At 44.8% G+C, this 113,836-nt stretch overlaps 1 protein-coding gene and 1 long non-coding RNA gene across 2 annotated transcripts; one reads left to right on the top strand and one right to left on the bottom strand.

The window, feature by feature from the left end:
• Window positions 1-28,873: 28,873 nt before the first annotated feature.
• On the bottom strand, window positions 28,874-30,045 carry LOC142827816 (uncharacterized). The gene is made up of 2 exons (XR_012902571.1): window positions 29,499-30,045; window positions 28,874-29,197 (listed from the first exon to the last, which is right to left on the bottom strand). It is a non-coding gene; the product is annotated as an uncharacterized LOC142827816 (long non-coding RNA).
• A 132-nt stretch (window positions 30,046-30,177) lies between these two features.
• Window positions 30,178-105,409, top strand: TTK (TTK protein kinase). Its single transcript, XM_075923778.1, has 22 exons — window positions 30,178-30,307; window positions 43,595-43,738; window positions 44,104-44,329; window positions 54,833-54,939; window positions 55,756-55,899; window positions 57,184-57,292; window positions 57,382-57,466; window positions 57,568-57,665; window positions 59,387-59,486; window positions 72,241-72,367; window positions 75,361-75,539; window positions 75,753-75,892; window positions 80,065-80,191; window positions 83,699-83,791; window positions 90,558-90,715; window positions 90,816-90,967; window positions 92,917-93,041; window positions 94,182-94,262; window positions 100,380-100,556; window positions 102,464-102,554; window positions 102,821-102,918; window positions 104,238-105,409. Exons 2-22 carry the CDS (start codon window positions 43,597-43,599, stop codon window positions 104,322-104,324), a joined length of 2,646 nt encoding a protein of 881 aa, XP_075779893.1. The 5' UTR covers window positions 30,178-30,307; window positions 43,595-43,596; the 3' UTR covers window positions 104,325-105,409.
• The last annotated feature ends 8,427 nt before the right edge of the window (window positions 105,410-113,836 follow it).

The raw sequence follows: 113,836 nt of genomic DNA, 5'->3' as shown, positions 1-113,836 counted from the left end.
TACGGGTTTGGAACAGGTGCCATGTGAAGAGAGATTAAAAAGACTGGGACTTTTCATCTTAGAAAAGAAGAGACTAAAGAGGGATATGATGGAGTCTATAAAATCATGACTAGTGTGGAGAAAAGAACAAGGAAAAGTTATTTACTTATTCCCATAACTAGGGCTCGCCACAGGTGAGTAGATTACACCCCAGAAGAGCTGGCGCAGAGCGATCTGCTCATGCGTAGAGCGCAGAACCGTGCGGCTGGCAAGCGGGACTCGCTGCCACTCAGCGAGCCCTGCCCATAAGAAAAACTAGGGTCTCCAAATGAAATTAATAGGTAGCAAGTTTTAAACAAGCAAAGCAAGTATTTCTTCACACAACACACAGTCAACTTGTGAAACTCCTTGCCAGAGGATGTTGTGAAGAGCAGGACTTTAACAGGGTTCAAAAAAGAACTAGATAAATTCATGAAGAATAGGTTCGTTAATGCTTATTAGCCAGAACCAGTAGGAATCGTGTCCCTAGCTCTGTTTTCCAAAGGCTGTGAATGTGTGATGGGAGGGATCACTTGATGATTTCCTGATCTGTTCATTTCCTCTTGGGACACCTGACAGTGGCCACTATTGGAAGATAGAATACTAAACTAGATGGACCTTTCGGCTGACCCAGTATGACCCTTCTTGTGTTCCTATACACTTCAGAGGAAGACACAGAAACCTTTCTAGCAACAGAAACTTATGGGATAATCTCCTCAAAGAAAGATTCCTTCCCACACGTCTCAGACATTTGCATATTTCCTAAGCACATGTATTTATCTCTGCGAAAGAGTATACTATCTCTTTAAAGGACCTCTTGGAGTGTAATCAAGGAGGTCCTGCCCTGACATATAAAAAAAGGAAGAGGCAACAAGCTGGAAAATAAAAGTTATGCAAATTGTAATGCAATGTTATTTATGCATTTCCTCAGCTTCTAGGCTTACTTGGAGCTTTGTTTTGGACTTTAAATTTGGGAGCTCTGGACCAGAATCATGAGATAAGGTCCTTTGAATTATTATTCCAAGTGCTCCTCCCCAGGGCTATGTTAAAGGAAATACACTTATTCTTATTAGTTTGTTTTCATAGAATCATAGAATACCAGAACTGGAAGGGACCTTGATATGTCATCAATTTCAGTCCCCTCCTGATATCATCTAGATAATCCGTGACAAAGGTCTGTCACCTCCTAATGATCCATCTAGTTCAGTATCTTCCACTAAATATTTCTTTTTGACCAAAAGTTTGATCATAACTTATCTTTGAGAAATTGTGGAGAAAGGGTGAGATACTAAATCAGGGGACGGCCAACTCATTACAGATGAAGAGCCAAAATAGTTGTAGATACAGTGCAAAGGAAGTCGCTAAGCAAAAAAAACCCACCCCATGCTGCCCCTTTAAGAGCCGCGAGCCGCGGGTGCAGGTGTGGGAGCTGCAATTTTTTTGCAGGGCAGGGGCAGAGAGTGAGAGACTTCCCGTGCTTTCCCACCCCAAGCCCTGATTCACCTGGGGGCGGGGAGGCACGGTAGTATCCTGGCCCCATTCCTTCCACCAGAGGCCCTGCCCCTTCCGGGGTGGCCCGAGACTACTTAAAACATTTCTGAAGTGGCCCCTCCATCTAAAATTATTGTCCACCTCTGACACAGAAGAACATAATATGATAAGTTTTGGTTTCTCATGGACTCGATCTATGCAAGATGATTTATAAATGCTGCACTGGGAGGGGAAATTAAAACGAGGTGTACCAACAATGCCACTGCTGGTCATAAGAGGCCCACTTCTTTACAATATCCCTTCCTCTCCTTCCCTTTTAATAATACTGGGTTACTGAGTTCTAAGATGTCTCATTCCAAAAATTCTTCATCTTGCTTTTGGTTTGATATAACTCTCTTCTATAGCATAAAAATCTTATAATTTGAAGATCACAAGCAGTATGTCATTAGAAAAAAAAAATTAATAGAGCATAGATTTCTGCAGAATTTGACATTTGGTTTGTACAGTAAGAGGACAACTTTTCATTGACTTTCTATTGGTAGTAGGGGTGAATGGTTGTTTGGATGAAATTACAAGTAATTTGTTATAAAATGTATAGAAAATGCTGTAAGGAAGCATCCTGAACTGAGCTTAGAGGTTTTTTTCTCTATTGACTACTCAAAGGCTGATAGACAGTAGGCATGGAGCCTTTCTCAGCTACAGAAGAACTCTACAATTCATGAGCTTTGAAAGTAAGGAAAGGGGGAAAATATATAAATTAATGGGTCTGAGAGGGGTCTTATAAATTTAGGCCGTGTCCACACTCAGGGGTTCTTTCGAAAAAAGTACCCTTTTTTCGAAAGAACTTCCCCTGCGTCCAGACTCAAGCCGCGTTCTTTCGAAATTAAATCGAAAGAACGCGGCTTTTCTTTCGACGGCGGTAAACCTCGTTTCACGAGGAAGAACGCCTTTTTCGAGGGAGATCCGTCGAAAGAACGTGAGTCTGGACGGGGGGAGCCCTTTCTTTCGAAATTATTGGCCTCCAGGAACAAGCCCTGGTGGACAATCTGGGCCATGGGTTGCACGTCTGTGGTTCCTGGCTGCAGCCATTCCTTAAAGGGACAGGCACCCTCACAGCCACTTGTTGCAGACAAGGAGCCAGAGCACACGGCGACCTTGCTGCAGCATGTCACAGCCCCAAGAGCGTCCTGGCCCTTCCACAGAGCCTTCTGGGGACCCAGCCAAGGGCTCCAAGCGCCGGGCACCATCCTGGTCCGGCACTGAGATCAAGAGCCTGTTGGAGCTGTGGGGAGAGGAGGAGGCCTTACAGGCCCTCAAAAGCCGGCGGCGAAATGCCGAAATTTATGGCCGCATGGCTGAAGCCCTGGCCCAGAAGGGCCACTACCCCCGCACACAGGACCAGGTGCGCTCCAAGGTAAAGGAGCTGCAGCAGGGCTACGCCAAAGCCAGGGAGGAGAGCTCCCGTTCTGGGGCAGCCCCCCACTACTGCCCCTACTACCCAGAGCTGGACCAGATCCTGGGTGGCAGTGCAGAAGCACGCACACCACGGCGGTTCGTGCAGTCCGGACTGGCAGACCCGGTGGTGGACGCTCCAGAGCGGGAGCTACAGCAGTCTGGAGACGGGGACATGGGCCCAGAGGAGGAGGACACCAAGGAGACGGCGACCCTCACCCTGGAGCCAGTCACCCAGACCTCTGAGGCCTCCCAGGCGTCATCTGGCGTGGGAGAGGAAGCAGCAGGTGAGTACAGTGAGTTTGTGTCACACCCGGGGGGGGGGGAGGTAGGTGGGTGGGTGCACAGTGGGTGATGCACAAGGGAAACCTGTCATGCTCAGGCTGATGCCCAGGTCACACACACACACACACACACACACACACACACACACACACACACAGTGTGACCTTCAGAATGTCTGCTTCCCCTGTCTCAAGGGAGAGGGCATGCCCTTTTGGACAGCTGTTGCACACATGACTGATTGTGATAGAAATGTAGCCGTGTTACTCTGATCTGAGGAAGTGGGTCTGGCCCTGGAAAGCTCATCCCCTAATAAACCATCCTGTTAGTATTGTAAGTGCTACAGAGTCCAGTTTATAGGACTGATTGTGTCTTCTTCTTTTCCTCCACAGCCGGACCAGCCGTGGAAGAGGGCCGCAGCACCCCAGCCCCACCTCCATCTCCATCTCCACCTCGGAGACATGGGAGCCGCAGACACAGGCGTGTCTACGCTGACATCCTCCGGCAGCACGTCGAGGCTGTGCAGGAGCAGAACGCCATCCTGCTACAGAGGGCGGAGGCAGAGGAGCGATGGCGTGATCGGCTCATGAATGAGCTGGTCCTGCAGCGCACGGTGCTGTACGCCACCCTGAGGGAGGTCAGCGGCTTGCCTGCTGCTGTGCCTGGTCCTGCTCCTCCAGCACCCCATGACCCCACCCCACCAAACCCCCCTTCCACAACAGCAGCCCTTTCCCCCCTTGGACCTCCCTCTCCCCCAGCCCCCCCAGCTCCCCAGCCCCTCTCTCCCCCTGGCCCTCCTCTCCCCCAGGCTTCCACGTCCCAAGAGCCCCCCAGCAACCAGCCAACCGACAGGTGCATCACCCGATCCCGTAGCCGGGGAGCACCCCAAACACGAGGCCCAGGCAGGAAAGGGAAATCTGCCAAGCCCCGTTCAACCTGATCCCCTTCCCCCCTCCAGGTTTCCAGTCCCCTTCCCCCCTCCAGGTTTCAATCACCCCCATCACCCCACTTATTAAGCACAAACAAAGGGTTAAAGGAACTGTTTGTTTATTGTATATAGTTTGGCAACAACAAAAATGAAATTTTTTTTTGTTATTTTGCCACATTGTTTGATAATATGTACAAAATTATAAATAAGTAAAGAGAACATTTTATTTTGAAACACACCCTGGTGTAAGTGATGTGTCCAAACTGGGTCAGGAGATGGGTTGTGGAGGGAAGCTTCTATTGGGGGCCAGGGCCCAGTCCCCAGGCAGAAGCCCCTCAGTGCACTCAGTGGCCTCCACTGGAGAATTGCTCCCGGAGGGCCTCCCGGATGCCAACTGCAGACCGGTGAGCCTGGTGGATGGCAGCTGTCCGGGGCTGGGCAAAGAGCCTCTCCTGGCCATCAGCAGCTCTACCCCACCCTGGTAGGAAGGCCTCCCCTTTCCTCTCCACGAGGTTATGGAGGACGCAACACGCGGCCACCACCTCGGGGATGTTGGTCTCCCCCATGTCGAGGCGTGTGAGCAAGCACCGGAATCTGCCCTTTAAACGGCCAAACGCACATTCGACCTGGTTGCGAGCCCGGTTAAGGCGAGCATTAAACTGCTCCTTGCTCGCATCCAGCTGGCCGGTGTAGGGCTTCATCAGCCACGGCATCAGGGGATAGGCGGCATCAGCCACTATGCACACCGGCATGTGCACATCCCCAACCGCAAACTGACGATGGGGGAAAAATGTTCCTGCCTGAAGCCTCCGGTACAGGTACAAGTTTCTGAAGATGCGGGCATCGTGTGCCCGCCCTGACCACCCAACACAAATGTCTGAAAACTGTCCACGATGGTCGACCAGGGCCTGGAGGACCATAGAAAAGTAGCCCTTTCGATTGATGAATTGGGCTGCTCGATGGGGCGGTGCACGGATGGCAATGTGTGTCCCATCGAGCGCTCCTCCGCAATTGGGGAAGCCGAGGGCAGCAAAGCCGGCCATGACGCTGTCCAGATCCGGTAGACAGATGAGCCTGTTGAGCAGCTCCGAATTGATGGCCCTCACCACCTGCAGAACGAGACAGACAACAAAGTGTTAGAAGGGGTGCCTTATGTCTTAGGAGGAGAACCCACCGCCCACCTTCCCTCTCAAACAGCCCGGGAATCCCCTCCTCAGAACCCCCCCCCCAATTCAGGGTGAGTGGAGGAGCTCCCTCCCACTCCCACTCCACTTGGCCCTTCCTGACAGTCTCCCTTCCCCCCACCCCAAACTGTGACTGTCCCCAGACAATGACTTACCTCCATCAAGACGGCCCCGACCGTAGATCTCCCCACTCCAAATTGGTGTCCCACGGAGCGGTAGCTGTCGGGGGTTGCCAGCTTCCAGAGGGCAATGGCGACCCTCTTTTCCAGGGGGATGGCGGGCCGCAGGTGGGTGTCTTGCTGTTGCAGAGCAGGGGCGAGCCAGGTACACAGCTCCTGGAAAGTGGTCTTTCTCATGCGGAAGTTCCGTAGCCAGTCTTGGTCATCCCAGATCTCCATCACGAGCCGGTCCCACCAGTCAGAGCTGGTGTCAAACCTCCAAACACGCCTGTCCACGAAAAAGTTCGGAGGCAAGGGCAGTGTGGCTGCCGGACGGGGGAACCCCTCGTCCCTCTGGTCTGGGTCCAGCTCGGGAAGGAGCCTCATGATTGTCTCACGAAGATGCAGCAACAGCTGCAGTATAGTGGTGTGGGGCCATCGCCTGCCCAGGGGCAGCTCTGGCTCCATGCCACAAATAAGGGTCTGCAAGCAGAAAAACCTCCAAAGAAAAAAGCTGCTGGGGTGTCCCAGGAAGCTGAGCACTCCAAAGCAGCACTGCAATGCCTTGCAAAATTCCTCAAGGGACAGCAAAGGCAGCTGCAGGAGCAGAGCAACGGGTGTTCAGGAGTGTCCCTCTCACCACGCGTCTCTGCAAAGGGCAGGCAGGCAGCACCCGGAAGGAAATGCTGCCCCCATGCCCTGGCAGAAGCAGTTCCGGGTGGCTTTCAATTTCGAAAGAGCGTCCAGCAGTCTGGACGCTCTTTTTCGAAATAGCGGATCGATCTTTCGATCCGCGCATTGTAGTCTAGACGCGCTCTTTCGAAAGAGCCTCTTTCGAAAGATGCTTTCGAAAGAGGCTCTTTCGAAAGAAGCCTGCAGTCTAGACACAGCCTAAGTGTATAATAAGCTTGTCTTTCAGAGGGAAACCAAAGAAATAGAAAATTCTACCTATGTATGCAGCATTAAGCCAAATTAATGTTGCCTTTAGAATTTATTGACTTTTCATTGTTTTTAATGTTGTATTGCCATTAATTTTTTTCACTTTTTTTTAAACATTACTTCCACATTTTCTTTTTTATCTTTTAAGGAATCAATTTGTACAGTTTGAACACTTCTGATTTAATCAATGTCATTTGTAAGCTACTTGTATTGCTTCTATTAGTTTGAATATCTAACTACAGCTTTCAACAACAGTTTTACATAGATTGTAAATTCTAATGGCTAAAACTTTTTCTTTTCTATTTATGTATTACTTTGCTCAATGGGGCCACAAGTGCTTAATTTGTAATTAAAGAGATCCCAGGATGCAAGCAATTCTCTTAGGGTATGTCTACACTACCCCGCTAGTTCGAACTAGCGGGGTAATGTATGCATACCGAACATGCAAATGAAGCCCGGGATTTGAATTTCCCGGGCTTTATTTGCATAAGCCGGCCGGCGCCATTTTTAAATGCCGGCTTGTTCGAACCCCGTGCCGCGCGGCTACACGCGGCACGGGCTAGATAGTTCGAACTAGCTAGCCATTCTGAACGAGGAACGTTTCCAAACGTGGAACGAGGCGTACAGATAGTTCAGAATGGCTAGCTAGTTCGAACTATCTAGCCCGTGCCGCGTGTAGCCGCGCGGCACGGGGTTCGAACAAGCCGGCATTTAAAAATGGCGCCGGCCGGCTTATGCAAATAAAGCCCGGGAAATTCAAATCTCGGGCTTCATTTGCACGTTCGGTATGCATACATTATCCCGCTAGTTCGAACTAGCGGGGTAGTGTAGACATACCTTTACTTTCATATCTAATATGGTAAACCCAGAGATGTCAGGGCTATAAACTGCCAAGCCTAGAGGTGCCCTGACAAAAATTAAGCAGTAGGAGCACTATCACAGATTGGGTCCAACTGAAACTGCTGAGGCAATAGAAAGTAGGAAAAACTTAATTATCCATGTTGGAATGTGTCCAGGACATGAAGGCAGATTTCTCAAATTTTAAGGAAAAAGCTATGAGGTCTTTAAAAGAGTGCTATCTGATTTAAGAACATATTGTTTTAGAATAGGCTTAAAAAAACTGCACATAAATAAAAGCTCATATTATTTATAGAAACTATAAACTTTTGTTTCTAGTTAGTTACTTATATTCTAAGAATAGTGCTGAAATCTTTGGGTGCAAACACTACAATTGAGTTTATAAATGTTCATTTTTAATAGTTTCTATTGTAATTTAAATATCATATAAACATTGCTATGGAATTCAGATTTTTGTAGTGACCTTTTTTAAAAAAACAAACTGGAATTCTTGTGAAAATTTGAAATGATACTATCCTTCAACAATCACAAGTGGTAGAATCTTTGTTCTGGGTTCATCAAAAGATGAACTCTCCATTTCAGCATACTTCCTTGCCTCATCATGACATTGATTCATAAGTAATAACTGAGGTTTTATTATAGGATGGAGCAATTTAGTTAATGTGTTATCCACAGTGAATTTGTGTGTATTCATATGTGCGAATGCACGTTCATAGCTTTGTGTTTCAGAACAGCTTCTTTTTTATAATCTCAGCAAAGAGAAGATAGTAGTAACTTCAGGAAAGTGTGCATGCCTTTACTGTCTGGCATTGTGACTCCTCCAAACATGCTGTAAATTTATCTTATAGAGCCAAGTGCTTTCTATAATATCTGCCACAGCGTCTACCTTTTTCCCCCCAGGTGTGGCAAACACACTGTTGCAATGAAAGATGTATATGCATGAATGTATAGTAAATTACCTTGTGTATTGAGGGCATTATGTTGAAACTACAGAAACCTGTATGGTCACATCTACAGCATTAAGCTAACTAATAAACACAATATTTTTCCTGGCTTCTACACCATGGGTGTACTACACCCTCTTTGGTAGCTGTGTCAGAAACCTAAGACTGTGTCTAGACTGGCCAGTTTTTCCGGAAAATCAGTCGCTTTTCCGGAAAAACTTGCCAGCTGTCTACACTGGCCGCTTGAATTTCCGCAAAAGCATTGACTTCCTACTGTAAGAAATCAGTGCTTTTTGAGGAAATACTATGCTGCTCCCGTTCAAGCAAAAGTCTTTTTCCGAAAGACTTTTGTGCAAAAGGGCTAGTGTAGACAGCAGAGATTTCTTTTCCACAAAAAAGCCCCGATCGCGAAAATGGCGATCGGGGCTTTTTTGCGGAAAAGCGCGTCTAGATTGGCCACTGATGCTTTTCCGCAAAAAGTGCTTTTGCGGAAAAGCATCCTGCCAATCTAGACGCGCTTTCTGAAAATGCTTTTAACGGAAAACTTTTCCGTTAAAAGCATTTCTGGAAAATCATGCCAGTCTAGACGTAGCCTAAAGGTGTGTACCTGCTTAAGCATGATTTGTATCCTGGCTTCTCTACTAGAATTGGGCTGAAATGTAGGCAACATATTTAGGTGGAAACATACTGATTGTGCAAAGCGTACACTATCTCTGGCTGCTTCTGTAGCTACCTGGGTATGGGGTACATTTAGTTGCTAGGAATACCCTTATTTATGTGATGTATCGGGGAAAGAGTTGTAGCAGAAGAGTTACACCCTTTATTTATCAGCCATGAATTAGGGTTCTGAATCTGAATGACCCTGCATATGTTCAACACATAATTCTATCTACTTGCTGTTCTGGAGATCTAAGTTCTTCTGAGGGAGGACCCAGTTGTTACAAGCAGGTCTATGATGAGAAATGTTATACATATTAATTTTCCCATACATGTCCCTAACAAGATAGGTTAGTATTATTATCTTTATTTTTAAAAGGAGAAAGTTGTCTCAGAAAACACATGATTTGCTAGTGAACTGTAGTTCTCTGGAATCCATTTATGAAAGATTGTGTGACTCCCAACAAATGTTATCAATTCTTCTGTTATCATCAAACCATTGTGCACTGGACTTGCCTCAGGATTATAGAACATGTTCCTGTGATGTTTGACTGAAGCATATCTTACAGAAAGGCATCTAGTTTTGATTCAAAGACTCCAGGAGAAGGAGAATAAACCACTTCCCTTAATAGTCTGTGTCAATGGTTAAACATACTCATTCATGGGTGTGGCTGTAATTTGAATTTATCTGGCTTCAGCTTCCAGCTATTGGTTCTTGTTATGTCTTCTCGGGTACATACAGAGTCCTTTACTACCCATTATTCTATCCTTCTGATGGTATTTAAACACTTATCAAGCCATCTTTCAGTCTTCTTATTTAAATGGAAATATTTGGAACATGGGTAAATCCATATTGCATTTCATAACAAGACAAATTATGCCAGACTAACTTGATATATTGTAGAAAGAAAGAAAGAAATGCAGTAGATCTATCTGGACTGCAGTAAGGTATTTGATACATTACTACATGTTGGACCTCCGTGGTCTGGCACCCTTGGGACCTGACCAGTAATGAACAAGGGAATTTGCTGCACCAGGGGAGGTCTCCTGTCATCAGCCTCCCAGGCACCATCAGCTCTGCTTCTGGCCCCAGCCGCTCCCTCCCCGCCCGACCCGATTGCCTTCAATCTTGGCTGGACCCCTCAGCTCCAGGAGTCCCAGCTGCGCTGCGGGATCCCCTTGCCGTGATGCTCCCTGCGCTGCCCAAGCCCCCTGCTGCAGGGCTTATAGCCATATTGTGGGACTCCCTATACTTCCTGCGCCCCTGCTGTGCTCCTGGCTGCATCACCAGAGCTCTTTATACCACTTGAGCCTCCTGCTGTAGGGCTCCTAACTGTGCTGTGGGACTCCCTGCACCACCTGAGCCCCTGCTGTATGACTCCTAGCTGCGCCTCTGGAGCTCGCTGTGCTGGCAGAGCACCCTGTCGCAGGGCTCCTTATGTCACCAGAGTCCCATGCCACAGGGCTCCCTACCACACCGTGGGATCCCTACATTGCCTGAGATCCCCTGCCCCAAGGCTCCCTGGCTGCCACTGGCCTTGCTGCCCTGGGCTCTCTGGCTCCTGCTAGACCAGAGAGTCCCAGTTTAGGGAGGTACAACCTGTATATGAGAAATTAGTTAAATTGGAGATTATGGGGATTAGTAACAAGACTTGTAAGTAAGAACAATACATGAGTATGAACCTGCTAAAAGAAAGAAGACAATGAGTTGTACTTAAAGGACTCTCAAGGTGGAAAGAGATTACTAGTGAATTTTAAGGATTGATCTTCATTAGTATTTTTATTAGGGTTACTTCCACCTCATGAACTAAAAGCCAACTGGCTCTCAGCTACAGCTGTAGATCAGACTTCACTCTCCTTTATCGGTGGTCTCAGTGTCTCTGGATTTCAGTATTAGTATTTTTATTAGAGCTGTCAATTGCAGACTAATCACAGTTTTAATTGCACTGTTAAACAATAATAGAATACCAATTTAAATTTATTATAAATATTTTGGATATTTTCCTACATTTTCAAGTATATTGATTTCAATTACACAGAGAATACAAACTGTGCAATGTTCACTTTGTATTTTATTACAAATATTTGCACTGTAAAAATATTTAAGTAAATGACATTTTATTATTGTTGGTCAGTGCAATTATAACTCAATTAGTCACGACTTCTTTAAATCTCCTGATTATTTTTTAATCATCTGACAGTCCTAACTTTTATTAATTATTAACACAAAGTAGAAGTTTGCTAATGAAATGTACCGGTGACACAAAGGTGGGAGGCATTGTCAAGCCAGAGGAGGATCGGAATGTTATAAAGGAAGAATTGGATGACCTAAAGGACTGAAATGATAGAAATGGGATGAAATTCTATGGTACAAAGTGCAAATTTAAGTGCTTAGGTACAGGCAATAGTTTCTGCTATAAGCTGTGGGCTAATCACTTGAAAAGGACAAAAGAACAGAGTATATTTGTTGCTCACAGAATGAATAAGCCAACAATGTAATGGGGCTAGAAGGCAAATGCAATTTTAGGATTGCAACCGGAGAGGTATTTCCAATAGACATAGAGAAGTACCAATGACATTGTACAAAGCATGGGTGAGACCTCAGTTGGAATACTATGTTCAATTCTGGTCACCCGTATTCAAATAAGATGAATTTCATTGGTACAGATGAGGACAAGAGCTATAAGATGATCAGAGCAATGGAGGACCTATCGTGAAAGGACACTAAGGCTACATCTAGACTACATGGCTCCATTGATGGAGCCATGTAAAATAGTTTATTCGGCATAGTCAAAGAAGCGGGGATTTAAATAATCCCCGCTTCATTAAAATAAAAATGGCCACTGCGCTGTGCCGACGATCAGCTGATCCAGCACAGCGCGGCAGTCTAGACATGGCACGGTCAACAAAGAAAGCCTTTGTTGACCGCTCCAGTATGCTATTTAGGCTAAAGGACAATAATGGCACAAGAACAAATGAATATACACTGGCCATGAATAAATTTAGGCTGAAAATTACATTTCTAACCATCAGAGGGATGAACTTCTAGAATGGCCTTGCACTAATGGTGCAGCAAAAAACTTAGTTTTAAGAGAGATCTTGCAGTGGGATTGCATGACAATGTTACCTGTGATGGCAGGGAGCTGGGCTCAGTAACTCAGGAGTGTTCTTTCCCAGGTCTGTGCCTTATGTTCCTAAATCTTGGACACCAGCCTGTTTCCTGCAGAGTGAAGGAAGAGGGTGGGGGCATCCCCATTGTAATCTGGGGTTTTGTTGTAGTGAATCGGGATGGGGAGCCTTTTTTGGGTTGGGAGCTGCTAACCCACAGAAAAATCAGTTGGGGGCCACACACAGTGAGAAACAAAACAAAAAACCCTCTCTGATACGGCCCCTTGACTAAAGAGAAAGACACTCCCCACATTCCTCTCACACACCGGAGCCTAGGAGGGCCCAGGTTAGTAGATTTTGTGTGCTCCAGCACACAATTACACTCCATTATACTGTACCAGTGCTATGGCCAGCTACTTTTGTATTACACTGCAGAGTAACACCACCAAATTCACAGTCCCAGACTTTCACCCAGAAATGTAGATCTTGTACTACCCAGTCTCCTTCTAGATAACACAAACTCCTAAAGTATGTCATTTTATTAACAGAAAATGATATGCTCAAATCCTGATATCCCAAATGAAATTTCTCAAACATTTAAATCCAAACACACTGGTCTAAATAAAATTGGTTTATTAATATATAGAAAGATAGATTTTAAGAGATTACCGGTAATGTGGCATAAATGTCAGAAACAGTTGCAATAAAATAAATGTAAAATGAAATAAATAGTTAACTTCATAAGCTAAAGTGAATTAAAAGCAAAGGATCCGTTTCACCCCATGTTTCAGCAGTCTTACTGACTGACTTCTTTTCAGACAAGTTCCTGCCTTTAGTCCAATGCTGTTTCTTTGTTCCTCAAGCATTGTGGCTGCTCTGGGTAGAAATGGAGAAAATCTTGGGGCAACTGCTCCTTATTCAAATACCTTTTTTCCTTCTTTGAGAATAATCTCCAGCCCAGGTTCAGGAGACAAGAAGTCTGTGGAGATGGGAACCTCTAGCTCAGAGGTGGCCAACCTATGGCTCCAGAGCCACATGCGGCTCTTCAGAAGTTAATATGCGGCTCCTTACATAGGTACCAAATCCAGGGCTGGAGCTGCAGGTGCCAACTTTCCATTGGGCCCGAGGGTGCTCACTGTTTAACCTCCAGCTCTGCCCTAGGCGCTGTCCCCCTCCACCCTTTCCCCCTAGGATCCTGCCACTTCCTACCCTCTCCACTGAGCCTGTCACACCCCTTCTTTCCCCTCTAGAGTCTCTCATTCTTAAAGAACTGATCACAGTGGGCAGGAGGAAAAGGAGTAGGAGTGCCCAGATTTATTTCTTAACACACTGATTTCATATGCATCACTCCTCATCCTAAGCATGGTATTTGGCATCAGAAAATCAGTATATGAGCTAGATTTCCTAGTAGCCCTTTAGAAAAGCAGTAATCTAATAGGAAAAAAACATTATGACAGGTTTGTGTGAATATCTATGAGGATAAAGATATAACAGTCACAAAAAAGTATTGCTAGTCAGTCAGAGACCCTGAGTTTTCTTCATGATTCCACAACAAAGCTACTTATTTCTATCAGAAATATCAGTCACACTTTGGAAATACTCCAAAATAGCTTATCTCAAAATAGAACATCTACACTATAGGGAAGCTACAAAATTAGTCCAAGGCAGGCTTCCCTAATGTGGACATGCTACCTCAATTTAGAGCCCCAAGAGTCGCTGGGGAGTAATTAATTTGAATGGCCCTGAGGAGGAGCTATTTCGAAATAGCAGCAGTGGAGTGTCCACACTACAGCTCTTTCAAAATAGTTATTTTGGAATAGACATTATTCCTCGTGGAATGAGGTTTACAGAAGTCAGAATAAACCATCTGTTATTTCGAATTTATTTTGAAATAATGGAATTGCTGTGTAGACGCTCGCATTGTTATTTTGAAATAAGATCAGTTACTTCGAAATAACTGTGCTGTATAGACACACCCTATAGTATCATGAGCTTTCAAGGGCAAAACCATGTATTTACAAAATTGAGAGAATTCAGAGAAACATTAAGAAAAATCAGGTAGCTGGAAAGACTGGCTCAGAAAAAAAATTAAACCAGTTAAATATTTGTAAGTTGCCTGAGAGATGACAGTGTAGCCCATTTTTACATATTTACAAGCTTGGAGGTGTACTATAATCAAGCAGGGAGAGGAATTATTAAGATTGTGTAACAGAAGCTGCAGGTTCTAGGATGTAGCATGTGAATCCAGGGCTCTTCTGTTGAGTCATGCTGATTTTACATGCTTGAACTCTTGTGATGATAGAGTGGAGGGTATGTGTTGTTACCCTGGGACGCAGTAACGATTAATTTTGAAACCTAATTTGGACGTGCTCTAACTTGAGATTGATGTTAAATGTCTCAAGTCCCAGAAGAGAGCTCACCTGAGGCCGATTACTCGAGGCCGTATCTATCACCGGCATGGATTTTCCTGGAAATAAGACACAAGAGACTTAATTTGGGGCCCAACCATATATTGTAAAATTTGAATTACAGAACAGCAGGTAATAACTTCCTAAACAGTTCCCTCCCTATCCCTGAAAATTAAGAAGATAGAAAAGATCCCTAGATACACAAGGTGTATATTTTACAATCACGTGGTGTAGACAGATGAGGAGCTCACAACCTCAATGCCGCAGCTAATTGCAAGCCTTGGCAGAGGAACTGTGAGGAGTCCCACGATGACACTGGACTAAGCCCTCTGGGTTAGGGTAGGCAGGCTGTAGATCATCCGTCGAGGGCCTTGCGCTCTCCGAATGTAATCCGTGGGGAACCAATTGGTCTTCAGACCCAGGAATACTCCACAGGTTACCAAAACCCCCAAAATACCCACCACTCTCACACTAACACATGACTGTCTGCACTCACACTCTTTCACTCTCTCATACACACTGACAAGGAAAACTTCTAGGGAACCAAAAGAAAAATGGAACTGGATCAAAAATCAAGGTAGTCGCTCTCAGGTGGAGTGAAGAATCCAGAACCAGAACTCCTGTTTAGCCAAGGTATATAAACTCTCTGAGGCGGGAAAACCTCAAGGGTGCCGGGGGCACAATCTTGCAGGTGGTGTGCATAGATTTTGAGCTGTGTGCAAAGCCATTTGGTGCTGAGTGCAAAGCTGTTTGGGGCTGAGTGCAAAGCATTAGTGCCGTGTGCAGTGGGCAAAAAGGTGGGAAGCCTCTATCTAGTCCCTTTCCTTAGTCTGGACTAATGTAGATAGTCCGAATTAACTACTAGTTCGAATACCCTTAGTTCGAACCAATATCTTAGTTCAATATAGTCAGCACTCATAACATCTCACAAGTTTCTTTCACACAACCTTATAACTCTTAACTGCAAACTGAGGTAACAGTGTGTATGTCGCTTACAACTCCTTCCTGGTTGTTTCCTAGATCTCACACTCTGCACTCAGTGCTCCAGTTCCTGGTTGTATGTGTGCATAGAGTTGGGGGTGTGGAATTACTTAGGGCCTGTTCCTACATACCTGCCTGGACTGTTAAAATATTTTGTTCAGACTATTGCTGACTCAACTGGTTCATAGAATTATCAAAGTGCAGGACTAGAAGGCTACGTCTACATTGCAGTGCTATTTTGGGATACCAGAAGTATCCCAAAATAGCTATTCTGCATCTTTTGAGCACACCAGTTATTTCAAAATATAACAGGCTTGCTATTCCAATGTCCCTGTAACCCTCATGGAACAAAGTTTAAGGGACATTTCGGAATAGTGCTTTATTTTGAAATTACCTTGAAATAAGCTACACAATCTGTATAGCACAAATTGCATAGCTTATTTTGAGGTAAGGGTGCAGTGAAGGTGCACCCAAAGGCACCTCAATAGATCATCTCGTCCAGTCTCTTGTACTCAAAGTTAAGTGAATGCCTATTACGCCCGCTGGTGTGTAGGGTAGCAGCGAAGGTTCTCCATTTTTGTTTGTCTTTTGCCATTTTCTCCAGTGTGTCCCAGTTGTAGTTCATTCTCTTCATATCTGCCTCAACAGTATGCTGCCATGTTGTATTTGGCCTCCCATGTTTCCATCATCCTTCAGGCAGGACTACATAATAACAGGATCATTCTTGACAGGTGTTTCTCTAACCTGTTCTTAAAACCTCCAATGATGGAGATTCCACAACCTCCCCAGGCAGTTTCTTCCAGAGTTAACTACCCTGACAGGAAGTTTTCCTAATGTCCTACCTAAACCTCCCTTGTTGCAGTGGAAGCCCATGATTTTTGTCCTAACCTCAGCATTTGAGAACAATTTTCACCCACTTCTCTGTAACAACTTTTTATGTGCTTGAAAACCATTATCAGATCCCGTCTTAGCCTTCTCTTCTTCAGACTAAATAAGCCCATTTTTTCAATCTTTCCTATAGGTCATGTTTTCTAGAACTTTAATAATTTCTGTTGCTCTCCTGTGGATTTTCTCCAGTTTGTTCATTTCATTCCTGAAATGTGGCACCTGAATATGAGGCTTTATCTGTGTGGGGAAGAGTGAAAGAATTACTTCTCACGTCTTGCTTACAACATTCCTTCTAATACATCCCAGAATGTTCACTTTTTTTGCACCAGTGTTACACTGCTAACTTTACATATAGCGATTGACAGGGCTTGCTGAACCGCGGCGAGCCCTGCTCGCCAGCCACGCTGTCTGGCGATCTGCGTATGTGCAGATCGTTCTGCGCATGCACAGATCGCCCGAATCTGGCTCTTCTGGGTTACAATCTACTCGCCACAGGCGAGTAGATTGTGTTATTTGTCAAGCCCTGGTGATTGAATTTAGTGGTAGAGCCCACCACTCTGTTCTGCCCTGTTCCGAGAGTATCAGCAGTCCTCAGTCCTTACACCTACCACCCTGTCCAACTACAGCCCCAACATCTAGTCATTCACCTCGAGGGGAAGCCACAGTCCTGAATAGAAATTTGTCAAATGCAACCAAAAATCCCGTGCAGACTCCACGCAGTCCCTTAAACGTTCGGATAAAAGTCAACGTACATATACCATCTCTGACACAATGATGTATGGCCACACTTTAGTGTGGCGAGGTACAGTGCATGGGGGGAGCCAGGCCAGCACCCTACACTGGGTCTTGGCCCACAGTTCCTCTGGTGGCAGCCTTGTCCTGGCCTTCTTCCCTTCTACTGCCTCTTGCTCCCTGAGCCACTTCCCTGTGGCCCTTGCACCTTCTTATCTCATGTATAAAGGCCTACAGCCTGGGAGGTGTGAAACTGAAGCTTTTTTCTCTCTCTCTACCCACTACCCTGCTGAGCATCACCTTATAAAAGGGCAGCTCCAGCAAGCCACCCTTTAATTGGTCCCTATAAACTCCTTTCCCTGATTGGCTGGGCTTGTACAGGCTCCCTCCAGCTTACTTTTTAACTCCTCTCTAGGCACGAGTGGGATAGCTGCCCCACTATAGGTAGGTTTTCAAAATTTCTGTTTGTAGTCATCCTGGCTTTTAAAACTATTGGAATATGTACAGTTCCCAAAAGAAAACTCTCTTATTATAAGGTATATCTATATTTAAACCCTACAGCAGCTGTTGTGCCATGATAGTGTTTTAATGTAGACATTACCTATAATCAGAGTGCTTTTAGATGTGTCAGTCCTATGTGTGGTACATTAGCCGCCCTCCTTCCCTGCTGCCTGATTCTTCCGAACTGGGAACTACTAGTAGAGAAGGAAATACAATGACAATAGTCCCTTTTATTCCTTCCTAGTGGATCATGAGGGCAGTGAAGTGCATTGTGGACCACCCAGATGCTACTGGGGAACAATCTCCAGTCCTAGACACATGCTGAATCTGAAGGCTACTACACATTATTAAAGCCCTGTACAGATGCAAACTTTGTATCCCCATCCAAAATATGAGTCATGGATATCTGTATCCACATACATAGCTGCAGATATCCATGGATATAAAGTGGGTATCTGCAAATCTATAGGTTCTAAATAATGGTCAGGGCCAGACCAGAACAATCCACAATGGGATATCTGAGGCTTCTACAGGTTGAATCTCTCTAGCTTGGAATCCTCAGGACATGATCAGTGCCGAACCAGAGAATTTGCCAAACCACAGGAGGTCAATATTGTCCAACAACATTACCAACACTTCCACTGCTTAGAAGACTTTAGGAGTAAATTAGAGCTAAATAATAGCACAGAACACTGAGAACCAAAGACTAGTAGCTGTAAACAAACTTTATGGGATTGTGTGAAACTTGGTCACACCCACAATAAGTGGACATCCAGCTAACTAAAATGATGCTGGATCACAGATGTTACCAGACCAAAGTGCCAGACAAGAGAGAGTCAACCTATATTAACATTTGGCAGAAAGGGTACAATTACAATGTGATCAGTATTTCTAATGGTTTAATTTTAGTTATTTTTTACCCAACGTATGTGTGTTAGTGAGGACTATGCTGAGAATAGCCTCTTCCGTGTGATCTAGGACTACTTATTTTAAGAAGTAATGATTTAATCATTTAACATGTTGAGAAGCTTTTCGGAAAACCTTCTCTGATTGTAACATTTTACCAGTTTATATGCAGGAGCTAAGTCATTACCACCATTTTACTAGACTATCTCCCTCACAACTGCGTAATCAATAATTTCTTCCTGACAAGATGACCAGTATTATCTGTGCTAGTGTACTTGTATTCTTATGACAGGATCTATAAAAGATTCTGCTGAAGTCAATGAAGTTATGCTGACAAAGCAGCTGAGAATCTAGCCTGGAATTTTATCTCATTAGATTCTACAAACTACTTTAGGAATAGAAAAGCAGCACTATCTCCACAAGATAATCTGTCTGTTTGTATGGCTTTTAGCCAAGTATTACAGTAATTACTCTATTTTTGTCATTTGGCTTAATTTCAATAATGTCTATTACTATAGCAAGGTCTTCTTCCATTGCCATACATTCTAGTTCACTTATTTTTTGCTTTTAAGCTTGCATTAATATACAAATATTTATCATGTTAAGTTTTGGTTAGGTACCTAGAGAGCAAACTCTCTAGTGCAACATCCAGTTCCTTTCCCAGAATCTAAGTTGATACAGAGATACGCTTGTATGTCCAACCCTAATGCTCCTTGGCACCTGCTGGCTTTTTCTCAGCTCTCACTTTAAATGATCTCCACACATTTTTGTTTACTAGCAGACTGGTTCTCCTTTAGCTAAGGTAGAGCTCATCCATTCAGTAGAACTTTCGGAAAAGTTCTACAGTACTTCCTGCACTTCAGTTTTTCTTTTTTACACTCTTTAATATGCTTATTAATACTCTAAAGTTCCACACACAGGGTCAGTTAAATACAGTAGAGGGAACTTTACAAACTTCTAAAAGAGCCCTGCTCCTACATCTTCTCCTAGGAACCTCAGGTTTGCCTACACAAAAAGTTACTGCAGTCCAAGCTAGAGTGAGAATCTATAGCACGCAATCTTGCTGCACAGTAACATCCAAAGTGGACACTGCTACAGCGTAGTCCAGACTCAGTGGCAAAATGAAGGCAGCAATTAGAAATAACAAAGCAATACATAATAAATGGAAACAAATGGAAAATAAATAGCAATCACTATGAATTACAAGTTATAAGGTACAGAAAATTTATATGGAAAAAGAAAAAAATGTCTGGCCCATAGCACAAAGGCCAATGAGTATGTTTTATTTTGCTTTTAAAGCATATAACACCCAAGAAATCCTAACAATAAGTCTATTACTAGATGGAGATGGTAAAAATTGTCAATAGATGCAAAAAAGGCAAACATGTTCAATAAAGAATTTCTCTTCAGTATTTGGTTAATATGTATCCCAGGAGGATGAAGTATTTTCTAGCCCATTCATAAATAAGATGTTGTACCAGTATAGATATATCTAAATCAACAAGCCCAGACAACTTGCACCCAAGAGTTCTAAGAACTGGATGAGGAGAAAACTGTCCTGCTAATGTTGATTTTTAATAAATTGTGGAATATTTGGGAAATTTCAATGGACTGGAAGAGTATTAAAAAGGGCACGTGAGATGATAATTATAAGCTAGTGACCCTTACAATAATGCCAGGCACAATAACAGAAGGACTAATACCAGTCAATAATAATCAACATGGTTCTATGGAAAATAGATCTAGTTGCAGAAGCCTGATTCATTCTTTGAAGAGGAAGCAAGTTTGCTTGACAAAGGTAATTGCATAGATGTAATATACAAAGACTGGTGTAAGGCATTTGACTTAGTACAGCATGACATTGTGATTAAAAAGTTAGCACTGGTGCTTTATTAATATTGCAGTCACATAGAGTAAGAACAGGGATAGTGACAGATCTCAAAGTAAGTTTCAATGGGGAATCATCACCATATGAGAATATTTCTAGTGGGGTGTTCCTGATTGGTAGTAGGAATGATGCTATCCAACATTTTTATCAATGACCTGAAAAGTAAATACAAAATACTGCTGATCAAATTTGCAGATGACACAAAAATTGGTGGTAAATGGTGTAGCAGAGTAGTTTCTGTCTTCCTATGCACACCTGGTATGCCTGTCTCAGTTTCCCCTTCATTTGCTCACAAAGAAGGAATATAACCTCTGTCAGCATTCAGTTCAGAGACCCTAGGCATAATTTATCCACATGTATATGAAACAATACACAGAACCTTTGTGAGAAAACTATTTTTCCTAGAGCACAGAATCACAGCAGTTTTCCATATTCCTTTTAGGGACATCATTTGTAGCTCACCTTCCCAACAGTCCATTTCCAATCTTGTTCCAGTTGCTTTCTGCCCTTGTTTCAGGGCTCTACTCTCCAGCGTACCCCTATTTGCTTCTTATTAATGACTCTAGTAGCCCCAGACAGGGGTGCCAATAGAATTGCCAGATCCCTGGCAAGGTGTGTGTGGGAGGCCAGCTCTGCATTCCTAGAAGGGTGGGGCCTCAGGCAGAAGGCACAGATCTTGGAGCAGCCAGCCCTCACCTCAGTGTCACCTGGAGTGCACTGTACCACGTCCCGCAACCTCCCACCAGTCCTCAGAGCTGCCCAGAGCATGTTGCATGGCACTCCAGTGGTGATTTAAAGGGCCTGGAGCTCCATCCGCCAGTGGCAATGGGCTCTTTTGAATTGCTGGGCCCCATGGCAACTGCCCCCTTTGATCTCCCCCGTCAGTGGGCTGGCCCTGGTCCTGTTTTTCACATGACAGCATCATTTAGTGTTCCACTACACAGGCCTCCTCAACTGAGAGTCCCACCCCTGGTTAGCCAACCTCCCTCCAAGACTAACCCCAAGTCCCTGGGCTCAGCTTCCTGCAGTCCTCTGCATTTCCCATCATATTCCACTCACCCAGGCCTCTGCCTGCAAGTCCTACTTTGCCCTCAGATTCATCTTCCATCATCAATCTTGTTTTGAGTTCAGCTTCCCTTAACCAACTTCCCCTTCTTCCTGTCAGCCTTTGCACGAGCATCTCTACTTCAACACGGGTTCCCTGCTCTGGGCAGTCCTCACCAAGAATATATTTCTTTTGCTCTTCTCAGCAACTCAGTAGTGCAACGGTTCTCTGGTGTTATTGTTTCCTTTTGGGTCTCTCTTTTTCTCCTCAGGCTGCTCACCTCTGCCTCCTGTCTTATATGTTTTTACACGCTGGTGGCTCTTTGTGGGCAGACCAAGAATAGTTGTTTTTACAGAAAAGCTGTGTTATGTCATTGTCATAGTCTCTTCTTCTGACATTTTTCATCATTTATATTATCCAAATCTAAATTTCTCAGATGCTTTCACAGGACATAATTCTGAGAAACCACAATCTTTGTTTTTGAAGCACAGGAGGAGGGGCCATAGTTCAGGCATCAATACCAGCCCTTCAAACTTTGGGCAGGAGTATCAGTAGCCTGACCTCGCTTTCTCTCCTTTTGTACTGCTGCAGCAGCCAGTAGATATTGAAGGAGGACAGAACTCTGCAGTATGTCCTGCATACCAAGAGTGGTGAAGAAAACAGCAAGAGAGCTCCTTTTGCAGCTGCTGACAGGATCTAAAACAATAGTGGGTGCAATGTATGGGAGCAGCAGCTAGCTAGCCTCAGAAAGGGTCAAAAATCTAAGCATAGGTTGAATCAATATTTTTAGATAGGCTTGTGAAATGTTTTACTGCTATATTTAACTCCCCCGCCACAATCAATATTGTTCAGTATTAGCCCATTACTATATAGAGATCTAGTTGATAGATTGAGGAGACAGTTAGCAAGTCTGCTCGTGGCTCTGGTTCAGTGGGGGGCAGAAGTGATGGAACTGAGGCTAACTTTGGGGAACTCCACCTGCCACTCACGAATTATAGTGTGACTGGAAGAGGACCAAGTTGAAATCTCAGAGGTGCTTTCCAGAAAAGAAACGTGATAACATGCACAACTAACCCGTGGAATTAATTACCTGAGGGCAATATCAAAGTCAAGAGTCTACAATGATTTTTAAAGATTATGTATTCATATGAATTAGAACACAGGTTAGCAAAATTATTTCAGGCAATGAAGCTGTAACACAGGAGAGCTGGCCAGTTGGTGAAGCAAGGCTAAGGCAGGCTTCCTGCCTACCGCAGGTCTACTCCACTCCAGCATGTCCCTGTCGCTCCTGGAGTAGAGGGTGCATGGCTTTGCACACTCCTCCTGTCTACTGGCACCACTACCTCAGCTCCCATGGGCCACATTCCTGGCCAATTCCCCATTCCTGGGCAATGGGCACCACCAATAGAAACAAAATATTATTTGTAAAAAGATAGTAAGTGGATAATTACTTCAGCCAAAACAGGTTAGGCATTTTAGAACTCACTACTCAAATAATTAAGTTTAGGTGTAAGAGAAATAAAAATTATGAAATGCACAGACCAGTCAAAACACTACAATAACACACTGTGAAAGAATAAAATTACAGAGAATGTGTGCGCAAGACAGGAAGTTCCAAGTAGTAACAACAATACAAGTATGTACTGGGAGGGGAATATGTGTAACCCAGAGAGAGAGATGACTGCTGATTCTGGCTAATGGGAGCAGTAAGGAAAGCCTCCAGGTGAGCAGTTTTCTGTGCTGCTGTTCCCCCAGCTGGGGGAGAAGGAGTGGAAGTGCACAGAGCTGCTTCCTTCTCCCACAAGCCAGATCCGACCTGTAAGGCTTGGGGCTAGCGTGCCAGTGTAGACTCTCCCCTGCAACGGATGGGGTCATCCCCAAGCCCATGACTCACCTGCAAGATGGTCCCAAACCACTAGTGGTCCATGGACCACACTTTGAGAATCAGTGCTTTAAGTTATAAGAGGAAGCTTCATACCAAATTTTATGGTTCTAGCTCTTACTGTTTTAGGAGGAATTCTTGAACAAAGAGATGAACGGACAGACAGACTCCCTTGCTCACAAACTTTCTCAAATATGTAGTAGATAGTGAATAATCATATCCCCTCTCAGCCTTCTTTTTGCTAGGCTAAATGGTCCAAGCTCTTCTAGTTTTCTCATAATACAGGACCTCCACTGCCCTCATATTAGATTCTCTTTTTCTGACCTTGTTCCCATTTGAATTAGTCTTTCTAGAACAGGGATGAGCAAAAGAGCCTCCGTGGGCCAGATCTGGCCTGCCAAGTGGGTGGATCTGGTCCATGGAAGCCCTGCTGCTCCCCTGCCGGGGGGTGGGGGAACATGCAAAGCCTCCTCCCGTCCTGCCAGGAGCACGTGGCGCTTTCAAGCGCCGTGCACTGCAGGGGAAAAGTGGAAAAGGCTTTGCGTGCTGCCGCACCCCCTATTCGGCCTAGGAGCAGGGGAGTGTGAGAAGTCTCCTCCCACACCGGGGCATGGGTACCTGGGAGGAATGTGAGGGTGAGGGGGGGCAAAGGCATTCCCTCACCCCTAGATCAATCATTGTCTGGGGATGGGGAACCTGGAAGTATCTTGGTCCTGCCCCTTCTATTTGATGCCCTGCCCCTTCCACCTGATGTCCCACTCCTTCCTGTGTGGCCCGGGGTCACTTCAAAAATTTCCAAAGTGGCCCCTGGCAAAACATTATTGCCCACCCCTGTTCTAGAACATGGATGACCAGGAATTGTACACATTTTTCCAAATAATGTCTTACCAATACCTTGTTCAATTAATACTTCTCTATTTTGGAAATGCCACACCTCACATCACACTGGTGGCTCATGGTCCTCTTGTGATCAACCCACACAACCAGATCTCTCCTCTGCTGCTTTCAAAGCGCAGACAAATCCCCATCTTACAGCAGAAATTCTTTATTATTAGCCCCTACATATGTGACTTTGCACTTTATGAAGCTGAATTTCATCACTTCTTACAAGGTCATCCAGATCTTCCTGTGTAATAATCCAGTCCTCCTCTGTACTGATAACTCTCAACTTTATAATCAGCAAATTTCATTAGCACATGCCTTATTCTTGGACCAAGGTCATTAGATAAGCATTGATTAAGATGGGTCCTAAAATCAATCCTTGAGAAACTCCTTTCGTAACCATCCTCCAGTTCAACAGTTCACTATCACCAGTTTGCTTTCTCTTCAAACTAGTGACCATCGACATTATTATGGTTTGTACTGATGCCCATCTTCTCTAATTCAAGTACTGTAATGCCTTCAAATGAGAAGGCATTACAGTATTTATTAAATCTTTATCAAATGTTTTAGCAAAGCCTGTTTACTTCCCTCAGCTAAAAACCACCCAGTTCTTACCTCAAAGAAAGAAATCAGGTTACTGTGGCATGAGTTACCTCCAATGAGCAACCCAGCTTGCATAAAATATAGGGTTGCCAGTTTTCTTGTCTTACCCAACTCCTTCTTCTAGGTTCTGTCCCCTGCTTGCTCCATCCCCCAGTCTACCTTATTTGCTCTCCTCCACTGTCTCTTCCACCAGCCTGGGGCATGGGAAGGAATTGAGGGCATCACCTGAGGCGCAGGCTCTGGGGTAGGGAGGTTAGGAATTCATGGTGCAGGAAGGGGCTCAGGATTATGGTAGGGAATTGGGCTGCAGTAGGGCTTAGGAGTAGGTGCTTATCCTGATTCCCAGGAAGCAGCTATCAGGTCCCTGAAGCCTCTAGGCACAGAGAAGCTTCAGTTGCATACCTTGAGGCCTCGCATTTGCAGGCACATCCACAGCTCCCATTGGTTGTAGTTCCTGGCTAATGAGAGCTGTAAAGCCAGCACTCTGGGCACTGCTCTAGGGTTGCCAGGTGTCCAGTATTCACCCGGACAGTCTGGTATTTTCGCTTCCTGTCCAGTAAAACAATTCAGAAAATACCTGGCAACCCTACAAACACTCAGCAACAGGCCTTCCCCCCCCCCCAACATCCCCAGCCCCCCGACCCCCAACCACATGCTTACCAGGTTCCACAAGGCTACCAGCACAAAATGGCTGCCAGCAAAAAGACCAAGGGGAAGCAATGACTCCCCTGTTCCTATCCCTGCACTCACTCTTAAAGGGGACATGATGTCTTAATAGTGTTTCATTTTAATTTTGTTTTGTTTTGCTTAGTAAGTTTTTGAGTCCTTTTCTTTTTCTTTTGCTCAACAACTTTGGTCCCCTCCCCCCTTTTTTCTTCAAGAGATTTTTTTCCCAGTGTGTTTTTTTGGGGGGAGGGCAGCGTTTGGTATTTTTGTTTCTACCATCTGGCAACCCTACACTGCTCCCACCCCTTAGAGACAGCACCACTGCCCATTGGCTAGGGAGCATGACCACTGGGCACTGCAAAAGTGGCATCTATAGGCCAGAGTGCAGCATGTGCACAAAGCCACCCTGTGCCAAGGGGTCACAAGGACCTGGCGTCCCCTTCCGAGAGCTGCCTGGTGCCAAGGCATGTTGGGAGCCCGTCCCAGGCCGTGCTGCCAATCAGACTTTCAATGCATGGTCAGTCAGTCGGATGCTGGGGGCCCTTGGAGTTCTAGCGTGTAGCCCAATACCTCGCAACCCCATTACTCTGTGAATTTAATTAGCGGGGGGAGGGGGAGGGAGTCACGTGGCTGTCTCTGCAGTGGGCCAATAGGGCTGTACACCCAGGCTGTGTCTAGACTGGCCACTTTTTCCGGAAAATCAGCTGCTTTTCCAGAAAAACTTGCCAGCTGTCTACACTGGCCGCTTGATTTTCCGCAAAAGCACTGATGAGCTACTGTCCGAAATCAGTGCTTCTTCCAGAAAAGCTTTGACGCTCCCCGTTCGGGCAAAAGTCCTTTTTGCAAAAAACAGTTGCGCAAAAGGGCCAGTGTAGACAGCTAGCTAAGACTTTTGCACAAAAGCAGGCTAAACGGAAAAAAGCTGTTTGGACGCTGGGAGACCCCGTAGCTGCCCCGGACTTCCTGGTAACCAGAGCTCTTAAAGTAGCCGCAGGCTGCTGAGCACATGTGACAGAAGCGTGCCTCAGACCTCTGGCCTGAGGCCTGCCAACATTGCCCCCGCCATGCCCAGCAGCCACCTCGCAGCCCAGCATGGCAGCTCCGGGTGCTCAGCCACCCGCACCCCCAGTGCAGGACGCCCCCAGGGGCCGCAAAAGAAGAGCCCCATCGTGGTCCTCGGGGGAGCTGGAGACCCTCCTGGACCTGTGGGAGGAGGAGGAGGGCCTCCACGACACCCGGTCCCGCAATGCCGACATCTTTGGCCGCATGGCCTGGGTGCTAGCCCAGCAGGGCTATCCAGCCTGGAACCTGGAACAGGTCCAGGCTAAAGTCAAAGAACTTCGCCTGGGCTGTGTGCGAGCCAGCGAGGGCCGGGGGGCAGGACCAGACACCTGCCCCCACTGTGACCGTCTGCATACCATCCTGGGACAGCCAGCTCCACAAGCCCCGGATGTCACAGCCGACACCTGCGTGCGCCCCCCAATCACCAGGACCACCACGACGAGGGAAGGGAAACAGCAGCAGCAGTGTGCCGGAGGACGAGGCCAGCAGTGCCATCCAGCAGGCCCCCTCCGGCAGCCCCGACGTCTCCCGCACGTCCTCAGAGGCCGGGGAAGGATACACCAGTAGGTGTTGCACTTTGCACTCACGAGGGTGGGCGGGAGGGGAGCCAGGCACCCAGAGGGGGGAGAGGAGAGCATGTCACTCGGGCCATGTGAGCTGCACGCTGTGTAGCATTAGGCAGCAAGCAGCACGTGCAGCCTGGTGACCGAGTGGCACGTGGCCAGCAGGCAGCTCCAGGGCACGCCTGGGACCGTGCTGCTCACACGCGTCCGGCAGGACCGGGGAGGGGGTGGGGGTGAGAGGGTGGATTCCGGCTGCCAGGGCCAAGGGGACTCAGGCCAGAGCCCGCACCTCCGCAAGGGTATAGCAGGCAAAATGGCACATTGTCCCCATGCCTGGCTGTGAGGTTTTCCTGGGAAAACCGCAGCATCACAGCCCTGTGAGCGTGGCCCCCCCAAACTCCTTGCCTGCTCCCAGTGCCTTGGCTGGCTGCCCGAGGGAAGTCTCCACTGCGGCCACACATGTCCCTGAGCTACCGTGTGTGAGGGATAGTGGGAGGAAGAAGGGGGGGGGGGGAAGTACTTGGGCCTCCCCTAGGGCCTCCTGAGTTTTGCTGCAAGGATGGGACACTCCCTTGTCACTCTCTTGGTTCCATCCAGGAGATATCCCACACGATGGGGATCTGATAGCCCAGACCACATCTGGGGATTTATCTCGCTCCCTGTCAAACACCAGTGATTAGCCCAAAGCCTCACAGCCTCCACCGGCAGGGAGTTCCACAGGTTAATGCAACACGAGCACCCTCCCACCCTCCATGGGGCCAGGACAGAGACCGGAGGTTCCAATACATGGAGGAGAACCCTACTCCAGAGGTGGTCCTCTATGCAAATATACAACATGTGTGGGGCAGGGGGGAAACCGAGGGGGCCCAAGCCACACTACCCCTGTGGTGTCACCTGGGCTCAGGGGTGGGGTGGAAGGCATGAGGTGTGGGGACAGTGGCCGGGCTGCCTGACTGACCCATCCTTTCTTCTCTTCCCTGCAGCGGGACCAACCTGGAGCAGGGGACCCTCCAGTCCGGCAGCAGCAGCAGCACCCCCAGCCGCCCAACCACGGAGGTGGCGTGTCCGACACCGGGACCAGCTCCTGCGGCGCCATGTGCAGGCCGTCGAGCGCATAGAGACTGCCATCCACAGGCGCACAGAGGCGGACCTGCAGTGGCGCCAGGAGGCCTGGGCCACCTTCCAGGAACACTGTGCGCTGATGGCGAACTCCGTTACCAGCCTCTCCGCACACATAGTGCATGCCATCCATTATGGCATGGCCTTGCCCTATGCCCCTGCCATCCCTCCTCTAGCACTGCCCCCGCTCCCTCCTGCCCCTCCTGCAATGGCTCCTTCTCCTCCAGTCCCTGCTCCTCCTGCAATGGACCCTCCTCCTCCTAACCCTACCCCTCCTGCTGCCCACCTCCCCATTCAGCCTGCGCCCCCATGTCCAGGTCCTTCCCCGCAGGAGCAGTCGCAGGGGCCACCCCTCCCAGGAGTAGCTCCTCTCCCTCTCCCAGTTCAAGGTCCCCTCCCCCTCTTCCCCCTTTGTAATTAAAAACCTACAAGTTTTTTGGGTGAAACCCAACTGTGTTGTTGTGTATTGGGAGATAAGGGGAGGGGAGGGAGTTGTCCAGGGAAACCGAGGCGACCCTACTCCGCGGCCTGTGAGAACATGTCCATGAGGCCCTCCTGGATGCGCACCCCATCATGGTGCACCTGCCCCGGCCCCCTCCTGCAATGGCCCTTCCTGCTCCTGCTGCCCACCTCCCTGTTCAGCCTGCCCCCCCATGTCCGGGGCCACCTCTCCCAGGAGTAGCTCCCCTCCCCCTCCCAGTTTAAGGTCTTCTCCCTGTTACGCAAGGTTACGTGAATAATTAATTTAGAATGCTGATCAACCTCATAAAATCATGAAGATGACAAATGCGGACTCCAAATTCCATATCTATCCATATGTCCAGAAAGCTGCCCCGGTGGTCCACGAGGGCCTGCAGAACAATGGAGCAGTACCCCTTTCTGTTCATGAAATGGGCCGCTCGATGCTCCGGGGCCCAGACGGGGATGTGGGTTGCATCCAGGGCTCCCCCGCAGCTGGGGAACCCGAGGGCAGCAAAGCCGACAACGGTAGCGTTCACGTCCCGCAGGCGGATCACTCTGGGGAGCAGGACATCGTTGATGGCATGGACGACCTGCAGAAGGGTGCAGAGAAACACAGGGGAACACATCACATAAGGCAGGGGTGGGTGTGTACTCCCTTGGCCCCCTCCCCGTGATTCTCTCTGTCCTCATGCACGCGCGCACACACACACACACACACACACACACACACACACACACACACACCACAGCCCCCTCGCCCTACACCCTGCTCCCCCCCCCAGCAGTCCTGTGCAAGGGAGGAATGGCCCAAACCCCTGGGTGACCCAGTGTGGAGTCTTGGCTGCCCCAGGCATGGAGTGCAGCACCCTCCCCCCACCCCACGGGACTTACTTCCATCACGACAGCGCTGATGGTGGATCTGCCCACCCTGAACTGGTATGCCACTGATCGGTAGCAGCCGTGTCCAAAAGTCAGAGGGCAACCCCCAAACCTGCTATGGCTGTCAGTCCCTGCAAGAGGGCCTAAACCATGGAGCAGGAGACAAACGGCTGTCCGGGGAGACCCCTTTAAGCATGTGTCTGAACAGAGCTCAAACCCCCGCCCCCTGAAAGGGCCGGTGCCCTTGTGCCCTCTGCAAAATGGTTCTGGGCTTTTGCGGAAAAGCGCACCACCAATCTGGCCGCGCTATTCCACAAGAGCGCATTGTTATAACACGAACACCGCACCCATCCGGCCGCGCTTTTCCAAAAATGCTTTTAACAGAAAACTTTTCCATTAAAAGCATTTCCAGAAACTCAGGCCAGTCTAGACCCAGCCCCAGAGAGCTCCCCTGGAAAGAGGTGGCCCTGAAGCCTGCCGGTGCCAGGGCTCTGGCTGAGGCAGCAGGACATGGGGAGGGGCTCGGGCCCTGGAGCCGCGGAAGCAGACCAGCCTCCCCAGCGCTCGCCACTGGAAAGCGACCGTTCCCACTTTCCGCAGGGCCTTTTCTAGCCGCTCTCGCAGGGCGGGACAGAGGGCGGGCCTCAAAGCGTCTCTTGTCCAATGGGAACGAAGCTCTGGAGCCGAGCCCGCCAATCAGAGCCCGGCTTGTTGGGCGGTGACGATATTCAAACAAAAAGCGCGGCGCGACGCGTTCTCTGGAGCCCGGTCTGAATCTCTTGCCTCGGTGCAGCGGCCTCGCGGCATCCCGGCTGCCGGCGGTGAGTGCGGCTCCCCAGGGGTCCTGCTGCCCGCCGGGACAGCGCGGGGCGGGGGCAGTGACTGTCGGGGCGAGTGTTTCTGAGGCAGAGGGGCCGGAGCGAGGCCTGTCCCCGCGGCCTGGCTGGCCCCGTCTTCGTTCCCGTCGCCAGCCGCTCGGAGGGGCTGCGAGTCTCCCGAGCTCCCCTCGCGGGTCAAAGCCCCCGCCCCGCTCCCCGCAGGAGCCTGGCGCCGCGCTTCGGCTCGCCCGTTGTCGCAAGACCCAGGCGTGGCAGCCTCCTTGTGTTCTGCATAAGCACCCCCGGGGCCCGGACCTCGCCTTGCCACTGGGTGACTTGTAACGTACGCCCGTGATATCAGCCCTGCATCGGGCTTCCCAGGAAGCCTGTGATGTAAGCCAGGCCTTGGGCCTCCCCGGCCTGGATCTGTGCCGCCCATCCCACTGTACAGATCGCAGGCCTGCTCTGTTACTTGCCTTGTGTAGCTAGTGCGTGGGAACCCTAACCACGGTGCGTCATCTGTACCGAAACAGAACAAAAGCAGAAGGCTCTTAACTGTAGTATGTGCTCTCTTGGCTACTCTGAGCCTAGACAGTTAAAGGCTGTATCTGTACTGGGTAATCCTTTTATGTTGTGCCCAGAAACACAGTTTTTTGATAGAAAAAGAATATAATAGGGTAGTTTTTGATGTGTATGTAGTGCCTGTAACTCTTAGTGGGAGCTCATCATCAGAGACACAGACATCTGCATATGTGGCATACATTGGTAAATAGGTTGAGAACTTTAGAAAATAGTTGATGACAGCAACCAGAAATCCTATTGGCTTGGGACTGTCAAGCTCAAGGCAGGTGATTTACTATAATAAGGGCTGAAATATACTCCCACTATTAACAGTAGTTTCTGAAGGAAAGTGTATACAGGACAGTGTTATCCTTTCTTATAACTGGTATCTGCTACTACCCGTTGTTAATTCATCACCAAAACAATAACATCTGCTTGCACTATTGTAGTTTTTACTAATATCAGTTGATATCCCTGATCTACACCACAATGAGAGGGCTTTTCCCAATAAGACTAAGTATATGCCCATGTTCTTTCCTCCTTCAAGGCAGTATGCCTTCCTGGGTTTAACGAACTGCACCTGCCTAAAGTGATATGGTTTTAAAGATACCACATATCCACTCTTCACCCTCTCACCTTTCTCACTGTTAGGCTATGTCTACATTGCGCTTTCTTGAGCAAGAAGATATACAAATGAGGTGTGGCAAATATTTCCACTCATTTGCATACCTAATGAGCCACCTTTGCGTACCTAATGAGCTACTATTTTTGTGCCAGGGGCTTTTGTGCCAGCCCTTTCCTTCAGACCATGTCTAACTTTCCTAATGTCACAGTTGCAGTTAGGAAGGGCAGTTGAGTGAAGGTTTAAGTGGGTGGAGGCACATGGTAAGGTATTCTTTATGAAGGAACATCAATTCTGAAACTTGCTTTCCACCCTCGCCATCTGATTAATGCTAGGTTTTAGCCTTTAAGATTCTGAAAGGTCCATTTATTTTCCCATACTTTTAGGACAAGCGTGAGTTGCAAGCTATTAAGTAGCCAGATGGAGGAAGTTTTCCTTGTGTTCTGTTTTTTGGTAGTTGGGCTGATTTGATTTGACAAATTACTATATGGAAGTTTTATTTTTTAATTTTAATTAGCAATTAACTGTACTTAGAACTTGGAATAGGCGCATATTAAAACAAATCTTGAGCAGGCAAGGGTGCTTGCAGTTCTTATTGCTTGTTATTCATTAGTTAACAGTGTGCATGTTGTTCATTACTTCTAGAGCAGAGGTGGGTAATAAGCAGCCTGCAGGCTGAATGTGGTTCCCCAGATGCTTTATTGACTGGAGTGTCTGCAGGTATGGCCACTCACAACTCCCATTGCTGTGGTTCCCGGCCAATGGGAGCTGCCGGAGTGGTGGCCCAGGGGCTAACCTGTGAGAACTGCATTTGGCCTGCAGGCTGCTTAATGCTTACTCCTTCTTGAAAATTTCTCCTTTCTTCTTGCCTTATTTTCTATGTTGTATGAGGTTGTTGATGTTCTATTAGTACTATATTTTTGTATTACTTGTAATAGTCAGAATCAAGGTGCCATTATGCTAATTGCTGTACAAGAGCACAGTAGAATGGCCCTTCTGAAATACTCAAAATATAATTTGACACAGCATGTAACGGTGGCCGTAGAAAGGAGAGGAGAAATGAATGAACGTGTGTACCGCATCATGCAGACTGAATTGCAGTTCTAAAAAATTTTGGTTTTTAAAAGAGGTTATTAAAACCACTTTGTGTGTGTGTGTGTGTGTGTGTGTGTATTTACTTGAATTAGGCATGTAAACATTGGTTAAACCATTCACTGCTTTTTAAATGTAGTAAGAGCCCGGCACTGGGAGCTAACTCCACAGCAGCTCTGCCTTTTAAATGTATTAAGAGCTGCCTGGCTCTTACTACATTTAAAAAGCAGAGAGGCAGTAGGGGACTGGGCGTGAGCCAGGACTCAGCTGTCCTGGCTTGCACTCAGTGCCCTGCTGAGCCTCTGCTTCCTTTGTTCCCCCCACTCGGGCAGAGACAGTGCTGGGGGAAACCTTTTTTTAAGCCTGCTCCCCACCCTTGCTGCCTCTGATAGAGGTAGCAAGGGCAGGGGAGAAGTGACTAGTTGAGTAGTGACTTGACTACCTGATAAGTCTAGGCTTATTGGGTAGTCGACTACTCAACTAGTCGTTTAAATCCCTTCTCCCGACAAGAGCCTGCCTCTGGCACCCCAGCCCTCTGTGGATCCCAACTCCCTGCTCTCCTTTTGAACCCCTACTAGGGATGTAAAATCCCAGTGTAATAGACAGGGGTGCTAACCAGCACCCAGTGACTAAGTGGTTAAACTCAGGTCGCTAGCAAAGGTGTTGGCCAGGAGGCTGGGAGAACCAGTCAAGAGAATGTGTTGAGATTTGAACTGGATATAGATGTCTTGCTTGCTTTCTTTGTGGGGGAGAGAGAAATCAGGAGTTGAGGCACATAATTATTTAAACCCAGGCAGGACTACTCGGTCTCCGAAGAATTTGGGGCATGGGAGTGGATTGAAGAAAGAGAAAATTGTAAGTAAAAAGAAAAGTGAATCTAGTCATGTTCAGGGATTTTTTTTTTTAAATTTTGTGGATTGGTTTGAACTGCTCTGTGAATCTGTGCCTCTCCTTCCCATTTACTACCTTGCATTGTGCCCAAAGACTTTTCTCTGTTTTAATTTGTTTTCCTTAGTTGCTCTGTAACATCTAGCAACCAAGTATGCTTTATCAAGTTATCTTTTATTTTGTAATAAAAATCATTTTTTTAGGTGATGATTTGATTCTTGTGTCCTGGAAGGTTTGTCTGTCTTTGTGTATCTGCATGCCTCAGACTGAGGAGTCAGTTACCAGACACTGCAGCTTGTTTTCCTCTTCTTTTTTTCAAGCTCTTTTAGGGCAAAAGAACTTGGAGTATCCTAGGGGGTGGGTTCAAGTGTTCACCCCTGGTTTTAGGGATAAAAATCACTTGATGGCAGTAATGCCCAAAAATCTGCGTGTTGTGATTTTGGGTGGGAGTTTTTTTGGCAACCAGTGTCTGCAGAGGCAAGGTTTTTAAGCTCTCATGGGTCCTCATCTTCTGCACTCAGAGGGCCAGTGTGGGGCACAGCCCTGACACCCAGTTAATCAGTTAACCAGTTAAATGTTAGGTTAGGTTACCCTGGCTGGAATAGCCCATAGTCTTGCCAAAGCTCCACACTGGGGCTGGCTGCTGGCTCCCAGCTTTGGTGCTGGGGCTTCTGCCGGCTCCCAACTCTTGTGCTAGGCCCAGGCTCCCTGAAGACAGAGGCTTCTCTGGACACTGAAGCAGTGCAGAGTCCCTGCGGACAGAGGCTGCTCCAGGGCTCATAGGCCTGCCACAGACAAGGGCTGCACCTCTACCTGCATTTGGTGCCATCTTTCTATGGCTTCTGTGCTTTGTGCTCTGCCTCCTCCTTGTGCGGGAATGGATCTGTAGGTGTTGACAAAAATGTTGATAGGTCTCACTAGCACAGAACATCACGCATGGCATTCATATGACATGAGATTTCATGTGGCTTTTGTGGAGGTGATGACCACAGTGGAACTCCGTTTTTAGACTCTGGGAAAAAGTAGTGAGTGGTGATATCACATCATCATGCATGTCTGGGATGACAGGCATCTGCATCCACTTATGCAGAACTTTTGTATGAGGAAAGCTACTTTCATGGGATTATGTGCTGAGCTCACACCCATCCTGCAATGCAAGCACATGCAAATGAAAGCTGCTCTGCCTGTGGAAAAGCATATGGCTGATGAGCCAGAGGTTCGAAAGATTGTCTAGGGGTGGCTTTTTGTGGCAAGGGACTGGGCCGCGAAGGAGGAAAGCCCGAGACTTAAATGTACTTAACCAATTACAAACTTTATTGACTACAATCTGATTATATTAAATTACTATCTCTGATTTGTTTAAGACAACGTAGCATGCAAATAAAACATACATTAGAGAAAGTTAATACAACAATAATAAAAACTCCTCCTATAGCCAGTCCCTCTATGGTTATCTTGGAACAGCCGGTAGAGTTAGTTATTAGTTTGCCTAGTCACTTAACAACCCCTCAATTCTACTCCTAGTTCTTATTAGACGTAGGTGTGGTACCATTATACAGTATGGTTAATGCAATACAACTAACTATTGCTAAGCTGACAAATAATGTATTAAGCAATACTTACAAGCCCAGTAACAATTATGATGCACAGACACAAAACAACACGAAGCATGCCCCTGATTCGTACACCCTTTCGTGATTCGGTGGGTGGGAGGCGGCCTTGGGTGATCAACCCCTCAGCCAGGCTGGACAATACGTGCCTTCTATTTTTTGATACAGAATCTCCCCGCGCTTAGGGCTCAGGGTGCTTTATACTATAATTTTGACATCCAGTACCATTTTAGGGTTCCTTCTTTGTGACATGACATCTATCTCAAGGCATTGTGGTCAGTGCCTGATGCAGACATGACTGGCACACGTGAAAGCTAGCTATGTTTTTGCTTCCCTGCTCCAGGTTCTTGTTAACAAATGTATATGACAGCTCATTTCTTTTATTTCTATCTTGTCCTTTTTTTTTCTTTTCTTTTTTTGTGCTCGTTAACTTAGTGTATGGGACAGCTTGTGTCCCTGCTCTTATCTTTTTGGCCCAGGTGCTTGCCAAGTTAAGTTCTGTTTACTGAGAACAGTGCTGAGCACCCAAGGGACTTCAAGATCTGTCTCTGGATCGGCCTCAGCGGCCTGTGTTTTTCTTGTGAGGGGCTTTTGTGTGGCAGTATGGGCAATATTGAACATAAGAACATAAGAACGGCTGTACTGGGTCAGACCAAAGGTCCATCTAGCCCAGTATCCTGTCTACCGACAGTGGCCAGCACCAGGTGCCCCAGAGAGGGTGGACCGAAGACAACGATCAAGCGATTTGTCTCCTGCCATCCCTCTCCAGCCTCTGACAGACAGAGGCCAAGGACACCATTTTATCCCCTGGCTAATAGCCTTTTATGGACCTAACCTCCATGAAATTATCTAGCTTCTTTTTAAACTATTATAGTCCTAGCCTTCACAGCCTCCTCTGGCAAGGAGTTCCACAGGTTGACTACACGCGGTGTGAAGAAGAACTTTCTTTTATTAGTTTTAAACCTGCTCCCCATTAATTTCATTTGGTGTCCTCTAGTTCTTCTATTTAGGGAACTAATAAATAACTTTTCTTTATCGGCCCTCTCCACACCACTCATGATTTTATAGACCTCTATCATATCCCCCCTCAGTCTCCTCTTTTCTAAACTGAAAAGTCCCAGTCGCTTTAACCTCTCCTCATAGGGGACCCGTTCCAAACCCCTAATCATTTTAGTTGCCCTTTTCTGAACCCTTTCCAAGGCCAAAATATCTTTTTTGAGGTGAGGAGACCACATCTGTACACGATATTCAAGATGTGGGCGTACCATAGTTTTATACAGGGGCAGTAAGATATTCTGGGTCTTATTTTCTATCCCTTTCCTAATAATTCCTAGCATCCTATTTGCCTTTTTGACCGCCGCTGCACACTGTGTGGAAGTTTTCAGAGAACTGTCCATGATAACTCCAAGATCTCTTTCCTGATTTGTCGTAGCCAAATTAGCCCCCATCATACCGTACGTATAGTTGGGGTTATTTTCCCGATGTGCATTATTTTACACTTATCCACATTAAATTTAATTTGCCATTTTGTTGCCCAATCACTCAGTTTGGTGAAATCTTTTTGGAGTCCCTCACAGTCTGCTTCTGTCTTGACTATCCTAAACAGTTTGGTATCATCCGCAAACTTTACTACATCACTGCTTACCCCTTTCTCCAGATCATTTATGAATAAGTTGAAAAGGATCGGTCCCAGGACTGACCCTTGGGGTACACCACTAGTTACCCCTCTCCAATCTGAAAATTTACCATTTATTCCTACCCTTTGTTTCCTGTCTTTTAACCAGTTCTCAATCCAAGAAAGGACCTTCCCTCTTATCCCATGGCCATGTAATTTACACAAGAGCCTTTGGTGAGGGACCTTGTCAAAGGCTTTCTGAAAATCTAAGTATACTATATCTACTGGATCCCCCTTGTCTGCATGTTTGTTAACCCCTTCAAAGAACTCTAACAGATTAGTAAGACAGGATTTCCCTTTACAGAAACCATGTTGACTTTTGTCCAACAAATTATGTTCTTCTACATGCTTCAAAATTTTATTCTTTACTGTTGTTTCGACTAATTTGCCCGGTACTGAAGTTAGACTTACCGGTCTGTAATTGCCAGGATCGCCGCTACAGCCCTTTTTAAATATTGGTGTCACGTTGGCTAACTTCTAGTCATTAGGTACGGAAGCCGATTTAAAGGATAGGTTACAAACCACAGATAATAGCTCAGCAATTTCCCATTTGAGTTCTTTTAGAACCCTTGGATGAATGCCATCCGGTCCCGGAGATTTGTTAACATTAAGTTTTTCTATTTGTTCCAAAACCTCCTCTAATGACACTTCAATCCGGGACAGTTCCTCAGATTCATCACCCACAAAGGACGGTGCAGATTCAGGAATCTCCCCAACGTCCTCAGCCATGAAGACAAGCAAAGAAATCATTTAGTTTCTCTGCAATGGCTTTATCGTCCTTGATTGCTCCTTTTATAGCTCGATCATCTAGGGGATCCACAGGTTTTTTAGCAGGCTTCCTGTTTCTAATGTACTTAAAAAATATTGTTATTTCTTTTTGAGTTTTTGGCTAGCTGTTCCTCAAAATCTTTTTTTGCTTTTCTTATTACATTTTTACACTTCATTTGACAGTGTTTATGTTCTTTTCTATTTATCTCACTAGGATTGGACTTCCACTTCTTAAAAGTTACCTTTTTGTCTCTCACTGCTTTTTTTACATGGTGGTTAAGCCACGGTGACTCTTTTTTAGGTCTCTTGCTATGTTTTTTAATTTGGGGTATACATTTAAGTTGGGTCTCTATTATGGTGTCTTTAAAAAGTTTCCGTACAGCTTTCAGGGATTTGGCTCTAGTCACTGTGCCTTTTAATGTCTGTTTAACTAACCTCCTCATTTTTGTGTAATTCCCCTTTTTGAAATTAATGCCAGGGTGCTGGACTGCTTAGGTGTTCTTCCCACCACAGGAATATGCGCAAGGCCGTGGTCAAAAGGACCCGCTACATGACAATGGCAATCACACTCTGGAAGCTGGTTACTCCAGACAGCTTTTGCTTGGACACCAGTAATTTCAGAATGTGAAAGTCAACCATTGGACTCATGGTGATGGAAGTGTGCAGTAAGGGTGTAAGAGTTTAAGTTTATCAGTTAAACTCTGGATCACTCCTAGGAGCCTGCAGGGCTTGCAGTACTGGGGGCTTGTGGACCTGGAGCTTGTGGATCCAGCAGTCTCTCAGGAGCCTGCAGGCATGGTGGGGCCAGCATCTCATGGGACTAGCCTTGTAACTGAATGAATTTCAATTAGTTACATTGTTAGTGTTTTTTAAAAATGTTACAGCCTTAGTGTGCAGTTCTGTGACTCTGGGAAACATGCATGAAATTGTAGATGACTTTGTATGGACGAGCGTCCAAACTGTGGTGGCGTGATAAGTGGCATAGACATTCCATTTCTGGCACTAGACCACCTTGCCCCTAACTACAAAGGGTATTTCTCCATGGTTCTGCATGTGCTTATGGATTACTGTGAGCATTTCACAGACATCTGGCCTGGAAAGATGCATGACACCAGAACTTTGGCCTGTTCAGGAAGCTGTAAATGGGAACTTTCTTTCTAGACCCGAAAATCACAGTGGGGGAATTGGAAATGTGATCGTTGGAGATCTTTCCTACCTCTTAATGCCTTTGCTCATGAAATTATATGCAGGGAACTTTGACAGCAGCAATAACAGTCTGAGCAGGTGCATAATGACTGTGCTTTTGGCCATTTGAAGGCCTTCTGGCAATATGTGTACAGGAAGCTGGACTTGGCTGATGAGAATATCCCTATGATCATTGTTGTGCTGTACCCTCCATAATATTTGTGAAAGGAAGAGTGAAAGCTTTACTCGGGACTGGTCTGCTGAGGCTCAGTGCCTGGAAGTTAAGTTTGAATAGCCTGAGACCACAGTTATAAAAGGAGCCTGGTGCAGGGCTGTAAGGGTCACGTATGTCTTGAAGCAGCAATCTGATGCTGAAAGTCAGTAAAACTGGTTGCGGTGTTTGGGAGTGCAGTGGCTGCATTGCTCGGGAGTTGCTCTCACATGTGTTGGACTTAGTGCTAAACTGACCGTAGCTTTTCTGGGGTATGCTTTCTTGTTTACTTTCGTCTCTCTATTAAAAAAAAAAAAATTTCCTGAGGGATAACAGTGTTGTCATCCCTGAAGTAACCTCCACCTACCTCTGGGCCTTGCCCCCAGCCTGCCTTGCTCTGTGCAGCCTGACCACAGTGCTTGGGGGCCACACTGCACATCTCTCTGAGTGAGCAACTCCGGTGTGTGCCGGTGACCTGGGCCAGCGCACAGTCCCAGGAGTTCCGTCTCTGCACGCCCCCTGGAGCAGCGTCCCTCTGCCTGTGGGGCCTGTCCCAAGCCTGCCGAGCCCACATGCTTGCCGTGCAGCTTGATTCTGTGCGACCTAGGCTCAGGCATGCTTTCCTGGGCCTGCTGTGAGTGGGGTAGGTCTTGCAAGGCTGCCTCAATCCCGTGCAGAAAGGCTGGGCTGGGGGCAGGCTGTGGCTGCTGCTGCGGTGGCCAGACTGTTGCCCAGCCTGGTGGTGCTCCTGGGAGGACGAGTACACAGCTCAACAAATTCATGGAAGGAACCAGGGGGTGTGTAGAGAGAGAGGAAGGGAGATGTATGTGTATGTGGGGATGGGTGGTGCAGTTAAGGGGGAATGGTAGGGATATAGGAATGGAGGCAGGGGGAATGGGGAATGTGGTGGTGAGGAGTGGGTAGGGAAGGATGAGGGTGTAGTAATGGAAGAAGGTGGTTGGGGGTATGGGTAGGCAGTATGGGGTGGGGCTGGGGAAGGGTTAGGGAGGAATGGAGTTAGTTGTAGGAATGGGTAGAGATGGAAGGAGAGGGATAGGCAATGTGGGGTGGGGAAGGATTAGGGAGGATGGTGAGTGCAGGAATGGAGACAGGAGGGGTCAGATTGAAGTATGGGAATAGGAGGGAGAGCTGGGTTGCCCTGGCTGATGGCCGGGGCGAGGGACTGCCATGCCTCGGCCCAGCCCTCCCTGGTGGCTGGGAGGAGATCTCGGGCTACCTATCCTTAGAAACTGGGAGATTGGCAAGTGTAGCCAGCAGGAAACACATGAATTTCATTTATCAAACACAAACAAATAAATGTAGGACACCTGTGAAGAATGATACTAAAACATTTGCACTGTGAGAGACAGGGAGGGGAAGCATGGCTGGAGAATGTCACAGGTGTGTGTATATATGTCAAAGATTTGTATGGAACCTTGCCATCTGATGAGCTGCAGAAGGGGGTCTGTAGTACATCAGGGCTAAGCTGCGTGCAGATTGGCATTGAGTGTATCAGCAACCTATGGGAGTCTGCAAGGGTGGAGGTTGGGCAGGCAGGCATGGAGTGTGGTGTGTGGTTCCCAGGTTCAGAGAGATACCCAAATTGAGTTAGCAGAGACAGAGGGGTGTATTGGAGAAAGTTTAGGAACACCAGCTGAAGAAGGGGCTGGTTGCACAGCTGCTCTGTTTGCAGGGCCTAGCAGGCTTCCAACATGTTTGCTTGCTGCTCTGTAATGCTTAGGAGTCACTGCATGCTCTCTTTTCACTCCCTCCTGTCACTGTCTTTCCACGCCTTCAATTCCTCGTGTTTGGCATCAGTACGACTCAGAATGTCTTGCAAAAACTCCTCTCTAGTCTTTCTTGGGTGCTGTGCTGGAGTTAAAGCTTCCTGAGACTGGCATTCCAAGGCCAGCTCTATCAAGGATAAAATTGCAAGATGTTGTGTTGCGGAAGGCCCATTGTTAAGATTAAAAAACAGCATTGCCCCAACCCCTTCGAAAGACTTGCACTCTCCACGTTAGCGATGTAAGTGACTAGTTGACTATCTGATAAGAAAAAGCTTATTGGATAGTCAACTAGTCCCTTGATTAGTTGCTTCCCCCCGCTTGCTGCCTAGTAAGGGCAGGGAGCAGGAGCTGGAGCTAGGGGGAGCTGGCTTAAAGGGCGGTAATGGAATCAGCTGACTCCTGCTCATGCACAGTCCCAGACGCTTCGCCTCTGCTTTTTAAATTTATTAAGAGTCTGCTCCTAGACTTTACCTAGAGGCCTGTCTGACCTTGAGGACTCCTCTTCCTCCCATGTATCAAGAGCTTGATGAGGCTGGGCTCCAGATTTCTAGGGGGCTTGATCCAGTGTTGTGGTCAATTAATACAGAGGGTAGGTGTCCCCCCGGATGCTTCCTTGAACATTTTATTTATATATATATATATATATATATATATATATATATATATATATATATATATATATATATATATATATATATATATATATATATATATATATATATATAATGTGATCATTACGTACAATTCAAATCAAATGCAAATTATTAAACCACTACTAATGTAATGAAGGATGCTTCTCCCCAGCATTGTCCCTCATGTCAGGGACCTCCAAGTTCCCCCTGCAAGGCCTCTTGGCAGGTGGCATCTCCCTGCCCAGGATCCCCCTCGTTTTTCTCAGCTGCTTTCCACACTTGGCACTGGACTCCAGCTCCAGCTCCACTCTAAGCCCTGCTACTGTTCTGCCTCTGCTTAACTTTGCTCTCTGGGCTGCTTCTCTCTGGTCTTGGCTGCAGTGTTTCTGGTTCCAGCTTACCTTGAGCTCCTGTTTTCCCCTTAGCTCATCCCTGCTCTGGGTCAGGCAGCTCCAGTTCATGTGGATGACGGAACCCTGGTACAGGTTAGATATCCTTGGTCCGGCAGCTTTCGGACCTGACCGGTTCCAAATGAGGGAGTTTGCCAGATTAGGGAAGGTCAATTCTGTCGTTCAGCTGATGGATTCTGGGTCTCCCAGGATCCACCAGCAGACTTGGCAGAGTTCCCCTCCTGGCTGCAGAGCTCCTCTGCCCTCTGCTGCTAAGCTCTTGGCTCTGGTCCAGCACCGGGGCTGCTGGAGCTTCTACTGCCTCAGAGCTGCCATCGCCCCAGGACCACTGTGTTCTTGCTGGACCAGCGAGGTTTAACCTGTACTGAGAAATGGCCAGCCAATACCTCCACTAAGTTCCAGTCAGGGGCCAACAGTCTCCTTACATTTGCAACATATCAAAAATGACTGTTTTAAACTTATTTGGCAGGGCGCATGCTTTTTTTACATTTATCTTAAGCCATAGTTAAAACTCTGTACATTTTCTAAATTTAGAAGAAGTCACAAGACTATTTTCCAAGAGACCAGGAAGAAAATTAACAATCCGAATGTAATTTTGGAAGCTCTGCCAGGAATATTCTAAAGTTAGAAAAACTATTGTCTACCTGCAGAACATTTTTGTACTGCTAGTCAAATGAGTACATGTGAGGATGGATTGCCTCTTTCCTGCACCTTGTAGTAGTCTTGTAAAACATCGTAAAAGCATGGTAAAGCCAGGACTCATCAGAACCTTTGCAGTCAAATACTTTGAACTGTGTGTGTATGTGTGTGTGGCTTTTAAAAAAAATTTGTATATGTGTTTATTTCACCTAAGCTCCTTATCTCTTTTTTTATTAGCATTTTCAGGTAGCATTCAAAGGAAATATACTATTGAGTCAAATCCACCAAAGAATAAATTGTCCTGGAAATGTCAAACTGCTGTTATTGAGCAGCGTTGCCCACCCTGCATTGAAAATATGTTCTTAAGTACTTGTTAGGGGGCAAAGCCCCCTGCTCACTGAACTTGCCAACCTTCCTGTTGCGGGGGCGTAGGAACCCCGGTTCTCCCCCTCCCCAGCCACCGGGGAGGGATGGGCTGTGGCCACGCCAGCCCAGCGCCCCTTCTTCCTCTTCCTGCCACAACAGCCTGGTTCCCCTCCTCATCCCCTCTGCCAGCCAGGGCCCTCCAATCCGCAGTCTAACTGTAACTCCAGCAGCCAGGCAGCAGCGCGCAGCAGGCCCAGCTCCCGGGATTCTCCCCTCCTCCACGCCGCGAAGAGCTGGGCTTTCCTGCTGGGAGAGTCCCGCTGGGAGGGACCGGGCCTGAGCCACACTGAGCCCTAGGCCTGGCTTTCCCTCTGGCTGCTGGGAAGGGGAAGGCAGGGCTGGGGGTGTAAACAGCCCCAGCCCTCCATATGGGCTCTGGGAAGGACTAGGCTGGGGGTGGGCGGGGCATGTTCCTGTAGGGTACAGAATGTCATGATGACATCACTCTGTCGTCCCACAGAAAAAACTTTTTATAGGTATAGTAAGATTTGTGTATATGTAGAGGAAAAAGTAATGCTGAATTACTAGGTTATAGATATTATTAACAAACAAGTAAAAATAATTAGGTTCAAGGGTATAATTAAAATTGCATTCATTACAGAAGTTCTTAAATTTTGCTCAAATAGGTATCTCAAACAGATATGGAATGGTCTTAATCTTCAAAACATACAAAAGGAAACTTCTCAAGCTTTTCTAATGGCTATCTGCTACATAAGCTTACACTTGAACCTGGACTGCAACAGAACTGTGCAATAGTTATCCTGTCTTTTATCTCTGTATCTAGAAATGGAGGAGGAGGATTTAAGTGAAAGAGGACTGACAATTGCTTCAATCATGAATCGAGTCAGAGACCTGAAAAATAAATATAAAAATGAAGACAATGTTACTGATGAGCTTAATTCTACTAAAATCTCAGCTGATACAACAGGTATGTTTTTATGTTAATCTGTATTTCCCCGCTTTCTTCAATAGATGCAAAAGCCAGTTAGCCTGAGAAATATTAAACAAAGTTATTCATTTCAGTATTTTATTTTTGCAATCTTTTTAAAACTCACGAGATGTCCAAAACAAGTAAAAAAATTTCAGCTCCTTTTGATAATGCTGATTGAGAGCCTTTCCTTCAGTATCTGCATTTGTTTGTAGACTTCTCATATTTAGAAATTTCTTTGACTTTTGGGTGTGTGTGTGTGGGGGGTGTGTGTGTGTGTGTGTGTGTGTGTGTGTGTGTGTGTGTGTACGAACTTTATAACCATAAATCTAAGAAGGTATTTAGTTGTTGTTGCTCTTTTTTAGATAACTCTGGCACTGTTAATCAAATTATGATGACTGCAAATAATCCAGAAGACTGGCTGAGTTTCTTGCTTAAATTGGAAAAAAAGGGTACATCTCCAACCGATATTAGTCTGTTGAATAGATTGATTGGCCGTTACAGTCAAGCAGTTGCTGCACTACCTGCAGAAAAACACAGCCAAAATGAGAATTATGCCCGGATCCTAGTGAGATTCGCTGAGTTGAAAGCGTAAGTATTATCTACTGTATATTTTAGAGAATTTGTCTATTTGATCAAGAACTCTTCCTAAATGGTAAGAGCGAGGACCACCAAATTTGGTATACAGCTTCCTCTTAACGTAACTTAAAGCGACATAAGGGCTTGGTTGTGCCTAGAATGAGATTGCTTCTTATAAAATCAAACCCAGAAGATGGAATCACCAAATCAAGTTCAGATCTCAAAATTGGCATAAATAAGTGAATGCTGAAAGAGAGTAAACCAAGATGAGCTAGAAAAATAGGATTAACCTGGAATAGGATTTATTCTCAATAAAACTTACAGAAAAGAGAAAACAGAGAAATTTGCAATGGGGATTTGTTTTGGCACAGCTAAATAGATATAAATAAGATTTTATAGGACTAAAGAAAAATAAACTTGTTTCCATTTTAAACAAATTACTAACATTAACTTAATTAAAATAAACTTTTTTCCCCCAAAATATAATCATTTCAATAAAGCATGTACATTTTTCCTTTTATTTCCTTCCCCAAAATTAGTTAAGGACTCTTGCAATTTCAGATAAATCTGCTAGTTTCCTATTTAAAAACTCCAAAACAGGATTTATGAATTTTTTAATAGCAACATAGACATAGAGCAAAAGTCTGTCTTGCTTTTAGGGCAGTGAAATCCTCACATTACCTTCTACATACAAGTTAAGTAGCATGAATGTTATCTAGGACCATTAGTCACTTGTCTTGCACAAGCAGTAAACTATCTCATGTAAGCCCATTTACAGTGAAGTGGGATGGATTGATTTTTAAATCAAAGCAATTGATCTAAATCACTTTTAAATCTCCAAGAAAAAAATGTTGATTTTATATCAAGTTTCCAACTGGCACTTCACTTATTTCTTAAATAATGGTGGAAATCGGATCACTAAAACATTAACTTACAATTTAGTACATCATTTTTTAATATCTGAAGGGTATTCTTTGTGTAATTTTTGTAGATAACTTGATTTTCATTAATTCAGGAAATATTACATAATGCTCGTTACCTTTGTCAGGTTGCAGATGCAGCAGTAGTACATTAGGAATGGTAAGAACTAAATCACACGCACGAATACAATAGCACACATTTTATTGAACTAAATCTTAAATGTTATATAAATTTTTGCTGCAGTTGCAAACGTAAGTCTCCTGAGTTGCTTGTTGAAGGCCTTAAACACTTTTAAAAACATTTTCAAGCTTTATTAACTCTGAGAGACCCTCAGAATATTAAATATACGGTGCCCTTAAAACGTCTACAACTAGCTCTCATTTTCTCCACTCCCACTGTCATTTTGATTCATAGACTGAAATAGAAATACAAGTTTTCAACTCCCAATTATTTCTTAAATTTGTGTGAATAATACGAAATGATGAAACTGTTCTCTCTGTGCCTGCAGAGGAAGCTTCTGTTGTGAAAAGTTGGCTTAGCAACTGAAAGAATTCTGTTTCAAGGTGCCTGGCTAATGATTCCCAGCAATTCATGGGAGTGTCTTTATTCAAAACATCATCAGTAAACATGTACTCATTATATGGTTTCACTCCAGCCCTGAAATTTATTATGCCTACTATAACTAAGGAGTGATTTTTGAGATGACCATACCATGCCATGGCAGCAGCAGCATCTTCAGAAGTTAGGCATCTACCTTTATATCTGGGGCTAAAGATGTTCATAAGACAATGAATTGTAGATAATGATTGATCTATTCACTTCTTTATTGCCTGTAATTTAACTTTCTGATGAGGTATTTCTTTTGCCAATGTCTTGAAGTGCCTTCCATATTTTGACAGCATCAACAATGCTGCAGTAATTTCTCTGAAGTTTAAGGCTGCGGCTAATAGGTTTTAGTATACTGAGCATTCCTCTGCATTCCTCTTTAGTCCAGTGTTGGATACTTTAGATGAGATACTTGAATCTATTTAATCATGGTTTTCTTAATAAAGTTTGAGGATAGGCTAATTCTTAATAAATAGAAGACAGTCAACCACAGAATTCCATTAAATATTTTGAGGGGGAATTGGTTTGGATCCTCCTCCTCTCCTCAGTGACTCTGAAGCAAAACTGGTGTTTCGGAAGTATTTTGTGACTTCAAGAAAAAACATACATACATCTTTGGTTAGAACCGTGGTCACCAACTGGTCGATTGCGAGGGCTTGACCAGTCGATTGTGAGATGTTCGGGGGGGGCCCCCCCTCCGATTCCCCCCACCCCCAAGAAGCCCCACTACCCACCTCCAGCGATAATGGAGGGTGCCAGTTTCCTGCGGAGTGGACGGAAGTCCGGAAGCTGCGTGCCACTTCTGGGGGTTCCGGAAGTGCCCTGGCTGCTCCCCTCCCCCAGGCCTGTGGTGTGGTGTGCTGGGAACTTGCAGGGAGTCCCCAGAGGAAGCGCGTGCTGGGGCTTTAACCCCCTCTGTGGGAGGCGGGGTGAGTCGTCCCGGGAGGAGGCACGCGCCGGGGCTTTCCCTCCTCTGCAGGGAGCGGGGAGGCGTTCCTGGAGGAGGCTCACGCCAGGGCTTTAACCTCCTCTGTGGGGGAGGGGGAGAGGAGCAGTGAGTCGTTCCCGGAGGAGTCCTGGCAGGAGGCGGGGGTGGGGGGGGACTCCCAGCAACATCCTGTACCCTGATGCAGAACCTTGTCTCCCCCTCCCCCCCCCCACCCGCCTCCCGGCACCCTATCTCCTCTCCACTGCTCCCTGGCACCCTCTCCCTTCTCTCCCACTGGCAACCTGTCCCCTGTCCCAGCACCCACTAGCACCCTTCCCAATACCATGTCCCCTGCTCCCGCCAGCACAGTTGGGACTGGAATAGCCAGCATGGGTTTGTGAAGAACAAGTCATGCCAAACTAATCTGATAGCTTTCTTTGATAGGATAACGAGCCTTGTGGATAAGGGAGAAGCGGTGGATGTCATATACCTAGACTTTAGTAAGGCATTTGATACGGTCTCGCATGATATTCTTATTGATAAACTAGGCAAATATAACTTAGATAGGGCCACGATAAGGTGGGTGCATAATTGGCTGGATAACCGTAGTCAGAGAGTTGTTGTTAATGGTTCTAAATCCTGCTGGAAAGGGATAACAAGTGGAGTTCCTCAAGGGTCTGTTTTGGGACCCGTACTGTTCAATATCTTCATCAATGATGTAGATATTGGGATAGAGAGTACGCTTATTAAGTTTGCAGATGATACCAAACTGGGTGGGGTTGCAACTTCTTTGGAGGATAGGGACATAATTCAAAATGACCTTAGCAAGTTAGAGAAATGGTCAGAGGTAAACAGGATGAGGTTTAATAAAGAGAAATGCAAAGTGCTCCACTTAGGAAGGAACAATCAGTTCCATACATACAAGATGGGAAGCGACTGTCTAGGAAGGAGCATGGCGGAAAGGGATCTAGGGGTCATAGTGGACCACAAGTTGAATATGAGCCAACAGTGTGATGCTGTTGCAAAAAAAGCAAATATGATTCTAGGTTGTATCAACAGGTGTGTTGTAAGCAAAACTCGTGAAGTCATTCTGCCGCTCTACTCTGCACTAGTTAGGCCTCAGCTGGAGTACTGTGTCCAGTTCTGGGCGCCACATTTCAAGAAAGATGTGGAGAAATTGGAAAGGGTACAGAGAAGAGCGACAAGAATGATTAAAGGTTTAGAGAACATGACCTATGAAGCCAGGCTTCATGAACTGGGCTTGTTTAGTTTGGAAAAAAGACGATTAAGGGGGGACATGATAGCGGTTTTCAAATATCTAAAAGGGTGTCACAAGGAGGAAGGAGAAAATTTGTTCCTCTTGGTTTCTGAGGACAGGACAAGGAGTAATGGGCTTAAAGTGCAGCAGGGGAGGTTTAGATTGGACATTAGGAAAAAATTCCTAACTGTCAGGGTGGTCAAATATTGGAATAAATTGCCAAGGGAGGTGGTGGAATCTCCCTCTCTGGAGATATTTAAGAACAGGTTAGATAGACATCTGTCAGGGATGGTGTAGACGGAGCTTGATCCTGCCTTGAGGGCGGGGGGCTGGACTCGATGACCTCTCGAGGTCCCTTCCAGTCCTATGATTCTATGATTCTATGATTAGTGAGGCTTGGGGTATTTTTGGAGGAGTTATTGCATCTCACTTGTGTGGCCTCAGCTGACTTTTTTGAGTGAGGGGGCACTGACTCACAGAACAGGTTCCCTGCCCTTCTCATAAATAAAGACAATGCAGAAACTTTTTGTGTTTGACATAGTATTTTATTTAAAAATGAAGCATGGCCAACAAGCCCCCAGTTGGGGCCAAGCCCCCATCTGGCTGCAGCATCATAACACTCCTGCACCGCCCCCCCAGACCCTAGATCTGAGCCTATCTTACACTAGAACCCCCTGCCCTGAACCCCTGACATACCCCAACCCAAATTCCTGCACCCTCATATTCACAAACCTGTGGCTTGCTTAGTACCCCAAGCCTAAATCTGACCCCAAGATTGCCCGGCCTGGAGCCTCCTCCCCAAGCCTGCGTCCCCTTCTTCACCTCCTCCTGCATCCAGATTTCCTCCCAGAGCTTGCACCTCTCACCCCTTCCCACACCCAAATCCCTCATTCCCACCCCAGAGCCTACACATCCTGTCTCAACCCAGCGAGGGTACGGCTAGACTGCAGGAGTTTTTCAGGATTCCGGAGATATCCCAGAAAAACTCTTCTGCATCCAAGGATGTGTTTGTTCTTCTGCTTTTTTTAGTGGAAGAGCAAACATTCTCTTTTGGTCATCCCTTTATTCCTCTTTCCATGAGGAATAAAAAGGCTTCCAAAAGAAGGTTTTTTTCTGTCCATTTAGACAGGCCAAATGTTGGAAAAATCTCTTCTTACAGAAGAATGGGGAGTGGGGGGAAAGCAGCAGTATAAGGGTTGCGGATAGCAAGTGATGGAGAGGAAGAGAATAGAGAGGGCGGGGCTTGGAGGAAGGGGCGGGGCAGCAGATCTTGGCTTGTTCTATCATTTAAAAAGTGATCTTGGGTATAAAAAGATTGGAGACCACTGGGCTAGAAGATGTATTAAATGGGCACTACAGGCATACGTTAAGGAGCATACTTGCATTTCTTTTTCTGAATATCTTCTCTTTGCCATGATTGCAGCATTGTCTGTGACAAAATTGCACGTGACAGGTGAATTTTTGTTCAATTTATTACGGTTTTCAATACCATTCCTTTTAAATATGCTGTTTTGTGGGCATTTCCTAGTGTATCTGTTGTTTCTGAAAGAGATGCAACCCTATCTTTCTTTATTACACAGGCATATATTCTTTGATCATTGTGTACGTTATTCAGGGGCGGCCCGTGGGCCTAGGCGAGCTAGGCAGCTGCCTAGGGCGCCGCTGGCCCGAGTGCCCGATGATGACATCACGGGGCGCCCCATGATGACGTTACGGCCATTGACGGCCGTACAGTCAGGGGCACCGATTGTGCCGCCCTGCCTAGGGAGCCAGCTGCTGCAGCCGGCCTTGGGTCGCTCCTGACCTTATTCCACCCATCAAGTATTAAAATGGCAGATTTTCCCTTCGTATTTCTTACACCCTGGTCAAGTTTATTCTCCTACGCTATTTCTAACAGGGCCATGAAGGTTTAAACGTGTACATGGTTAAATGATGAGCCCAAGCTTGTCGTTTAACCTTCACAGTTACAAGCAGCCATAGTTCTTGCAGTTCATGCCTGCCCAGCCACGCACAAAAATTCTTCATCTGCCCACTTACTTTGCAGAGCTGTGCAGCAGCATTCACCTTCCTGCTGGAAGGTGAGTGGCACAGCAGGCGTATGCTCGCGGCCAGGGCCAGCTGAGGTGGCATGGTGGTGTGGCCGCGGGGGGGCTCTGCTCCGGCGACTGGGGCTGGGACCTGTCGCATGGCAGGGGGCAAATGCTTATCGGATAGTCCACTAGTCCTTAACATCCTTAGTTCGGTGACCTGTTTGGAGGACCTGGGGACCTGCTTGAGTGGCTGGGGCTTTCTGGGGGGCCTGCTTGGAGGGCTGGTGGCCTGCTGAGGGGGGAGGGGGGAGGGCCATGCGGTGGGGGACTTGGGCTGCTCTGGCAGCTGGGGTTGCATGTTTCCCTTGGTTGAAGCTGTGTTCAGGGCCTCAAAGTGCCTTTCCATCTGCTTCCTGGGCTGTATGTGTGGCGGTTTCCCAAAGCTGGAGCTGGGTTGTGGGGCAGCTGTTCCTGGGGCTGGAGCCCCCTTCATCGCTCCTCCGCCCTCTCCCCCCCGCATTTTTTTTTGTCCCTCAGAGCCCCTTGCCCCCGATCCTCTGTCCTCCCATGTGCTCCCCACATATCACTGTTCCAACTCCACTCAGCAACTCCCTGCAAACCCTGGGGAACAGTGCCACTGGTGGGTGCCACAGTGGCAGATGTCCAAACAAGCACGCGTGACTTCATTGTTGGTGCACAAGACAAAACTCACTCCGCTGATGGATGGATGGAAAGTCTTAGAGGGAACATTGCAAACAGCCCCTTATCTCCTGCTCTGTCAGAAGTAGCAGCGCTGGGGTGGGCGGGCAGGCAACTTCCCCTCCCCCCCATCCTGTGTGTAAATGTGTAACTGCTGAAATTTTCATCAGTTACATGTTTACCGAAATAAACGTATTTTAACATCTCTAATATCTAGTGACTTTCCATCAATGTCTGCTTTACCGGATGAAGTATAGTCTGGTTGTAAGGACTCAACCATGTCAATGAAGGTTTTAATTGTTAACAATGTGAAAAGGAGAATTTGTGGCAAAATGAACCAAGCAATTTTTCAATCTATGGTATCTTCTTGCTGTTTGCTTTTCCTTACTACAAACTCATCCATGTTGTGCATTCTGACGATTAAGAAGTGTTGTTTCAGGCTTCCTGTGTGTCCTGATTCCTGGCTGCCCCCCTCACCCTCTCTGCTGCTGTCTGTCAGAAGAGGTGAGGGGGCAGTTGGCGCTGCGGTGCTTAAAAACTGGCTTCTCCCTAGCACTGTCTCCTGTCTGGCCCTCCCCCCAACCCCCGCACTGCTGCCTCTGTGGGAAGCAGCTGGGGAGTAGGTGGTTGCACGGGAGCCAGCTTGCACTGGGATAGAGAGGCAGAAAGGGATGTGTGTTCATGTAGTCGTTTGAATTAATCCCTGATTTATCAGTTAATCATTGAAACAGTTAGTTTATAACATCCACACTTCACATATATTAATGGCTGTTGATAGAGAGAGCTGTGATCAATTGTCTGCCATATTCACTGAAGTTAAGCCAGAAAGTAATGAGCTGAATTTGTAGCAATGGAATCTAAGTTTTTTGGCTTCTGCCTCAACAGAGGGCATTGATGTCCAGCTAACTAGTTTATAGTTATTTAAGTAACTTGTCTATTTTGAATACTGGCACATTAGCACTTTTCCAGTGTTCTGGAGTTTCTTTTGTGTTAATTCAAGATTAAAAATCCAATATACTTGGTCACAAGTCATGCAAGATTGCCAATTTAAAAGTATTTACCGCTAGTATATGTTGTCTAACATTCTTCTAGGTTACCAGTGTACTGGAAAGTACTTCATTTTCCTCATGTGATATAAGTACTGCTCTTTCAGAATATAACACAGAAATATTTACTGAATAGTTCTGCATTTTCTGCATCATTGTTAATAAATAATTTTATGATCCCCATCTAGTAATGGGTCTGTACCATTGCAGGGCTATTTTAATCCTAGTATACATAAAACCAAACAAAACTGATTCTTCTTATTGTCCTTAGCCTTAGAGGCAGCAACAGGAGAGGAGGGGTACTTCAAAGCAGCAGCGGTATTTGAAGCTTGAGGCCAGACACCAGGCACCACATGGAGCTGCTGCTTTGAAATTCTGGGTGAATCCTTGGGCCAGCTGGGGTGTCCCAAGTCTGTACATGGCATTTCAAAGCAGTAGTACTGTATGTAGCCTGGAATGAGCTGGGAACTCACTCGCTGGCTCCGTGCGGCGCTGCTGCTCTGAAACGCCAGGGGAAGCCTGGTTTCAGGCCGCATGCAGTGTTTCAAAACTGCAGCATTAGGTGGAGCCCCAGATCAGCTGGAGACTCTGCCGCTGATCTTGGGCTCCGTGCTTTGCTGCTGCTTTGAAATGCCACGGGGAGCCCAGCGGCAGGCTCTTCACGGCGTTTCAAAGCAGCAGTGCCTAGTGGAGCCCGCGATCAGCGCAGGAGTGCCCAACTGACCCAGGGCTCCCCACACCCTTTCGCCTTTGGGCTCATCTAGGCCAGTGTTTCTCAACTTTTTTTGCTCATGGCCCTCTTCTGAGCCTTGTTTACCTCTGTGGCCCCCCTCCTAGCTGCTGTTAGTTGGAAAAAAAGGTACTATGCAGAACAGTCGAAAGAGGATATGCAAATTCCATGTGAATTTGCATATCATCTTCTGTGCGCAGTTTCGAAAGCGGAGCTTGTGAAAGTAGTTTAGATGTGGCTTTCTCTAAACCAGCATGATCACTTAGTTGTATTTCATTCAAATAATATTAACCTTGTGCTGTATTAACTTTCATGGATATTTAAAAAGATGTTGCATTGGATGTATGCATGCTACTATCTCTTACTTGTAATTTTGGTTGCCTGCTAAATGTCTGAGAGTCAACAATAGCAAATGCAGGGTCAATAGCAAATGCAGGGTCATTGATCGTAGGGGACTAAAGAGACAAGGTGGGAGAGGAAATATTTATCTCTTAGTGGACCAGCTTCTGTTGGAGAGAGAGACAAGCTCTCAGGTTTATACAGAGCTTTTCTTTGGGTCTTATAGAAGAAGTTTGTCCAATAAAAGATAGTATCTCAGCAACATTAGCAAAGCTTTTAAAGCTAAATATGAAGTATTATATCTGGGGCAAAGCAGAGCCAAGCCGCGGAGCGCGCGATCAGCTGACAGCCCAGACGCGTCTGGGCTGTCAGCTGGCCGGGTGCTCCGGGGCTTGGGTCTGCTTTGCCCCCCCCATCCCCCTGGTCTGCAGACCAGGGGGACGGGGGGGGGGGGGCAAAGCAGAGCCAAGCAGAGCCAAGCCGGGGAGCGCGCGGTCAGCTGACAGCCCAGACGCGTCTGGGCTGGCAGCTGGCAGCGCGCTCCGTGGCTTGGCTCTGCTTTGCCCCCGTCCCCCGTCCCCCGTCCCCCTGGTCTGCAGACCAGGAGGACGGGGGGGGGGGGGGGCAAAGCAGAGCAAAGCCGCGGAGCATGCGGGCAGCGGACAGCCACGGCGCGTCTGGGCTGTCCCGCTGCCCCGTGCTCCGTGGCTTTGCTCCAGACACCTGTGGTACAGCAGCTGGGGCGCTGCCAGTTGGTCCCGTAGCGCCGCTCTAGGCGCTACTGGACCAACCGGGCAGCACCCCAGCTGTTCTGCCCCAGGCGTCCTGATTCAGCCACTGCTGGTCAGATTCAGCAGCGGCTGAATCAGGACGCCTGGGGCAGAGCAGCTTGGGTGCTGCTGGGTTGGTCCAGTAGTGCCGAGGAGCGGCGGCGCTACTGGACCAACCCAGCAGCACCCCAGCTGCTCTGCCCCAGGCGTCCCCAAGTCAGCCGCTGCTGAAACTGACCAGTGGCTGACTACAGGAAGCCCCTGCCCCGGGCTTCCTGGAATCAGCCGCTGATCAGTTTCAGCAGCAGCTGACTTGGGGATGCCTGGGGTTCTTAAGTTGAATCTGTATGTAAGTCAGAACTGGCGTCCAGATTCAGCCGCTGTTGAAACTGATCAGTTTCAGCAGCGGCTGAATCTGGACGCCAGTTCCGACTTACATACAGATTCAACTTAAGAACAAACCTACAGTCCCTATCTTGTACGTAACCCGGGGACTGCCTGTACATATGAAACCATACTTTTCAAGGAGTGCCTCTTAACCTTAAAACAGAATCCTCTATATACCTTGGGAAGCTGAATCTTGATTCTGTACCAAAATCTGCATTCTGCAACATTTTGGTGTGGCAGAGAAATTCTGTGACAGATTCATTTTAGAATTCAGTTTAATATAGTTCCTCCTGTGTCTTTATTGTTTTTATCTTTTCACCTCATCCGAATATTTTTGGTACACTGCACACTTTTATCATGGCAAAAAATAAGTTAGGGGAAAGCTGGAAGCTTTGACACTTGGGTTTTTAGCATATTACATAGATGTTGGATGTTCATGGTTTAAATATATTAGTTAAATTTTTCAGCTAAAATTATCTGTAAGGAAAAAAAGTATTGACAGTTAAAATTATTCTCCTTCAGGCTTGAGAATACGCTTATTGATATTAACTAACTTCGTCAATATCAACACCTCTAGTCAGCCTTTCTGTAGACACAAGGAAACAATATACATGGTTTGTTTAATGTATTAATTATTTTGTAATAGTTGTGAGAGGAAGGATTTTTGTTTAACTGTGGCAAAGGTGAATTTTGCAGCAGATTCCTTGTCCATCAAATATATAGAACTCTGCCTTAAATTTCCTTTAGTCCTTCAGTTCCAGCTTTTGCTCTCTACATAAGTAACAGTGTACTATTTTACAGTTTTCAAGACCCAGAGGAGGCACGTGACCAGTTTCATCTTGCCAGACTGAACTGCAAGAAATTTGCTTTCGTGCATGTAGCTTTGGCACAATTTGAACTGTCACAAGGTATGTAGGAACTTTGTCTAATGCTGGAAGCTTTTGTCTCACTATTTTATATTTCTTTCAAAATTATTATAATGGTTAATATTTTAAGAAAAGAGAATATTGTGTAGTGGGTACAGAATTAGGAAAATTAGGAATTTAGAAAGTACTTTTTCCTTACTTAGCTGATCTAAAATTCCCTTGAGGAAAAAGTGTGGGGGTTTTCTTTTAGTGGAACATGGGTCTTGGATTTGCATTTTTGTGGTGTTATAACTTCCTCACTTCACTTTTTTTGTTTAAAAGTACTGTATTGGACTGTAAAATCTTCAAGGCCTGGGAATTTGCCAAAGTACCATACATACTAAAAGTGCTATATAATAATCCAAAGTGCAGATCCTTATGTGGCAAAATCTGTGGAAATATTGCTTACGTTAATGTGTACAAAAGGCTCTGCAATAGGTAAGATGATATTGTCAAAGCTACTGTTACTTATATTTTACCCATCATAGAATCTGAATGAATTACAGAAATGAAAAATGGTGCCAGGAATTATTTGCGATTAAATTGGTCTTTTATATTTACCACCTCCACCTGTTGTCTACTTGAAGTGCTGTCTAGTCTGAAAAGTAACTTTCTTTAAAGATAAAAACATTACTCAACTTCTTTGGCTTGCCAGGAGTACGCTGAATCATTATCTGGGCTAAACTAGGCTTTTATGGCATTCAGCCAAAGGCCTGATTGCGAATTGGTGCAATACCAAGGTGCCACAGGGGTTACATATTGGTACCTTTTGTATGAATTAAACTTTTAATGCATTTTCTCTCTCTTGCCACTTACCAGGAAATATAAAGAAGTGTAAACAGATTCTTCAAAAAGCTGTGGAGTGCTATGCAGTTCCACCTGATATGTTGGAAATCGCTCTACAGAATTTACACTTGCAGAAAAGACAGTTGCTTTCAGATGAAGAGAAAGAGAACTTCTCGGGTTAGTGCACTTCAGTATTCTAAAGTAACAGTGGAGCTTAAATATGTTTTTTGAATGATGAAATAACAGTACTAATACTGTTGGAAGGATCTTCTGGAGGATGGTGTTGGACTCAGATTTGTGACCTGTGTTCAGTTCTTCATTGGTTTACAGACTTAGGGCAATTGACTTAAATTACCCAGTGCCATGCCTCATCTGCAAAATGGGAATAAGAATTCCATTTTTCATGGGTGTGTTGAGGATAAAATCCATAAATGTGTTTCATAAATCCTGTTTGTTGGTGAGGGCCATGTAATATCTATATATTTCTTTTATTAGCATTTTTAAAAAGTGTAGTGTTGTGTATTGCCTCTGTTTTGTGAATTCCATGTTTCATGAGTACTATTGTAATAGGATGGCGGAAACGATTCTGCTTAAGAATTCATTAAGATTAAATTATCATGATGTTAGATGTTTGGAGCCTGCATAGAGATATCGTGTCTTTACTACTGGGAATCTAGCAGGTGCATTTTGTTAACTGAAAGCAGGATATAAGAAGGATGATTGGTAAAGTATTAGTGGTGAAAGTACTACGGTTTGGGACAGCTTGGGGGAAACACTTAGGGTGAAAAGGTTCCCTTTGGATCATCAGTGCAGTTAAACTCTAGAAAAGGGATCAGTTTGGATAACATAATGTATTAATTCAGTCAGAGTAGGCTAGGAACTATGTATATTTATAAATACAAATTTGAACCAATTTAACACCAACCTGGGTTGTCTGCTCCCTGAGCTAAGGTAACTTTGGCAATGCTGAGCTATGCAAGTGGAATTTTTCATATTGTCATATAGTAGTACTTTCTGCTCCCTTATTCCCAGAACCTTTTATCCAGGAACTGGGTGCTCATTCATAAATATGGGTAGGTACTCTGTAAAGGCCATTGTGAGAAAACTCAGTCAGTATAGTTTCTACTCCAGACTTGGTTAATGAACTTTTATTTTATTACTTACATATAAATCCTTGAGCTCATTTATTGTTCAAATAACTGCCCTCTTTACCCACTCAAGCATGGGAAAGCTTTAGTATAAATCCCAGTTCAGATTTCCTTCTCAGTAGCTGCTGGGTGTAGCCTATATCGTGTAAACTTGGTCTCAATGTTGCCTTATATATAGTCCAGATTCCCATGGCAGCATTATATACATTAGAATCCTATAGTTAATGATACTTTAAGGCAGTTTCATCTATTGAAATGGCAATACATTTCACTGGCAGCCACTGAATAATTCAAACTAATTGTTAATTTATAGTACCAAGTACACAGGGATCTGGACCACAAAACATGGCTGGACATCTCCGGAGTAGGAAAAAAAGTGATTCTGGTGACATTTCTTCTTATGCCCACAGATCTCCTTTTTGGTAACAATTTAAATACTTATATTTTTATTCAAGGTTGGTTTGTTGTTTTTATTGCTGAGATAACTGCAGTATATTTTCTTATTTTTCAGGGAGAACAGCAACTCTCCACCAGACTTCGATGCAGTCCCCCTCGCTGGCCAAAATCCCTTAAAGCAATCAAACAAATCTACCCAGGTGGAAGCTCTTTGAATGCTCACTTTTGTTCTTTCCTGCTGTTTTGTTTTGTTTGTTTGTTTTTTAAGATCTGATAACTTTCAAAATTTTAAAATGTTTAGGTCTGTCCATTTGGGAGAGTTCCTGTTAAATTAGTAACTGATAGTGGGGAGACTGTGAAGAAGATGGATGTTCCACTTACAACTAGTATTACAAAGAGGTACTGTTAATTACATTAATCTTGTTGCAGAACAATATACTTTAATTCTTCTGTTCTTCTTTAAAGATATTATGGGACATAGAACTGACTACTGTTTTGAGTACTGCCAATGGTGATCATAGGCCAACTCTTTCCTCCCCCCTTCCCTCCTCACCATTGCAGTGGTCACCAACCCATCCATTTCATTTTCAGGCAGGAAGGCAGGGTTGTTGATAAGCAGAGCTCCACACCCAGCAATGTGTGTTTAGGTACCCTTCATCCCATGTGGTTCCGTCCTGCAACTGGTCCTGGGCAGCTGGCTGTGCAGATTAGGACCGGGGAGAGGGCACTGATATCAGGGTATCCCACTGTAAACCATATCCATAGAACAGGGAAGAGGGAGGCCTGAGTGAGTGAGATTGTCTGTCTGCATTTCTTAGAGACAGTGCCCTCTTTCTGAGACTTCCTTAGCAGCCAGCTTTCACAGTCTCTCAGGTATGCACACACTAGGGATATAAAATTCCATTTAATTAGTTAATTGTTTAAATATTAAGTGTCTTGTTTGTTCTATGCATTTCATTTTAATTTTTATTTCTCTTACACTTATATTTAATTCTTTGAGTTCTAAAATGCCTAACCTGTCCTGATTGGAGTAATTATTCATATGGTTCTATTGTCTGGGAATGGGGAACTGCTCCCTCGCAGAGACTGCCACCTCCTGCTCCAGATCAGACCCTCTTTTCAGAGCAAGTACTCCCTATTCCCTCCCACACCTCTGCCCCCCTTTGAGCCATCACTCTGTACCCCTTCCTGCACACAACACTCTCCTTCATCCAGAGCCCCTCTTACACCCAAGCTGCCTCCCAGAGCTTCTGCCCCTCACCTTCTCTGGAACCCTTCAGCCCCAGCCCAGAGCCTGCATACCTTCCTGAACCCCAACCACTTGCCCCTGCCTGGTGAAAATGAGCAAGGGTGGGGGAGAGCATGTGACCGCGGGTGGGGGATGGATTGAGTGGGATGGTGCTTTGAGGATGGGGGTGGAGCCTTGGAGAAAGAAGGGGGTAGATCCTGGGCACAAAAAGGTTGGGGAACACTGCTCTGTTGTATTACTATGGGTATGAATACATGATACAAAGTAACTTTTTCAGATGATGATACAAGTCGCATCTTTGTACAAAGGCTTGGAAGGGTAGGCTTGGAAGGGTTTGATTTTTATTGGCAAATGATAGTAAACATTGATTTCACCATGTACAGGCAAATTAAGGAAAAGGTATTTCCATAGATAAAGTAAGAAAATTACTGCTTGAAAACATCGTTTCTATTTTAATGGTTAAAGCTTTAGCATTTTGAATTAAGACCTGTCATTAAATAAATGTTTGATTCCCCTCCCATAATTTCTTGCAACTGTAAACATTAAGTTGATATGTTTCTTAAGCATTTTTAGAATTTTATCTATTATTCAAAAACTGTTTTTTAAAAGTTCTTTGTTATTCCAAGCTTGCATATGTACATTTTCTAAGGAAGCAAACCACATAGAACTCCTCATATGAAGATAATGTGTCAGCTGTTTAGATTTGTCTATTGTACTCATCACTGTGCTGTCAAAGCATCGTCACTGCTCCTTTTATGTTGTGACTTCTGTCCAGGATTTGCACAACTGGCTCAAAATAGATGGACGTTTATCCCTGAATTTTGAAGTTTCAGGTTTCTTTTACCTCTAATGTTGTCTTTTATATAAACAGGCAGCTATCTGGCTCTAAACGCACAGAGTTGATTATGCCTTTTTTACTGCGTGAACCAAAACATAATGAAGATGATTCATATGACCCGGGTTACTTAAAGGTAACTTTATTTTTCTGTTTTGAGTTAGTAGTTGTGAAAACTACATAGATAAAATATTTCAGGGAGGGAATAAAAACAGTGACTTAAACAAAAAATGGTTCTAGTAATATGAATTCAGAAGCAAAATTAAATTCATATTTAGTGAAAAGAGTATTAAGGGCTTGTACAGGCAAGCTAACTGATCTGTTTGTTTTATATCTCCAAAAGTTAGTTTATTTTTGGCTATATCGTTAGAGAATGATACATTGAAAAAGGGTGGTTTCTTGAAGTGATTGTCCACATATTCCACTCTATGTGCATGGGTACATCTAGATTACATGTCTCTGCCGACAGAGGCACATAAAATAGGTTACCTGACATAGTCAATGAAGCGGGGATTTAAATATCTCCGGCTTCATTAAAATAAAAATGGCCGCCACACTGTGCCGGCTCAGTTGATCGTCGGTACAGCGCACAAGTCAAGACGCGGATCAGTCGACAGGGAACACCTTTGTCGACCGCTCCCTTATGCCTCGTGAAATGAGGTTTATAGGAGCGGTCGACAAAGGCGTTCCCTGTCAACCGATCTGCGTCTTGACTCGCGCACTTTGCTGATGATCAGCTGAGCCAGCACAGCATGGCAGCCATTTTTATTTTAATGAAGCCAGGGATATTTAAATACCCGCTTCATTGACTATGTCGGATTGCTTATTTTACATGCCTTTGTCGGCAGAGGCATATAATCTAGATGTACCCAAGGTGCCTCATGCATGCAAGATTTGGTCTTTTTAAACAGTGGTGTCTATTGGAGCTGCATCTTTGGCATATGTGCCCCTTTGTTTCCTATCATAGTTGGTATAAAGGGCACAGGATGGAACCCACAGTGGTTGTATTACTTTAAGAGTGGTGTACTGGCTGCACATCAATTTTTTTAAAAAATTGTTCTCGTTTTCTGTATTGTATTATACTATTTTTAGCTTATGAAAGAGTAGGAGTAGGTTTTCTACCCTCCTTGGGGGTCTTTATCTCATCCGAAATTTTCTTGTAGATGGGTAAACCCCTATACACTCCCATAAGATAGCTGCACCTAAGATTTTGGGCTTCAAAATTTGCCCGTGCTATGATGCCTGTTATTGACAGCTGTCCCCAGTGCTGTGGTCAGGAACATGTCCCATGCAGGCCCTTTTCAAAGAATACTACAAAGACCAAGGAAGCAAAGCTGAAGTTCTTCCTTGCATCATTCTATGGCATCCGATGTGGGAAGACCATTGGAGACAACCCTGATGCCAGGCCATCTGGAAATGTCCAACACTTTGACTAACTGCGCTGCTATGCGGAGCTCCCGTGCTCCCTCTAATCTGCCTCTGCATCAGCTGGACTGGGGTGGCCTCAGAGAGAGAATGTATGGAGTACTACTCCAAGGAATGAAGTGGGGATGGAAGGCTTTCCGTAAGACACTAGCACTGAGAGATCTTAAGATCAAGTCTCATACTGAACTCTCTGTGCTAGCAACAGTAATTGTTAAGTTTAAGGCACTTGCTTTGATCAGCACAAACAAGGAAACAATATCCTTTGCACTGATTGTCCCCGTACTGGGCACCTCAGCTCCACGTAAGCTTTCTCTCTGAACCATGCCTGCATCAAAACTGTTCATCTCTATCGTGGCAATAGAAATTAATTAAGGAGGTTCATTCTGCTTCTTCACTCATGGCGTCACAGTACACTGCACTTTGAAATCAGCCCACACCAGCTTCATCCCCTTGACAGTTTAGTGGCCACCTCTCAAAATTTATTTCCAGTATATGTGCAGAGATGAAGCATACAGGAAAGATCATTTCCACTTACGGAAGAGAACTATGCCTTTTACTTTCTGTCAGAAGCTCATAGTGAGGCATCATCCCCAGAATAACCTGTTGCTTCTCCTTGGATGGTGCAAAGGTTGCAGGCATTTGACATCCTTCATGAGATCCAAACTTCAATAGATGTCCCTTTCAAGGATAATTATCTTTTTTAACAGTACTACTGATAATATCTTGCATACGCCAAAGGACTCTAAAGCCACATCCTAGCCTATGTGCTGTTACTTCATTGTATCACAACTCCCATCTGACAACAAAAATTCTTCTTTGAGTGATGTCTCCATGCGTGCTCCACAGTTCTTTCCGTTGGTGTCAGGCTCATCCTGGCACCACAGATTGGGGACTTTGAGAGCAGTGATTGGGTGAGCTGCACATGCGCGAGCGGAGAGCTGCGCTCCCGCTTCTCTTCAGTTCCTTCTTCACTGCCCTCGGCCACAGATGAAGCTCAGTTCTCCTCCTCAGCGCGCTCTGCAGGACAAAGCAGAACTATCGTATCGGCTTTGATAGACCTGAAGCACTCAGGACTACCTTTCTTTTATACATTTAAAAAAAAAATCCTGCCGCCACTAGCTCTTACTGCCCTTCAGTGGCAAAAGCCAAAAAAAAGGAAACAGAAATCAGCAACCAACAAGGAGTCTCAGCTGCTTGTACAGTTACAGATAGTCTGGCATGTCTCCCAGAAACTCTCCTAAGGAGAAAAGGTGCGGCAAATACCGACAATTTATGCCAGTCTGTGATGCCCACAGCGAATGTATATGCTGTTTGGGGGACACACATGTATGTACCTCAGAAATGTGTCCATTGCCGTAGCCTCACAACCAGAGCTTACAAAGAGAGAGAGCTCACAGTGTGCACGCAGTCTATGGATAGAGCCCTGAAATCCTCCTCCCCGCCTAATTCTGAAGGGGGTAATAAGGGCTCAAGCGCAACTTCTCCTCAAGGCAAACATCCAAGCCTTCTCAGAGAACATGCTCAGAAACTAGACCCTCTCCAGCCCGCTCTCTCCCCTCAATAAATTAGCAATGGAGATGAGCCAGGAACTTCAGGCACGGCAAAGTCTCAAGCCTCATCAATAACAGGCTCAAAGACATGCTCAAAACAGTCCTCAAAATCAGCTACCACAAAAAGGCCACCTAGCAAGGGCCCTGTGGTGACAGAGGCGCCACTGACATTAAGGGCACCTGGCTAAATGCGGGCGCACTCGATCCCCAGCATGTTGCCAACCTACGGTACAACATTCACCTGTGGCACAGAAAACCTACAGGGCTAGCTCCAGCCACCCCCTAGTAGCCCACAGTAACTCTAGATCCCCTGGGTCAGCTACATCCATGCCACCGCCACCACAAGTGCCAACTAGCCTGCACCCAAGTCACAAGCCTGCATCCCATCGCCGTTCCTCAGGTCGCAAAACACAAGTGCCATCAGGATATGACTGGGGGGGGTCTAGGATCCTATCCCCTCTTGAGCCTTCACCATGACATCATTCACGCTTCCCACTATGAACAAAGGGCTCACTACGGTCACTGTCCTTATCACAATTCAGTTCCTACCATGGGGATACAGGGAACATGTTCTTCTTGCAATACTCCTCCCCAGATAGGGCACACACATGTTATGGGGTATACAGACCACCACATTACCAACATCCTCCGTGGCACACTGATTGGCATTACTATGACACTCATCGCAGCCGATGGTCCCCCTGTCGTTAGTGGGCACCATGACACACTTCCACTGCACTGCCTACACCTGCACAAAGGTCACTGCTCTCCATGCTCTCAGATGCATCACATTCCCCATCTGAGGGCTAAAATCTAGAGGAAGGACAGATTGAGGATGACCCAACCATCCACTGATCTGATATAGCACCGAACGATAATTCATCCTCCACTTCTGATGAAGCGGTTATTCCAAATGACCCAACACCTGCTGATGATATCAAGCAATTCCAGGACCTATTTAAAAAGGTGGCTGCCAGTCAGGAGATGGTTTTATCAGAGGTCCAGGAGAAATAACGCAAACTCCTAAAGAATCTACAGCCATCTGTGAAGTCCAAAATCGCACTGCCTCAAAATCCTTGAGGCAGCCAATGAAGTCTGGCAAACACCTGCCATGGTCCCTCCAACCATTAAAAGGGCCAATAGGAAATATTTTGTGCCATTTAAAGGCATGGACTTTCTCTACCTGCACCCTCAATCAAACTCCTTACTGGTTGACGCTGCCAATCAAAGGTCCAAGAACCTACAACACAAAACACATACACAGGACAAGGATCACAAATGTTTTTGGGAGAAAAGTGTACTCCTTGTTCAACCCTCCAGCTATGCATATCTAACTATACAGCACCGCTTGCAAATCCTGATTTTGACAATTATTCAAAATTAATAGAACTCATGCACAATCTTGCAGAGAATAAAAGACCTATCCTCAAGGCAATCATTGAGGATCACGCTATATTCTGTATGGCACTGCAAATGGCCCTGGATGCCACAGACACTGCGGCTAGGTCCACCGCGACATCTGTGGTGATGAAACGTTCATCTTGTCTGCAAGCAGTGGGAGTCCCTAAGAACCTCCAGGCCAAAGTAGAGGACCTGCCATTTGACAAAAACAAAATTGTTTGCTGCAGGTACCGATGAAGCACTACATTCCAGCAAAGATTCGCACACTATCTTTCGCACATTAGGGATGTATACTCTCCTTTACCGAAGAAAGCGTTACCCACTCTGTCAAAGGCACAGGGACACAACCTTCAGTAGACAACACCAATACTGACCCTTTGAGCAAAACCACTTCAGACCTTGAAACCAACAAAAGAGAGCCCCAAACAACTGCTCTTCTGTGACCCAGGCCTCGAGGCACAAAGTTTGAAAATTTGATTGAGGGTCTGCCTCCCCCCAATTACAGAACCAGGTGAGCACAATATATTTCACCACTGCTTTGCGCCCCTTCTACGATCAGTGGGCAGCAATCACTACAGACCGGTGAGTTCTAGAAATTGTCAGCCATGGTTATTCTATCTCCTTCATGGCAATTCCTCCAACCTCCCTCTTCAGGGACCCCTCTCATGAGACTCTGCTCCGCCAGGAGATTTTACATCTCAAAATAGGAGCCATAGAGCGGATCCCTGAAAAATACAAAGGGAGAGGTTTTTATTCAAACTACTTTCTCACTGAAAAGAGAACAGGAGGTTGGAGACCTGTCTTGGACCTGCACCAATTAAACAAATATTTTCGCAGGCAACACTTCAAAATGGTCTCACACGCAACAATAATTCCATCACTGGCCGGGGGGGACTGGTTCATAGCCCTCAGCCTTCAAGATGTGTATTTTTACATCACAATACGCCCCGCACACAGGCGCTTCTATGACTCACGATAGCCTCAGACCACTTCAATGCAGAGTCCTCCCATTTGGACTCTCTTCTGCCCCCAGAGTTTTTTCCAGGACCTTTGTGGTGGCCGCAGCATATCTAAGACGCAATGGGATCACAATATTCCTTTGTCTAGACGATTGTCTTATTCAATGTCCCTCACAATGGACCATTAAAGACATGATCACATTCATGAAGACCACGCTTCAGTTGCTGGGCTTCATTATCGACGAGCAGAAAACCATATTACACCCCACACAATCTTTGGAGTTTGTATAGACTCCACAACAGCATGAGCCTATCTCCCCAATCACTGGTTCGACAATATAAGAAATCTTGTTATGACCATTACCACAAGACCAATAGTACCCATCATAGCATGCTTCAAACTTATGGGGCACATGTGTGTCCCTCATAACACGCTGCATTTCCATTGTTTCCAACACTGGATCTCTTCCGTGTACAGACCAGCCAGCCATCAGATCCACAGGCACATTTCTCCTCCCCCAAAAGTCCTCACCTTCCTACAGTGGTGAACACAGACACATAACCTCTGCAACTTAACCTGGTGCAGCCTTTCCACCAGGATCAGCCATCCAAACAAATTACGACGGACGCCTCACTGATGGGATAGAGGACACACTTCCGACAACAATTTGCACAAGGGAAATGGTCCAAAGATTAGTCAAGACTGCGCATAAACCTGCTCGAGTTCGAGCAGTCCACAACGCATGCAAGTACTTCCTCCTTTATATCCAAGGCTCTTCTGTGTGAATTGTCACTGACAATATGACAACTACGTCATCAACCGCCATGGGGGTGCGAGATCCCAGTTGCTATGCACAAAGGTGATCAGGCTTTGGAATTGGTGCATCTCCCACCATATTACCATTTTGGCAAAATACCTGCCTAGAGATAAGACCATTATGGCAGATCCCTCAGCTGCAACTTCCTCACAAAACACAAGTGGGAACTACACGATTAGATGACTCACAAGCTGTTCCACCAATGGGGATGACCACAGATAGATCACTTTGCCACCAGGCAGAACTCCAAATGCCCCCAGTACTGCTCCCGAGCGGGCATAGGGCGCAGCTCCTTGGGCGATGCCATGCTTCTCACTTGAGGGGAGGGGCAACCTATTATATGCTTCCCCACCCATTCCTCTCATTCCCAGAGTCCTTTGAAAGATACAGATGGATGGGGCCAGAATGATCTTGATAGCCCCAGCTTGGTCCCGACAGACGTGGTTCACATGTCTTTCACCTGTCTCTACAATCTCCCTACCTGTTCCGAACTACCCAGATCTACTCTCCCAGAACCAGGGGTCAATACTTCACCCCCAATCACAAACACCTGCCCCTGAAGGTACTTACCTGGTTCTCGGAAGTGGAGCAACAGTGCTCTCAACAAGTGAAAAATGTTCGGCTACATAACAGGAGACAAACGACGTGCAAGACTTATCTATACAAGTGGCACTGGTTTACACAGTAGTGCACACACAGGCCACTTGAACCATCCAGGGTGCTGCTCTACCAAGTACAGGAGTACCTCATACACTTGAAACAACAAAATTTGTCACTTCCATCGCTTTGGGTGCACATGGCCTCCATTACGGCCTTCTACCCTCCCATTGATGGATTCTTCATATTCGCACACTCCAAGATTTGCACACTCCTCAAGAAGATTCTGGAAGAGCCTGCAGAGCCTACACCCACCTCGAAAACCCATTCCCCCCAGGGAGTCTTAGAATTAGTCCAACACTCACTCACAAGGCCACCCTTCGAACGAATGGCAACCTCACCACTTACTTTTCTTACCATGAAAACATTGTTCATTCTGGCGATCACTTCTGCAAGGCGGGTCAGCAGACTCCTAGCTCTCATGGCCTCGCCTCCATACACGACCTTTCACAAGCACAAGGTCCTCCTGCGGCCACACCCATCCTCCTTACCCAAAGTGAACTCAGAAATCCATATCAACGAACCGATAATCCTTCCCACTTTCTACCCAAAACCACATCATTCCAGGGAAGAAGATATATTCCACACCCTGGACGTCGGAAGGGCAATTGCCTTCTACCTCGATAGGACTCAATCCTTCCTTTCAATCATCCAAGAGATTGATGTTTTCCCTGGCTGAAAGGTCCCAGGGAAAACTACTGTCTTCCCAGCACATATCAAAACGCATAACAGCATACATTACTACATGCTACTTGCTCCAGAATAGGGCATTACCAACGAATACAAAGGCCCACTCTGCCAGAGCTATGGTGACATCACCTGCTTTCCTAAAGGGAGTCTCACTCCAGGAAATACGCAGAGCAGCAACATGGTCATCTAATCATACCTTCATAAAGCATTCCACTATTCCACCATGCTCCACAACAGATACCGCAGTAGCCAATGTGGTTCTCTCCACAATCTGTAGCAGTTGATCGAAGCCCACCGTACGTCTCAGTGAGCACTGCTACACAGTCACCAAGTGTGGAGCACCCACGGGGACATCACTCGAAGAAGAAAGAGAAGTTACTTTGTGCAATAGTGATTGTTCTTCAAAATGTGTCCCCCGGTGTGTGTTCCACTACCCACCTCCTCCCTGCTTCTTTGGGCAATAATAGCAGCCACCAGGGCGTCAGAGAAGAAACAGAGAAGCGGGCTGTGCAGGCTACTTCAAAGGCGGGAGCACCGTGCTCTGCTCGCTCCTGCGCAGCCCACTTGATCACTGCTCTCAAAGTCTCCGATCTATGGTGTCAGGACAAGCCTGACACCAACTGAAGGAACTGTGGAGCACCCACACATCTCGAAGAACAACGGTTACTGCAGAAGAACAACGGTTACTGCATGAAGTGAGTAACTTCTCTTTACTACATGATCCCAGGAGTGGGGACTGAGGCCAGAACCCACTGAATCCAGAGCCCATTCAAGCCCCAGGTAGAGGGTCAAAACCTGAATCCTGCCACCGAGGACTGAAGGTCTCAGGCTTTGAACCAGTCTAGGCAACCCCATTAAAATGGGGACTTGACCCACTTTGGGGTCCCAACCCACAGTTTGAAAACTGCTGTCTTAGCTGCTAAAATGAAGATTTTGAATTAATTGCAGCAGTACTACAGACCCAGATAGTAGCAGTACTTCTTTCTGGAAACATTTCCATCTCTGACAACTCCAGTTCCTCTTTGACTGGATGTTCCCTCATCTGGAGCCCTACAGGAACATAAATTATGACATGCATGTCAGAAGTTGCATATTTAGAATCACTGATTGGCCATGCTTCAATTAGCTATCTGTTTGGCAACTGCTTCTCCCATTTCTGGGTAACTTTTGGTTTAGTGTGTCTTTGAGATGGTAAAGAATCCTTATCTTGTTAGCTACTCCCACTCCATCCTCTGTCCCTTTTCCCTCTTCAGAGACCCTTCTCATGAGATTCTACTGAAACAAGCAACAGATTCGCAGTTACAACTGGAGGTAGTGGAAGAGGTGCCTCCGGAGTTCAAAGGCAAGAGATTTTAATTTTGTTCTTTCTTGTCCCAAAGAGGAAGGGGATATGGTGACCACTCTTTCCCTTTGCTGCCTCCACTCCTTTACCCGGCATCACTGATCTGCATGGTCATCCTTGCTTCCATAGTCTCTGTTGATCCTATTGAGTGGGTTATGGCTCTCAACCACCCAAGATGCTTACTTCCATATCTCTAACTCTGATGCTTAAAAAGAATGAGGGGTCCTATGACACCTGAGATTAACTGATTTATTATGGCATAAATCAATTAGTTTCTAAGGTGCCCCTGAACTCCTTGTTGTTTTTGCAGATACCGACTAACACAGCTACTTCTCTGAGACTCTGACATATAAGATAAGTAGTAGATGTTAACAATGAAGGTTCTTGTGCTTGAGCTTTCATATAGCCTCCTGCATGTTCACCCTGTTCATAGCTGGAATCCAGTTGTACCTCTCTTTGACTGCCTCTTGCAAGGGAAGTCTCCAGCATGTCAGACTCACTGTAGAAGATACTGAGTATTTTCAGTAACTTGGGACTTGGAATCAATAAAGAGAAACTGACCATGACCTAGAGCATAGCAGTTATTGGGGCTTGTTTGGACATGATGTTGGTGTGGGGATATCTGCATGACCAAAGGTTTCGGATTGACAGATCTCATTGGCCAAATTTGATTTCACCCCCTTTTATTTCTCTTCTCCCCGCTCCCTCCCCCCAAAAACAAACAAAAACCAAAAAAAAAAGTCTCAAATTCCTGGACCACATGTTGGCATGCACATACATCACATACCTTGCCAGACTTCACTTGCAGCCTCTGCATGCATGGTTACGATTTGTATGTCCAACAATCAGATGCAGCAGAGAGAGGATCACTGTCCCTCCCAAAGTTCTCGTATCAAATTGATGGACAAATCTGACGAGGAATCCAGCAGGGATCTCCTCTCTGCCAGCATTATGGCTCAAGGATACCTTCCACATATATGTTCTGGAACTCAGGTCTATAAGGTATGTACACAAGGCCTTCCTGCATACCTTCTGGAGGAAAGGATGGGATTTATGGTCCATGTCTATAACTGTGGTATTGTCTGTGAGTACTGCATCAGTTGCCATGGGAGGTCAGATCTTTTCTTTCTACCGTCTCTTGCCCATCCTTTGTTAGGAAGCCAAGTGGCTCTGGAATTGCTGCATTGACCACCTGCTCACCCTGGTGGTTCTGCATATATTTGGGCTGCAAAATACTCTGGCAGACTGCTTCAAAGGATTTGTGAGAACTACAAATAGTCCCTCAAGTCCAAAGTCCTCATATAAGGCCTTCTGAAATGAAGATTTCCCTGGATAGTCCTTTTCACCAGGAGTTGCAAGTACCCAGAATTTTGTTGTAGAGGGGAAATTAGCTTAGGCTTTATTTTAGATGCTTTCCAGTTAAGTTGGGTTCTGGACCTAATGTATACCTTTCCCCATCTTTTGAATACTAGGGATCCTGCGTAAGCTGAAACTGGATGTGAGCTTAGTCATCATGATGGCACTGGCTTGGGCAAGGCAGAATTGGTATTCCTATCTAGTGAATGCATTCATTTGATGGCCCATCCCCCTACCAGCTCAAATAGAGCTGGTGTCTCAGTTCAGCAGCAAGTTCCACACCTGAACTTCTTCTGGCTGCTTGGATGGTGGCTTGCTGAGGTTAGGACCTCTTACTTCACAGCAGAAGTAAGATATTGGATTGTCTGCTTTCTAGTCTCTCAGCTCAATATGGGTGTTTCAGGCATTGACATCTGCTAATCATCCTCTAATCCAGTGGTACCCAGTCATCTTGCACCCTCTGCTATCAAAATTACTTACAGGGCTTATTGATATCTTCCCCCTGTTCAAGAACCACCCTCGTCACGAGACCTAGTGAGGTCAATCCTGTGGGAGTACCCCCATCAGTGTTTCAAAGCAGCAGACCCTAGGCTCCCAGCTGGCCCCGAGCTGCATGTGGCATTTCAAAGCGGCAGTGCTGCATGGAGCCCTAGGTCTGGCCCCATGCTCCACATGGTTCTGCCGCTTTGAAGCACCCTTTCCTCTTTCCCCTCTCCTCCTTGCTACTTCTTTCTGATAGAGGCAGCAAGGAGAGGGAAGTGACTGGTTGACTAGCCTGAAGAATATCCAATAAGCATTTGCTTATCGAATAGTCGACTAGTTGTTCACATCTCTATTGGGGTCATGTCTGTGCTCTGTGTGCACTCCTGATACATGTTGTCTGTTTAGCTTTCACTTTTGGGCTTCCGTCAATGCTGATTGGAATCTTTTTGAGGATTTTTATTGTCAAAGGAACTGAGCATGGGCTGTGGCCACACGACCCTTTATACCTTGCTATGGGAAGTGAGGGAGAATATAGGGCAGATACAGTCTCAAATATAGGGCATGGATGCAACCCCAGTGGACACTGCTATTCAAAAGAGAGCAATTATATGCATAGTGCACATGCATACTAAGAGAGGTCCTGTACATCTGAATTACAGTTACTATGGCATAGTAATGGTACTTTTTGGTCACTTGTCTGAGTCAGGAGTTCGTTACAAACCACAGAAGCTGTTTATTTTAGCAGTCACCATGAAGATAAAAACTGTATCTTTGCAGAGATTTTTTTAAATTTTGAACTGAAATGTTTTCTGAGCCACACCTGGCATTTGCAAACCTAATTGTTTTGATCAAGCCTGTTGCTATGGAGAAGTGGTGTAGCACCTCACCAACTGCAGCCCCAGGTGCAGCACTTAGGTGTGAGCCAGGAGTACTTTGAGCAGCTGCTGAGTAGTATCTTGCTAATGGTCTGCTCTGAGGGGGCAAGAAGAAGTTCTGACTTGTCCATCATCTGCTTCCCTGCCAGGATTCTAAGAGTGAGAGCTGAATTAAAACTCATCTGATTTACTTGAGCGAGGTGAATAGTTGGAGTTGATAGAAGCTCAACCTTCCTCAAACATGTTCAGCCATCATGTTGAACACCACTTATTATTTTAATAGTTAGGTATTTTGCAAACAGACGATAGCTTGAGATGTGCAGAAGCTATGGGTCTGTATTAAATTAATGAACATTGGAAGTGCTCTGAAAATCACGTCAATAGTTCTCCATTTGTCTTTTTATTCCCCCTCCCCCCCATGTGAAGCTTGAAGGAAGGTAACAAAATGATTAGCATGATTAGGCACGTTTTTACAAGTTGCATATGTTGGATTTTAAAAAAATCACTTAGATTCATTCCTCTGTCTCTTATGTCAGTTCTCAGCTTCAATTCTGCTGCCTTTTATGGCCTGTACAGAGGAGCAGCTTATTCATAAGATACACAAATGAGGAAAAGTCTCTTTATCTCTGCACCACTGCATTATTTATACGGACAGTCACATTATCTTCTTGACTATCACAATTTATTAACAGAGGAATGTTCAAGGTTTTCAGACTTGTTGTTGGCATAAAACAACTCTTAGTTGCATTAAGAATGCTAACATTATTTTGTCGGTTGCATCATTTTATTTAAAGAAAAAGTATTCCAGAAATAGGATACACTGACGATGCATCTACACATCACCCTTAGCACAGAATAAGCTATGTAATTTGCACTATGCAAATTGTGTAATTTATTTCAAGTGTATTTGGAAATAGCTTATTTTGTAATTTGGCACTGTCTATGCAGTGCCAAATTTTGAAATAATTCGCTATTACAAAATACCTCATAACCCTCATGGAACGAAGGTTACCAGGATGTCAGAATAAGCTGCCCGTTATTTCGAAGTAATGGGCTGCTTCAACAGACGCGGAATAGCTATTTTGGGATACTTCCGGTATCCTGAAATAGCTCCATAGTGTATGCTATCCTTAGAGAAGGGTAATAATTGGAATGATTGGAATAACTGGAATGATTAGGTATAAAGTTGTCTGTGGTCATATGGTTAAAGTTTAGAACTAATAATGCATTTATTTGGCATGGGGTATTTCAGTGGTAAATTATTATAGGAAATGACTTTCAGATAATGTGCTTGAGTTCTCGATGCTTTTAAAAATATATATTGTTTTCTTTAGTCCTTACAAGATGAAAGCTGTGTACAGTCACACACATCAGCTGAAGAGAGTTTAGAAACTGCAACCGAATCAACCGTAACCCTAAAAAATAAAACAGATTCAAGTCTTGCAACGAAAAGAAAAGAAGGTAATTGTGAATAAGAGTAAATTTTTACCAATCTGAAGTGGAACACTATTTTTTGGGATGTTCTATTTAGAATGCCTGCTAAAGGAAACCTTCAGCCTATATTTACTACTTTTGTGATTAGGGAAGAATTTAAAAATACAACTTCTTCTTTATTTTTTTTTTGGTGAAGTTGAACAAAGACTTCCAAGAAACAGCTGTATATACATTTAAAATGGAAGCTCGATAGCTTTATCACCATCAAAGTGCTAGAATTGTAACAGATGTGCCTGTATTTAATGTTTATCTACTCTGTCCTTGCTAACTCCGTTGAAAGTAGGCAGGGTGTTGAAAATGACAAGAATCCTGACTTTTGAAGAGCAAGTCTTTTTTTGCCATTTGGATATCATGCTTATTCAAAAAAGGAAAAAAAGAGAGAAAGTCTTGCTACTCTGCTTAGTACTACAACAAATTTGGATACTATTTCCTATAATCAGACTAGATCAAGGTGGGCAAAAATGTTTAATGAGGGGCCACTCCAAGATTTTGGTAATTGGTTCAGGGCTGCACTTCTGTGAAGTGGGTGCAGGGTCTGGCACAGCGGGTGGGATTTAGAAGGGAGTTTGGTTGAAGGAGGGGGTTGTGATCTGGGTCAGGGGCTTGGGATGCTTGGTCCAGGAGGTGTTATGGGTACAAGGATGCTGGTGAGGTGGCTGTGGGCCGGATCTTGTGGCTTGGTGGGCTGGATCCAGCCATAAGATGCCTTTTGTGCACCCCTGGACTAGATGGATTACTGATCTAGAAATTGATGCATAACTCTTAATCTCTATGTTACCCAACATGAATTTAGCCTTCTTCAGTAGTAACTAGAAATAGCTCTGTCTAAAAATACTGCTGACCAAGAATAACACTTTAAAAAGTGCCCAAGTATCCTTTTCAAGAATGACTGAGGTGTTTGAAAACCAAAGCCCCATCCTGCTATTGATTTGTTTGAGCCAGAAAAGGCTCTCCTTGCTTAAATAAAGAGCCTGTAAAATATGTTTTAATATTTTTAAAAACATTGATAGTAATCTAGTCAGGTGAGGTAGCATGTAGTGGATTTAGTGGGTTTTAATAAATGCGTCAAGGTCTTGTACTCCATTTTATGTTCCCTGCCTTGTGATATTTGCTATTCTACATAATAAGGAATGTGAAAATACTTGTCTGTATATTTTCTTTCCCCTGAAGAAATCTCATCTCATCACGATTTTTTTTTTCTTTATGGATTTTTTTTCTTTATGGATTTATAAATGGATCAGAAGAATTCTTTTGTTACATCAGCTAATGTACATAGATTAAAGACTCTTTTCCCTTTTGCCCTTAGATATCTGAAAACCCCTAAGAGAACTTGAGACAACTCCAACTAACCTTCCCTTGATAAAATGTCACTGGGTTAATTCACGTTTTCAGTTCTTGTGTTCATCTGTTTTTGTTTTCATCAGGCATTTTTGGATCTATTCAATTGTCACTTTATGTAATTGTGTATAGGAGCAGGGAAGGCAAGATACTAATCAGTCTAGATATGGCAGTGGAATTTTGAGTTAAGTCCAAAATGTTTTAAAACTTCAACTCCTCACTCTGACTTTGCATTATAATAGCTAATAGTCAAGCAGAGTAGAACGAGTCTTTTTTTTTGCAGTCAACAATGCCCTCTAATTAGCCAGATTGCTCTTTTGCCACTCCGTTTTTTCTACTCATTGGTTCAGTTGAAAAATAGTTCTTCTGTAGAGTCTGGGGCAGATGAGATTTGACCCCTTGTTTGCTGCAAGATTATGCAGATTAGCATTGTTGTCATACCAGCATAGTCAAGATAGACCACTAAGATAAAATGCTGCCTATAAAAATCTAAGGTATTTAACACATGTCTAACATTAAGTGCATGAGCACAGAGGTGGTAGAACTTTTCAAAGAAAAGTTCACTAGAATTAAAATGGGCAGAACAATGTGGTTTTTTTTTTCCTAGCCTCTTTCTTAGAAGCAGCTAAACTCTTTTGGCTGATTTTTTTTTTTTAAATCACGAAGCAGACACTGTGTGAAAAATATCAGCCCAAATGTTTAATCCAGGGGTGGGGGACCTAAGGTCTGGGATCCACATGCGTCCCTGGCTTGCCTGGATCCAGCCCCCAAGGTTCAGGGCTCTTCCCCTGTATTGGAAGGACTGTGCTGGTGTTATAGCCTACCCTCCCCCATCTCTCCACTGGGCTGGAGCACACAAAATAGCCTGGGCTCCTCTAGGTTCTGATGTGAGAGGGGAATATGGAGAATGTCTTTCTCCTTCTCAGTGGCGAGTTGCCTTAGTGAGGTGCGTTGGGGTTTTTTTTGGGGGGGAGGGGTGATTCTCATTTGTGTATGGTCCCCCACTATTTGTTCTGTGTGTCAGCGTCCCTCAACCCAAAAAGGGTCCCACTGTTTTAATCTGACAAAGTTGCTATGAGTTACAGAATACAAGGTCTTATAATGGGGAGAGTTTGGGTAACTTTTGTAAGTTGTGTTTCCAGTCCCACCTGGAATAATCTTAGCCACTCTTACAAGTGGCTTATTCCAGAATGAAACTGAATTGAGAGTGTATTTGTTTTTTTGAATAAACAATTTGTTCTGTAATTCACTTCAGAGTAGTTGTTTCCAAATAGTATTCCACACATCTTTTTCTGGTGGTCTCATGATACAATAGTGAAGATGGTTGTCAAAGCCATCTAGAAAAGGATCTTACTGAGGTTTCTAATAAATAAAAATGCTTTTGTGTTCTTGGTCAGATAAACGTATTATAGATATGTTTAAATATTTCTAAGTAACAATAGCTATGAAAGAGATGTTTAAGAGGTTCCATTTTAAATAATCTGTATTAATGTGTGTGTGTGGGGGGGGTGAAAGGATGGATGAAACAAATTTAGTTTAAGTGCAGAAAAAATGGTTTGAGATCTCAAAATAAAGTTCTAGCATGCCTCCTTTAATAACAGAAGAAAAATGACTTATTTCAGAAATAAATATGCAGCATCAGGAGCCAAAGATGTCAGAGTTGAGGTGTCCAGAAAGTCATGAGCAACAGTCCTGTTATCCTGGGAGTAACAGAAAACAGGTGGATCAGTTAAAACTAAATTGTGCTCAATCTGCAAGGAAATGGGAGATTCCAGAAGTGATACACAAGAGCTACACAGAGGTGACCTCATTCTTTTCTATAGGAAATATAAAATGTGGTGGTTTTGTTTAGTCAGGTTTTCTTGGTGGTTTTTTTTTTTATTGATACGGCTGTAGATGCTTATAGTGCTACATAAAAGCTCATGCTCACAAAGTAATACCAAAAATTTGAGGTTAATGTGCTCTGACTATACCTGAAATTTTCTGAACTAACCGTCTACTTTACTGTTGTTAGGGAAAGCGATCAAGTTTTGAACAGCCTATCCTTCCCATTTCTAAAAGATCATCACCAGTAGAAGCTGTTCCTAAAGGAAAAGATCCAGTGTTTTTTTGTGGAACACCAAGCAACAACACATTGAAAGAATATATGGCCTGGTAAGGTTTGTGTATTTAAATGGATTTACTATACTAAGTTTGTAATACTTTTATTAAGGTAACTTAGTTTAGGGACTCTAAATTGCTAATGTTTAGATCAGGGCTACTCAAAGTGCGGCCCATGGCCCGTTTGTTTGCGGCCCATGGGGTGGTTTGGGTTTACTTGGGGCTCAACACACGGCCCGTGGGTGGGATTCTTTGAACATGGCCTTCACTGGGAACATGCTTCACAATGTCGAAGCATCTCTCATGAAGGGTAAGCGCTGAAAGACAAGCGGATGTACTGGCTGGAACAGACAGATGTTGGCGTTTCTAGACCCCAGAGAGGAGGTGCTGGGCGTGCCAGGTCATTGTGGGAAGTGCTTTGTATTCATGCCAGTCAGTGTGAAATAAGCTATTTGCATATATTTACATATATATTTGCATGTAGATGCAACAAACACTTAAGTTGTTACTCTCAGCACATGCAGAGAGCATCATTGTGACCCCTGGGGATTCCAAAGTTGTGTAGGCCTGTTTATATGTTGTTTGGGGGAATTCTACTACAAAAAATTAAAATCCCCCTTCCCCCCCCATCCTCGTGTGTCCCTACACCCTCACCTCCACCCACCCACCATCTTCATGTGGCTTTCTGGCACCCCTCCCGTTCAGTCCATAGCTCAATACTATCACTCCTTTAGCTGCTGCACCTGCACCCCAGTTTGTGACTCCCCAGCAGCCTTGTGTGCTCCACTCTGTCCTAATCGGGCTCTAAGGAGAGTGCTCTCTGGTGCCACAGCAGCCCGAGGGTGAAAGGTGGAAGTGCAGTACTTATAAGGCAGAACATTTTATGCTGTGTGTGTGGGCATGAGCCTCTCCCGCCAAATAAAGAGCCAGATGTAGGGCCTAGATAGCCTCTCCCATCCGGTGCCCATGGCTATCCACTCAAACGTTCCCAGAAAAGTGTCCAGGTCATCTGCTGAGTCCATTTTACAGAATCCTAGGCTTGGTGGCTGGGTGCCACCTCCTTCCCTGGGACTCACCAGTTTCTGCAGAAGTAGCTTCTGTACCTTGCTCTGCTTCTTAATAAAATCCTGCAGGCTTTTATTAGCAAGGCCTGTCTCTTCGCCTGGTGGGACTGCTGTAAACTTTGCAGGGCCTGCTGCACCTCCTCTTGCTGTTTGATGAGCCACTGCAGGGTCTCTGCCATCTCTGGGCCATCAACCATGTTTGCTGGTGCTTAATCCCACCTCTGATGTCGCGTGTGACAAGGTTCTCACCCTGGGACCTCTTTTTTGTCCACAAATCAATTAGAGACCCTTCTTGGTGCAATCACCCATGCTTTTTTATTGTCCATGCCAGTTTCTCACCACCTTCTATTTACAGAGCTTTTTTTTTTTTTTCCAGAAAACTACGCTAGCCTCTCCAACTGGCTGGGGAGCGCACACAGCCACTCTCTGGCTCCTCCCTTTCCACTTCCCCTCTGACTGCCTTATCTAGCCCTTTGGCTAATGAGGCCCAGAGCTGTTTCCCATTAGCCCCTGAGGCATGGGCCTGCTAAGCTGGCCTCAATGGCCCTTTTCAGTCAGGCCACAGTGTCAGAGCTCTGGCTTAGCCAGCAGCCTGTCACATTACGTTTAAAATGCAGAGCCGCAGTAGTCCGGCTCACGCTCATCCAGGACCTACCCCTGCTGCTGCTCTGCAGTTTAAATGTAGTAGGAGCCCAGCTGCCTGTGTACCCAGCTCCCGCTACATTTAAACTACAGAGCCACAGCGGGGGTAACTCCTGGACCAGCGCAAGCTAGGACAGAGTACCTTCCCTTATCGACTAACTGTATAGTCAGTACAAATTGTATCAACTACACAATTAGTCAGTTACCTGCCTCTTAACATCCTTAATCCTGGATTCCATTTTCACTTCTCTCCCCAGGTTTTTGTGTGATGTTGGGTAGGTTATTTAATAGACATTTCACAGTTGGCTGTTAGTAGTTGTCTTCCTCATTTTCTTGGCGCTGAACTTCCAGAAGGGCTGAGCACTGTGGTCAAAGGGAGCTGTAGTTTGGACATATAAAGTACTGATTGAAAACAATCTATGTGTTTTTAAACAAAGGAACAAAACCAAAAAACTTAGCCCTAGCTGTATGACTTTGGGAACTAAAATAAATGGACACTTTTTTCCCCCAGTTTTGGTCTTACATAGAGATTACCAGTTCCCTATCTATAAAGTGGTGTTTTGATGATCAGTTAGTTAACACTTATGAAATATTTCTGAAGATTAAATATTATTTGTGTTTTTATAGAAATACTTCAATTTTGAGAGGTACTTTTTTAACACAGGGTTGAAAGCCTATATATAGTAAACTGTACCAATGCATATGAACATGAATATAGTAGACACATAGGGAGTCAATGACAGACTGAATAAACTTAAAGGCTTCAATTTGTAATAGACCTACTTTCATACTAGACATTGTGACCTAGTGCAGCGGTTCCCAATCACTGGTCCACATACCTCTGCCTGCCAGGCTGTGGCACTCTCCCAGGCCACACCCCCGGCTGCTAATTAGCCCTGTGCACTGGAGAGCTCCATTCCCTATAAGGTGCACACACTACAAATCCTCCCACCCTCCCTCGGTGAGTGGCACTGTGGACTGCCTCGTGCTACAGCTCGAGTGGGCCCACAGTGAGGCTGTCCCTGCTGGGGCAGCCTCACTGCAACCCTGGTTCCAGCTCCGGCAGCAACCATGTGCCCGGCTGGTGGGTCTGCTTGGCAGGCGGGTACCCTGTGTCCATTTCGTTGTGGGTACTATGTTCGGGACCGGGGAGCAGAGCCTTCGCAGCCATGAGCATCCCGGTCTTTATTGATATTAGCAAAGAGGATCAAGTTAGAGGCCCTGGGGAGCCACGCCGAGTGTCCGCAATTTCTGCCCCTCCTTCGGCAGGGCCTGGCTTCCCCCGCAGGGTCTCCCTTGCCAGCCTGCACCACGTGTCTGGCTGCTTCCCAATGTCCTGGGGAGCCGCAGCCAGTAGCACCAGTTGGAGTTGTGTGGGAAAAGCTGGGCTTGCTGGCTCAATGCAGCGAGTGTTAGGGGGGCTAGTACTGCCCAGCTGTTGGGTGGGTGCCGCAAGCCAGATATATGCACGAGCTGAGTGACCCAATGCCTCTATGCCATGACTGCTAATGGCCTGGGTAGGAACTCTCGAGCCATCAGAAATGTGCACCTGTCACTTGTACCGCAGACACTGCCAATTCCATGTGCCAATTCCACTACCAATTCCAGGCCTGGCAGGGGTGGGGTCTGTTCCTGGGTGCAAAAGAGCGGTTTGCTGCATGATGGGAGGGCAACACAGAGCCTGATATGGCAGTCTGAGAGCCACTGCAACCCTGGCAGCAACACTCAGCTGGCAGCTGGGAGGCAGGACAGGGCTAGGTAAGGGGGGGAGGGGTGGGCTGTGGGGGTGGGGCTAGTAGTGGAGGGGTTATGGAGGCAGGGCTGGCACTAGGTGCTCTGTGAACAGGGCTAATATTGGGGAATAGGGGGGCTGGGACTGGGAAAAGCCTCTGGGGGGATTGGGTGCGGTGGTGCTCTGGAAATAGAAGGCTGGCACTGGGGGTGGGTCTGGGGGCTCTAAGCCTTGGGCGGCTAGCACAGGGGGCTCTGAGGGTGGCACGGGGGGGTTGGGTGCAGGGGACGCGGGTCAGTAGCTAGCGTTGGGGGGGTATTGGAGGGGTGGGGGACTCTAGGGGTTAGGGTTGGCACTGGGGAAGGCTGGGGCTTTTAGCGGACCGGTATCATTTTATTTGTATATTCATTACTTTCTTAAAGAATATGCAAATAAAGGTTAGTGGTCTGCCAAAAGTTTGTGAATGGGTTTGCCAGTCCCTGGTGGTATATAGGTTGGGAACCACTGACCTAGTGGATAGGGCATTGGACTGAGACTTAGGAGACCTTGGTTCTTCTTCCCAGTTCTATTGCTGGCCTGCTGGGTGATTATGGGTAACTCACTTGACCTGTACCTCAGTTTCCTCATCTGTAAAATGCGATACTGTCCTCTTCTTTTAAATATTTCGAGTCTACTTATGAAAACAACAACATTATAAACGTCTTAGGTGATGGTGGTATTATTCATCATATTTTGTAGTAATACTGATCAGGTACAAAGATCTGTTTGATAATAAATATTTCCCCCAGTTTCAGAACTCCAGTTATAAAGAATGACTTCCCACCAAGGTGTCAGGTATCCACTCCATATAACCAAGTTCCATATTTCCAACCACATACACCAGCAACTCCATTTCAAAGCCATGTGGGCTTACAGGTAATGTAATCTGAATTGTATCTCCTTGCATTTAAAAACAAAATTTACCTCTTTCCACAATTTTTCAACCCCATGTTTATCTTGATTCAACATGAGAGAAGTGTGTGTATTTTGTATAGATTTAATTCATCTTTGCATTTGTGTCTATAGCTGTTGTAGATCACCTATTTGGAGCAGGAATGAGGTAGAGTTCACGGTTCTGTAATCAGAGAAGGGTAATTGTTTTTACTGCTAAGCCATTTTTTCTGAAATTCATATTAACTCCATTAGGTTAGGGCTCAACAAATCTCTTCCTTTGGACATACTGTATAACAAAGGAAAATTTCCTGGGAGGAGAATATGAAATCTAAGCTTTATTTTAAAGGTTGAGTGAAGGAGTGGGGAGTTTGTCATCTTCTATGATTGTAAAAGTAGCTTTCCATCTTAATCTGGTGATTAGATACCCGAGAATTTTTTTTCTTCTCTTTTTCAAACCCTGTGTATGGGAGTGGGTATGGGGGCAGAGAAATTGATGGAGTAAGTTAGAAAAGAGAAGTGGGGGAGAGGGAGAGTCAGAAAATGAGAGATGGCTATAAAGCATACACTGCAGAGAGAGAAAGGAGGAGTATAATGGGGTGGAATGAGTTAAAAAGGAAATGTTAGGACTACAAAAACAGTGAGATGTGCCCTGATCTATTACCATGATCTGTTATCTGAAGGTAAAAGTGAAATGAAGCTAAGAAAAGAAAAAAATATGCAATGAACCTAGTAAGCTTTTTTAAAAATTACTGAACCAAAGTGATTTTGCTACATGTAAACTAACCACAGTACAATATTGTTTTATTCTTTAAATTCAAGCATTGGCTTTGAATAGATTGGAATGTCATTACAGATATACATTTCAGTTCTCAGATCCTTTTAGTTCTTAAGATATACTAAGTGTTGGGGGGATTTCCGGAGCCCTTTATTAAGTGGGTTTGTAGGGAAGGCAACAAAAGAATTTTGTAATTGTACTGTTGTTTACCAATATTGTTGTAATTTTCATCAAGCAGTCAAGCTGTGAAGAAATTTAAACAATAATAGAACACCGTTTCTTGAAATATTTTGTGTGTTCTACATTTTTCAACTATATTGATTTAAATTGCAACACAGAATACAAAGTGTATAGAGCTCACTTTATATTATTTTTATCACATCTGCACTGTAAAAACATTTTCTAATTGATCTTATACAAATACTGTAGTGCAAGCTCTTTATCATGAAAGAATAACTTACAACTATAGAATTAAGTATAAAAAAACCTCAATTCAAAGATAAAACTTTAGAGCATACAAATCCACTCAGTCCTACCTCTTCAGCCAATATCTCATATAAGTTTGTTTACATTTGCAAGAGAAAATGCTGCCCACTCTTCACTTGTCACTTGAAACATTTTTGTAGCCAGCATTGCAAGGTATTTGTGCCATATATGCTAAACATTCATGTGACATTTCATGCTTGGGCCACTATTCCAGAGGACTCACTTCCATGCTGATAATGCTTGTTTTAAAATGTGTTAACTGAGTTTTACAATTTCTCCCAAAGGAGTTTATTATGTCTCCTGCTCCATGTTCTGCCTGCATTCTACCATTATAGTTCATGTCCTAGCAGTCTTGAATGATGATCCAGCATATGTTCATTTTAAGAGCACGTTCATGGCAGATTTGACAAAACACAAAGGGGAAAACCAATTGTGAGGTTTGTAAAGATAGATACAACGCTCAACCCAAGGTCTAAGTGTTTGAAGTGCCTTCCAAAATCCAAGAGGGATGAAGTGTGAAACATGCTTTCAGAAATCTTAGAAAAGCAACACTCCAATGTAGAAACTACAGAACACGAATCTCGTGTGTGTGCACGCGCGCGCACACACACACACACACCCTTCTGCTGGGAGCATCTCTCTTAGATGATGAAAATGAATATTTTCCCTTTGGACCCATTATTAAGCAGGACAGTCATTAGCATGGTCAGATGTCCTGTGGAATGCTGATTGAGGCGTGAAAGGACATATCAATCTTTAGCAAACCTGGTATGTAAATATCTTGTGACAGCAGCTACAACAGTGGCATGTGAAAATCTGTTCTCAATTTCAGGTAACATTGTAAATCAGAAATGGGCATCATTACTTCTTGCAAATGTAAACAAACATGTTTGAGCTAGTGACTGAACTGGAAGTAGGATTAAGTGGATTTGTAGGCTCTAAAACAGGAGTAGGGAACCTTTTTTGGGTCGGGGGGCTGCTGACCCACAGAAAAATCAGTTGAGGGCTGCACACAAGTGAGAAGCAAAAAACCGCAAAACAAACCCTCACTGACATGTCCCCCAACTGAGAAGGAAAGACACTCCCCATGTTCTCATACGGCAGAGCCTTGGAAGGGCCAGGTTAGTAGATTTTGTGTGCTGTAGCCCCATGGATAGGGGGCTGAAGCACTATCGCAGGCTCCCCAATACTGGAGGGGAGTCCTGAGCCTCGAGAGCGGGTTCCAGGCAAGCCATGGGCCATATCCAGCCCCCAGACCTGAGGTTCCCCACCCCAGCTCTACAGTTTTACATTGTTTTGGTTTGAGTGTAGCTATGCAATCTACATTTGTAAGTTGCACTTTCAGGATAAAGAAATTACACTACAGTATTTGTATAAGGTGAATCTCAAAATACTATTTCCTGTTATTTCTACAGTGCAAATATTATAATAAAATAATATAAAGTGAGCATTTTACACTTTCTATTTTATATTGTGACTGAAATATATATGGAAATATAGAAAAATGTCCAAAATATTTGTCAGATGGTAGTCTGTTTAGTGGTGTGATTCCAATTGTGATTAATCATGATTAAAAACATTAATTGTTGTTAATTTTTTTGAGTTAATCATGCGAGTTAACTGAGTAATTGACAGCCCTATTCATAAATGTTACTGTCTAAATATACGTGATCATGCCAAACAGTAGTCTGCCAGTTCCTTTAATTGATAAATTCAGATAACCTTAATTTAGTCAAGAAGATTTCTCAATATCTATATTTGAACCTACCAGTCACTGAAATGTAAACTGATGCCCCAGATGTGTTTTCATAAAACAAGTGCCATGCTATTGCCTCATTAAATGAAATACAACTTTTTTAAAACGAGTACATATTTTAGTATTCAGAAGCAAACTTTAGTTTAGAATGACCCAGTGACATATCTCTAGTTTGGTCAACAAGGTGTATGTATATCTATTAAAAATAATTAACTGTTCTCTAAATCTGTCTACTCAAATACCATCTTAGGGAATGCCAGAAGTAAGATTGCCCATGAAATCCTTTATGCATATATATTATATAACAGAATTAGCTTGTTTCCCCCACCCCCACCCACGCATGCATTACTCCTGTTCAGGGATTGGAATGTGTGTAAGACAGTTAGAATGTTTACAGTATTAATGAGCAGGCTTCTGGGAAGTTTCACAGCATCTGCAAAAATAATTTTCATTTTCATTTTTCTGTATGCAGGTTTCAGCTTCTGTGCCTTCAAATGAATGCCTTACTGTTAAAGGAAAAGTGTACACCGTATTAAAACAAATAGGTAGCGGTGGCTCGAGTAAGGTAAGAGATTTTTTTTTAACCTTCAAGACTAATGGAGCCCATTATTTCTAATATGACTGCTTCTGTTCAAATTTGTAAATCCATGGGTATCAAACAGAAAACTCGTTTGCCAGAGACAAGCTGGATGCTACATTAGGGGTCCCGCATAACACATTCAGATTCTTCAGCATCTTACTTTCTATATCAAGTGAAAGCTTAGTATCTAGCTTAGTTTCTGGCTGCAAGAAACATTACAAATGTGAGCAGATTTTAACCATTATAGTAGCATCAGCCTGAATCTGCAAATAGCTTGCACCAATTAATGGTATGAACATGTGGCCCCTATTAGTCTAATGCCAATATTAGTTTTCAAGCCCAGGGATTATTTGTTAACATTAACATTAGCCATTTTAATCATTGGTCACGTTAGTGGGTGGAACAGGAGTAGTAGGTGAGAGAGAAGCTCTTTGGGTTCAGAACTAGGAGAAGCTACAGGGAAAGAAATGCAGAGGAGATATAGATAGACAGATATAATATGCACCTGAAAGCTATTGCGCTCATTTTTAGGAGTTAAATTTTTGAAGGCTTCTTAGACATACCAATGATAAAAAAATATTTATCTTTCTAAGACATCTGTCTCCTGGAGTTGCTAGTGCCTCTTCCACAAGCTAGCAATAGACACATCAAAAGCTAAGTATGGGACACTTTCAGCCCACTCAATTAGCCTCTTTAGTACCGGCACTACAGTTGACAGGTATTTTTTCTCTCCCTTTTTTTTCTGTTGTATATTCTACTTCTCCACTTTTTCCCCCATTCAAACTCATTTGAAGAAGCAGGTTTTGCCCACGAAAGCTCATGATACTATATATATTTTTGTTAGTCTCTCTAAGGTGCCATAGGATTACTCATTTTTATAGTTGTTAATTTTAATTTAGTTTGAGGGTTGGATGGTAGTGGGGTCTTCCCCTGTTCCACTTGTCCCCTCTCACCCAAGTCACAGAGATTCAAGCTGCACAGCTTCTGTGCTAAGTCCATGCCAACTGGTGATCCCCATAACTTGTGTGTCTGATGCCTGGAGGAGGCTCACCAGTTGAGTAAGCACAGGATCTTGGTCATTCAAGTAGCAGCACAGGAAGGAGTGAGACTTTTTTGTCTCAAGCAGCTCCTTGTGGAGTCAGCGCTACAAGCCCAGCAAGATCTGGCGCTGAGTAGGGATGTAAGGAACTAGTCAAGTCTCTACTCGCATACACACCTCTTGCTGCTTCTGTATCAGAAGCAGCAAGGGGGGTGCGAGCCGCGCACCTTAAAAACTGGTTCCCCCCAGCACTGTCTCTGCGGTGTGAGGGGAAAGGAGTAGAGGAGGCAGAGACACAGCGGTCTGGGACCTGGCGCAAGCCGGGACTACTGAGTCTTGGCTCGAGCCCGGTCCTGGACCTACCCTCACTGCGGCGTCACAGCAGGGCCCCTTATCGACTAATCGTGTACTTGATAAAAATGGTATCTCAGTACACCATTAGTCAGTTACCTGCTTCTTAACATCCATAACACTGAGCGTCTCGGGCTATAGTGTTCCTCTGTTAGTCCTGGGGTCAGCGCATGGGAAGGACTCAGGATGGCATGGCCAGCACTGCTGATTTCTGGCACTAAAAATCTCAGCATGTTGGCACCACTCTCACTCCCTGACCCAGCGCAGCAAACCAGCAGTGCGCACTCCCCTGGCTTCACCTTCACTTGCATCTCCATCTTTTTAGCTCCTGGAGTTGCTCAAGAGGGCTAGCCAGTTGCAGATGTCCCACAGGATTCACACCCTGTGTTGCTGGACTTATCGTCTGTCTCGGTTGGGGTATGTGGCAGCCCCTCCCCTCTGGGCAGCTTTGAGGCTGCCAGAGGCATCAAGATTATGACTCCAAAATCGCCAGGAGCTGTGGATATGCTGCTCTGAGTCCTGACACCGCTTTTGCAGGCGTTGCCAGTCTGTCTTGCAGCATCCGTCCATCCTTTAGATTCTGCTTGAAGTTGCACTTGGCCAATAGATCCTGGATGTGCTCCAGATCTTTCTCATGGTCCCCATATTGTTGGTACCATTCTTCCCAGTACTGGTCATGCTCTTGGCTCCTAGTCCCATCACTAATCTTCTTCATGGTCTTCAAGATCCTGAGGTTGGTGCTACTTTCTGCCTCCACATTGATCCCGGTTCAGCAGCATCTCCTACTGGCACTGATTGCCACTCTGACTCCTACCACCACTGCAGGTCCAGGCAACACTCGTTCCCAGTACCAATCAGGATCCCGACTATGGTTGTGGTCAATGTTACTTCTAATTTTTTCCATCTATGTTTAGAATAAATGTTATGTGCACCAAGGCATGTGCAGATATGCACCACCAATAGATACAGCTGCCCACAGCCCACCAACATGTGTGGGTGCTCTGCCAATCAGATGAATGGCACCTGAATTTCTCATGGGCAGCAACACAAGTGCACATCTTATAGGGGATGCTGGTCCCAACGCCAATCCAGGTCTTGAAGCAGGTAGATCTCTGGCAGTTGATCCCACCTATGGCACCAGCCCCTTCCAGTGATGCCCTTGTGTTTGACCTTTCCCTGGTTATCTCACTCCGTCTCCCATTCTCAACCTTCAGATGTGGGTTCAGGAGCTTCTGAGGCGTCAATACTGCCCAACCCTCACTGGGATACTCCTGTCACTCAGTGGCAGTTTTGGACACCAAGGGCATACCACTAATCCCAGGGTACCCTGCCAAAGGCTAACTCCTCAGCGCCACCTAATCCCGGGGCCCAAAATCCATGGTGATGATGGCATCTTTCCTCAGATGGCAAGGCATGCGTGTTTACTCATATTTGAATGATTCACTCCTCGGGGGGTTGGTTTCACCTCCAGGTGGAGGAGATGCCTGCCTCTCATGTTCAACAAATGGAAATTGACTTTCATACCTATGCAGTGGATCAAATTTGTTGGCATGGTCCTGAGTACCACACAAGCTCATATGTTCTGCCAGAGCACTGCTTCTTGGCTCTTTCCCAGTTTATAGAGTCTCTCGTTTGCTTCTCTATGACCACAGCTGGGCCTTGCCTCAAACTACTAGGTCACATAGAAGCTTGTACATATGCCAGTCTGTTTGCCAGACTCCATCTCCCAGCTGCTGCAGTTGTGGCTGGTGGCAGTGATGTTCTCTCTCAAAGTTCTCCATGAGCTTTGGTAGTGGCTAGATCCAACAGCGGGTCATGCAGGACGCCCCTCCCACCTTCCACAGCCCACACTGCGCCTCATTACTGGTGAGTCTCCTTTGGGCTTAGGAGCACATCTCTACAACTGACCACATAGGCGTTGTGGACAGTGGAGGAATTGTCCCTCCACATCAAGGTCTGGGAACTCAGGGCGATGCATCTCACTTGCTAGGTGTCTTTGCCACACTTTTGGATCCAGAGTGTGACGGTCATGATGCACAACATGACCACTACGTACTATATCCACAGGCAGGGCAGAGCACGGTCATCACCATTATGTTAGGAAGCCCTTCAGTTGTGGCAGCTCTACTTCACACTTGGGTGCAGAACTGACTGGCAGACCACCTCAGACAATGTTTTGTCTCACGAGTGGTCTCTCCAGCTGAACATGGTTCACAACATCTTCCAGAGGTGAGGGTTTACACTGGTAGATCTCTTCACAACCGGAAACAGGAAATGCCCTCAGTTTTGCTCCTTCAGGGGGCTCTGCCTGGATTCCCTGGCAGATGCCTTCCTGACTCAATGGTTTAGAGCCGTGGTCCCCAACACGGTGCCCGCGGGTGCCATGCGCCCGCCAGGTGCTCGGGGCTGGCCGGCCCCGGGCGCGTGGCGCTGGGCGGGGGGGAGCGCCGGCGCTGGGCGGGGGGGGGGGAGCTCTGGCCCGGGCGGGGGGAGCGCCGGCCCTATGCGCGTGGCGCTGGGGGGGGCCGCCCCCGGGGCGCAAGTGTCCCCGCCCCCTGGTGCCCGGCGGGCGAACGGCCACGCCCCCGGCGCTCGACAACCTCAAAAGGTTGGGGACCACTGGTTTAGAGGCTTGGTGTATGCATTTCCCCTGTAATTGCTTGCTCACTAGGTGCTCAAGATCCAAAGGGACAAGGCAAATGTCATTTTAATGGCTCCTGCTTGGGCGCATCAGCACTGGTACCCTATGCTCTTGAAGCTATTCATTTGGCACCCAGTCACACTGTCTCTCCTGCTGGACCTCATCACACAGGATTATTGTCTCCCTCTTCACCTGGACCTTCCTTCCCTCCACCTGATAGAAATGGAGGGTTTGTGGCTGAATGCAATGCTTGGAACATGTCCAGCATGTATTTTTCAGCAGCTGCAAGCTTTCCATCAAACTAACATGTGGCCAAGTGAAAGCAGTTTATACACTGGTGTTCTCACTGCTGCCTTGAGCCCCTGTCTATCTCCATACCAAATGTGCTCAAATACTTTGTGTTTAAGGACCAGGGCCTGACAACCTTATTCCTCATGGTTTACCAAGCTGCCATATCAGCGTTCCACCCTAGGGAAGCTGGACCCTGTCTTTGCAAGCCCCCATTGGGACGCTTTCTCAAGAGGCTGGACATCCCCAACCAGATGCCCGGTTTCAGCATGGTATCTCAACTTGGTTCTTCTCATGGGACTGCCCTTTGAACTCCTGGACACATGCTCTCTCCTGTATTTCTTCTGGAAGATAGCCTTCTTGATGGCCATCAACTCACAGACATGTTTCGGAGCTCTGTGCCTTGACATCGGAACCTCCATACATGGAAGTACTTTCATAAGGATTTGGTTCAGCTCAGACCTCGGCTTTTCTCTTAAAGGTGATTTCCAGTTTCCCATGCAAGCCAGAATATTTTCCTGCCAGTTTCCACCCAAAAAAGTTTGCAGGACCACCAGATGCACTCTCTTGATGTCAGATGGACCCTTGCCTTCTACATTCATCATGCCTAGCCCTTTCGGAAGTTGAGGTAGCTCTTTGTCACCGTGATGGAAAGTTAGAGGGAGCTACTGGTTTCATGTCAGCACATTTCTTCCTGGATCCTGTCCTATATCTGTACATGCTCTGATATAGCCAAAACACATCCTCTGCCTCTGACTGCACACTCAACCCGGGCTCAGATCTCCTTTGCAGCCTTTCTAGCCCAGGCTCCTCTCCAGGAGAGCTGTAGGGCTGTAATGTTGTCATAGGTCCTTATCTTCACCTTGCACTATGCCATTGTGCACCAATCAAGATAGGATGCATCGTTTGCTGTGGAGGTGCTCCAGTCATCAGCTTGTTGACTCCAACCCTTCCTCCTGCTTATGGCTTGTAAATCACATAAGTGGAATTGATATGAGCAAGCACTCGAAGGGAAAAAAAATTACCTTTGTAACTGTTTCTTCTTTGAAATCTATTGCTCATATCTATTCCATACCCACCCTCCTTTCCCTCTGTTGGAATAGCTGTCAAGAAGGAGCTGAGGGGTTGGCGGGGTTAGCAGGGTTAGAGTGCCATGCCAGTGCTGCTTCAGGGGGCTCCACAGCCTACTCAATGGAAAATGGATAGGTTAAAAAGCTTTTTGACAATTGTGCACAGGGCATGCACATGCATCTAAGTGTAATAGATATAAGAAACACATCTCGGGGGGGGGGGGAAATAGTTAAAAAGGCGAGTAACCGTTTTTTCCTCAACTGTTCGTGAAGCTAGAGTCATCCTGCTCTGCTGAGATACAACATGTACTATTAAATAGTTAAATTATTTTTGTGGAAACTTTTCTTTTATCTTCAGAAGTGGACAAGATTTGGCCAGGGATATGAACTCCACAGTGCTGATCTTGAATCTGCTTTCCTTCTGTTTGTTGTGGAGTATCTGCTACAGCTTAAGAAATCAGGATAAACCTGGATGGAATTCAGGGGTTATCCGGCAGTCCTAACAGCCTTTCATACTACTATCAAGGGGCTTTCTTTATTTGCTCACTCCATAGCCACAAGTTCATAGAAGGCCTGAGGAATCTCTTCCCAGATATAAAAGTACCTGCTCCTATCTGGAATTTGAACTTGGGTCTCAAAAGCCTCACAAACCCCCAGCCCACTTGAATCAATGACTGCCTACTCATTGAATTTATGTAGGAAACCCACCTGTCTAGCAACTATTCTCTCAGCCTGCAGGGTCTGAAAGACTGGGGTCTTAATGGTAGACATTGAAATGTTGATAGAAATGGAAATGGTTTTGAAATTGCATAGGCTACAATTTTATTCCAGGGAATGAGAGGTGAAAACTTGGTTAAGTTGAGAGGAATATATGGGGAGAAAGTAACAGAGATGACTATGGTAAAGTGGGAAATGCAGCAGAAAGTCACAACCTGTTACCTCTGAAAGTTAAGCTTCATACAAAATAATTAAACAGTAACTTTAAGTCATAGTTCTCTGTCCAAAGATCACTTGAATACATTTATTGAGAACATAATCTGATGACTTCTTCAGTAATCCCTACCATCTTTTCTTAGGTTGTCCACATTCTAACTTGTAGTTTTAAGGGTGGAAGTGGGTTCAGTTGAGAGCCCAAGAACTCCCTACTTGTAAAATCTGAACTTACTTCCGAATCCCTTTATTTGTTCTAAGTGAAATACCATGAGACTAAATAGAGAAACTTGTAACTCTGTAAACTAAAAATAAATTGTTGTTTTCTTCCCCAAATCTTGCTGTTTGTCCATTTTTAGATGTGGTGAGTTCTGTCCCCACAAAGCGAACAAACATTGGGAATGCATAAATAGTTTCTCTGCTCTTTTGCAGGTGTTTCAAGTATTGAATGAAAAGAGACAGTTGTATGCTATCAAATATGTGAATCTTGAGGAAGCAGATCAACTGACTGTTGAGAGCTATAAGAACGAAATTGCTCATTTAAATAAACTACAGCAACATAGTGATAAGATCATCCGACTTTATGATTAGTGAGTAAACCTTTTTAAATATTTTTTTTCAAAATATTCTTCAAAGCAGTTACTCTACAATTTAATTTGTGTAATGATAACTCCTTATTATTTATTTTAGTGAAATCACTGAGCAGCATATCTACATGGTAATGGAATGTGGAAATATTGATCTCAATAGCTGGCTTAAAAAGAAAAAGACCATTAATCCATGGGAACGAAAGAGCTACTGGAAAAATATGTTGGAAGCTGTTAACACAATCCATGAACACGGTATTGCTAAATATTTCTAGATGATGGTTTAGTATGTGATAAAATTTTCTGACCTATTTTAGTTTGGTGGAGCAGCTGCTCTCTGTGCTGGGGGAAGCTGACACACATTCCAGGATTGTGGCTTTAAGGCAGAGTCCTTGAGGTTTTGTTTATTTTGTGTATTTCAGAGCACCTCTGATTTCCAGAGGGATGTATAACCTCTGGAACATAAGTACCACAGTTATACTTTACTCCACAGTTTTACCGAATTTGATCCATGTCTTGACTAAAATGCTTGCTAAATAGTGTCAATGGTCTGTTCAGTGGTAACCAGGACACAGATACAAAGACTGGAACAGACTTTTCTTTTTGTTATATGGTTTTCATGCCTCCCTTGTTTCCCATGTAACTACCTTCCATTCATTTGCAACATGGAAAAAAAATTATAAGACACTGACTGGATCACATTATTCCTCCCTGTATTTCTTACCAATACTTCATATCAGAGTCAAGCTGCTTGTCCTCTCCTTTTAAGACTTTATATATGATAACTCTACCCTTTCTTCTGGTTTGCTCTGTTTCCCTCTTATATACTGACCCTGCCTCATTAAATCTGATAACTAACATTGCTTCCATTTTCTTTTCTCAATTCTGTGTGTCTGCCTTTCTCCTTGCTGACTCATATGGCCCCCTCTCTGTATCTGTCTGACAAGATAGGGATTATTTATATCAGGGGTGGGAAACCTCAGGCCTGGGGACTGGATGCAACCCCCGGCTTGCATGGATGCGGCCCTTGAGGCTCAGGGCCCCCCTTCATTGGAGAGCCTGTGCTGGCACTCCAGTTCCCCTGGGCTGGAGCACACAAAATCATCTAGGCTGGCCCTCCATAGACTTTAGTGTGTGAGGGGAATGTGAGGAGTGTCTTTTTCCTTCTCAGTCGAGCATCACATCAGTGAGGGTTTTTTGTGTGCAGCCCCTGATTTTTCTGTGGGTCAGTGGCCCCTGACCCAAAAAAGGTTCCCCACCCCTGAATTGTGTTGTTTCTGACCTATTTTATTCATCTCATTTACATCTGTCATTTTTCATGCAACAAAATAAGTGGATATTCAAAGAAAATGGAAGGTAGCAAATTCAAAACTAATATTTATTTCACTTGTGTATAACTAAACTGAATGCTATAAAATGTCATTTGGCCAAGAACTTGGCAAGATTCAAAGGGAAAATGGATGACTACATGAATAACAAGTATATCTAGAATTGACGTTAAGACTATTGAAAGGAAAGTCTCATGCTTCAGGCTTTAAACCAATCTGTCATTAAACATTAAGTTGGGAGAGGCAGATTATCCTACGTCAGCATTTCTGCATTTTCGAAGGCAGGTGGCCAACATGTGGCTTCGGCGCCACATGCAATTTTTTCAGGCGTTAATGTGCAGATCCTTGCATAAGCACCAACCCTGGGGCTGGAGCTACAGGTGCTAGCCTTCCAGTGTGCTAGGGGTGCTTACTGCTCAACCCCTGGCTCTGTCCCAGGTCCTGCCCCCACTCCATCCCTTCTCTCATGGACCCCGCCACTTCCCCAGGGGCTGCCATGCCCTTGTCCCTCCTTCTCCCTTCCCTCACAGAGCCTCCTAAACATTGCAAAACAGCTGATCGTGGCAGGCAGAAGACATGGGGAGAAAGGAGTTGCTGATTGATTGGTGGGGCTGTGGTGGGCAGGAGGCACTACTGGTGATGGGGGAGGGGGAGGTGAGGATGGATTTTCTGATGTTTTACTGTGGCTTTGTGGCAATGTACATTGTTAATTCTGGCTTTTTCTCAGGCTCAGGTTGGCCACCTCTGTTCTAAGGAATCTAATGTTGACTGCTCTGAGAGGACAAAATGAGCTATAAACCATGAGCCTGATAAAATAAGGCAATTCTGTGTTCTTATTTAGTGGCATAATGGAAGTGTTGTTTTCTTACCTTGCAGGCATTGTGCACAGTGATCTGAAACCAGCAAACTTTTTGATAGTTGATGGAATGCTAAAACTAATAGATTTTGGTATTGCGAACCAAATGCAGCCAGATGTGACAAGCATTGTTAAAGATTCACAGGTGAAATACTTTTGGTACGGTTGAACCTCCCATATCCAGGACTCTGTGGTCCAGTAACATCCGTGGTCCGGAAGGAAGGACCACGAATGTTGCTGAACAAGAGGGCCCCAGAAGTGAGGAGCATGAGCCAGCTGGGAATCGCGCAGGTGCTGGGGAGCCCCAGCTGGGCTGGCAGGGACTGGTCCTGTGGCAGGTGGGCAGTCCAGCCCAGGGGAGTCCCAGGTCAGGGAGCCCCTATGGCAGCTAAGAGGAGTCAGTCCCGGCCAGGTACCCCAGTGGAGAGGGGCTGGTGTGGCTGGGGGAATCCTAGCCTGAGGAGCCGCTGCATGAAGTCAGCAACGGGGAGGGAAGCCCAGGCTTCAGGGACACCTACAGCTCAGAAAGGAGCCTTGATCTCCCTTGGTCTGGTAAATTCTGTAGTTCGGGACCACTGTGGTCCCGAGAGTGCCAGACCAGGGAGGTGCAACCTGTAGATGGATTACCACGTTTTACAAAATGTAATTTCTGAATCTGCTACATTAAAAGTGATCTACCAACCTAAAGAAAACAACAAACATTACAATTTTGTGCTACACAATACTTTTAATGTTTCTCGAGGCAAGATATGAGCTAATAAAACAAATGCTACTGATAATCCTAGAGGGAATTTCTGTGTTTATTACATGCATATTTCAAAATAACGGACGGTTTATTCTGAAATCTGTAAACCTAATTCTACAAGGAATAACGCCTATTTTGAAATAGCTATTTCGACTTAAGGCGTGTGTAGACGTTCCACTGCTGCTATTTCAAAATAGTCCCTCGCCATGGCCATTCTAAGTTATTCCTCTTCTGGGGCTCTAAATTGAGATAGCATGTCTACATTAGGGAAGCCTGCCACGGACTAATTTTGAGGCTTCACTGCAGTGTAGACGTGCTATTTCGAAATATTTCATGCAGTGTAGATGTACCCTAAAAGTCCGAGCATGACACAGATACTCACCCAAATACTAAGTCTGGAATGTTGCTTTTCAAGGCTTTTATTAGATTTCAAACCTACCTATTCAACTGTAACTTACTTGTAAAAATTCTTTTTTCCAATAAGTTAAATTCCATTAAATACTTGGTTAATTTAAATATATGTATATTATTTGTTACCAGGTTGGCACAATTAATTACATGCCGCCAGAGGCAATCAAAGATATGTCTTCCTATGGAGAAAATGGGAAATCTAAATCAAAGGTAATATATTCTCTCTCTTATAAGTAGGATATATTTCAGGTATCTTGAAGAAACAAAAACTTAGAATATAAAACTTTCACTGTAACAGAACATGGAGGAAAACTATTTCATCAAGGCATCTGAGTAGAGTACATGCTTGCTTTTTCCTTGGAGGTGAAGATGGGCAGGGCAACAGATGGGAGGGTATGACTGAAGTCCTAAATTATGAAAGAGAGCAAATTGAGAAATTGCGATCTCACTCTGATCAAAAGGAAAAACTAGCAAAACTAAACTGAAGTTAAAAGGAAAGGAGTATAAAATAACAAGTGGGAGACTCTTGTAAAATAAGTTACATTTAATGCTTTTATTAAAAAAAAAAAGCTGACTGTCAGTGTTCTAGTTAGCTACTATAAATGAGAAATCGTGCATTCCCTTAAGAATGGACATGGTGTTTTATGGGAGACATAGCACAGTATAACTTCCACTCTTAGGGTATGTCTAAACTACATGGCTCCGTCCACAGAGCCATGTAGATTTGTTGTTTTGGCAAAGTCAAATGAAGCCACGATTTAAATGATTGTGGCTTCATTTAAATTTACATGGCTGCCGCGCTAAGCCGACAAAGAGCTGATCAGCTGTTTGTCCGCTCAGCGCGCTAGTCTGGACGCTCCCCTGCCGACATCAAAGCCCTTTGTCAGCAGCCCCGGTAAACCTCATCCCACGAGGAATAACAGGGCTGTCGACAAAGGGCTTTGATGTCGGCAGGGGAGCGTCCAGACTAGCGCGCTGAGTGGACAAACAGCTGATCAGCTGTTTGTCGGCTCAGCGCGGCAGCCATGTAAATTTAAATGAAGCCGCGATCATTTAAATTGCAGCTTCATTTGACTTTGCCTATGTGTCTAATCTACATGCCTCTGACGACAGAGGCATGTAGCTAGACACAGCCTTACTGATCAGAGCATAAGGTTATTAGTAAGGATGAAGTAAACTTCTTCAAGCCCAGACAATGATGATAAACTTCTGTTGCAAACTTTCATCTTATTCCTTTATACCACTGTCTATCACTGTAGTATCTGTTGTTGACACTGATTTTACATGAAAGGTGCTCAAACTCCCTTTTGGACTTCATGGAGTTGCTCGCGCTTCTCCCTTTTGAGGATCAAAACTGTCTGAGGTAGACTTTTGTTTTCATATTGTGAGAGTCACTTATGGTGAAAGGCTTTTTCAGAGGGAAGTTTTGCAATATTCCATAATGATGGTCCTCCAGCAAACAATTCCCTAGTTGGATCTCCTTGACCTACAATGGTTTATCCCCAGTTCTCACATGGTTTGTGATCTCTGTTGTCCCAAGGATCACAGCTTTCATAGTGGTTCACAAATCAAAATGTAGTCTTTGATGAAGCTGGGACTTGATCTACTAATTGTTTTGAAAATTAGGACCCAGCCCTCAAGCCAACACCTGTAGGTGATCTTCAGATACAGTGAGTTGCAGTATTTCATTTTGGTGGTGACAGATGCATATATTATTATGGACAAATCATCATCTGGGAGGAAGGGATGAAGTTTCTTAGCAAGCTGGAGGTGAAAGAAGGTATTTTTGGAAACTTTTACTTGGCTACTGAAGTGTAGTGAGAAGTCAGGCTGAATGCCAAGTCTTTGCACAGCAGTGATAAATGAATGAATGGCGGGCTGTATGTGTCTTTTGGAATGTGGAGATGATAAAAGGGGGCAATTCTTCAAAGTGTTCTTTTTCTCTTTAACCAGCATCGCTTTGATCTTATCTCAGTTCAAGTAGAACCAGTTTATCTTAAGAGTTATTTTTTGTAGGAATTCTGACATAGTAGTAGTGTGTGTGGGGGGGGGGGGGCACAGTTGAAAAAGAGAAATAGCTGAATGTCATCAGCATACTGCCCTCTATGTGAGACAATGTCTTACTTCCAAAAAATACAATTTTGCCAACATTATTATCTTTTTCAGGTTGAAACTTTTAATCTCAGGTTACATTTGATTTGGTTGTATTTGATTTTTTTTATAGAAATTGCAATATTTAGTACATAAATTTTAATAACCCTTTGAAATAGTATTAAGTCAATGAATCTCCTCTAGGTCTAAAACATCCTTTTTCTCACTATCTATATATGACATTTTGATATGTTGAGATTCTAATACGGGTATAAAGTAGTGTTAAGGCTTCACCTCTGATCTTAACAATTTTGGCAAAATGGTGAATTGAAGATGTGGAATTTTCTTGTCTACAATATTTATTCACATTTTTAGAATAGCTAGTGTACTTTAGCTGAGCAATAGTCTGTAGGATCTTTGCACAAAGAGATTATTGAAGTGAATATCTTGCAAGACCATCTTAGCCATATACCAAAATATAACTGCATGACTTCATATCAATAAACTGGGGAAATGAAATCTAGATGGTGCATAAATGGCTAGGTAACCATTGTCTGGGAGTAATTACTAATGGTTCACAATCATGTTGGAAGGGCACAAGAAGTGGTGTCTGTTCTGGGACCAGTTCTGTTCAATATCTTCATCAATGATTTAGATGATGGCACAGAGTATAATTATTAAGTTTGCAGATGATATGAAGCTGAGAGGGGTTGCAAGTGATTTGGAGGATAGGGTCAAAATTCAAAATGATGTGGACAAACTAAAGAAATAGTGTGAGGTAAATAGGATGAAGTTTAATAAGGACAAGTGCAAAGTACTGAACTTAGGAAGGAGCAATCAGTTTCACACATATAGAATGGGAAGTGATTATCTAGGAAGGAATACTGCTGAAAGGGATTTAGGGGTCACAGTGGACCACAAGTTAAACATGAGTCAGCAACGTTAACCCTGTTGCAAAAAAAAGCAAACATGATTCTGGGATGCGTTAACAGGAGTGTTGTGAGAGAGACACAAGAAGTAATTTTTCTGCTCCGCTCTGTTCTGTGCTGGTTAAGCTTCAGTTGGAGTATTGCGTCCAGTTCTGGACACTACATTTCAAGAAAGATGTGGAGAAATTGGAGAAGGTCCAGAGAAGAGCAACAAAAATGATTAAAGGTCTAGAAAACATGAGCTATGAGGGAAGAGTGAAATAATTGGTCTTGTTTAGTTTAGAAAGAGAAGTCTGAGAGGAGCTCTTTTCAAGTATCTAAAAAGATGTTACAAGAAGGAGCAAGAAAAATTGTTCTCCTTGGCCTCTGAGGATAGGACAAGAAGCAATGGCCTTAAGTAGCAGCAAGGGAGGTTTAGGTTGGATGTTAGGAAAAACGTCCTATCTGTCAGGGTGGTTAAACACTGGAATAAATTGCCTAGGTGAGTTGTAGACTCCTTCACTGGAGATATTTACGAGCAGGTTAGACAGACACTTGTTAGGGATGATCTAGAGCAGGCCTGGGCAAAATACAGCCTGAGGGCTGCATCCGGCCCGCCAAGCCACCGGATCTGCAACTTTTATTAAACAACCACAAACTCCCCTTCCCTTATAAGAGATCCATGTTGGTGGTTATCAGATCCTCTGCTTATATTGGCTTTTGGCATCAGTTGTGTAATCTCTTCCCATTTTTAATTTTACCATACACTTATGATGGGATTAGTAAAGAAACACTGGGAAAAAAAGAACATTGTTGTCCGGGTTATATCTCAATTGAGGTTAAACTGCATTGCCACCTCTGACTTCTAAGAGACTGATTGGAGGCAATTCTGAATCATGTACCACTAAAAAAGAAAAAGAATTCTGTCTCCAAAACTCTACATCATATCCCAGATACTGCAGTTGGTGATTGTGCAGGAGAGTTTCCTTTGATTATTTTTTTTCACCATAGTCTATATGGGTACGTCTACACTACAGCGCTAGTTTGAACTAACTTAGTTCGAATTAGTTAATTCGAACTAAGCTAATTCGAACTAACGCGTCTAGAACTAAAAACTAGTTCGAATTAGCGTTTTGCTAATTCGAACTAGCAAGTCCACATTGAGTGGACTCTGAACAGGGCTTAAGGATGGCCGGAAGCAGTGCCGGCAGGGCATCAGAGGAGGACGTAGAGCGTGGAGAAGCTGTCTCAGGCTAGCCGAGGTCTGCGCTTAAAGGGTCCCGACCCCCACCCCGGACAGACAGTTCTAAGGGGTGCCCCGCTTGCAAAGACGTTCTGGCTTGGAGTGCCCAGAGTACCCACACTGGGCACATCACACCACTCGGCCATCAGCCCGGCTGCACTTGCCGCAGGCTGCCATCTGGGGAGAGGCGGTAATTGGGGGGCTGCAGGAGAGCTTCCACCCCCAGAAGCCCGCAGAGCCAGCCCAGTCCTCCCCATCGGGGGCTCGTACCCCATTCCTCCCTCACCTCCTTCCACTTACCCTTCCCTAGCCCCCCTTCTTATTGATGTACAAAATAAAGATAACGTTTCTTCCAACATTGACTCTGTCTTTATTGAACAAAACTGGGGGAGACTGGGAAAAGGAGGTGGGAGAGGGGAAGAGAAAGGCTGGGAGAAGGGAGGGCAACTAACATGATCAGGGGTTGGGAACAGGTCCCATATGAAGAAAGGCTACAGAGACTGGGACTGTTCAGCTTAGAAAAGAGGAGACGGAGGGGGGACAGGATAGAGGTCTCTAAAAGCAGGGGTTGGGTGGAGAGGGTGCATTCAGAAAAGTTCTTCCTGAGTTCCCATAAAGAAGGACTAGAGGACACCAAAGGAAAGGAATGGGTAGCAGGCTTGAAACTAGTAAGAGAAAGTTGTTGTTCACGAAGCAAATAGTTAACCTGCGGAACTCCTTGCTGCAGGAGGCTGTGAAGGCTACAACTAGAACAGAGTTGAAAGGGAAGTGAGATCAAGTCATGGAGGTGGGTCCATGGACTGGTATTAGCCAGGGGGTAGGAGTGGTGTCCCTGCCCAAAGTTTGTGGAAGGCTGGAGAGGGATGGCACGAGACAAATGGCTTGGTCACTGTCTTCGGTCCATCCCCTCCAGGGTCCCTAGGGTTGGCCGCTGTCGGCAGACAGGCTACTGGGCTAGATGGACCTTTGGTCTGACCCAGGACGGCCATTGTAAGCTCAGGGCTCAGTGTCGGGGGTCTCAGTGGACCCCCTTGATTTTCATGCACACCTGCTCCTGGGTGGCCAGACTGGCAGCTCTCCTGCCCTAGACGGCCACTTTCCTGTGCCTAGTGCGGAGATCGTGGACGAGATCCACGATGTCCGCACTAGCCCAGGAAGGTGCCCGCCTCTTGCGGTCCACGGCAAGCTCCCAGGAGCCGCCAGCCTGGTCCCAGCAAGAGGGGGTGGGCTGGGGGACATCGGGTGGGTGGCTCTGTGCCGTGCCAGGTGCAGGGTCTGCTAGCTGGGTGCTGGCAGGCTTGCACCTGGCACGGGCACCGTAGCCAGCCCGTGCCCCTTTAAGAGGTCCGGGGCCGGGAGGGGGGCATAGAGTTTCCCTGGTGTTGGCCAGAGTGGCCACCAGGGAAACCTGGGGAGGGCTAGCCTCCCACTAGTTCGAACTAAAGGGCTACACAGCCCTTAGTTCGAACTAGCTAGTTCGAACTAGGCGTTAGTCCTCGTAAAATGAGGTTTACCTAGTTCGAACTAAGCACTCCGCTAGTTCGATTCAAATTCGAACTAGCGGAGCGCTAGTGTAGCACCTATTAAAGTTAGTTCGAACTAACGTCCGTTAGTTCGAACTAACTTTGTAGTGTAGACATACCCTATGAAATGCTAAGAGGAGAGAACTATCACAACCAATATCAAGTTCAACTTAAAAATCAAATATTTTCTTTTAATTTTCACTAACTCTTTAGCTGCTTGTCTTTCCCTAGGGTGACCCAAATTAATCTATTCCTCATAAAAATAATTATTTAGAAAATATTTTTTAGAAATTAGTATTGTAACAGTATACTCCAGGATTTGTATTTATGGGCTAATAATGACATGTCTTGGCAGCTAATGGCACTCCGCCTTTGACTTTTGTGCATAAACTCTAATGTGGATCATAATGCTATCTAACATACACCCTATTGTATCTTATTGCTTAAGTAAAATTATATTACACAAAGTAAATTATGTTTAGTAACTATGAGAAAAGAGACCATTCCATCTTAAATTAAAATGTATATGTATATATTAATCAGTTAATTACTTTGTTTTTAGATAAGTCCCAAAAGTGATGTTTGGTCATTGGGATGCATTTTATATTCTATGACTTATGGGAAGACACCGTTTCAGCACATAACAAATCAAATCACTAAACTTCATGCTATAATTGATCCTAGTTTTGAAATAGAGTTCCCCGATATTGCAGAGAAAGATCTCCAGGATGTGTTAAAGGTAACTTTCTTCATTTTTATTTTTTTTTAAAGTTGGATTCAGATTCAAGTGATGGTTCTTCCTTTATAAGACTATTGTGACTCGACTTCTTTTGAAACACTTTCTAATTTGGTTCCCAAGTGGGCATAATTCTGATTGTGCATGTACTTTTGGGTCTGACTGCCAAAATGAAGATTAATGCTAAAGCTAATTATGTGGGTTCCTCTAGTTTGAGTATAGTTTTTTGTGCAATTTGCAAATGTGATCAGCAGCATGATCTGGTTGATTTAGCTGAGTCACAGTAGAAGTGCAACATATGCTCTGTACGGGGAGGGGGGAAATGCTTTTTGGAAGAGAATCCAGTTCAGTGGCCAAGTGTGCTGTCTTAACAGGGAGTATGGATTCAGGTCCATCCAGACATTCCTCTTGACCTGGCAAAGGCAGTTAACCTTTTTAGAGATTGGTTGAGGGGGCAAGGAAACTTTGATATTTGTGGAACGTGAACTGAGAAACATAATGGAAATACTAATGATTATAATTGTGTTGCGTAATATAAATCTAGATCACAACATTTGTACTACTTGATTCCTTTTTAATAACAGGCATGTTGTATTGGATTTTCAAAATTTATGTTCTAGCATTACAGCAGTTCCCCAATAGTTAACGTTGGCAATGTTTTCTGTTTAATGATTAACTTTTCTGGAGGCTCTAAAATCCACGTGTTTATTTGGATTGTCTTTAACTTTGCTATGCTTCACGAGGGTACGGAATTGATTTTTTTTGTTTTTGTTTTTAAGTTTAGCTGACATTTTTGAAAAACAAGTAGTCCTGACTCTGTAGCAAAGGATAAATGGACACTAATAAGAAATCAGAAATGGTAACACACACAAACCTGTAGAAGAATATTTTAACCTGCCTGGTCACTCAATCATGGATTTAAAAAGTAGCCATTCTTCTACAAAGGAATTTCATTATCCAATTACGGAGAGAGACTGCAGAATTGGAATTCATCTACAAGTTTGACACTGTTACCCTCATCTTGAATAAAGACATTAACTAGTTGATGCATTACAAAAATAATTTCCCCTACCTTTAACATCCACATTTTCACATCAAAAGCTATGAATGGGACACATCAAGCCCATTTAATTAGCCTTATTAACATGGGTCATACTATTGACAGGCACTTCTTTTGCTGTTATATATAACTCTTGGTTTCTGTTATTTCCATTCTAACTCATCTGATGAAATGGGTTTTACCCACAAAAGCTCATGATCCTATGTATTTGTGTTAGTCTGTAAGGCACCACAGGACTACTCATTCTTAAAGTTACAGGCTAACATAGCTGCCCCTTTGAGAATTTAAAAAAAAAATTGGGGGAATGGTTTCTCATTGAACTAAATGTCTTGTTTTGTCTTGGTTTTATGTTTTGATAAAATTGAAGGAAAATTTGAAACAGTCATTTAGAATAGATTTTTTTCCTATACAAATTTGTGAAATATTTTAGTGAATCAGAATCTGCATTCTGAGTGCAAAATTTTTCTCAAAATAATTTTCCCAGTTCTATTCCTAACTAAACTGTCAGAATACTTTGGCCTTTACAACAGGAGATCCTCTTACTCCTGATGCCTGGTTACGAAGGAGTAATATTACAGGAGTATTTCAGTTTCTGGGAAGAGGGGATTTCTAGGCATCTTAGTTTAAAGATATGAAGACCTATACATGTGTTATAGCTTCCTTCCTGTTCAACAAATACAGCCAATATATTATCTTGCCAAAACAAATTTTTATAAATTATAGATTTATACATGGAAATCAGCATAACTGTAATGATTTATGAAACAGAGCATGTATATTTAACTGCAGAAAACCTAGCTTCGAATATTTACCCACAGCACTAATTTTTTCAGTCTTTTTATTTTTGTAGCACTGCTTAATAAGGAACCCTAAACAAAGAATATCAATTTCTGAATTGTTGACTCATCCATATGTGCACATTCAAACCCATTCACAGACAGGTAATGTTTATATTAAAATTATATGATAATAAATTAGCAAACATTCTAGATTTTTCTAAATTTATTTCTAAAAAGAGAAATGTCTTTTTTGTTTTAATTCTCCAATTTGAGTTATGTATAAGTGTTTCTGGTATACTTGTGTATATAATGGCAAAGGCTGCAGTATCTTAATTCTGTAACTTTTGTATAGTCAAAATAAGACTATGCATTTTGAAAATAACACTTAAAATGCAGGTTTCAACATATCTATTTTTGAATAACTGTAGGTGGTCTGAATACAAAAGGAACAACTGAAGAAATGAAGCGCATCCTTGGCCAACTTATTGGTCTGAACTCTCCTAACTCTATCTCTAGAGCTGCTAGAGTGAGTAGTTTTTGTATCAATCTAATGTTCACATTTCATTAAAATATAATCAGCTAAGTTAAAATAAGTGTGTATCACAAAGCTAATATGAATACATATTTCAAATCCTTATCCCCTCATACAGAAGAACTGTGCAATACTGTCATGGAACTTGCAGATTAGTAAATCACCATTTCTTATGATCCTCTGGAATGGATTGGGAGTTAGGGTGGTGATGGTTACAAGATTTTTTTTTCTCATCTCCTTGCCCTGTCCAGTAAACGTTTTTCCCTAGTTTTGCTGTGCCAACTACCGTTTTCCTTTCTCTCTCTGTCCCCTGTGATGCAGCCCAGTCATGTTACTTGTGGTCAGAGCAAAAAAACAAGTTGCTGTGAAGTGGGCTAGCACTGCAGCACTTTCCTGCAATCAGTATGTATGAATGAGCAAATTTTCATGTGTCCATCAGGCAGCCGATCCAGATGCAGAATTTTCTCTCTGCTGTTTTTCCTCCTCCATGGTGTTCAGGCATGCTTCCCCAGTTACGCCTTTTCCTCTCTGGAAGCAGCTAGAACTCTTGCCAAGGCATCCCTTTTCTTCCAGGCTTCAGAAGAGCTCCAGATGACATTCTAGAAAAAGATGGAGCAGCTTAAGAGCAGTTTAAAATGTGCTTCCTTTTCCTCTCCCTGCCATCTTAAAGTCCATTCTGCCAACTTTTCCTACTCCACAATCACTCTGAGGTTTGGAGTGCCTTTGAACTTGGCAACTGTACTCTGCTTTATTAGCACTCCACCCCAGTGAAATGACTCACTGCTCCCAGCTCCCCACAGACATGCAAAAGGTTTTCCAGGAGGGCTTAGAACCAGTCTGGGACCTACAAGAAAATGGGAGAGCTAGGGGACACTGTCTTAGTGGGGGAGCCTCTTTCTCTCCCAGTAGGGAATCACTTCAGTCTGGAGCCCTGGCCTTCCTGCTCTTGTCTTTTCCATAGAGAATTTTCTCATCTCACTCTCTTAAAAAAAATTACCCAAGAGATCTTCTATTTCCCAGTATGACCTCTCTCTGTCTTCCTTTGTTTTTGGGAACTTTTTCCAGTATCTTTAGGCCACCGGGGATCTAATCCTTCTTTTTATACCACCCCAATTCTAGTACTGTTTTAATCCTGTCTTCCTATTAATTTCTCCATTTGCATATATTTATAATTTTAGTGCTTGGTTTAGATTGTACTCATTATTGTCTATTGAAATAATTTTGTACACTATAACCTCCTTTATTACAAACATCATTTGAATAAGTAATTCTTAGAATGATTGTTTCTATCCCTTTATCTTTTTAAATTTCAGACTTTATACGAGCAATGCAACAGTGGTGAAAGTCTTGATGTATCTGCGTTTACAAAACCTGGCAGTCAAACACGGATAAAGAAATGACATGCAATAATGCATTCTTTACTAGAAATGTGTAAAATAAATTTCATAAAAATACATATTGAGCTGCTCTTTGCGGGGGAAAGGCACTGACAGCATAAACATCCTATTTTTAAAGTAATGTTATTATCTCTGTTGCTAATAATGCCATAGACTATTGATACAGAATTATTTAAAACTCTAATACACTCTTTGCCATTTACTGTTTGTTTAACCAGAATGATATGCAAATGGTAAATAGTAAAAATGAGCTAGTCCATCAAGCTTTATGGTTCTGATAGTGGCACAAGATTATAGTTTTTATTAAAAATATTTGTATAGCTATGTCTAAATTTTAAAAAAAAACAACCTTTTGATGAAACTTTAAAAAGAAGGGGGAGGATTTTTAGATTTCTATAAAAACCAAATTGTGGATCTGAAGCAAGGACTTTGTCAGGTACAAGTACACTTAGAAGGTATATTCTACAGTTTTGTTTTTTGTTAAACATAGTCAATATCAGTGACTTTCTTTATATCAGTGGATTGTCTTAGACTTTCAGAAAACAAGTGCTTCTGTAATATAAAATTGCTAAAACACAGCATTGTTGGTTGATGCAAGTAAATCTTAACATCCTGGCTTGAGATGTTTAGTTGTAATTGGATGATAAATGGCACACTGGAGGTATTGGTAAAACTCAGAAGAACATGTAAATAAAGTGGCACTGTATACAATTGATTCCTTGTAAACTCAATTTTCTAGATGATGCTTTTTTCCTAAGAGAAAAATATTCTTAGAAAAATACTTAACTAGTTTTTTTGGTCAGAAAATACCTAACATTTAATACTAGTTTTAAAGAAACCTCTTCAGTTAAAGCACTGTTCTGAACTTTGTGTAAGAGGCTTTAAAAAGGTGGTAGACCTCATACAATGAGCTGAAATAAAAAGTCCAAAGAGGAAGCTTGTGCCATGATATTTTATACTTTTTTGCTGTTACACTGTTTTGAATATGTACTGTTGTAAACAGTAGCTTAGAAACATTTTTCAATTTTAAATACTTAATGAATTTTAAGTGTGCTTAAATAAATTAGTAAGAGTAATCAGATCAGTAATTTACTTTTTTCTTTAAAGGTAAATATTTTAAGGTTTTGCCATCCTTAAAATTGTGCTGTTAAAAGCTAGCTGACAAGCTAGATGTTTCTTAACTTCTTGCACAAGCATTTTTGATAACACAATATATGCATCATGGAGATATATATAGATGGATCGTGTTTTCTTTTAGCGTCCTTTCCTCTAAAGCAACATTTCCCAAAGTGTGGTCCGTGGCCCAGTACCGGTCCTTAGAAAACTTATCGTGCATGATCCTATTAATTTGTGTGATGGGTTAACAGCACCCCACACTGCCAATCACAGCGGCGCAGCCCTCTTGGCATGCTCCTGGGCGGTGGGGCTAGATCTGTGGGTGCTAGGACCCAGAGAGAAGGCTTGGAGCCGTGTGCGCCGACGCAAAACGCCTGGCACCGGATGCAGCCAGAGAGCCGGTGCCGGCCGATAAAGCGGCTGGGATTGGAGCTGCGGGGGGGCGGGAGACAATCTGCTGGACAGATAGAACCAGCAACACAATTTGTTTGTATATTCATCATTTGGTTAATGAACATGCAAATATTCGAATAAATGTTACCAGTCCTCCAAAACCTTGTGAATGGGTTTACTGGTCCCCTGTATCAAAAAGATTGGGAACCATTGCTCTAAAGGTAGCACCTTCCCTCTTGGGTCAGCTTTCCCAGTATACAAATGGCTGGAAGTCCAATAGGGTTTATTTACCTTCCCTACTGAAGGCTGTAAAAAAACATTTGAAGGCACTTCCCCTGACTTTTCCTGCACCAGTTGCTAAAATTAGTTATACACTTCTGAGAGAAATCTCAGGAAAATAAACATTCATTTCATTATGTTTGTCAGCTTTAATCTTTAATTAGACTGGGTAATTTCTGTGAACTAAATAAGTTGCCTCATACTACAGCCTGAGGTTATTCCTCCTTTTTATTTATATCTCATTTTAGTATAGGCTTAGATTTGAATTTTCACGGTAGCATTTAATCACCATGGTAGCATTTAATTTCAGAAAGGGGAACTACAAAAAATCAGGATACTAGTTCAGCAGATATAAAAAGGTACAGTGCCCAGAGTGAAATCCCTGCAAGCCATATGGAAACCTTTTAAAGACATTATAATAAAGTATCAAATTTAAACCTATGCCCCCAAATTAAGAGACATCAAGGACAAAAAAGTGCCACCATGGCTAAACATAAAAGTAAAAGAAGCAGCGAGGCAAAAAGGCATCAAATACATCAAGAAGCTTGATAAACAGCCAAAAGGCCACTGGACAATTGAGATGCTAAAGGAGCACTCAGGGATGCTAAGGCTATTACAGAGAAGTTAAATGGATTCTTTGCATTGATCTTCATGGCTCCAGATATGAGGGAGATTTCCCAGTCTGAGCCATTCTTTTAAGGTGACAAATCTGAGGACTATCCACGACTGAGGTGTCATTATAGGAGATTTGGGTACAGATTGATAAATTGTAGTAAGTTAACAGGACCAGACAGTGTTTCCCCAAGAATTTTAAAAACTCAAATGTAAAAAAAAAAAGTCATCACATTAGCTATTCTCCAGTCATCTGGTACAGAAGCTGATTTAAATATCCGGTTACATAACAGTTAATGGTTCTGCAATTTACAAGGCTCCAGAGGCGATCCCAGCAATTTCAGATTGGAAAGCCCAACTTTAGTACAGGGCAAATTGATTGATTGAAACGACAGGTTGGACTTCCTGGTCCAGCACCCTTGGGACCTGAGTGGTCCTGAAGGAGGATTTTGTTAGACCAGGGCAGGTCATTTCTGCCCCTCAGCCTGGTTCTGCTACTTGCCTGGCCTTCTAGCGGGCTCACAATGTGCATCCAGCCCTGCCATAGCAGCCTATGTCCCTCCACTAGAGCTTTCAGCTTCAGTGTGGCAAACCCATTGCCCCACCACCTGTGCTCCCAGCCCTACTGGCTCCGCTGCAGCAGACTGCTGTTCCACCGAATCCTGCTGGCATTCTAGCTTCTCTGCCACGGGCTCATCTGGATTCCTGTGGCAGGGCTCCCAGCCGCTGGCTTCCTTGCAGCCAGCCTGGCTGGGTTCCAGGCCCCTGCAGAGCTCCTGCCTCTAGCACTGCACCAAGTCTCTCCAGTCCAGCAGCACCTGTGGTTCTGCTGGACCATGGATGTTGTTGAACCAGAAGTCTCGGTTGAGAGAGATTCAACCTGTATAATAACAGACTTGTCAAACACAAATAAATATTATTTGTTGGGAAACAGCCAATTACCTCACTCGCCTTGATTTGATGTTCCTGTTTTGCGTTCATGGAAACTGAAGCAAAAGTTAAGGGCCAGATTCTTTATGGAGCTTAGGTGTGATGGAGCTGAGCATTTCCATATCTAACTTTTAAGAGCCTAGAAAATCACTAGCATGCGCAAAGCTTTGGATAGGCACCTGAGTTCTCTATATGGTGAAGGGGGGGAGATCGCAGCCTCAGAATGGGATTCACAAAAGACAGGATGCTCCTTACTTAAGTTGCCCATAGGGGAATTGTTGTCAAGGCAAACGGGGTGTGCTAACCCTCCCCCCTTTGTACACAGGTGCTTAAGTCCAGGCTGTATGGAGATGCTCAGGGAGATTCCTCCCTCTGCTGCAAACTCTCGGTGGTTAGTGCCTATGTCATTTTATCAAGAAGCCAGGGAGAGGGGGAGAAGGAGTACTCACGTAACTCAGTCTAGTAGTCAGGGAGGGATGGGGACCCTTTTTTGGGTCAGGGGCCACTGACCCACAGAAAAATCAGTTGCGAGACCCACACAAGTAATAAACCCTCACTGTGGCCCCTGACAGAAGGAGAAAGACACTCCCCACATTATCCTCACACACCAGGGCTTGGGGGGGGGCAGCCTAGTAGATCTTGTGTGCTCCAGACCTGTAGAGGGTAGCAGGGGGACTTGAGCACCAATGTGGGCTCCCCAATGCTGGTGGGGGAGGCCCTGAGGCTAGGTTGTATCCAAACAAGCTGGAGGCCAGGGCCTGAGATTCCCCACCCCTGAGTTATGGTATTCACCTGGACTGTGGGAGACAGGCTGGTTCAAAAGCCCCTCTGCAACTGAGAGGAGAAGGGATTTGAACAGAAATCTACTTCTCAGGTGAGTGCTCTGCTAAGTGATGAAATTTTCTCCTGTTTAAGCTGTTCATCTTTGACTGTATGAGTCACTGGGCCACACACGCACACAGCAAGCAACAGAATGACTCTGTTGCCTGGTTGTTAGGGTGCTCATCTGGCAGACGAAAGAACCAAGATTCCACTTCCCTCCTTTAATGACTTAATGAAGCACTCCTCCTCCACCCTTTGGGGCTAGTCACTGAGCCCTGAAACTGCTTTTGGATTGGGCCTTACAGACTAGTTTAAGTGGAGGAACGCCTATCTTCCCACAGTTTGTGCATCATATTGGGGCCATAGTACACATGCTCATGGCCACCTAGGAAATTGTATAGGGCCATCCCTATTGGGCAGGGGGGAGGCGTATGGCCCAGGGAAACCTCTTCACACCTCAGGATCTGCCCCCTACCCTGCCCCTATTCTGACTCCACTCCTTCCCCCAAGACTTAACTCTTCCCACTCCTGCTCCACCTCTCCCACACCCTTTGCCTCCCACGAGAGATGTGATGACCTGGGGAATTACCAGGGCGGAGAACCTGCTGCAGGATGGCAACAGAGGTCAGGCTCCCAGCAATCACCATAGTGAAGACAATGCAGAATGTTCCAACCCCAGCTCTGATCCCCAAATCCTATCCAATCCTATTTCATCCTATGGGGTGGCCTTTCCCAGATGGAGCAAGGAGAGGTGGCAGGAGCCTCTGCAGAGCTTCCAGCTGTCCCACAAGCCTGAGCGTTCGGCCTTATTAACCTGACAGATGGAGCAAAACTTGCAGGACTTTATCAGGGAGCAGAGCAGCATGCAGCAGCAACTCCTGCAACAAGTAGTGAATCCTGGGGAAACCTCAGAGAGGTCTGATGGATACTGCATCAACTGTACACTCATACAGAGGGGGCTGGTAAAACTCTGCTGGATTATTGCAGGTGCTTGAATGGCTCTGGAGTGTATCCATGGGGACACATGGTGCTGTCCAATGGTCCAGGTGCCTCTAGAAGTGTGGGGCAACTTTAAGTGGAAACAGATTGGGATGGTAGAGGGATTGCCATACCTAGTGGTGTTAGGAAGGGCCTGGGGCCCACCACCCAAAGAGGAAAGGAGAGGTGCCCCCAAAGAAAGGTATGGGGTCTCCTGGACTAGGGAGAAAGGGGAGAAAAATTCTCAGGGCTGTGTCATGGCTCAATTCCCCTGACCAATTACCCTTTCCTCACCAACCTGACACTTTGGGGCTATGTCTAGACTGGCAAGTTTTTCTGCAAAATCATCTGCTTTTGCGGAAAAACTTGCCAGCTGTCTACACTGGCCGCTTGAATTTCCGGAAAAGCACTGACGATCTCATGTAAGATTGTCAGTGCTTTTCCAGAAATGCTATGCTGCTCCCGTTCGGGCAAAAGTCTTTTTCCGAAAGACTTTTGCGCAAAAGGGCCAGTGTAGACAGCATAGTACTGTTTTCCACAAAAAAGCCCCGATCATGAAAATTGTGATCGGGGCTTTTTTGCGGAAAAGCGCGTCTAGATTGGCAATGGACGCTTTTCCGCAAAAAGTGCTTTTGCGGAAAAGTGTCCTGCCAATCTAGACGCGCTTTTCCGAAAATGCTTTTAACTGAAAAATTTTCAGTTAAAAGCATTTTGGAAAATCATGCCAGTGTAGATATAGCCTGAGTGTAGAGATGGGGTTGGCTAACAGAATAAAACCTGCCTCTAACTTTCCAGAGACAAACTTGTCCGGACTCAGTTTCGCTGAGACCCAAAAGAAACTCTTGCCACCAACCAAGTTTTAAAAACCCCCACCCCTTTTCCAGGGAGAGATCACTTGGGAATCCCCTCCCTAAGGTAAAGCTCTCCCCTCTGCTCACCAACCACCATTTTGTTTTGAGTTGGGAAAACAGAGGGAATCTGCCGAGAACAATGGACTCTGGGTAACCAGGCACATAAACTTCAAGACATAACAATCAACCAATACTGGTTAATCAAAACAAAAGGAAACTCTTTTATCATCAAAACAAAACTACTGTTGCAAGCATAGTAAATTGACTAGGTGGTAAATACTCATGAAGTGACATAGACTCAGGGAAAATCCTTTGGTTGTAATCCTTAATTACAAAAGAGAAAAACAATTAGCCAGCTCAGATATGATTTCCCAACCCCTAAACATGGAAAACAATAAACCCTGATGGACTTTCTAAACTTTTTCCTTCTTACACATTTCAAAAAGTCCATTCTTAGAGAGAGAAAGTGTCTCCCTTCTCCTTCAATACTTGGGAGAAACGGCTCTCCTCTCAAACAAAGAAGAGAGAGAGAAAAAAACCTCTCTCTTCCAGTTTGAAATTCCTATCTGCATTTTTATTGGCTGACTGCTCGAACCCCCTCCCTAGGTACATCTCTGGTTGCTTAACCCTTTCCTCACTCTTCAGGTAAGTCAGACTCTCCTTAGCAGCTCCTATTTATGACAGGTTGGCAGGAAGGCAGTAAAGGGGAGAGGAAGGGAAGGAGCCAGGGAGTGAAAGACTGTGCTCCCCAGATAGCTGGAGAAGCTAGCAGTCTCTGAAGCTCTGTAAATAGAAAGTGGTGCGAAATTACAAACAATAGAGCGCAATTGTGATTGCACCAAAAGAGGGGTCTCCAGCTTGGTTTTGGGCACAGTAGGGGCCAAAGATCGAGGGGGTTTATGTGCAAATCCTGTTTCCTTATCCTGCAAAATTTGGCTATTTTAGGCAAATTTGAAAAATATCTAAGCACATCTCATTCAGTTGATAATTTCAGATTGCTTCTACTTATCTTACTTCAGATGAATTGAATAAAATGGGAAGCTTGGCATGGGATAAATGTTGGAGAGGATGCAATGGTGCCGTGAGCAGCTCTTCTCACATGTAGTGAAAATGTACCAAGAATATAGAATATCAACACAACTATAAACATTGATGGAGGACAATGCTTTGTGCAATTTCCCACATATATTTGCCTGAGAATTTTTGAACTAAGATAAAATCTGACACTTCGATTCCTCACACTGGATGGCAGAACATGCATAGCAACAAAATGGTGCAATTGAAACATGCCAGTTTGAATAAGACGAATTGCGAAATTCTGGGCAACTCCTGCAATTGAAGAGATGATTAATTGAAGCAGGGATCACTGTGCCAAGAGTTTGAATGGTTGCTAAATATATTAAAAATCGGTGTTTATTAATATGAATCAGTTCACCTGCTCAGTGGCATGTTATGTGTAACTCTCTGGAGGCCAGGGAAGAGCATGGGTTAATAAAAATGGTTGAAACTAGTTATGTCAAGAACAAGAAAATTGGAGTTCTCTAGGACAAAAACAAAAGTTGCTGCTCCTGGGCATGGTTTGAAAGACTGCAGGATTACTGGCCACCCTCCATCATAATATCAGGAGGCTGGGCCTTCTCTGCATCAAGGCTCAATGACTCTAGAATATTCTCTCTCACACACAACATGTCTCTGGAATTTGTGCTTGGAACGGACCTGTCTGTCCAACAAACAACCTCTTGCACAGCACTGAAAATAGCAGGGGCCTGAGTATATTTTGTATATTTCATTAGCTGAATTAAAAAGTGAGTCTGTTGGAAAAGAGGGTCATATCGGTTCAGGTGTCAAATAATCTACAGTCTACCAGGCGTTGTGCAGATAGTGTGGCTATAGATGATGGAGGAAGAGTCTCCAGTGGGTAAATGGCATCAGCCTAGGCTAGTAGGTTTGTTTAAATTTGACACAATTCTGAGTTTTCTGACTCGGTGCTTCAGCACTGCGGTAGCAGGGGGAGGGGAGCTTTCCAATCTAGTCAGTGAAAAATGAGTCTAATTAAATCAAAGTGGGTGAAGGAAATGGCTGACTGCCATGAGGAATGTCAGCCTCAAAAATGCCACACGGAAGCTGTCCAGAGACTCTTTCTGAGGCGTTCCCTATCCGAAGCCAGCTCCCACTGAAGCAGGAGTGGAAGGTGCGTGCTGCCAGCAAGAAGATCAAAGGAGCTGTTACCTTGATGAAGTTGGCAAGTGCCACATGCTTTGCTGTGGCACACAGAACACTTGCATTTCTTCTTTCAAAAGACAGGGATGCTCTAGGCCTGTCAGCACAGGTGCCCTCCCAAACATGTAATGCTTTATCAGACAGCCTACAGGGTAATACAAAAGATCTGAGCAGGTCAAGGTAAGCTTAGGGTCACAGAGCTGGCTTGTAGCTGGGTGATGTGGCAAGGGATAGCGAGTCGGAAGATTAGAGGTTCCATTCCCCTCTCTAACAATGACTCAGCAAGTGATCTTGAATAAAGCACTTGACCTCCAAGGTTCAGCTTCCCCATTTTATAGTGGACTGAATGACAGTCAGTTTTGATTTTGTGATCTTAAAGCACTATATGGAAACAATACTATATAAATCCTAGGTATTGTTTATTGTATATTAAGATTGACTAATAGGCTTTTGTAACAGGATCAGCTGTTTGCAGCGTTCACTAAATACTCTGTCATGCTTCATGTAGATCGAATAGCTCTTGCTAGAGGGCCTCGCTATTAATCAATACCAATTAATTCCGTAACTCTACTGCTAGACCAGCCTATTCATATTTCTGAGATGTATTGCTATTCCAAATTCAGTGTGGTGCAAAGAGATTTTGTCAAAATAAAGAGCATCCAGATATTCAAAGATTACTTATTCAGAGGGCATGAGGCTCAGAGCCACTGTCTCTGGCCAACCTAACAAGTATCACTAGCTTGTACCTAGGCTGCCTAATGGGGTACACTACTTGAAACCCAACAGCATTTCAGCAACTCTTCAAAGCATGCCCAGGCAAACAATAACTCCTGACCCCCTTATTCTCAGCCTTGTTCCAATCCTGCTCCTCCCTTGGCCTTGTCTCAAACCAGGTAATCCAGTTCTGACCCTTAGCTGTGACTCTGGACTTCTGGAGATGGAGGTTGAATAGTCAATGTTTTTAAAGTTCGCTGGGATGTTAAGGACCCAACTTTGGTGAGTACAGATGGATTGTTTCTGGTATTGTTGCATTTCTGTGGCTTCTGTCCAAATTAAATCCAAACTTCTAGTCTATACCCTCAGTGATCTGTACAACTTAATTCTCACCTACTTCTCTGCTTCCGTCTGCATTCCCCTCTTGCCCTGTTGCCACATCCATGCCAATCTCGCTGCTCCTTTGTGACTTCTCCTCCACTACTGTCCACACCAGACTTCCCTTCACAACATCCTATAAATCTCGAATTCTGGCTCATTTCACCATGTTCCCATACTCTCCTTAACTCACTCTTCCAAATGGCCTACATGGTTAGCCTT

This window comes from Pelodiscus sinensis, chromosome 3 (assembly GCF_049634645.1).
Source record: "Pelodiscus sinensis isolate JC-2024 chromosome 3, ASM4963464v1, whole genome shotgun sequence".
Classification (NCBI taxonomy): Eukaryota; Metazoa; Chordata; order Testudines; family Trionychidae; genus Pelodiscus; species Pelodiscus sinensis.
This window is presented reverse-complemented; position numbering and strand designations above follow the sequence as displayed.

What these genes read in the sequence shown, in the direction of transcription:
- TTK (XM_075923778.1), top strand. Translation starts at nt 43,597, where the DNA reads ATGGAGGAGGAGGATTTAAGTGAAAGAGGACTGACAATTGCTTCAATC. An exon ending in AGAGAAAGAGAACTTCTCGG is followed by an intron (nt 55,900 to 57,183) that starts GTTAGTGCACTT and finishes GTTAATTTATAG; the next exon opens with TACCAAGTACACAGGGATCT. An exon ending in TCAAACCCATTCACAGACAG is followed by an intron (nt 102,555 to 102,820) that starts GTAATGTTTATA and finishes GAATAACTGTAG; the next exon opens with GTGGTCTGAATACAAAAGGA.